This window comes from Phalacrocorax carbo, chromosome 7, assembly GCF_963921805.1.
Source record: "Phalacrocorax carbo chromosome 7, bPhaCar2.1, whole genome shotgun sequence".
In the NCBI taxonomy this organism is placed as follows: domain Eukaryota; kingdom Metazoa; phylum Chordata; class Aves; order Suliformes; family Phalacrocoracidae; genus Phalacrocorax; species Phalacrocorax carbo.
The window spans coordinates 25,280,803-25,405,397 of record NC_087519.1 but is presented as its reverse complement, the minus strand read 5'-3'; the positions used below and the strand labels follow the sequence as shown (position 1 = coordinate 25,405,397).

The window sequence follows — 124,595 nt, the reverse complement described above, 5'->3', positions numbered from 1 at the left end:
CGGCCGTGTGGCGGCCGCCATGTTGGTTGACGGCAGTGCCGTACAGAACCCCCTTCCCCGGCGGCGGAGGGGCGGCCGGGGTGACCTGGCTCCGCCATCTTGCTGTACGGCTGGCGGCGGCCCGGGCCGGCGGGCGGGGGCCGGGGCGGGCCCGGCCGGCAGCGGCGGGCGACAGCCGGAGATGGTGATCTGCTGCGCCGCCGCCAACTGCTCCAACCGGCAGGGGAAGGCGCACCGGGGCGCCGTCTCCTTCCACAGGTAAGGGCGGCCCGCTTCAGCACCGCCGCCCCTCCACAGGTGCTGCGGGCGGGCCTCTTCCATCCCCCAGCTCCACTCTGGCCTGGCCGCCGGGCCGGGGGCGGCTGCTGGCCCCCCCGCCCCAGGGCGCTTACCCCACCGTGCCCGCCCGTCCCTCCCTCTCCGGTACCTCCGGGCCCGAGCGGCGGCGTCCGCCCTTTGTTTCCCTCAGCGCCGGGGACCGGCTTTGGGCTCCTGAACGCCTCCCGAAACGGGCTTGTTAGCGGGGAGCTCCCCCGCGCCGCGGCGCTCGGGCCCCAGGCTCACCCCTCGGCCTGTCCCCCTGCCTCTGCCCGCGCCAGGGACTCGGCTGGGGACGCTGCCGTGGGTAAGTCCCAAGGGAACGTCCTTATTTCAGGCAACCGATGCAAGCCCATTTAGAAAAGGCACCTCGTTCAGCTGTTCTGGGTCTTTTTTTTCAGTCTAGGCATTCGTACGCCTTATTAAACATACCCGGTGTAAGCATCAACAGGGTTGCAGAGGCAGCAGGTGGACAACATGTTGGCTAAGCCGGGATGTTTTGGTGTTCGTCGCATCCTCTGTTTCCCCTCATTTGCGGGCATGCTGCTGCGTTCCTCATAGGGTAGATAAGCAGCTAAATAATCGGTCAGTTGCCGATAAAAAAGGGAAATGCTTTTTGGTTCTGCGCTCTTTGTGAAGTGAGGCTGGTAACAGAGGGAATGAATATTGAGAGTTTCAGCCCAAACTGAAATAATCCTCAAATAAGTGTAACCTGTTTAAAACACAGATTTTATGAGAATTTCCTAAACCTAGGAGTACCAGCCCTTCTGATTTCCAACATGCAACTTATTTTTTCATGGTTTTTGTCTGTTTGTCTTTTAGATTCCCTCTGAAGGATTCAAAGCGTCTCATTCAGTGGCTAAAAGCTGTTCAGAGAGACAACTGGACTCCCACCAAGTATTCGTTTCTTTGCAGTGAGCATTTCACCAAAGACAGTTTTTCTAAGCGGCTGGAAGACCAGCACCGGTTGCTGAAGCCCACTGCTGTCCCTACTATTTTCCAGCTTGCAGAGAAAAAACACGACAACCTGGATTATGTCAGAAGCAGAAGAAAAATAGCAAGCCAGGTGCCACTGCAGGATGGAGAAGACCCAAGGGAAGGAGGCTGTGAGGTAGTTCAGAGGACCTCATCTTCTGGCCAGGACTTCATGGTGATGCAAGGGACAAAAGAGATGGAGGAGGCGACTTTGCAAACGGAAATTGGATCGATGTCTGAGGAAGAAGAGAACCTCCACAGCCAGCTGGACAGCCCTCAGAGAAGGACGTTAGGTGATAATTTGGTTGCAAAGCCTGGACCTCAGAAAAAGCCCAAGAGATCTTCTGCAGAGGACTGTCCTAAAGCCAACTGGACTGGCAGCTGGGTTGCAGACAGAAGTGGTGTGTCGGTCGATGACTTCACGCCGCCTGCCTCTGGTGCTTGCAAGTTCATCGGCTCCCTTCATTCTTACAGCTTTTCCTCTAAGCATGCCAGAGAGAGGCCGTCGTTCCCAAAAGAGCAGCTAGAAAGGAAAAGGCCAAAGAGAGACGTGGAACCAAGCTGCAGCAGCCATCTTACAGGACATGATAAGGCCGTAGCGGAAGGTTCCCCTACTTCATCCCTCACTGCGACCCCTCAGAAACCTTCCCAGGGTTTGTCAGCATCCCCAGCAGACCTTACCCCTCAGCCTGCTGCTGAGGCTGTGGTGGGGCAGAAGGGTGACACAGATGCCAACCCCATGTCAATCAACGAGGTCATCATGTCAGCCTCAGGAGCTTGCAAGCTTATTGACTCTCTCCACTCGTACTGTTTCTCCTCCAGGCAAAGCAAAAGTCAGGTGTGCTGCTTGCGTGAGCAGGTAGAAAAAAAAAACGGAGAGTTGAAACTCTTGAGGCAGAGGATCAGTCGCTCTGACAGTCAAGTCAGGAAGCTGAAGGAGAAGCTAGATGAGCTGAAGAGGATCAGTTTCCCTTACTTGAACAGCCTCCTATCTCAGGACTGTGGTCAGTATTTCCAGTGGCTTTGTGTTGAGGCAGAATTCACTGGTCTCTTAGCAACAAGAGGCTGTTTAAGTTAGAGGTTGTAAAGATGTGATGGGTTAAAAAAATATGAGAAAGGTATGTTTTTGGCAGAAAGAGTAGCTTGTGCTAGACCAACAGACAGAGGTGAAAGAATTAGGTTTCTGTTTGAGCTGTTTCTTATATTCCAAGTTTCTCAGGCAATTCCTGTTGTGGAATGGGAAATTAGGATGTGGTGTTGCAGTCAACTCTCTGATTAATTTTTTTTTTTTTTCATTCCTGGGTTATTTTAATTTATTGTGACTCAATAGCGTCTGTTAGGATTTGCCTTCCTTTGGAGTGTGCCTGCAAATTCTTTTGGTGTGTTAATGAGCTGCCATGGGCAGCAGGTATCTGGGAAAGCTGTTGTAGTCTTCTCTAGTGATATTATAAAGTACTGCTGATCTTAGATTTCATGTACTGCACTCAGTACTTGGGATACATGAAATCTCAGTGAGGTAGTAAGTATCAAATATGACAGTGTCATGATACACAGTGAGGTCACTTTTTGTGACCGAATGTCTGTGTTTGGTTTGATCATTTTCTCCTTTGGAAGGCAGAAGTGGTCAGGAAATGGATAATAAAGAGAGAGGAGATGGAGAATGACTTCTCTGTCAATTAAAAAAAAAAAATTGAGACACCTGAAACTGTAGGGGAACTCAGCGAGGGACAAGGTTGTGTAAAAATGTTGTTGAGAAGTCGAATCGGGCCATAACCCTTTCTCTTGCAAGAAAGAGTCCTTTAACGTACAGCTGATAAAGCTGTTGCACAATGATTCTAGTTGCAAGATACAATTTGGGGGAAGAGTATAGGAGGATCTAATGATATTTGATGTTTGTGTGCTGAGAAAATGTTGTCTTGTGAAGGATGCATGGATTGGGCTTTCTTGAAGAAGTCACCTATGGATGGTTAAGTATCCCTTCATGGTATGTCTCGCATCTGTTATGTGTTTTCTTCTCCTAAAGGAGAAACCTCATGACTTCTCCTAAAGCGTGTAGTGTTAGACATGGTCAGAAACATGATGCTGGCATAGAAAGACATGTTCTCCAGACTATTATAGCATGGCCTGCTTCCTCGCTCAAGTGTAAGAAAATAAATCCAAACAAAATTCTTGAAGGTCGATACCCAATGCTACTTTTCCCATGTGTTTTTAATTTTCCGAAGTGTCGGAAAATTCACATTTTGATTTGGGTAGAGGGGGAAAAAGAATTCCTTTCCCCTATGGGAAATCAACATAGTCTTATTTGTGCCGTCTGATCTGTATTTTTCTGTAGTTTTGGTGTCAAACTGAAGAAAATAACTAAACACAATTTTAAGGTTCCATAATTATCATTCATTCATATATATATATATCTCTGTGTGTGTGTATATATATGAAAAAAGGGCGTCTAGCTTTGTTGGAATACTTTCAATGAGATATTAGTTGCAAAAATAGTGTCCTGAAGGATGTTTTTCATTATTCTATAAGCCCTGTGATTTTTCTTTTCTTTCCTGGGATGGATGTTCTTATACGTCTTTGAGAATGTGAGAATTATATATTATGAATATCTTCTATAAGAACGTAAAAATTACGTACTCTGTTTTCTAAGAGAAAATGTCTATTTTCTTAATGAATTGACCAACCTGCTACCTGTTCTGCTGTCTCTTATAAACAAAACTGGAGATCAGTATGTGGTGCCTATCTGCCTTGCATTGGTTTTTTTTGTGCTCAGTAATAGTTTATGGCAGTCAAAATACCTGATGAGGTGCAGCTGACTGCTGCTGGGTAGAGTCTGGTTTATACCTAGACACTAGGTCTTACTGTAATGCAAAGCTGAATTGAAGCAGGGCTTTATGGTATTCATAAAAAGACGGTCGGGTAACATATTAGGTTAATAATAATTATAGTCTGTTAGTAGCTGCATTTCAGTTGTCCTAAATCATCTGATGTGTAGTTGAGGTGATGTTATTAGCGGTGAACATGAGCCTGCATATTTTTTTCTTCTTAAGGCAGTGCCTTGGGGATAGGGAATGTAAGTAACGTAACCAACTGGACTGTCCGTGCAGGTTGTTACATGTCTGCATCCCAGCTCCACATGCTGTGGGACTGTTCTGCTGCTGCCTGACGTTCAGCCGCTTCCACAAAATTGCGAGCAGAAAAATGAGATTTAGGCCCACACCCATTAAGCAGATCTTAATTTTGGTACTAGTTCTCAATGAGACAAGTAAATTTCTGCTGGCTGTATCCAAACTACAACTGGCTGGGAAGAGCAGGTTTCTGCAAAACTGGTGCACTTGCAGTCCCTGCCAACCACACTTGAGGATCGGTGACTCAGTCTGGATGAGCTTGGCTCACAGCGTGCTTGAACTATCACCATGCGCTGAAGTGGTGTTTCTCAACCTGTCTTAACAGGGGGTTTGACTAACTGGTTTTAGGAGAACCCTGGGCTGTTTCCTGCACAACTTTTCCATCTAAACATTGAGTTTGCTTGCTCGTTTGGTAGGAAAATGTTCCCCCCTGTTTCATGGGCCACTTCTGAGATCTGTGGACTGAAGGTTGACAAATACTTCCAGCAGAGGAGTGCAGTTAGGCACAGTGCGCCAGGCAGAATGAGGTTAAATGCATCTTCTGGAGAACAACAGGGTACACTGGGAGAAATCAGGGAGAGCCAGCAAGCAAATATGGATCCAGTGTACTGGGGGAGGGGAGACTATTTTAACAGCACTGTCCTCTGATACGCAAGGACTACCTGACCATCTTGTTCTGCTTAAACGTTTTGCAGCTCTGCTGCATTGTACTCCCCCAGTGCTAGCACAGACAGAAGATCTGAGATGCTTCTTTCACAAGATCACCTTGTCTTAACGTGCTGAAGTTTGGTCTTTTTGTAAAACTACATCTCCCAGCAGGCACTAGGAGAACTGTCTTCCTTAATCATGAGATCACTTCCCTCATAGCCATATTATCAACCCTGCGCAAAACACTTTCTGGTGAGCAAAGGTTGTTAGAGTGCTAGACCAAGCAATAGAAAAATAACTCTGCAAACTATGGCTGGCAATGGAGCAAACACAGGTATGATTCAATGGGATTGAAGTCTCTGTATTTATTTGAGAGGTAAAGCTGTTAGAATTGAGCTGCTTGAGCATATGTGGAGCCTCTTCCACGCTCCATGTCTGCTTTTGTGAAGGTCATATTACAGGCAGGAGAGTTTGCAAAATGAGTCCACATGAAAAATGGTTAGAATTTTGCTAGGAATCTGTAGGAAATCATATTTCCTTCCAGCTTAGATTTGTCTTTAAATATTTGTACAAAGCCAGCTTAGAAATGGGGTAATTTATAATACTTTTTACATGTGTATGAAGCACAGTGAACTCTGGGGACAAGCAGAAGGACTCGAATGTTAAATGTCTGGTTTTGTGCCAACATGGAGTCCCGACGCCTGGTCTATGGGGCCTGAGGTGGCCTTTCCCATCAAGGTGGCAACACGTTTTCATTTGTGTTGCAGAAAACAAATAGCAAAATCATGTTCCTCAGTAGCAGTGAGAAGAGAAATGGGGTTGCGCAAGGATGCAAGATGCTGTCTGAGCAGGTCTTGAACAGCAACGGGTCCCTGTCCAGTTTAGCTTGATCTGTTATAAGCATCTCTTTTCACAGAGATGCACTGTCAGAAAAATTGCCTCTACCAGGGCAGGCACTGCTAACCTGGCAGCTGCATGTTAACTTGGAGCTAGATTTTGGAAAAAAATGCTTTTAATCTGAGATGGCAGGTGCTGCTTGTGATTTTATTTTTTTTTTTTTTCTTCCCCCTGCCTTGTCTGGGGTGGGAATAGCCAGGGTAGAAGGCTGGTCAACAGAGTAAGCAGGTGTTACAAAGATCAAGGGAGCTATAAAGTGAGGTAAGAGTGAGATATAAGGTGTAGGAATATGTGTGCATAGGTTAAGAGCAGGGCTGAATCTGTGGCAGAAGGCATCACGAGAGAGGGTAGGTGAGACTTCACAGCACCTATGGTCCGAGCACGTGCCGCCCTGCAGCGAGTGGGAGGTAAGCTGCCTCACGCTCTGCACGGGAGCAAGCAGTGTGCAGGCTCTGGCCTGACATTCAGCAGGTTCAGGACGTGGTTGATCAGGGAGGTGGCTCTTTCACCACCCTCTAGGAGAGGAAGGCAGTTTGAAGCAGGGAAGCAAGACTTTTTGCTCTGCTGTTGCTTCCCCCCCCTCCAGTGGAATGGTCTTGTTTTTTCTAGTTTTTTTTCCCTAATAGCCTGTACAGCTTGTGCATTAGGCATTTAATTCTGCAGTGAGTTGGCAATGACTCAACAAAAACCAGCTTGTAACTAGGAAGCAATGAAAATGCCAACTAAGGAAAACTCAAGAGAAAGTAAAACCTATTGAGATAAGCTCAGGCAGAGTGTTTGGGTTTCTCATAATAGTGTATAATTTTAAAAATGTTTTCTCTGTATTTTGTAGTGCAGGAGGGCTCTGACAGTGATTGCAGCCACTGAGGCATTTTACCACCGAGATTAGAATCAGAGGCATTAATACATTGGTGTTCAGTCATGAAATTAATTACTAAGGCCATAAGATGAAAATTTGTGAATATAACTCCATTCTGAGCTCTTAGAGCAGAGATGGAGCTAGAGCGTGTCAGTGCTAGGAATGCTTTACTGGTTTACTGCGCGGAGAATCAGCAAAGTGCATAAAGGGGAGCAACACTCAGGGAAGGGCAGCAGAGTACAAAACCACCTCTGTACTTAAATATGGAAAAAGTATGCTGAACAAGGCTGCTCCTTAATTACCAAAACCTTGATAATGATTATTTAAATCCAGTAAGCAACTCAGCTGAAGAAAGGACTGCAGGAGGCTGCCCAGCTGTTGCTGTAGGCCCTGCACTTTGAAGACTGAGAAGGTGCTGTGTGAATTGCTTTGGTTTTTGTTTGGGGTTTTGTTTTTGTTTTTCTGGTTTTAATTTTTGGATTTGTGTGTTGTTTTTTTTTATTCCGTTCCCTGCAGCAAGTATTCACCAGCTTAGGGGAAATAGGATAGCTGCCTTGTTAGCAACCAGCTGGCTGTTCACACCACAGTTTTGCTGATAAAGCTGCATAGGAATTTGTGCCAGCGTAGCTTTCTGTGCCATGGATCCCACTTGAGAGCCAGGCTGGCTGAAGCCTGTGTAGACATGGCCTGAGGGGGTTGTCCAGCTGCTTTGTCTGGTTTGTCCCTAATGGCAGGGAGAGCCTGCTGTCTCTCACTGCAAGGCATGGACAGCCGGTAGCAGTCTGACTTTGTTACAGTGCAGGGAGGGATTTAACTTCTAAACCCTTTGTGAATGGGAAAGATGTGGAAACAGTCCATCTGTGAGTTCAGAGGGATGAAGTGAGGTCGGATGGTGAAATGGAGCTGACTCGTGTGCCCAGGACGTTGGCATGGCAGTTTTGGCCTGAGTAGCTTCCTGAAGAACAGAGATCTAGATGATCAGGTTGCTTACGTGCCTGTGTTTTTTCTCTCCCAAGCTGTTGCAACTTGTGAGCTTTGTGGCTGATTTCAGTCAGATTTTGTAGAGGAGCGGCAGTCTCAAAGATGCTAGGTGTCTAATGGCTTCAAGAAAGTGTGTTATCTGGTAGGGGAAAGTGACTCCAGGAATGTCCTTGTTAAGAAAGAGGCTGTAGTGTGAACTTCCCTGTTATTAAATAAAAGAGAAACTCTGCATGCAAGAGAACCAGTATTAAGAGGACCCCATCTGAGCCTGAAGCTTTAAAGATGCAGAAGGGTGGCCAGTGTCTCTTGCACTGCAAATTCTCAAATGTGGTTCATGTTCTTGATATCACTGCACGCTTACTTTTTATGCTGTAGTAGCAGGTTGTTTGTAAAAGTGATGCCCCAAGAGTTTAGATCTTTAAAGAGGGAAGTACACGCTCCGTCATTAGGGAAATTCCTCTTGACGGTGACTGCATCTATAAACCTGTTGTTTGAAACAAAGCTGCTCAGCAGACAAAGATATTTTCCTTTTTAAACTCTACTTTTTGTTGCTACAATAAGCATTGTATTGTCTTGCATTTGTCCACCCCAACCATGACGTAAGAAGCAAATTTCTTTTCAAATCGCCACTTTTTTTTTTTTCTGATGGACTCAATCAGCTTCTTTCCTGTCTGCCTCCCCACTCTTGCTTTTCTACCCTCTCAGCTCAGCCCTCTGGCACAGAAGGCTGCTAGGGAGAAAAAAGGACTTAGACCACTAGTCAGAGACCAATACCAAAGGTGAGAAGAGCACTGCATAGGGTGTGTTTACTCTTCAGCACTTCACTGAGTCTCTGGTACTTATTCCTACAGGCACTTCTGTTGCTCTGGGCTTTTCCAAGTGACATAAGAACTAAAAAACCTCACATAGGCTTTGCTGCCATCCAGGTAGTTTGGAAAGTAATAATGGTCACTGGGCCATGTTGTTTGCCCATTTGCTGTAGGCTTCAGAATATACAGTTACATCCTCACTTTTCAGCTGGCTAGAAGTCCACCTCTTTGGAAGTGAGACTAGTTTGGCTGGCCAAGTGCCTCCAGCCAGGCTGGACCCTGCACAGCAAGGCAGTGGGGTCAAGCTATGGGTGCTGGAAATGGTTGGTTGGCTTCTCTTGGTTTATAACCGAGACTAAAGAGTGGAAACAGCTAAAGCCATTTCTTTCATCTGTCATTTTGATGCTTTTTCCTGAAATGCTGCAAGGTTGGTAAGCAGAAGAAAATGGAGTGCCCAATTACAAGCACCCTGGTGACAAAGCATCCTGCTCCTAGGCTGTGTTGCCACCTCCTGCCCCAGGAGAGGGCAGCAGCAGCCCAGGCTGCAGTCTCTTCTAGCCTTTCCAAAGTTCTGCTCTTCCCTTCCATGTTGGCAGCTTGAGCCTGCAAAAAGCTTGGAAAGAAATGTGTGTGTGCAGTAGGAAGTGAAAGGCATTGGTGGGGTGGAAAAACCCAATTGGACAGGGTAGCAATACTCTCCTTGCTTGCAAAAATATGTGCTCTCTACAGGAAAGTAGAAAGGGAAACTGGTTCCTAAGAAGCAGTGTAGAAGTACGGGGTTTCTTGTAGCAATAATTTTGGACTTCTGTTATTGGAAAATAATGCTCGGTTGCTCACAGTACAGGCAGAAGGTAAGTACAATGAAATAATGTCCAGTGCACTAACACAGCTGTGTGGATTGTAGGAACCCCTTCTTAACACCTTGTTAAGATGGTGGTGAATGCACAGGCACGCAGGACATTCTTTGCAAAGGTGTGATAGATTTTTTTCTCACCTATTTCTTAGTGAGTTCTTGCATTTTCTCATGTTGCTTCACTAGCAAAATACCTTGGGATAAAGAAGAGTAATTAGCAATGTTCTGTGGGAGAATAGATAACAAAAGTGGTAATTCTTTTTTACCTGGGATCCCTCCCTTGTCATTCCAGATGCGGACTCTCTATTCTTCCTCCTCACTCAGTCTTTTTAGCCTGATGTCTGGGACCAAGCACAGTGAAACTCAGATTCATCAAGCAAATTTTTACTCACAGCATCACCTTTTTAGGTCATAATTTCTGCCTGCAGCTGAGTCCCCACCTTTTAGACCAGCCAGACAGGTAGCTTGTTCTTATATTAGGGGATATCACTAGGTGTGTGGAAAAAAAACCCCTTCAGCTCCCATCCTGCCAGTATGAGTCATTTATCACATGAGTGGGAGGAGGACATGCTTTAAGTGTACTTCAGCCATACTTGTCTGCATAACATAGCTAACCTAGAGCAGTGGGCACCTCATTTCTATTCATATTGGTCTTTCCTGAGATCAGATGGGTGCCATATCACTTTCCCTGCTTACACCTTAGGAATGGATCTGCTTTGCTGTTCATGTGGCTTTAAATTGTCTGTCTCCATTTCTCTGATTTATTTTTTTCTTTTCAGGTCACACCATCTGAAATGACAGCAAAATGCAAAACTGTTGTTTATCAAAGCTCTTCTAAAATGATTTGTTAAAGTCGTTTTAACTTTGGGAAACAGACCTTGGTTGCTACTTAACAAATGCAATGACAAAGGGAAGTAGCTACCTCTTCTGCTTATGCTTTAACTTGCAGACACCCTAGTCTTTTTTAAAATGTTTTACTTAGCCTTAGTCCAGAGCCTGAGCAGAACAACTTCTGAACGATCCCTGTCTCTTTGTACAAGTGCAGGTCATTGTTAACCTCTTCAAAAAAATTACAGCCAAACTTTGATCTTGAATATATATGCAGCCTGATTTTCTTTTTCCCCTGAAGTGAGGACTCATTTCCCTGGTCTCTGAAACAAACAGGAATGGTACGTTCTCAGTGCTTGAGGAAAATCAGGCCAGAGCATTAGAAATTTAATATTCGTTTAGTGATAATTCTTCACGCTGAGATTTCAGTCTTCTCCTTCCTTGCATGTAGATGGGAGGGGGCTTTCTCTTCAGATCAAGCTACAGGGAGGAGTCAGAAATGGACCACCTGGAAGAATGTATGGCCACAAGCAGGTTTGAAAACAGACCTACTTTCTGTGACTCTTCATTGTTCCCCGTCTCCCCTTGCACATTGGAGCTGCCACTGCTCTAGAGAAAAGTGTTGCTGCTGCGTTGGACTGTTTCCGAGGTGTTTTGTGTTCACCTCCACCCAGCTGTAAGCAGCTCACAGCAAGCTGCAGAGCAAAGATCCCTAAATGTTCATTCTTCTTCCACAGAGACTCCCCAGCTGAATCCTGTGATGGAACCCCTGTCCTGGATGCTGGGCACCTGGCTTTCAGACCCACCAGGAGATGGCACCTTCCCTACAATGAAGCCCTTCCAGTACCTGGAAGAAGTGCACATCTCTCATGTGGGGCAGCCCATGCTCAACTTCTCGTAAGTCTAGGGATTTATCTGTGTTGGCAGCAGCTTTTGGACTGGAGCAGGCATGGCTCCAGTGAAATCTATTGGTTGTTTTTCTCTTCCAGTGGTGAAGTAAACAAGTGTTCACCTGCCAAATGATATGATGTAATGATATGTGACTGCATGGTCTGACTTTCATTTTCCTTTAAAACTTGTGATTAATTGGCATGCCGTTGCAACATACGTAGAGCTGCACAGCTTCAACCACTGAAGATACAGTAGCCCAAGAGCACAGTGCACTTCACAGAGCTTTTTCAAAAGTGAGTTCATACCTGTGAACTCATGTAGAAGCATGTGTGTACAGGATCAGGACTGTGGCCATGGTGCAGTGTACAGTTCTTGCGGCGGTGCCAGTCTTGAGGGTGGTTACATAGTGAGAAGTAACGGAGGGTGCTGCAAATGTGACTGTAACTTAAAATAGGGAAAGTAACTTAGGGTGCCAAGAATGGCCCTGTATGGACATCACTATTGTTTGTGCAAACTCCGTACCTGCCTCTGAAAGACCAGTGATGCTTCTACTTTAACATGATGTGCACTGGGTGCGTATGTTACCCAAAAGATGTACTGCCTTCATGGTCAGAAAAAAACCACATCATTCTTGTTGGCAGTAGCTGTCTGATTAGAAATTAATCTTCAGGTAGTAGCATTAAAACTGCTATCATTCTGGTCTGTGACACTCCCACTTAAAAATGTAATAAATGAAAGAGCTATGTTATGGCCGACAAGTTTGTCCATTTTAAACTGTGGTACTCAGTCTTCACCACTGTGAAAATCTGAGAAAAATCAAAGTTTAACAAACTAACGGGATAGGAGGCAGATAGTTTAACTGCTTTGGCTGCAGGTAATTGTTTTAAGATAAATCTGGAGGAAGAGAAGTGACATGCTAGCTAACTGTTCAGTGCTGGCCCGGTACTCATTTGGGCGTTGTGAATTGGCAAGTTTGTTGCCTTGAAAACCAGCGAACAGAATAATTAGAAGATGCCAACCCTGTGTGAAGGATGCCCTGTGTTCCTGGTCTATGCCGTCTGTTATGACAGAGCTGCCAGCTCAGCATGTGACGTTTTTAGTCCAGTTTCCAAAACAAAGCTCTGACAGTCATGCTCTGTCTATACCTCCCTCCCCAACTTTTGAACAGTTGCTGATTGAGTTGATCCCCCCCCGCCCCCTCAATGAGATATACAGCTCAGAGCTGTTGAGCTCTGGGAAGCATCAGGAAAATAGGCAGCAGGCTTGGAGGACAGAGACCCTGTGCCTCCCTGGCTCCTGGAGCAGTGCCATTTGACTGTTACAAGACAGTCCATATGTCTCCTGAATACTCCAAGCACTGAAAGAAGCCTGATTTAAGTTCATTCCTCCTTTGGTTCTAGATAATCATAGAATGGTTTAGGTTGGAAGGGACATATAGAGGTCATCTAATCCAGCCCCCCTGTAGTGAGCAGGGACATCTTCAACTAGATCAGACTGCTCAGAGCCCTGTCCAACCTGACCTTGAATCTTTCTAGGGTTAATCCCACCATGAGGCATGACTCTGTAGGATACCCTGGTTTCACTAGCTGCAGAACACAGAGGCTGAGATGCTAGGACAGTCCTTAGCAGGGGTGCAGCCCTGCACCACTGATAGGAGTCAGTCCTGGTTCTTCCTATAACCGCATGGTTAAAAGGAGACATCCTTTATATAGAGACAAAGCCAAACAGGAGGAGTAATTTGTATATTTGTACCCAGAGGACACTGGAGAGCCAGAAGCAGCTGCAAGGCACCCAAACTTTTCCCTAACTGAATGCCTTAGCTGTGCTTCCCCTTCCTTGTCACCAGTTTTTTGAAGGCCATGAGTTTCTTGTACCATGTGTAGGGATGCCACGTCCTGCACCTTGTGCTGCTGGTCTTCTAAGAAATGTTGACTCTCATGGTATTTTAATTCACAGGGGAAACACTTGCTTTGGACTTCTCAGCTCTCAGTGCTTCTTTAATAAATAACTGCTCCAGGTTGTCACAGGCCCGCACCTGGACAAGCCCCTTTGTCAAGATGCTCTTGCATGCTTGCCCTGTTACTGTTGGGGTGGCAGCTGACAATACAGCATATCCCCAGTCCCAGGACAGGTCACAGTGGCAAAGGTGACTGGTGTTGGCTGTTTCCAGCAGGCACATCCCAGTTGCACAACAGAGGCGCATGTGGAAACTGCTGTCATGTGAGGGAGTTCTGGGTGCAGATTTAACAGCAGCAGCTCCGAGGTTGCCTCTGCCTTCTTTCCTGTAGAAGGATGCAGAGTGGGGAATTCTATGAAAAACAGTATGAAAAGAAAGAGATTAGTTTAGACTAAACAAACACCAGTAGGATGGTCTGCTACTTTAGATAGATACCTAGCTTCCTATTGTGTTTAAGCTGCTGTTTAATTCAGTTATTTGTGTAGACTCTAGAATGCTGTAGCGCTAATGAGCTTGTGTGATATATAATCACCTACATTATGGGTGATCAAACATACAACTCTTAAGGCCTCATGAAGAATAAGTAAGAATCTGAGCTGAACTTCTTATTTTTGAAGGGGGTGGTGGGAGAAATAAGACTGCTCTGTTACTGCCTGCATCAAGTAATACATTAAAAAATCCCAACCTGCCAGGTTTAAAAGCTAAATAAAGATGATGCTGTAATCCCAGATATTTACCTGAAAAAAGGAAGTATTTGAGACAGAGTATGGCTCCAGCATCTGTGAGATGTCCAACTTCCTGAGGGTGTTCTGAGCTAGCTCTTAGAAAGACCCAGGAGCTGTGGAAAATCTGAAGCTTGAACTTAAATAACTAACTCCAGCTCTAAGAAATATCTGTGCCTGTAAAGTAACTGCATTTTTACACCTTTACATCTCCCAGCTGTGAAGCACTATCAGTCTTTTACTCTTCAAACAATATTGCAGGCAATCGTGGCTAAATAAAATACTCTTTCATCTGAGATGATAGCAGGCCAAACACTATTTTCAGTGCAACAAACAGCAGCTTTTGTATTCTGATTTCCCCTCAGGTTCAATGCCTTCCATCCGGACACTAGGAAGCCCATGCACCGAGAATGTGGATTCATCCGCCTCAAACCTGACACTAACAAGGTGGCCTTCATCAGTGCCCAGAACACAGGTATACACCTGGTATCCATGCTGGGAAAAAGAGGTCATCCTTACCTTGCTGTGCCATTTCATCACTTTTCCAAAAAATTATTGCATCTCTCATGATTTCATTTCATTTATTTTCACTGAGTATCGCCGCCCTTTGGCGTTGGACCCACAGTGAAAAGAAATGAATAAATGAGCTTGTGTCAAAAGCATTGAGTTTCTAGGACTGACAGTGTGGCTTTTTATCTTTCTGTGACAAGAAAGGACTGCAAGTCAAAATACTGCTCATGCAGAAGACTTGAGGGGTATCGTTTCCTCAAATTATATGTTGGTATTACAGACATGGATTTGTAAACCAAAAGAACCCCTGTCTTTGTAACAAGAATTGCAGCCTTAATGATGGCAGGTGATAAGTGTCCAGTGACATTCTTGTTGCCTTTGTAGCGTTCTAGTCGTCTTTTGTGGGGATGCAGGGGGAACATGAACAGGCAAGGTGCTTCGTTCCCACTGCTCCTGTGAGTTGGCCACAGTTGACCCTGTGGTAGAAATAGAGAGGTGCCTGCCTTGGTTTGTGAGCTCCTGGGTCTAGAGTCCACCTTCTATTGCTAGTGTCATATTTTGCCAGATGATCCTTGTAAGGAAGGTCAGATTTAACATCTTGCTTAAACTGTTCTTACAAATGTCAACACTTGCCATATTTGATTCTGTGGTGCAGGGTAGAGCTTGCAGCCCTGGCAAGGCGGGGCTGTGGTGGTTCTAAACTCCCTTTGCAGCTTCTCCATCCAGGAGCGTTTGGTGTGACGCTTATAGAAGGTTCCATATTAGAGACCCTGTCCAGGCTGTGGCACTACCAAGAGCCTCCACAGCACTGTAGCAGGGGAGCTTCTCTCCTGCTGTTCCATTAACAATCTTGGAGAGTAATCTCAGTGCAGGCTTCTTTCTTAGCTCCAAAACTAGAGGAATTGCCTGCTGTTTGGATGTAGTGCTTTGGTATTTGTTACACACCTTACAGGACTGAATGAGAGAGAGAACTACATCTAAATTATTATACGTGAAAGAGTGTTAAAAGCCAGTTGGTGCTTAAACTTGCATCTAAAACTCCAGAGAAGGTGCTGAAGGGAAAGCTGCCAGTCGCAATGCGATACTCATCCCACACGGTATGAGTAAGTCTGGCTAGATTTTTATTAAGCGTCATTACATGTCTGAGGTTGTGTGGATTTGCAGTTGTCAATATATGCTAGGTCAAATAAAACCATTCTTCAGGGAGAGTGGTGGTATGTTATACAGCCTAATAATTGTGATGTCCTTAAGTAACCTTTGTAGCCTAAATATATATATAACCATGCTTCTCACTAGGTCTGGTGGAGGTGGAGGAAGGGGAGGTGAATGGACAAGAGCTGTCTATAGCTTCTCACTCCATAGCCAGGATTTCCTTTGCCAAGAAGCCCCACGTAGAACAGGTGAGTCCACATGTGGTGAGCAATTCACATAGTGTTGCTCGCCCCAGAAGCTGTCTAGTTGAGAGGATACGTTGATTAGCATGCTTTAATTACAGATTGCCATCAGGAGTTCTTGGAAATGTTGTATGGCATCCTGGCTTATCCTTTCTGTAACAGCCTGCAGAAGATATTTCTTACATTGTAAGACCCAGAGGGATCATTAAGATAAGAACCAATGCATTGAATCAGACCAGCCAACCCAGAACGCTGTCTCCAGCAGTGGCCAGTAGCAGGTCCTTAGGGAAGACAATAGGAAAGTCTGTGTAAATACCCTTGTACAGCAGTGGTGTTACTTCTGAGTGCTGGTCTTCTGGATTAATTACAGTATGAGGGTGTATATGTAAGGTATGCCCAGTACTGGGCCTTATCAGGATATTTTAGGAATGCCTGCCTTTCACTGGAATGTCACCTTATCTTTGCAAATCTTGTTTGCTTGCTTTTCAGGGCATTCACAAGTTGCTATGGGCTCTCTTCCCATCTGTGGTTGCTTGTCAGGGCTGGGCACTTGCTGTCAGCTCCAGTCTTGGTTGAGACTGCTTGGTTTTTGACTTCTTTTTTGCGTAGCAATGATTTGTTGTTGGCACAGCTGGATGGGGTACAGAGAGTAAGATGGCACTGCTGGAGTTAGTGTAGCATCCTGAGGTCACTGCTGGAATCCTAGCTGTCACATATGAAGTTGTCTTGGCTGACTAGCAGCTGAGAAAGACAGCAAGGTTGAACAAACTCTCACAAAGAGTAGGTACTGGCATGTTCTTGCATCTGTTTTGTTTTCTCTGATAATATGTGCACCAAGTGACTGACTACAATTTTTGAAGGGTGACAGGTGAGGTGTGCCTCTCGGGAGAGAAGACACTACACTGATTGCTGCAAATACAGCATTGTCTTCTTCTGGACTTCAAGGCTTAATTTTGTAACTTAGTTTTTATGCACTACAAAACCAACCCATAGACAACTGAGAGCACAAACTAGTGCAGATGCAGCCAGTGTCATAAGTATGCTCCCTAAATTCACTGACATGCCAAAATTGTATGTGCCTACACAAACAATGTCCTAACGCTGGAAAGGCAGTCCTAACTCCTCTGCCTTCAGATGCGTGTTTTAAGTTGTTGGGTTTCTCCTTTCCCAGGAGCAGCTGTATTGCCTCCTTTCTTAGCAGGAAAAATAAGGCTGTTAAATACTATGATTTCACCAAGGCAGTGGAGCTCTTAATTACAAACATTTACATAAAATGGACCACCCTCTCAGAGTCACTGCCTGAAATGTGAGCAGAAAGACTGGCAGGAGGAGAGGGGGAAAGCAACAGAAATCCTGCGAATGTCTTACTTTTGGGGGGGCTGCAAGGCTGGCTTTGGCTGAAGGCTGGAAGAGGGACTGTCCCAAGCTGAGGGTCCATGCTTACCTGGCACCTGAGGATAGTTCAGGCCCAGGTACTGGTCACAATGAGTACCTGGGAGGCCCTTGCTGGGGAAGGAGGATGTGGAATGAGAGGGTATGGCAGGTAACCAGCTCCCAATGTGTTTTTTTCTTCACCAAGGACGGCATAAATTGCCTATGGAAATGAAGAGACCATGAGTGTCGTGGGGCATGTGTGCAGCTGCTTTAGGTGCTCACTTTGAGAAAACTTCACCATAATGCTGTGTTCCTGCTGAAAAATCATTCAGGATGGCTGTGGCTCGGCAGAGCCATAATTCAGGCAGGAAGACCCATTCACTGGGCTGGGGCTGTGTTGCAGGCACTTGCTGGCGTGGCCGTGCTGAAGGGCAGGGAGCTCCTCGCATGGACAGAGAGGAGCATTCCCCAGGGGTCTGTCCCTGCTAGAGGCGATGTTCACGGGATGTAAGGCATAGTTGCGGCATATTAGACTCTTTCTTACCTCTCTGAGGCGCAAGTGGCTCTCAGCTCCCACCCTGTGTGTATAGATACTCTGCAGGAAGTGGAGGAGCGCTCTTAGACCAGGTTTGATTCCACACGCCCTGCTTATGTTCCCCTGCAAGTGTCTGGAGAACAGGTACATTTTAAAATATTTTTAGTCTTCAGGACTGTCCCCTCAGTATGTGGGTGCTGAGGGAACTGGCTGATAACCCCTGCAAGGCTGCTGTGTTATCTTTGAAAGAGGATGGAGATCAGCGGAGTTTCCCGATGACTGGAGACCCATGGCACATGGGTTACCCATCTTCAGAAAGCACCTGAGGGTCAATCTGGAGAGCTACAAGCTGCTTAGCCTCACTTCAGCCCCTGGAGGTTTCTGCACATATGATGAAGGTGATTGGGCACAGTCAGTGTGGTTTTACCATGGGTAAATTGTGCCTGGCTGACCTGGTTGTCTTCTGTGACAAAATGACTGGATTTGTGGGTGAGGGGAGAGCAGCGGATGTCACTTAAGTTGATTTCAGCAGTCTCCCACGGCCCTTTCCTAGGGCTTCATGTTTCCTCTCCTGTGTGGGAAGTAGCAGTATCCCCGTGTGTCTCAGGTGGATATGGAGCTTGCCCTCCCATGGTACCATCAGCCAGCCTTTTACTGAAGCTCACTTATAAGAGAAAAATCCCCCTCCTCTTTTTTGCACAGTTGATTTAATTACCTTGTTTGGCATTCTGACTTTGTCTGACCTGCAGTGGTGCATTCAGAAAAAAATGGGCCGTTCCGAAACCCTGAGCCGAGGTCACATGTTGAGAAATAATTTCTTGTTAAAGATGCATGTCTCTTGTATTCCTTTTAATTGCCTTTTCCTGCTTAGGGTATTTGAGGAATGCTGTCATGGATTACAAAAAAAGCCCCATCTGATCAGCAAATTTTAATCAAAACATCATTTGAGTGTGACCCTGTTCCTGCTGTTCCCCCCATGAACATCAGACCAGTGGGGTGTCCTCTGCAGCCCTGCGTAGCTTCATGCCCAGCTGGCAATAACCTCCTGGAAGGAGGATGTGTTGGGTATTGACATTAAGAGCACACTGCGGGTGTAGAAGCGGATGTGTTAATGGAGAGGATGCTGTGTTGGAGCATGCAGAGTGGTGATAGCTCATGGATAAGCCCTTGAGTGACCTCCACTGGAAATAAATGCATTTGCAAAAGCCTCTGCATTTTAGGAACTTCTAGGTGGGGCTTGTTTAAGTGACTGCAAATTAATCGTGCTTGCAGGTTATCCTGCTTTCCCTAGGACTTTATTTCTGTTCACCCATGGGATTGTGTTAGCATGGGAAACAGCAAGTGGCCGCCAGGCAGTATAATCAGCTCTTCTGGATGATGTGGAGGGAATCTATGCAGAAATCATGTGAAGGGCCAGAGTTCAGGGTGCACAGGGTCTGTGCCGAGCTCCATCCTTACAGCAGAGCTTGCTTGGGGAGCTACCCTGCCCTGGGGTCATCCACATAGTTACATGGCCATCTTCCTGCTGGGCTGGCCAGTTGGAGTGATGCCCTCCAGAGCATTTCTCTGGAACAGGAGGTGAGGTTCAAAAAGGATGATCCCACTTTCTTCCTTTATTTTGGAAACAACTAGGAGCAGGCCTATGACCTGTGCTGAACACTGGATGTTTAGCTGCTCCCTCCTCCAGTTTGGAAGCTGCTGAAGCCTGGGTTCAAGCATCTGCTTGCATGGCTCCTAGGTGGTCCAGCTCCACAAGGTAACCCCAAATTGCCTCTCTTGACATTTGGTGCAGCACAGACAGACTCGCAGCCTGCCCGGGTGGAGGGATGGGGATGGTATCACCTGTCGAGCGCTCTTGATGGGTGGCAGTGCTCTTCCCTCTCAGGGAAGAAGCCCTGCCTGGCTGCAGGTGCAGGCCGAGGCTCGGCAGGCTCCCACCTCCCTCCCCATGTGGCGTGAGCAACACCTTACTCTGGCATGGTGTGGTGACCTGCAGAGAGCCCGAGTGCTTTTGAAGGCTGCCTTGGGGACACGTCCAGCACAGAGCTCCTCCCTGAGCCGCCAGCCGGGAGCCCCTCTTCTGGAGGAGGGATGTTGGCCTCCCTGTGCTGAGGTGATGTCAGTAGTAGTGGCAGGACACCGCGTTGCTCCGTGGCTAATGGTCTTGGGGCCTGGAGCTGGTCTTTTGGAAAGGGCTGCCTTCTTTAGGAGAGAAAAACTTCTCCTCGTTTACTCGCGTAGCTGTGGTGAGCACATCCTTCCATCTGTGGTGCACTGACAGCAAGCACAAGGATGGCAAAGGGAAGGTAGGAAGCGCAGGCCCAACCAATTTAGCCTGTCAATGGTGTTTGCTTCATTTCATTATTTCTTTTCTTACCCCCTTTTTAGATTACCAGAAGATTCAGGCTCAATTCGGATGGGAAGCTTGAGCAAACTGTCTCCATGGCAACCACTACACAGCCCATGACTCAACATCTCCACATTACCTACAAAAAGGTGATGCCCTGACGCCGGGAGGGCTGGGTTGGGGCGTTGTGCACTGAGAGCAGCAGCAGCTCAGAAGCACGGCATGGCAGACCCTGGAGCTGGCTGACTGCACTCGTCCCCAGGGCTGCAGAGTTCCCCAACCTCTTGAGAATGTTCCTCAGATGTTTCTGTAATGGTATAGTAAAAAAGAAAAAAATAATAAAAAGCATTTATTTTTATGGCTGTGCGTTTGGGTGTGATTGCAGAGCGGTCTGCATGTCCCTCTGCTCTGGCAGTGGTTGCAGAGGGGCTTTTTGATGCCTCTTCATTAGTAGGCGTTGGGTTGCGGATCCAACCTCCTCCTTGAACTTCTCTGAGCTTTGCAGTGGCATCCTCGGTGTATTTGCAGGGAGCACAAAATGATTCAGCTAGGCGGCTTCAGCATGTAGTGCTCCACCGGGATTTTCAGGAAACGCAGAGGAGGCAAACAATTCAACAGATCTTACGTTGTATTCCAGTGTTCCTGTATTTGAAGGTGGAAATGCTAACTGGGGCCAATAAATGATAGTTGAGAAACTTCTCATGGTTTTGGAGACAGCAGAAGGCTTGAGGGGAGACAGAACTTTGCAGATAGTCTCTGCTCTGTGCAGAGGTGATTTTGAATGAAGGTGATGAAGTTGCAGTACATAGCCTAAGGGTGATTAGAAGAGACTTCAGGGCCTTGGGATGGTTAGTGAGGGAGTCTGGGGCACAGGTTATTTTTTTACTCCTCCCTTCCACTTGCAGGCAGTGATGTTGGAAGGAACAGGAAGGCTCAATCTATTACCACATGGTTCTGTGGCTGCTGTCACCATCACAATTTTGGGTTTTGACAATGGGTTGGCTTTCATGGCACCAGTATTGCTGGGGTCAAATGGGAGGCACATTGTTTGAAGGGGAAAGAGGGTCTTTGCTCAGGAGCTTGCACGGCTCGTTGACAGGGCTTTAAGAGGTGAATGGGGAGGGGGAATATATCAGGCTTGCTGGGGCAGGCTGTGGGATGATACACAATGGTTAGAGGGATGGGCTGCTAGTATGAGCCCCCAACCTGTTGTACAGAGACATGCTGGGGACACTGCCGCACAGTCAAAGTCTTGCATAGACGAGCTGGGGCCTCCTGAGGTAGTAGGAGCCAACAGGGAAACCCTTGGAACACCTCGAGGGAAACAAGGTGTGTTCCACTAAAAAGGTGACATGGCCGGCAGCCCTGATGAAATGCCTCTACACAAACGCTCACAGCATGGGAAACAAACAGGAGGAGTTGGAAGCTACTGGGCTGCTAGAAAGCTATGGCCTGATCACTGTTACTGAAACTCGGTGGGGCGAATCCCACAACTGGAATGTGGCTATTGATGGCTACAGGCTGGGGGACAGGTGAGGAAGGAGGGGCAGAGGTGTTGCTCTCTACATCAAGAAATGATACAGTGTGAAGAGCTGTCCTTGAATAACCATGAGCAGGTCGAAAGCTTATGGGTAAGAACCAGAGATGGAGGCAACAAGGGAACCTTGTGGTTGGTGTCTACTAGACTGCCTGATCAAGGGGAGCCTGTTGATGAAGCCGCCTTCCTCCAGCTCCAGGAGGCTTCATGCTCGCAGGCTACCAGGGGACTTCAACCACCCCAACTTCTGCTGGAAAAGTAGCATGGCAAGCTGTAGGCAATCCAGCAGATTGCTAGAATGCATTGAGGATAACTTCTTAAGCCAGGTAACAGCCCTACCTGAGGGGATGCAATACTGGACCTCATGGTCCCTGATGCAAGTGAGCTCATCAGTGGCATCAAGATTGAAGGCAGCCTGGGCTGCGGTGATCACGCACTGGTGGAGTTCGCACTCCTGAGGGATACAGGAAAAGCAAGGAGTATAGTCAGGACCCTAAATTTTAGGAAAGCAAACTTCCAGCTCTTCAAGGAGTTAGTTAGAAGGACCCCCTGAGAAATGGTCCTCAGGGACAAGGGAACAGAACAGAGCTGGCAGATCTTTAAGGATGTGTTCCATAGAGTACAAAAACTCTCAGTCCCCAGATGTAAGAAATCAGGCAAGGAAGGGAACAGGCCAGCGTGGCTAAGTTGAGACATGCTGGTCAAACTAAAGAGCAAGAGGGAACTGCACAGGCAGTGGAAGCAGGGACAGGTATCCTGGGAAGAGTATAGGGACACTGCCAGGTTGTGTAGAGGTGGGGTCAGGAGGGCCAAGGGAAGGCTGGAGCTGAATTTGGCAAGGGATGCAAAGAATAACAAGAAAGGCTTCTACAGGTATGTCAACCAGAAAAGGAAGGTTAAAGAAAGCATACTCCTGCAATGAACAAGAATGGTAACCTAATATTAACAGACAAGGAGAAGGCTGAGGTACTCAACAGCCACTCTGGGAGCGTGCAATGCTGGCACAACCACCAACAGCAACAGGGACCACCTGAAAGGGCCCGAGCAAACACGGAGGTGCGAAGCATGCTGCCACTTTGCATCACAGGGTCTGTCTCGGAGGCTGCGGGAGCTCCCGGGTGTGCCCCTGCCTGCGCCCCCCTGGTCCCCCCGACAGCTCTGTGATGTCACCAGAGGGTCACAGTCACTCCATGACGTCCCTTGCGATGGGCAGCTATAAATGCCAGCGTCACGTACTGCCACCGGCACATGAGACGTGGAGTCCTTTGGGCAGCACCCGAGCCATTGAGTCCTGCCAAGGGCACACCAGACGTTGTGACCCTCCAGCAGCCGAGGAGCCACTGAGTCCCCCCAGAGGAACGGAGCCTTCGAGGCCCACCAGTGACACCCATCAGAAGTCCTGCCAGCAGCAGGCGAAACAGCAAGTCCCGCCAGCAGCTGACAGGACACCGAGTGCCAGCAGCAGCCCTGGAGGCGTCCAGGCAAGACCCAGCGGTGCCGGCAGTGCCGGCAGCCGCCAGGAGGCCCCAGCGGGGGGACACCTGCCCCATCTGCTTGGGTCCCCTTGAAGGCCCTGCTGGCGTGGACCCGTGCTGGCATGCATTCTGCCATGCCTGCATCCAGCGCTGGGCTGCCACCGCCGTCGCTGCCACCTGCCCGCTCTGCCGGCGGCCCATCGAGGGCATCCACCTCCTGCAGGTGGAGGATGACCAAGCTGGGGTGGCCCGCCATCGCCACGGACGCTTCCATCCCTACGCGGGGCCGGGGCGGCAGGGGCAGCAGCGGCAGCAGCGGGGCCGCCGAGGTCGCCGGCACCGGAGATTCTCCGCTGAGCCTGGGGAGCGCAGACCCTCTGTTCCCCACCAGCGTGTCCGGAGACTGTCCTGGCAGTGGGACAGCAACGGGCACAGGCGGCTCCGCTCCCCTTCGCCGGAGATCAGCGAAGATCCATCGTGGCTGCGGAGGATCCAGGAGGAAGAGCCAGGCTCTGGGGACCACGCGCGCCGCCTCCCTTGGCTGCGCTTCTGAGAGGGTGGCTGGGCTCCCCCGGGGGCCCTGTGAAATAAAAACACTGGGAGTGCTAGGAGGGGCCACGCCTGGTTTCTTCCACCGCCCGTTTTGCTCGTTCCTGCAGGGACGCACCCGCAAAGGGGAATGGGAAGGCAAAGGGGAAAGAGAAAGGGAAAGGTGAAGGGGGAGAGAGAGGAAAAGGAGCAGGCCTTTGACCTGTGCTGAACACTGGATGTTTAGCCGCTCCCTCCTCCAGTGTGGAAGCTGCTGAAGCCTGGGTTCAAGCATCCGCTTGCATGGCTCCTAGGTGGTCCAGCTCCACAAGGCAACCCCAAATTGCCTCTCTTGACATTTGGTGCAGCACAGACAGACTCGCAGCCTGCCCGGGTGGAGGGATGGGGACGGTGTCACCTGTCAAGCGCGCAGCGCTCTTGATGGGTGGCAGTGCTCGTCCCTCTCAGGGAAGAAGCCCTGCCTGGCTGCAGGTGCAGGCCGAGGCTCGGCAGGCTCCCACCTCCCTCCCCATGTGGCGTGAGCAACACCTTACTCTGGCATGGTGTGGTGACCTGCAGAGAGCCCGAGTGCTTTTGAAGGCTGCCTTGGGGACACGTCCAGCACAGAGCTCCTCCCTGAGCCGCCAGCCGGGAGCCCCTCTTCTGGAGGAGGGATGTTGGCCTCCCTGTGCTGAGGTGATGTCAGTAGTAGTGGCAGGACACCGCGTTGCTCCGTGGCTAATGGTCTTGGGGCCTGGAGCTGGTCTTTTGGAAAGGGCTGCCTTCTTTAGGAGAGAAAAACTTCTCCTCGTTTACTCGCGTAGCTGTGGTGAGCACATCCTTCCATCTGTGGTGCACTGACAGCAAGCACAAGGATGGCAAAGGGAAGGTAGGAAGCGCAGGCCCGACCAATTTAGCCTGTCAATGGTGTTTGCTTCATTTCATTATTTCTTTTCTTACCCCCTTTTTAGATTACCAGAAGATTCAGGCTCAATTCGGATGGGAAGCTTGAGCAAACTGTCTCCATGGCAACCACTACACAGCCCATGACTCAACATCTCCACATTACCTACAAAAAGGTGATGCCCTGACGCCGGGAGGGCTGGGTTGGGGCGTTGTGCACTGAGAGCAGCAGCAGCTCAGAAGCACGGCATGGCAGACCCTGGAGCTGGCTGACTGCACTCGTCCCCAGGGCTGCAGAGTTCCCCAACCTCTTGAGAATGTTCCTCAGATGTTTCTGTAATGGTATAGTAAAAAAGAAAAAAATAATAAAAAGCATTTATTTTTATGGCTGTGCGTTTGGGTGTGATTGCAGAGCGGTCTGCATGTCCCTCTGCTCTGGCAGTGGTTACAGAGGGGCTTTTTGATGCCTCTTCATTAGTAGGCGTTGGGTTGCGGATCCAACCTCCTCCTTGAACTTCTCTGAGCTTTGCAGTGGCATCCTCGGTGTATTTGCAGGGAGCACAAAATGATTCAGCTAGGCGGCTTCAGCATGTAGTGCTCCACCGGGATTTTCAGGAAACGCAGAGGAGGCAAACAATTCAACAGATCTTACGTTGTATTCCAGTGTTCCTGTATTTGAAGGTGGAAATGCTAACTGGGGCCAATAAATGATAGTTGAGAAACTTCTCATGGTTTTGGAGACAGCAGAAGGCTTGAGGGGAGACAGAACTTTGCAGATAGTCTCTGCTCTGTGCAGAGGTGATTTTGAATGAAGGTGATGAAGTTGCAGTACATAGCCTAAGGGTGATTAGAAGAGACTTCAGGGCCTTGGGATGGTTAGTGAGGGAATCTGGGGCACAGGTTATTTTTTTACTCCTCCCTTCCACTTGCAGGCAGTGATGTTGGAAGGAACAGGAAGGCTCAATCTATTACCACATGGTTCTGTGGCTGCTGTCACCATCACAATTTTGGGTTTTGACAATGGGTTGGCTTTCATGGCACCAGTATTGCTGGGGTCAAATGGGAGGCACATTGTTTGAAGGGGAAAGAGGGTCTTTGCTCAGGAGCTTGCACGGCTCGTTGACAGGGCTTTAAGAGGTGAATGGGGAGGGGGAATATATCAGGCTTGCTGGGGCAGGCTGTGGGATGATACACAATGGTTAGAGGGATGGGCTGCTAGTATGAGCCCCCAACCTGTTGTACAGAGACATGCTGGGGACACTGCAGCACAGTCAAAGTCTTGCATAGACGAGCTGGGGCCTCCTGAGGTAGTAGGAGCCAACAGAGAAACCCTTGGAACACCTCGAGGGAAACAAGGTGTGTTCCACTAAAAAGGTGACATGACCGGCAGCCCTGATGAAATGCCTCTACACAAACGCTCACAGCATGGGAAACAAACAGGAGGAGTTGGAAGCTACTGGGCTGCTAGAAAGCTATGGCCTGATCACTGTTACTGAAACTCGGTGGGGCGAATCCCACAACTGGAATGTGGCTATTGATGGCTACAGGCTGGGGGACAGGTGAGGAAGGAGGGGCAGAGGTGTTGCTCTCTACATCAAGAAATGATACAGTGTGAAGAGCTGTCCTTGAATAACCATGAGCAGGTCGAAAGCTTATGGGTAAGAACCAGAGATGGAGGCAACAAGGGAACCTTGTGGTTGGTGTCTACTAGACTGCCTGATCAAGGGGAGCCTGTTGATGAAGCTGCCTTCCTCCAGCTCCAGGAGGCTTCATGCTCGCAGGCTACCAGGGGACTTCAACCACCCCAACTTCTGCTGGAAAAGTAGCATGGCAAGCTGTAGGCAATCCAGCAGATTGCTAGAATGCATTGAGGATAACTTCTTAAGCCAGGTAACAGCCCTACCTGAGGGGATGCAATACTGGACCTCATGGTCCCTGATGCAAGTGAGCTCATCAGTGGCATCAAGACTGAAGGCAGCCTGGGCTGCGGTGATCACGCACTGGTGGAGTTCGCACTCCTGAGGGATACAGGAAAAGCAAGGAGTATAGTCAGGACCCTAAATTTTAGGAAAGCAAACTTCCAGCTCTTCAAGGAGTTAGTTAGAAGGACCCCCTGAGAAATGGTCCTCAGGGACAAGGGAACAGAACAGAGCTGGCAGATCTTTAAGGATGTGTTCCATAGAGTACAAAAACTCTCAGTCCCCAGATGTAAGAAATCAGGCAAGGAAGGGAACAGGCCAGCGTGGCTAAGTTGAGACATGCTGGTCAAACTAAAGAGCAAGAGGGAACTGCACAGGCAGTGGAAGCAGGGACAGGTATCCTGGGAAGAGTATAGGGACACTGCCAGGTTGTGTAGAGGTGGGGTCAGGAGGGCCAAGGGAAGGCTGGAGCTGAATTTGGCAAGGGATGCAAAGAATAACAAGAAAGGCTTCTACAGGTATGTCAACCAGAAAAGGAAGGTTAAAGAAAGCATACTCCTGCAATGAACAAGAATGGTAACCTAATATTAACAGACAAGGAGAAGGCTGAGGTACTCAACAGCCACTCTGGGAGCGTGCAATGCTGGCACAACAACCAACAGCAACAGGGACCACCTGAAAGGGCCCGAGCAAACACGGAGGTGCGAAGCATGCTGCCACTTTGCATCACAGGGTCTGTCTCGGAGGCTGCGGGAGCTCCCGGGTGTGCCCCTGCCTGCGCCCCCCTGGTCCCCCCGACAGCTCTGTGATGTCACCAGAGGGTCACAGTCACTCCATGACGTCCCTTGCGATGGGCAGCTATAAATGCCAGCGTCACGTACTGCCACCGGCACATGAGACGTGGAGTCCTTTGGGCAGCACCCGAGCCATTGAGTCCTGCCAAGGGCACACCAGTCGTTGTGACCCTCCAGCAGCCGAGGAGCCACTGAGTCCCCCCAGAGGAACGGAGCCTTCGAGGCCCACCAGTGACACCCATCAGAAGTCCTGCCAGCAGCAGGCGAAACAGCAAGTCCCGCCAGCAGCTGACAGGACACCGAGTGCCAGCAGCAGCCCTGGAGGCGTCCAGGCAAGACCCAGCGGTGCCGGCAGTGCCGGCAGCCGCCAGGAGGCCCCAGCGGGGGGACACCTGCCCCATCTGCTTGGGTCCCCTTGAAGGCCCTGCTGGCGTGGACCCGTGCTGGCATGCATTCTGCCATGCCTGCATCCAGCGCTGGGCTGCCACCGCCGTCGCTGCCACCTGCCCGCTCTGCCGGCGGCCCATCGAGGGCATCCACCTCCTGCAGGTGGAGGATGACCAAGCTGGGGTGGCCCGCCATCGCCACGGACGCTTCCATCCCTACGCGGGGCCGGGGCGGCAGGGGCAGCAGCGGCAGCAGCGGGGCCGCCGAGGTCGCCGGCACCGGAGATTCTCCGCTGAGCCTGGGGAGCGCAGACCCTCTGTTCCCCACCAGCGTGTCCGGAGACTGTCCTGGCAGTGGGACAGCGACGGGCACAGGCGGCTCCGCTCCCCTTCGCCGGAGATCAGCGAAGATCCATCGTGGCTGCGGAGGATCCAGGAGGAAGAGCCAGGCTCTGGGGACCACGCGCGCCGCCTCCCTTGGCTGCGCTTCTGAGAGGGTGGCTGGGCTCCCCCGGGGGCCCTGTGAAATAAAAACACTGGGAGTGCTAGGAGGGGCCACGCCTGGTTTCTTCCACCGCCCGTTTTGCTCGTTCCTGCAGGGACGCACCCGCAAAGGGGAATGGGAAGGCAAAGGGGAAAGAGAAAGGGAAAGGTGAAGGGGGAGAGAGAGGAAAAGGAGCAGGCCTTTGACCTGTGCTGAACACTGGATGTTTAGCCGCTCCCTCCTCCAGTGTGGAAGCTGCTGAAGCCTGGGTTCAAGCATCCGCTTGCATGGCTCCTAGGTGGTCCAGCTCCACAAGGCAACCCCAAATTGCCTCTCTTGACATTTGGTGCAGCACAGACAGACTCGCAGCCTGCCCGGGTGGAGGGATGGGGACGGTGTCACCTGTCGAGCGCTCTTGATGGGTGGCAGTGCTCGTCCCTCTCAGAGAAGAAGCCCTCCCTGGCTGCAGGTGCAGGCCGAGGCTCGGCAGGCTCCCACCTCCCTCCCCATGTGGCGTGAGCAACACCTTACTCTGGCATGGTGTGGTGACCTGCAGAGAGCCCGAGTGCTTTTGAAGGCTGCCTTGGGGACACGTCCAGCACAGAGCTCCTCCCTGAGCCGCCAGCCGGGAGCCCCTCTTCTGGAGGAGGGATGTTGGCCTCCCTGTGCTGAGGTGATGTCAGTAGTAGTGGCAGGACACCGCGTTGCTCCGTGGCTAATGGTCTTGGGGCCTGGAGCTGGTCTTTTGGAAAGGGCTGCCTTCTTTAGGAGAGAAAAACTTCTCCTCGTTTACTCGCGTAGCTGTGGTGAGCACATCCTTCCATCTGTGGTGCACTGACAGCAAGCACAAGGATGGCAAAGGGAAGGTAGGAAGCGCAGGCCCGACCAATTTAGCCTGTCAATGGTGTTTGCTTCATTTCATTATTTCTTTTCTTACCCCCTTTTTAGATTACCAGAAGATTCAGGCTCAATTCGGATGGGAAGCTTGAGCAAACTGTCTCCATGGCAACCACTACACAGCCCATGACTCAACATCTCCACATTACCTACAAAAAGGTGATGCCCTGACGCCGGGAGGGCTGGGTTGGGGCGTTGTGCACTGAGAGCAGCAGCAGCTCAGAAGCACGGCATGGCAGACCCTGGAGCTGGCTGACTGCACTCGTCCCCAGGGCTGCAGAGTTCCCCAACCTCTTGAGAATGTTCCTCAGATGTTTCTGTAATGGTATAGTAAAAAAGAAAAAAATAATAAAAAGCATTTATTTTTATGGCTGTGCGTTTGGGTGTGATTGCAGAGCGGTCTGCATGTCCCTCTGCTCTGGCAGTGGTTACAGAGGGGCTTTTTGATGCCTCTTCATTAGTAGGCGTTGGGTTGCGGATCCAACCTCCTCCTTGAACTTCTCTGAGCTTTGCAGTGGCATCCTCGGTGTATTTGCAGGGAGCACAAAATGATTCAGCTAGGCGGCTTCAGCATGTAGTGCTCCACCGGGATTTTCAGGAAACGCAGAGGAGGCAAACAATTCAACAGATCTTACGTTGTATTCCAGTGTTCCTGTATTTGAAGGTGGAAATGCTAACTGGGGCCAATAAATGATAGTTGAGAAACTTCTCATGGTTTTGGAGACAGCAGAAGGCTTGAGGGGAGACAGAACTTTGCAGATAGTCTCTGCTCTGTGCAGAGGTGATTTTGAATGAAGGTGATGAAGTTGCAGTACATAGCCTAAGGGTGATTAGAAGAGACTTCAGGGCCTTGGGATGGTTAGTGAGGGAATCTGGGGCACAGGTTATTTTTTTACTCCTCCCTTCCACTTGCAGGCAGTGATGTTGGAAGGAACAGGAAGGCTCAATCTATTACCACATGGTTCTGTGGCTGCTGTCACCATCACAATTTTGGGTTTTGACAATGGGTTGGCTTTCATGGCACCAGTATTGCTGGGGTCAAATGGGAGGCACATTGTTTGAAGGGGAAAGAGGGTCTTTGCTCAGGAGCTTGCACGGCTCGTTGACAGGGCTTTAAGAGGTGAATGGGGAGGGGGAATATATCAGGCTTGCTGGGGCAGGCTGTGGGATGATACACAATGGTTAGAGGGATGGGCTGCTAGTATGAGCCCCCAACCTGTTGTACAGAGACATGCTGGGGACACTGCCGCACAGTCAAAGTCTTGCATAGACGAGCTGGGGCCTCCTGAGGTAGTAGGAGCCAACAGGGAAACCCTTGGAACACCTCGAGGGAAACAAGGTGTGTTCCACTAAAAAGGTGACATGGCCGGCAGCCCTGATGAAATGCCTCTACACAAACGCTCACAGCATGGGAAACAAACAGGAGGAGTTGGAAGCTACTGGGCTGCTAGAAAGCTATGGCCTGATCACTGTTACTGAAACTCGGTGGGGCGAATCCCACAACTGGAATGTGGCTATTGATGGCTACAGGCTGGGGGACAGGTGAGGAAGGAGGGGCAGAGGTGTTGCTCTCTACATCAAGAAATGATACAGTGTGAAGAGCTGTCCTTGAATAACCATGAGCAGGTCGAAAGCTTATGGGTAAGAACCAGAGATGGAGGCAACAAGGGAACCTTGTGGTTGGTGTCTACTAGACTGCCTGATCAAGGGGAGCCTGTTGATGAAGCCGCCTTCCTCCAGCTCCAGGAGGCTTCATGCTCGCAGGCTACCAGGGGACTTCAACCACCCCAACTTCTGCTGGAAAAGTAGCATGGCAAGCTGTAGGCAATCCAGCAGATTGCTAGAATGCATTGAGGATAACTTCTTAAGCCAGGTAACAGCCCTACCTGAGGGGATGCAATACTGGACCTCATGGTCCCTGATGCAAGTGAGCTCATCAGTGGCATCAAGATTGAAGGCAGCCTGGGCTGCGGTGATCACGCACTGGTGGAGTTCGCACTCCTGAGGGATACAGGAAAAGCAAGGAGTATAGTCAGGACCCTAAATTTTAGGAAAGCAAACTTCCAGCTCTTCAAGGAGTTAGTTAGAAGGACCCCCTGAGAAATGGTCCTCAGGGACAAGGGAACAGAACAGAGCTGGCAGATCTTTAAGGATGTGTTCCATAGAGTACAAAAACTCTCAGTCCCCAGATGTAAGAAATCAGGCAAGGAAGGGAACAGGCCAGCGTGGCTAAGTTGAGACATGCTGGTCAAACTAAAGAGCAAGAGGGAACTGCACAGGCAGTGGAAGCAGGGACAGGTATCCTGGGAAGAGTATAGGGACACTGCCAGGTTGTGTAGAGGTGGGGTCAGGAGGGCCAAGGGAAGGCTGGAGCTGAATTTGGCAAGGGATGCAAAGAATAACAAGAAAGGCTTCTACAGGTATGTCAACCAGAAAAGGAAGGTTAAAGAAAGCATACTCCTGCAATGAACAAGAATGGTAACCTAATATTAACAGACAAGGAGAAGGCTGAGGTACTCAACAGCCACTCTGGGAGCGTGCAATGCTGGCACAACCACCAACAGCAACAGGGACCACCTGAAAGGGCCCGAGCAAACACGGAGGTGCGAAGCATGCTGCCACTTTGCATCACAGGGTCTGTCTCGGAGGCTGCGGGAGCTCCCGGGTGTGCCCCTGCCTGCGCCCCCCTGGTCCCCCCGACAGCTCTGTGATGTCACCAGAGGGTCACAGTCACTCCATGACGTCCCTTGCGATGGGCAGCTATAAATGCCAGCGTCACGTACTGCCACCGGCACATGAGACGTGGAGTCCTTTGGGCAGCACCCGAGCCATTGAGTCCTGCCAAGGGCACACCAGACGTTGTGACCCTCCAGCAGCCGAGGAGCCACTGAGTCCCCCCAGAGGAACGGAGCCTTCGAGGCCCACCAGTGACACCCATCAGAAGTCCTGCCAGCAGCAGGCGAAACAGCAAGTCCCGCCAGCAGCTGACAGGACACCGAGTGCCAGCAGCAGCCCTGGAGGCGTCCAGGCAAGACCCAGCGGTGCCGGCAGTGCCGGCAGCCGCCAGGAGGCCCCAGCGGGGGGACACCTGCCCCATCTGCTTGGGTCCCCTTGAAGGCCCTGCTGGCGTGGACCCGTGCTGGCATGCATTCTGCCATGCCTGCATCCAGCGCTGGGCTGCCACCGCCGTCGCTGCCACCTGCCCGCTCTGCCGGCGGCCCATCGAGGGCATCCACCTCCTGCAGGTGGAGGATGACCAAGCTGGGGTGGCCCGCCATCGCCACGGACGCTTCCATCCCTACGCGGGGCCGGGGCGGCAGGGGCAGCAGCGGCAGCAGCGGGGCCGCCGAGGTCGCCGGCACCGGAGATTCTCCGCTGAGCCTGGGGAGCGCAGACCCTCTGTTCCCCACCAGCGTGTCCGGAGACTGTCCTGGCAGTGGGACAGCAACGGGCACAGGCGGCTCCGCTCCCCTTCGCCGGAGATCAGCGAAGATCCATCGTGGCTGCGGAGGATCCAGGAGGAAGAGCCAGGCTCTGGGGACCACGCGCGCCGCCTCCCTTGGCTGCGCTTCTGAGAGGGTGGCTGGGCTCCCCCGGGGGCCCTGTGAAATAAAAACACTGGGAGTGCTAGGAGGGGCCACGCCTGGTTTCTTCCACCGCCCGGTTTGCTCGTTCCTGCAGGGACGCACCCGCAAAGGGGAATGGGAAGGCAAAGGGGAAAGAGAAAGGGAAAGGTGAAGGGGGAGAGAGAGGAAAAGGAGCAGGCCTTTGACCTGTGCTGAACACTGGATGTTTAGCCGCTCCCTCCTCCAGTGTGGAAGCTGCTGAAGCCTGGGTTCAAGCATCCGCTTGCATGGCTCCTAGGCGGTCCAGCTCCACAAGGCAACCCCAAATTGCCTCTCTTGACATTTGGTGCAGCACAGACAGACTCGCAGCCTGCCCGGGTGGAGGGATGGGGACGGTGTCACCTGTCAAGCGCGCAGCGCTCTTGATGGGTGGCAGTGCTCGTCCCTCTCAGGGAAGAAGCCCTGCCTGGCTGCAGGTGCAGGCCGAGGCTCGGCAGGCTCCCACCTCCCTCCCCATGTGGCGTGAGCAACACCTTACTCTGGCATGGTGTGGTGACCTGCAGAGAGCCCGAGTGCTTTTGAAGGCTGCCTTGGGGACACGTCCAGCACAGAGCTCCTCCCTGAGCCGCCAGCCGGGAGCCCCTCTTCTGGAGGAGGGATGTTGGCCTCCCTGTGCTGAGGTGATGTCAGTAGTAGTGGCAGGACACCGCGTTGCTCCGTGGCTAATGGTCTTGGGGCCTGGAGCTGGTCTTTTGGAAAGGGCTGCCTTCTTTAGGAGAGGAAAAACTTCTCCTCGTTTACTCGCGTAGCTGTGGTGAGCACATCCTTCCATCTGTGGTGCACTGACAGCAAGCACAAGGATGGCAAAGGGAAGGTAGGAAGCGCAGGCCCGACCAATTTAGCCTGTCAATGGTGTTTGCTTCATTTCATTATTTCTTTTCTTACCCCCTTTTTAGATTACCAGAAGATTCAGGCTCAATTCGGATGGGAAGCTTGAGCAAACTGTCTCCATGGCAACCACTACACAGCCCATGACTCAACATCTCCACATTACCTACAAAAAGGTGATGCCCTGACGCCGGGAGGGCTGGGTTGGGGCGTTGTGCACTGAGAGCAGCAGCAGCTCAGAAGCACGGCATGGCAGACCCTGGAGCTGGCTGACTGCACTCGTCCCCAGGGCTGCAGAGTTCCCCAACCTCTTGAGAATGTTCCTCAGATGTTTCTGTAATGGTATAGTAAAAAAGAAAAAAATAATAAAAAGCATTTATTTTTATGGCTGTGCGTTTGGGTGTGATTGCAGAGCGGTCTGCATGTCCCTCTGCTCTGGCAGTGGTTACAGAGGGGCTTTTTGATGCCTCTTCATTAGTAGGCGTTGGGTTGCGGATCCAACCTCCTCCTTGAACTTCTCTGAGCTTTGCAGTGGCATCCTCGGTGTATTTGCAGGGAGCACAAAATGATTCAGCTAGGCGGCTTCAGCATGTAGTGCTCCACCGGGATTTTCAGGAAACGCAGAGGAGGCAAACAATTCAACAGATCTTACGTTGTATTCCAGTGTTCCTGTATTTGAAGGTGGAAATGCTAACTGGGGCCAATAAATGATAGTTGAGAAACTTCTCATGGTTTTGGAGACAGCAGAAGGCTTGAGGGGAGACAGAACTTTGCAGATAGTCTCTGCTCTGTGCAGAGGTGATTTTGAATGAAGGTGATGAAGTTGCAGTACATAGCCTAAGGGTGATTAGAAGAGACTTCAGGGCCTTGGGATGGTTAGTGAGGGAATCTGGGGCACAGGTTATTTTTTTACTCCTCCCTTCCACTTGCAGGCAGTGATGTTGGAAGGAACAGGAAGGCTCAATCTATTACCACATGGTTCTGTGGCTGCTGTCACCATCACAATTTTGGGTTTTGACAATGGGTTGGCTTTCATGGCACCAGTATTGCTGGGGTCAAATGGGAGGCACATTGTTTGAAGGGGAAAGAGGGTCTTTGCTCAGGAGCTTGCACGGCTCGTTGACAGGGCTTTAAGAGGTGAATGGGGAGGGGGAATATATCAGGCTTGCTGGGGCAGGCTGTGGGATGATACACAATGGTTAGAGGGATGGGCTGCTAGTATGAGCCCCCAACCTGTTGTACAGAGACATGCTGGGGACACTGCAGCACAGTCAAAGTCTTGCATAGACGAGCTGGGGCCTCCTGAGGTAGTAGGAGCCAACAGGGAAACCCTTGGAACACCTCGAGGGAAACAAGGTGTGTTCCACTAAAAAGGTGACATGACCGGCAGCCCTGATGAAATGCCTCTACACAAACGCTCACAGCATGGGAAACAAACAGGAGGAGTTGGAAGCTACTGGGCTGCTAGAAAGCTATGGCCTGATCACTGTTACTGAAACTCGGTGGGGCGAATCCCACAACTGGAATGTGGCTATTGATGGCTACAGGCTGGGGGACAGGTGAGGAAGGAGGGGCAGAGGTGTTGCTCTCTACATCAAGAAATGATACAGTGTGAAGAGCTGTCCTTGAATAACCATGAGCAGGTCGAAAGCTTATGGGTAAGAACCAGAGGTGGAGGCAACAAGGGAACCTTGTGGTTGGTGTCTACTAGACTGCCTGATCAAGGGGAGCCTGTTGATGAAGCCGCCTTCCTCCAGCTCCAGGAGGCTTCATGCTCGCAGGCTACCAGGGGACTTCAACCACCCCAACTTCTGCTGGAAAAGTAGCATGGCAAGCTGTAGGCAATCCAGCAGATTGCTAGAATGCATTGAGGATAACTTCTTAAGCCAGGTAACAGCCCTACCTGAGGGGACGCAATACTGGACCTCATGGTCCCTGATGCAAGTGAGCTCATCAGTGGCATCAAGATTGAAGGCAGCCTGGGCTGCGGTGATCACGCACTGGTGGAGTTCACACTCCTGAGGGATACAGGAAAAGCAAGGAGTATAGTCAGGACCCTAAATTTTAGGAAAGCAAACTTCCAGCTCTTCAAGGAGTTAGTTAGAAGGACCCCCCTGAGAAATGGTCCTCAGGGACAAGGGAACAGAACAGAGCTGGCAGATCTTTAAGGATGTGTTCCATAGAGTACAAAAACTCTCAGTCCCCAGATGTAAGAAATCAGGCAAGGAAGGGAACAGGCCAGCGTGGCTAAGTTGAGACATGCTGGTCAAACTAAAGAGCAAGAGGGAACTGCACAGGCAGTGGAAGCAGGGACAGGTATCCTGGGAAGAGTATAGGGACACTGCCAGGTTGTGTAGAGGTGGGGTCAGGAGGGCCAAGGGAAGGCTGGAGCTGAATTTGGCAAGGGATGCAAAGAATAACAAGAAAGGCTTCTACAGGTATGTCAACCAGAAAAGGAAGGTTAAAGAAAGCATACTCCTGCAATGAACAAGAATGGTAACCTAATATTAACAGACAAGGAGAAGGCTGAGGTACTCAACAGCCACTCTGGGAGCGTGCAATGCTGGCACAACCACCAACAGCAACAGGGACCACCTGAAAGGGCCCGAGCAAACACGGAGGTGCGAAGCATGCTGCCACTTTGCATCACAGGGTCTGTCTCGGAGGCTGCGGGAGCTCCCGGGTGTGCCCCTGCCTGCGCCCCCCTGGTCCCCCCGACAGCTCTGTGATGTCACCAGAGGGTCACAGTCACTCCATGACGTCCCTTGCGATGGGCAGCTATAAATGCCAGCGTCACGTACTGCCACCGGCACATGAGACGTGGAGTCCTTTGGGCAGCACCCGAGCCATTGAGTCCTGCCAAGGGCACACCAGTCGTTGTGACCCTCCAGCAGCCGAGGAGCCACTGAGTCCCCCCAGAGGAACGGAGCCTTCGAGGCCCACCAGTGACACCCATCAGAAGTCCTGCCAGCAGCAGGCGAAACAGCAAGTCCCGCCAGCAGCTGACAGGACACCGAGTGCCAGCAGCAGCCCTGGAGGCGTCCAGGCAAGACCCAGCGGTGCCGGCAGTGCCGGCAGCCGCCAGGAGGCCCCAGCGGGGGGACACCTGCCCCATCTGCTTGGGTCCCCTTGAAGGCCCTGCTGGCGTGGACCCGTGCTGGCATGCATTCTGCCATGCCTGCATCCAGCGCTGGGCTGCCACCGCCGTCGCTGCCACCTGCCCGCTCTGCCGGCGGCCCATCGAGGGCATCCACCTCCTGCAGGTGGAGGATGACCAAGCTGGGGTGGCCCGCCATCGCCACGGACGCTTCCATCCCTACGCGGGGCCGGGGCGGCAGGGGCAGCAGCGGCAGCAGCGGGGCCGCCGAGGTCGCCGGCACCGGAGATTCTCCGCTGAGCCTGGGGAGCGCAGACCCTCTGTTCCCCACCAGCGTGTCCGGAGACTGTCCTGGCAGTGGGACAGCAACGGGCACAGGCGGCTCCGCTCCCCTTCGCCGGAGATCAGCGAAGATCCATCGTGGCTGCGGAGGATCCAGGAGGAAGAGCCAGGCTCTGGGGACCACGCGCGCCGCCTCCCTTGGCTGCGCTTCTGAGAGGGTGGCTGGGCTCCCCCGGGGGCCCTGTGAAATAAAAACACTGGGAGTGCTAGGAGGGGCCACGCCTGGTTTTTTCTACCACCTGGTTTGCTTGTCCCTTGGGGGATTAACCCCTGGCCCTGCCTGGGTAATGGCGGGTGGCCACAGTGGCTCCACCACAGCTGGTCCCCTCCTCTCAGCCAGTTCTGGCCTTGTTCTCCACAGGCCAAGAGATATCTTTGCATGAAAGGCCTTTGGAAGAGACATTCTTCCCAGGAACTCTTTGCCCAAATGTTGTTTTTCTGGTGTTTGGGGAAGATGCAAAGGGTACCCCTTCCCCTCACATCCCAATGCATGTGTCATCCCTCACTAGGTCATTTTAGTGCCTTCCCAGCCAAGAACTGACGCTTCCTCTTTGCTCTGCAGCAAGGTTCCTTGCCAGGGCCGCACCACAGCGGCTTCTCTGCAGACTGAGACCTGGCAAGGGGAGGGGCTCCCACAGAGCCAGGGTAACCATCGGGAGAGACCTAGAGCGAGGGACTGATCCCAGAGGATGCTCTGCAGCACTGACAGGAGGTTTGCTCCTCTTTGGCAGAATTCTGCTTCACAAATATCAGTCTGGCTGAATTTGACCTGGGGTGTGGGATGTGTGTGGGCACAGCCCCCAGAGAGCAGGCAGAGTCCTTCATGGTCCTACCTTGTTCCTCCCATTGTCACAAATGGATGTTAACTTGCTGGGATTTGCTTTCAGCCTTGCTGGGTTTTAGCTGGGCTTTTAGGAGGAGCAGTGGGAAGTGCCCCAGCGTGCAGGCTCCACACGGGTCCCACCAGGCCACGGTGGTTTTGGCATATGCAAAAGTGAAATAAAAGCCAAGGTCTCCAGAGAGCTAGCCAGCCAAGAGCGGGTGAACATTCACATTTATGTGTAATTAATGTGCAGTTCTGACTTCAGTTCTTTTGGCAGTGTAGAGTTAATTACAACTGAACTGTAAAGCATTGCACATGGATTTTATTTACTGTCTTATTAGTGGCATCTGTTCTCCCAGCAAAATGCCTCAGCTGTTTGCTCTTGTTCAAGGAAAACAGAAGAACTCATTGCATAGATGGCCCAAGCTAACTTGCATGCTTTGGCTGGAAAGCAAGCTTAAGGACATGATCGCACTGCATTTTCCTCTGGACCCTAGTTGTTAGTGCATTGTGGCAGCACCTGAGCCCATCGCAATGTGAATGGTAGCACAGGGCTTCAGCCCAGACTTAAAGGATATGCCAATGTTTGAGAACCAGCAACAGCTCTCCCTCCTCCCAGCTGTCTCCCAGCCCTGCCCCATGATCTTTTACAGTCTTCTCCAGCAAGAGCCATCAGGGATGGCTCGCGCCTGGTGCGGCAGGACCCTCGGCTCGCTCTGAGTTGCAGTCACCCAGGCTGTCTGGTGTACCTGCTGCTGAGCCACAGCCGGCCAAATCGCTCACTGCTGCAGCATCCACTGCCTTGGCTGCCTTCCTGGCCTGGCTTTGCTGCTTAGCACATTTCCTGAGGAAGACGAATGCTGGTTTTGTTAAGTGAATTTTGTGGCAAACGTAAGTTAAGTGGCTGCAAAGCCAGTTCATTTAGGGCGTGGGGAATAATGGGAGGAGGAGACCCTCTGAAACCCAGAGGTGGGAACCACCAGCTGAAAGGCATTTGCTGCCTGTGGTGTGTCAGGGAGGTTCTTCACCCATGGCTTGTGTTATGAAAATTTGCACCTGGCCTATGCCGACTGAGGCAAGAGGCTGGGATGCAAAGCACAGAATTACAAGGGTAAATACTTATTCATATGCATGAGGTGTCCCAGCCAAACCGAGGTACCCCGAATGTGGTTTTACACAGGATTCTTATACCCTTCAAGCATTCAGATGCAACATGACTGGACTAATCACTAGCAGCCACACCACCAATTTCCAATCACAGTAAAACTTTGCAAAGCCAGTCTATTTCTGCAGCATTCTTGTACTTGTCTACTGATCCCAGGCATCCCTGGAGTCAGTCTTTCTTAAGCTACTGATCTATGACACCAGACGATGCTGGGAGGGTTTCAAAAACATGTCAGAGGGGCTGGGATGCTGGCATTATCATGGTTGTACCGGGGTATCCTTTATCCTTCATGGAGAGCTCTAAGCTACTATGAAGCAAAGTCATTCTTTCCAGGCTGGGCTGCCCTTTCATTTGTTTTACTTAAGCATGAACAATACCAAAGTCTCCAGTGAAATTCTACTACCTCATCACATCACGGTGTATAACTTACCTGTATAAATACATATATAAAAATAAAGTTAATAGATATCCATGCTATGAAGACGGATTGATATAATAGGGAAGGGAATTTTCATAACGCTTGCCAAGCCTGTGATGCAGCAAAGCCTCTCCATCAGAGCTGCCACTCCTTTCCTGCAACATCTGTGTGCCAGGGCGCCCCTGTCCCCCAAACAGCCCCAAGAGGGGCTCAGGCGTGAGTGTCTCGCCCTGTGTGGGGCTGACAGCAGTGAGTGGCAGGCTGTGCGCTTGGATGCTGTGGGTGGAAATCGCTGCTGCGGGCTACAGGGAGCGTGACTCAGCCGGTTGAGCAAACTCAAGACTTGCCTGGGCGCTGCAGCTTCTCGGCAGGGACCACTTCTGCAGCCTGATTTGCTGGGAGGCTGCCAGCCACTCTGCCATCTCCTCCTCTGCAGGCAGCTCGCAGGCAGCTCTGCCCTATTCTCCACTCATCGTCCGTGTCTCCATTGACAAAATGACCCGCTGGAGGAGAGGGACACGGGGCTGAATCCCTATGACAGGCACGGAGCAGAGGAGCTGGTGATGCAGCCAGAGGATGCTGCAGGAAAGGTACAGGCAGCCTTGCTGATGGTCGTGCCGGCAGAGGGGCAGTGGGGGGTGGGCATGGCTCACAGGCAGTGTTCAGCACCTGCAGTCAGGGCTTTGCACCCCTGTCCTAATGGGTGCTGTGACCACCCTGTGCAGCCAAGAGGTGACCTGACCTGCAGGGTGAGGGGCCCTGTGCTGCCTGCAGTGGGATAGGCTGCCAGGCAAGCCCCTCAGGGGTGCAGCCTCCCTCCCACAGTGCTTCCCAAGCAGGGTGGGGGGGGGGGCACAGGCAGTGTGTGCTGCTGGAGAGGCTTTGCCCTTGGTGCCAGCGCCCTTGAGAACAGGTATTCTGTTTGTTGACCCTCGGTGTGCCTATGGTGTGAAAGTCTTTCCTGCATGAGCTGCTTGTGGCCATGCCCCAAAGTCCCACCAGCCTGCCCGCCCTGGAGGGCCAGGAACAATAATTAAGGGTGTGTTTGACCTTGTTTAGACAGCTCTTTCTCAAGCAGTTAGATCTGCTGTATGTTGTTCTGATGCAGAAAGCCCGCCTGTCAAAAATCTGTCTCCTAAGGTCAGGTTGGTTGGGCTGCATACTTCCTGGAGGGAGCCTGTGAGGGATGATCCTAAAGGTCTTTTCCAACATAAATTATTCTATGATTCTATGAGACTGCCAAAAAGGCTTTTCCTTGCTGCTCCCTGCCTGCAGCAGCGCTGAGCCTGAAGGAAAGAGATGTGAAGGAAATACAGTGGTAGCCATCATTTTTCTCTGCCACTCCTTGTCACCCCTAAGGGTTTGATGCAGAGTTTGGCTTCCAGAAAGGCAGCCAAAATCCTCCTTAAACACAGGCCTGCTGACCACACAGCTTCACCGGCCCCTTACCTGAGTGCTGTGCTTCCTCCATTACCTCATCACAGCTCCCCTGAGAGGACACCATTCCCCTTTGGGCTCCAGAGGCACCCAGCAGCTTTTCCATCCTTGCTCCAGCAGCGCACCAGTCTTAGCAGTTCAGGAGCTCAGCAATGGGGGCTGTGAGCATTTGGGAGGGCTCACAAGTTTTGCATCCCCTGCTATACAGCATGTGTGCACCTCGGTTTTTAGCTCTGGGCTCTCAGGGGACCTTTGCAGTAGGCATGAGATCCCTGCTATGGAGGAGTGCCCTGTCTCTGCAGTCAGCATATTGATACAGATTTTCCAGGCAGGGCCCTGCTTGGGCTGCTTCCACAAGAGACCTTGTTTCTGCTCTCCCTGCTGCCAGAAACATCCCAGCTGCTTGCAGCGGAGAGCAAACAAGGAGACCTGCAGGCTGGCGGAGGCCAGGCAGCAGAGCAGTCAGGCCAGCAGCTCTGCTGGTGGGCAGAGTTTGGCAGGGTCAATTTTTGGAGGCTGACAGGCTGCCTGAGGCAGCACAGTGCATGCTGAGGCTGTTTCACTACCCAGGTGGTCCTGGTGTCAGGCCCATGGTGCAGGTCCAGCAGGCTTCCTGTGGACATCTCTCCACCCAGGGAAAGATGGACAGGATGCCCCAGTGCTTTAAGACCATGGGTATCCTTCCTCTTTTCTGCTGCACTCAGCATGGAGATGTTCAGGACCTCCCAGCTTAGGAACAGGAGAGAGGAGGGCAAGCAGGGCAAGATACAGCAGCCATGGCCACGCGTGGCCGGCGCACCAAGGTGCTCCCCTCCGAACTGAACAAGGTGTGCCCTGAGAGAGGAGACAACCCCGCCACACACCCTAGAAAGATGAGCGACTTTGAGGTGGTCCCCAACCTCCAGCAGAGCAGTAGCAGTGTCTCAAAGAGCAGACGGAAGGCACATTTCCCCACTGGCAGCAATGAAAAGGTAAGTTCATGGGGTACTTGACGAGGGGGAGGTTAACCACACAAGATGGAAAAGCGTTAATGAGTTATCTGTTGACTCATTAACTGGAGCATTAATAACAGATCACTTTGGTTTTAGGGACAGACAGAAAAACCCCAAATATCTGAGGCACATATTTCATATTTCCTCTCCTTGGAGTACACCTGGCTTTTTCCTTGCAGATAGCAATGGAGCTTTTCTTCCTTCACATCAAAAGAAGTACCCAGATATGCTCCAAGCACCAAGGGGTCTGGCCCCTGGCATAACTTCTGGCCCTTTTGCACAAACCCTGACCCCTTGCTGCTTTTCCTACTTCCTCAGGAAAATCTCATCTCATGGATTCCTGAAAACATACGGAAGAAAGAGTGCACCTACTTTGTTGAAAGTTCCCAGACATCAGATTCTGGGTAAGTCAGACAGTTCCTCATTCCCCTCCCCTGCCAGGAAAGCAGAAGGGGTGTTTGGTGACAAAGCTACAGCACCGGAAAACCACACCTTTCTGTCAAGGGACCTGGTGTAAAGGCAATTCACAAATTCCTTTTTGACTGGTTCTTCACCCTGCTATCACCTGGCTGATATCCCATGTCCCAGTGAGGAACCTGGATGCTTTCACATGCAGTCATTTCCATCCATACTTCAGCCAGAGCAACATTAATATTTCTGTCCTAAACCTCCAGAGGCAGAAATACTAATTTTTTGCTAAATTTTCCCCCAAATGATGCCTTTATTTCTGCACAAGCTCTGAGATGGAGGACGAGCTGTGTGGAAATGCCAGTGCCTGTGGTGTTCTTAATGAGAACGCCAACACCTCCTGCCTGGGCTAAGGCAGGTAGGCAAGCTGGGCTTTGCCTTTTGGGTTTAGATTGTTTTTGACAAAGTTGGTGGTCTGTGTTTCAGGAGAATTGTGTGCGAGTGTGGCTATCTCAGGGAGCAGCACCTGGAAGATGCTGCCAAACCTCCCATCTTCTTGGGGAAGGAATGGGACCCCAGCAGGCACATCCAGGAAATGCCAACAGATGCCTTTGGTGATATCCACTTCACCGGCCTGGGACAGAAGATGGGGAAGGTGATCTGTTTTTCCCATCTGTGGTGCACAGGGAGCCTGTGGGTTCAGGTCTTTCCATGGCAAATGAAATACGAATATTTCCCTCCTGAATGACAGGAGGCTAGGAAAGCATGGAAATGCCCCAAAGGCAACAATGGCCCAGGCAGAAGAAGGGGTGTGGGACAGGATCCCTCCTCTCTCCCAGCCCTGTACCTAGTCCCTTTGTGAAACCATGAGACTGATCATGCTGTGAGGTCCATGCTTTAAGGAGTGGCTGTTCCCTGTTCTTGTCCTGAGGTTAGCTTCCCTTTGGTCCCATGGAAGCAAATGAGTCACACACAAAGACCTGCGGCAGCAGTAACAAGACTCTTCTGGGAAATGGCATGGGAAGCCCCTGGTTCTTTGCTGGGACAGGAGAAATTGTGGTGGAGGTGCCCTGTTACCCTGACCCTGTTGTTTTTACCCAAAACACATGTATGCTTTCTTTTTTGCAGTATGTGCGCGTCTCCTCAGATACCCCTCCACGGGTCATTTACCACCTCATGACACAGCACTGGGGCCTCGATGCACCCAACCTGCTCATCTCTGTCACCGGAGGAGCCAAAAACTTCATCATGAAGCCAAGGCTGAAGAACATCTTCCGTCAAGGGCTAGTCAAAGTGGCTCAGACCACTGGTAAGAGATGCACAGGCTCTCTCTGTGATTGCAGCAGAAGAGGGGCCTGTCATCTGGCCATGACAGGTTCAGTGAGTTGGGGTGCTGTGGAGATGCAGAGCTGGCCCAGGAGGCCTGTAGATCCCTGTCTGGACTACCACTACCAGGGATGGACTGTTCTTGCACAATTGCTGCAAATAGGCTCACAGGGAGGTGTACTGAGAGATGCAACACTGCTGAAGAATGCATCTCCCGTGCTTCTAGGGCTTGATGTAGTGGGCAGGGAAGATATCTTCTGGGGGGTGGACCATCTCTGAGGACCAGGTGTTCCTGCAGCCATATAGGGGGATGCTAGGAGATTGCTGTGAGCAGAGCACCTCCCTTCCCAAGCCCCCCTCTCTGACCCCCAGGGGCCTGGATCATCACAGGGGGGTCCCACGCTGGTGTGATGAAACAGGTGGGAGAGGCAGTGCGAGACTTCATCCTGAGCTGCAGTCACAAGGAGGGCGAGATTGTCACCATTGGCATAGCTACCTGGGGGACCGTGTACAACCGGGAGAGCCTCATCTGCCCCATGGTGAGCCAGAAAGCATTGGAGATGTGTTTGCTTTGCCTATGTCTGGACTGCCAGGGTAGTCCTGACAAGGACTGTGTTGGGAATGGGTGCTTCAAGAAGTGTCTGAGGCTGGCTGCCCTGGTAAAACGCATCTGCACCAGAAGGAGTGATGGTCCTGGGCTGATGTTTGCTGAGAAGCCCAGTGTCTTGTGTAGGTGCTGCTCTTCTCCTGGGAGGAACCCTTGTGCGTGTGAGGGCAGGTAGAGCAGAGACAGAGGAGCATGGGGCAAGGCTGACATGAGGACTGCAGGAGGGGCAGGGAGGGCTGTTTGGCCAGACTGTCCCCACTTGCTGGCCTGTTCCTGTCCCACATGCTCGTTGCTTTGGGCATCTAATGCTCCTCTGCAGCCCTGCCAGGCTTTTCCCAGAGTCTCCTCCTCCACCTTACAGGGTGGCTTTCCAGCTGAGTACATACTGGATGAGGAGAACCAAGGTAGTCTGTCATGCCTGGACAGCAACCACTCTCACTTCATCCTGGTGGACGATGGGACCCATGGGAGGTATGGGGTGGAAATCCCCCTGAGGACCAGACTGGAGAAGTACATTTCGGAGCAGACCAAGGTGAAAGGAGGTAATGGCAACACATAGCCAGGACTGAGGCAGGCAAGGGCACAAGCTGGGATTGGCCATCCATTGTAAGGGGTGCCCATCCTGGCTGCCAGTGAGAAGGTAGGCTGTGGCTTCCCTGGAGGATCCAGGCAAGGGATTTGAGGGGATTGTCATAATAAATGTGGAACCTGGTTTCTCAGTGACACAAATCAAAGAGCCTTTCTCTGCCAGATGCTTGACTTATGGGGTCACCAAAGAGGTCCCCAAACCTTGTGATGCTGAGCTGATCAGGGAGAGTAATTTCTCCCAAAGGGCCATGCCTCCCTGGGGCCTTCCAGGTGGTATCTTTCTTCTGTGCAAATGACCTTCTATTCTAACACATGCACGCACATGCTCCAGCAGCATGATTGCCAGATAGTCTCCCCTCTCTCCTGGAGCCTGTATGTCAGGGGCAGTGCTCCCACCTTGCCTTTCACACTCCATGCTCAGAGGAGACCACATTCAGCTGCATGGTGGGTGCCTGCCCCACAGGGAAGTGACCCTGGGCTCTGCTTCCCCACAGGCGTCACCATCAAGATCCCCATTGTGTGCGTGGTGCTGGAAGGAGGTCCAGGGACGCTTGATGTAAGGAACTGCTCCTGCATGGTCCCAACAGAGCTGAGAGGATGTGGTGGTGGGAGGGGGCAGCTCCTTGCCGGGAGTGCTCCTCTCCAGTGTCAGTGTGAGCATGGTGCAACACTAGATGAAATGCAGCCAAATGGGAGTGCTGTGGAACATCGGTGTGGGTCTCAGGCTCAGAGAGGGTCTACTGGCCTCCGGGTGGGATTAGGACCATCCTCCCTCCTCTGTTGCAGACCATCTACAATGCCATCACCAACGGGACTCCCTGTGTGATTGTGGAAGGGTCTGGGCGTGTGGCCGATGTCATTGCACAGGTGGCCAGCCTGCCTGTGCCCAAGATAACTATTGCCTTGATCCAGAAGAAGCTGAGCATGTTCTTCCATGACACCTATGAGCTCTTCACTGAGGGCAAGCTGGTGGAGTGGACCAAGAAGGTGAGCCTCTTGCAGGCAGACATCACCTCTTGCTGAACTTGTGGAAATCAAAGGTGTCCCCAGGGGTCCTTGCCCATGAGCAGCATGAAGGTTAAGACTCATCTTCCACTGACCATCCATCTCCACCCAGCCATGCTCAGCATTGTCCTGGTGGGCACTCCAAGGGCCTGAGCTCTGCTCCTCCACTGCCAGCTCCCTTTAGGCAGAGAGGTACTACTTGGGACCTACCCTAGCCAGGCTGGGAGACACAGAACAGGGAGTCTGCAGGCAACCCGAGGGGAGCCCCACACAGGACAGGGGAGTGTGGGAAGCAGCAGAGAGGAGATGCAGCTGCTGATTGCTTGCCCACTGCTCTTCTTGTAGATCCAAGACATAGTGCGGAGCCGGCAGCTCCTGACCATTTTCAGAGAGGGCAAATATGGCCAGCAGGATGTGGATGTGGCCATCCTCCAAGCCCTGTTCAAAGGTGAGGCGTGGGGACCTGCTTGGAAGGATGGGGTGAGATGAATGGGATGGGGTCACAAGCCACCTTCTGCAGCTGCTTGACTTATGATGTCGCCAAAGGGGTGCCTCAACCTCGTGATGCTGAGCTGACCAGGGAGATGTTTCGCCCAAAGGACCAGGCCTCCATGGGGGCTACCAAGTGGTATGTCTTGTCATGTAAATAATCCTGTGTTCTAACACACATACTTTGCATGCAGCATCCCGAAACCAGGACCACTTTGGTCGTGAGAACTGGGACCACCAGCTGAAGTTAGCTGTGGCCTGGAACAGGGTGGACATTGCTCGGAGTGAGATCTTCACGGATGACCATGAGTGGAAGGTAAGGGAGTACCTGTGCTGCTTGTCTGGTCAGGCTTACAGCTTGTCAGGTCCCACTGGAAGACTGTGGATATTGAGGGCACTGTTCACCTCAGCTGTGCCTAGGGAGAGTTTTTGAGGGCAGTCAGTCTCCCCACGGCTGAGATCCAATTGAAAGCACCATGATCCTTCAGCTGAAGAGTTGTGCACAGAGGACAAGCCTGTGCGGGCCTGTTCATTTGTACAGTGCATCCTCATGAGCTGGGGAAAGAGGGTCTACCCTCTACCCTACTCCATCCCTCCACCCAGCAGCCAAGGGAGCAGAGGGTTTCACTGCCCAGAAGTGTGTCTCTGGGTCATGTCCCACAAGTCCCAGTACATCCCAGCTGCTCTTATGCACCGAGAAACTCCTTGTGTGCTCAGGGATTAAATCTTCCCGCCATCTGAGTGAGGAGCATGGTGGGGCCCTGCTTTGGGGCCATGGAGCCCCTCACCTCTACCTCTGGCCTGCCAGCCCACAGATCTCCACCCCGTGATGGCAGCTGCCCTGATCTCCGACAAGCCAGAGTTTGTGAAGCTGTTTCTGGAGCAGGGAGTGCGTCTCAAGGAGTTTGTCACCTGGGACACCCTGGTTTACCTCTACAACAACATGGAACCATCCTGCCTGTTCCACAGCAAGCTGCAGAAAGTCCTGCTGGAGGAGAGAGAGCACACAGCTGGCTCCAAAATGACAAGAATCCAACTGCACCATGTCTCCCAGGTGCTGCGAGAGCTCCTAGGCTGCTCCACACAGCCTCTCTACCCAAAGCCCAAGCACACAGACCGGCCCCGGCTCTCCATCCCTGTCCCGCACATGAAGCTGAATGTATGCATCTCCAGGTTATGTGGTGGCAGGGTTGCATTAGGGAGGGGGATGCTGGCTCAGAAAACCATCCTGGAGGTTGCAGCTGGGTCTCTGTCCTCTTGCCTGCTCAAGAATCCCACTTAAAATCCCTTAAAGGCCTGCCCAAGTCATCTGCCCCACATTCAAGTGGAATTCCCACCTTTCTACCCCTGCAGCACCATGTAGCTGCATGCCTCTGGTGGGCAGGACCCAGTGGGGTGGGTGCACTGGGCAAGATTGGCACACCCCAACATGATCCTGGCCCCATAAAAAGTGGCATTTCCAGAAAGAGTCCAGTCCTGGCCACCCCACTATCTGCAGCAAAGGACCTTCCATGAGTAGTGGAGGCAGGCACCCAGGGTTTGGGGGTGGCTTTGTGTTGAGGGGATCTCTGCTTTCTACAGCCTCTTGGCATCTTAAGAAGTTTGACCATCGCATGCCTTGCAGGTTCAGGGGTCAAGTCTCCGGTCCCTCTACAAGCGTTCTGCCAACCGAGTAACCTTCACCATGGACCCAGTCCGTGACCTGCTTATCTGGGCTGTGGTCCAGAACCGCAAGGAGCTGGCAGAAATCATCTGGGCCCAGGTATCTCAGCCCAGAGCTGTTGGTCCCTGCTGAGAGGCTCAGATGGAGCCAAACCTCCGAGCCCCAAGAGGAAAGATTGTTTCTGCTGGCATTAGGGAGAGCAGGCAAGATGGCCCATGGCAGTGCCCGAGACTGACCCCCAGCCAAATGAGAGTCAGCTAGTGAGCCTGCAGACACTTGATGTTTATCCCCACACCACGACGCCAGATTCCTCCCATCCCAGGCAAAACATGTGCTGCGGGCAGAGGTGATGTGCCTGGGCAAAAGTGTGGTCTTCCTTGCAGAGGCCAAGAGAGGGCTCAGCACACCGCAAACAGGACACAGGGGGCATGGCAGCTGGGGTGGAGAAGGCTTCCACCCATAAACAGCATCCCCAGGGCAAGAGGCAGTGTGGCTGGCAGCACAGTGAGCAATGCAGACCCATGGAGTCACACCATCCCGTCACCCAAGGCTTCCCACTAGGAGACCAGGGGTGTCCCTGGATTCCCTGTGGCAGTGGGTTACCTACTGCCCCTGCACCAAGAGGGGAGCACAGCTCAGCCCTTGTATTGGCAAGCTGTTAGTCCTGAGCAGCTGTCTGCTTGGGACACCCTCCTTCCCTTCCATGGGAGCCATGGAGTGCTTGGCAGGACTGCCAGGACTTGCAGGGTAGGGCGCAGAGCCCCATGCTCTCTCTGGCCTCTTCTGCTCCAGAGCCAGGACTGCATGGCAGCTGCGCTGGCCTGCAGCAAAATCCTGAAGGAGCTTGCCAAGGAGGAGGAAGACACTGACACCACCGATGGCATGCTGGCCCTGGCTGAGCAGTATGAGCACAAGGCAATTGGTGAGCAGGAGGGGACCATCAATCCAGAACTGCGGACATGCCCTGCAGGGCTGGCTAGCTTTGCCTAGGAGGTGTCTGGGGGCGATGGGTGGAGTGGGTGGTGCCAAATGGGGCTCCCCTCGTCATGGTTGGGGTCATGGTGCTGCAAGGGCTGTGCCTGGGTGGTGGTGGTAGCACAGAGGGTGCCACTGTGTGGCGCAGTGTCCAGATCCTGCTGCAAAGGGTGGCTCTGCAGGCACCTTGCTGAGCACCAAGTTGTCCCCAGAGCTCAGCCTTGTCTCCCTGTTCCTTGCATGGCCAGGCGTGTTCACAGACTGCTACCGCAAGGATGAAGAGAGAGCCCAGAAGCTCCTCACTCGTGTCTCTGAGGCCTGGGGGAAGACAACCTGTCTACAGCTGGCATTGGAGGCCAAGAACATGAATTTTGTGTCCCATGGGGGTGTCCAGGTGAGTTCCCAGTAGTGATGCTTGGAGGGGAAGTGCCCAAGTGTCCCCTGCCCCAGATCCAGGGTTCCTTTTTGGCAGCGGTGGTGCTCTGCCCCATTCTGACAGGGACAGAGGGGGCTTCTGTAACCAGTGCTCCTCTTCCTTCCTCCTCACAGGCCTTTCTAACCAAAGTCTGGTGGGGGAAGATGTGCGTGGACAACGGACTTTGGCGGGTGATCACATGCATGCTGTTCTTCCCAATTCTGTACACCAGCCTCATTACCTTCAGGTACTTCTTGCATCTGGGGCACATGGGCACCAAGGCTGGCTGGGAGAAGCTGCCGTGGCATCTCTCTGGGCAGCTGAGCCCTGCTTCCACCCCTGCTGCCCACAGGGAGAAGAGGCTGCAGCCCATGGGCTGCCTGATGCGCCTCCGAGCCTTCTTCACAGCACCTGTTGTCATCTTCCACATGAACATCCTCTCTTACTTCACCTTCCTTCTGCTTTTTGCCTACGTCCTGATGGTTGACTTCCAGCCATTGCCATCCTGGCGGGAGTACCTCATCTACTTCTGGCTCTTTTCCCTGGTGTGCGAGGAGACCCGCCAGGTATGGTGCAGGCAGAGCAGAGGCTGGGAGGAGGTGAGAGGAGGGTGAGACACCCCTCCAGGTGCTCCTGGAAGGTCCTGCGTAGCTCACATTCCCACGCTGCTTCCCATGTCACCATCCATTCAGAGAGGTCCCAGCACAAGGTACTGCCAGATCCCCATGTCTCTGAGACTGGAGAATCTCCTTGGCTGTGCCTGGTTTGGCCCTGGGTACTTGCAGAAAGTCATGATGTTTTGAGCTGAAAACATCAGGAGACAGAGGGACCACCTCCTTCCTTGGGCATTTATACCCAGAAGCATTTCCAGGCTTTGAGTGACATTTACTTTTTTTCAGCTTTTGCTTCAACATCTCAGTTCCTTTATTCACCAGAATAAAAAGCCCCATGTCTCAGGTATCTCTCCCCATGCTCCTTCCATGCCCCTATAGAAAACCCCATAGGCTCAGGGTACCTTCAGGTAACCAAGAGGTTCCAGTGATGGCCAGCAGGTCTGTACGGTCCCTCCCCTCTGCAAGGCAGATAAGTATCTTACAAGGCTTTCACTGAAATACCAACACCTCATCTCTTGCCGACAGCTCTTGTATGATCCAGATGGGTTTGGAGTTGTGAAAATGGCTTCCCTGTACTTCAAGGACTTCTGGAATAAGTTGGATATCTGCGCCATCCTAGTCTTTATCACAGGGCTGACTTGCAGGTGAGTTGCAGAGCCACTTGCCTGGCAGTGCAGAGGCTCAAGCCACAGCTATAAGCTACAAAACTAGTGTGATGTTTATGCAGGTTCTTCAATTGCAATTTCTTCTTCTGAAGGCCAATGAAGATTTTGTGGTCATTTGAGTAATTCTTGAGTAATTTGCCTCTGCTTTCAGCTGCTCACCCAGCACTCCGGGGAAGCTCACTGATATTGCAGAAGTGTAATGCTGTGAGATCAGAAAAAAACCCACACTGGTGGCACTGAGATGTTCCTTTCCTCTCTTCTGTGCCCAGGCTGATACCGGCAACTTTATATCCCGGGCGCATCATACTGTCACTGGCTTTTATAATTTTCTGCCTGCGTCTGATGCACATTTTCACAGTCAGTAAAACTCTGGGGCCCAAGATCATCATTGTGAAGCGCATGGTGAGACCTCCCCTCACCCAGCCGGGGCGATCAGCTAGAGCAGCCAGATGACTGCATGGGACGGGTGTGCCACCGTGTTATCCTATCCTGGAGTGGGGTTTGCTCAGGACCCTGTTTTGCTTCCCCTCTGTCTTTGCAGATGAAAGATGTCTTCTTCTTCCTCTTCCTGCTAGCAGTGTGGGTGGTGTCCTTTGGGGTTGCCAAGCAGGCCATCCTGATCCACAATGAGGAACGTGTGGAGTGGCTTTTCCGTGGCGTGGTCTACCACTCCTACCTGACCATCTTCGGGCAGATTCCCTCCTACATCGATGGTAAGGGACACCGGCCGGTGTCAGCGTGTGGCACAAGCAGGGTGGCTGTGACAAGGCTGAGGGGTACCAAGCTCATGCTGCAGTCTGCCTAGCTCCTGCCATGTTGGGCCATGTAAGTCCTGCACAGGGCTTCTCTCCAAGCACAGCATTAAGTCCAGGAGGGAAAAATGACAGGGCATGGGGATGGAGCCCTGCTCCAGCACATTGGGAGCATTGCCACCAATGCAAACCCAGGGACTGCACCTGCCCAAGTGGTCAAGAGAGCACACTAGCAAAGGCACAGGAGCATGAGTCAATCCAGTTTAGTGCCACAGCTGCAAAGCTGGTGGCAATGAACAGAGGACCTGCGATGATGCAGATTGAGGTCACATCCCTGTCTGGTGCTAAGTTCCCTTGATGCTGGCCACTTTCAGAGAGCACAGTGGGCTTCCTGAGACACCATGAGGTTTGGCTGCAGTGGAGCCATGCCATGCTCTCTTCCAGGGGTTAACTTCAACATTGACCAGTGTACCCCTAATGGAACTGACCCCTACAAGCCCAAGTGTCCAGAGACAAATGAGGACAGCAAGAAACCCATCTTCCCAGAGTGGCTGACAGTCATCTTACTGTGCCTGTACCTGCTCTTCACCAACATCCTCCTCCTCAACCTCCTCATTGCCATGTTCAAGTGAGTTTGACCTGGTCCCATGGTCCTGACAGTGTACCAAGCTGGCTTTGCTTGTGGGCTTGGTCATGGCCAGGGCACTGCACTCTGAGAAAGCACGAGGAAGGTCCTGGGGCACATGCTGCCCAGAGCACAGGGACACTTTGAGGGGGTCATAGATATGGTGGAAGTAGTGGGTGCAGACCAGGGCTGGTAAGGCAGACGGGTAGAACCTGGGGCACCATACCGACATGGTGTGCCCCATCATCCCCACATCACGGCTGACACCTGGGCTCTGCCCCAGCTATACCTTCCAGCAGGTCCAGGAGCACACGGACCAGATCTGGAAGTTCCAGCGGCACGATCTGATTGAGGAGTACCACGGCCGCCCTCCCGCACCTCCACCCTTCATCCTCCTCAATCACCTGCAGATCCTGGTCCAGCGAGTCTTGCTCCGCAGGCCTGCCATGCGCAACAAACAGCTCAGTAAGGACCAGCATCTCCCCTCCTGGCCTTTGCTACCTCCCCGGGGCACAGCATCATGCACCAAGGCATGAGCCTTGGCATCTGGTGTGCAGCACTGGGTTTTGGGGTGCCCAGGGATCTGATAGCACTGCCGTCCCCTTCCTCTGGCAGAAGAGAAGCTGGAAAAGAATGAAGAAGCTGCCCTCCTCTCTTGGGAGATGTACCTGAAGGAGAACTACCTGCAGCACCAGCAATGCCAGGAGAAGCAGAACATAGAGCAGAAAATACGAGATATTGCACAGAGGTACCAGCGCTCCTGACACAGGGACATCTTTCTGTCCTCTGGTGTCCTGGGCAGGGAAGAGTTAGGATTAGTGCAGTGGTGGCTGCTGAGGGGGTTCCTCTCTTCACTGTCCCTCCAGAGTTGATGTACTGGCAGAGCTGCTGGACTTGGACCGGGTGAAGAGGACAGGGCTGGTGGAGCAGAGGCTGGTCTCTCTGGAAGACCAGGTGAGGCAAAAGCTGAGCAACTACCTAAGAAAGGTGGGGTTTTCCAAGGACTGAGTCAACTGAACCAGAGCACAAGAGAAAGCATTCTGAATCAATCCCCCTTCAAACAGTTTGAGTTTCCCTGCCAAAACAGTTGCATCCAAGAGGAGAAGGTTTATGGGAAATGTTCTGTTTGACTCCAAAGTGGGAGTCAAACAGAACAGTGGTATGAAGGTGGGAAGTGGTGGGAAGAGCCCCTGCCTCCACAGGTCACACAAGCAGTTAGAGCTGACCCAGATCTTCTTGGCCTGAGAGGACCCTCCAGACCTTCTGGAGATGGGGGATTCTCCACCCCCCCTCCCAGCGATGCTGTTCCACACCCTGCATGAGCAGTGGGGTGCCTGGGGAGCTGGACTGGGCCCTGGCATCTCTTCTCTGAGACAGCTGCAGCACAGCTGCTGTTTCCGTGGAGGTGGTTTTCCAAGCCAAGCATCAAGGCACAGCAAGGACCACTGCTTCCCTGGGGGATGAGCAGCCAGGAGCCAAGGATAGCAGGGCCTCCTGCCAGGGCTGTATCCTGCAGTACCTGAGCAAGGGAACCCAGGGAGCAGCTGGGGTCTGGGAGGGCTGACCCTCTCCTGTCCCATGCAGGTGCATCAGAGTGCCCAGGCCCTGAGGTGGATAATGCAGGCGCTGCAGGGCAATGGCTTCGGCTCAGGGGAGGATGTGCCACCTGTGGGTAAGCAGAGTCCACCTCCACCCCCGCAGCACTGGGGAAACCCGGAGCCCCATGCTGGCACCCATGGGGCTGCAGACCAGAGCTGCAGGGCTGAGCAGCCCCTTGCACTCCTCTGTTAAGTGGTGAGGCAGAGGCAGAAGCTTCTTTGGCCCAGGGAGGTTTGGGGGCTCTGCAAGACTGTCCAGACCATCCTGCAGCCTTTCCCACCCTCCAATCCAGAGCCCTCTCTGGAGCCCACAGCTGAGGCTTTCCACTGCAGCATCCCTGGGGGAGTTCCTCCAGGGCCTGCTGGAAGGGATGCCTGGGGCCAGGCCCCCAGGGCACATCAGCATCCCCATGGAGAGACCCAGCCAACCCCTTCAGCAGAGGCACAATCTGCAGGACTGGACTCAGCACCCTGCTTTGTGGGGCCTCGCTGTCTGTGTCTGCCTCACAGGCTCCAGCAAAGCCTTGGAGACGAAGGAGGCTGACCTGGAGGGGAAACCTGAAGACAGCCAGCCCCCATATCATGTGCTTGCCCGAAACCTTCTGTACCCAGGGTCTCACACCCTCCGCTTCCCTGTGCCAGATGAGAAGGTGCCCTGGGAGGTAGGAGCTGTGACCCTGGGCAGCAGGGCTGGGAGGGGGGGCACGGAGCAGATCCCAATGGCGGTGGGAATAGGAACAGACCCATCGTCACACCTGTGTCACACTTGGGAGCTCCTGTTTTTCCCAGCCCTGGGACAAATGGCTTCCTGGAGCAGCTGCTCCAAGGCCCTCCCAGGGACAAGAAGCAGTGAATGGGCATAGTTCCTGCTGGGATCTGCAGTGCTAGGGATGCCTGGGGCTGCTCAGCTGGAAGACAGAGGCGACAAACACCCATCTCCACATTTCCTGAATCAGGGCTGGCTCAGGGTCAGGGACAGGATCTGGCACGGGCTTACATGGGGACATGAATGAGAGTCACCAACCCTCCAGCTAAGACCCTGAGCTCAGCCCCCAAGGAGGGCCCAGAACCCTACATGCCTTGAGGAATGGTGCCTCGAGCTGGGCAGAGGAAGGGACAGAGGCAGAAAGTGTCCCCAGTGGTCCCAGTCCTTGCCTGCCACCAGAGCAGGGATGCAAGGCAGGGGAGCCTGACACAGCCCTGTGCTCTGCAGGTGGACTTCCCACTCTACGACCCTCCCACCTACTCAGCTGACCACAAGGACATGGCTGTGCAGGACCCGTTCAGCCCGTGAGTGTTCCCCTGTGGCTCCCCACTCTTCTGCCCCTTTCCCTGGGTGGCACAGCCAGCCTTCCCTGCCGGGCTGCCTCCCACCCCCCAGCTCCTTGGAGTTTCTCCTGAAGATCAACTACAACACCATGGATGGGCTGATTGACCGGCAGAGCTTCCATGGCCTCTACACTGTGCAGGATGGGCTGCCACTGTGAGTGCATCCACTGTGAGGGCAGATGGGCTTGGTGAGAGCTGGGGTGCCCAGCTGTACACAAAGCACTGGTGAGATGGAGAATCCAGGGTGATCTGGGTCCATCCATCTCCTTCCTGCTTCCCTTGGCTAATGGTGAGGCAAGGAAAACGGCACACATTGTCCTTAGGATTCCCCCCCCCAAAAAAACCCCTAGCACCCAGAAGAGGTGTGGTGCAGTGGTGGGAAATTAGGGGAAGCAGTACAGGGCTTTGATCAACTTGGTAGGGTGTGCACAGGGACCCTGGCACTGTCCCAGCCCACTTGTCTCCCTGACAGGAACCCCATGGGCAGGACAGGGCTCCGAGGCCGCGGGAGGCTGCACTGCTTTGGGCCCAACCATGCCCTGCACCCTGTTGTGACCAGGTGAGTGCTTGGGGACAGAGAGGTGTCGTTGCTCCAGGACAGGGCTGGGGAGGTGGAATGGAAAAGGGAGCACAAAGCCACCTCACAGAGAGTGGGACCTGGAAAAACCCACCACTGCCCATTCAACCATTGCTGGGCAGAGGGGAGCTGAGTCCAGCTGCAGCATAACAGGGGCCTCTCTCACAGGTGGCGGAGGAATTTGGATGGGTCCATTATAAGGAAGAGCCTGAAGAAGATGCTGGAAGTCCTAGTAGCCCAGTACCCACTGTCAGATGTCTGGGCTCTGCCCGGGGTAAGAGCTGGTGGAAGCCAGCTGGCACAGAGGGTCTGGGGAGACAGGGCTGGCCCAGCCCCATGGCTGGATGCCCTGCAGAAAAAGAAGGAACACAGATGGGTGTCATGGCCTTGTCCGAGGAGGTACCTCTGCCCCTCCTGCAGAGCATCTGAGTGCAGGACTGCGCTGCCAAGAGTGCTGGGGGTGGGCAGTGGTGGGATTACATACCCCCACCCACCCTGTCTCCTTCTTCTCCCTCCTCCTCCTCCTCCTCCTCCTCCACATCTTCAGTTCTTGCATGTCCTTTGTGACATAAGACATTGGCGTAGCATCCTTTGACAGAGTGGTCAGACGTTGAATCAGGCAAACTCAAACACATGCTGGGGCACAGCTGAGGGCTTCCAGCAGGAGAGGGAGGGAGGGAGGGAGGCACCACTGCTGCTTGCTCCCCCCACCAGAGCCTGTGGCATCTTCAGCAGTGGTGGCAACTGCCTGATGGCCAAGCTGGTGGCAGTAAAGGAGGCTGGGCTGGGCTGATGGCAGGCCCCACGGCTGACATCTACTTTGGTGCAGGGGTCCCTGGAGCCAGGTGAGACGCTGCCACTGAAGCTCAAGTGGATCCTGCGCCGGGAGTTCTGGCCCCAGTTCCAGAACTTGCTGAAACAAGGCACTGAGGTGGGGGGGCACCCAGGTGTCCCAGCAGTACAGGGGCATGCAGGTGTTACAGTGATGTGGGGGCATGCAGGCATCACCCTGGTACAGGGACACACAGGTGTCACGGTGGTACAGGCACATGGGGACAACACCTCAGTACAGGGACATGTGGACATCATGGCGGCACAGGGGCACATGGGTGTCCCCAGGGTACAGGGTCAGGGTGCATCACCCCTTAGCCACTGCTCCTACTGGGGAGGAATGGCTGGGGCAGGCAGACACACGCTGTAATGGCCTCGTACCACGCAGCGGTCTGGGAGGCAGCCCAGGAACTCCAGGGGTGGGCTGCACACATGGGTGTCAGTGCTTACTGCGATCGCTCTCCATGGCTCCAGCTGCAGCGGGAACAGGGTGCTGGTCTCCAGTGGGGAAGAGGAGCTGTGGGGCAATGTCCCACCATCCCCAGGGCTTCTTGGTGCCCTGAGAGAGGTGGTGAGGGCTCTGCTAATGTGGCATTCCTTCACTGTGCACAGATACACAAGGGGTACCTTGACGACCCCCGCAACACAGATAACGCCTGGGTTGAGACGGTTGCTGTCAGTGTGCACTTTGACAACCAGAATGATGTGGAGATGAAGAGGCTGAATTCGGTATGGGCCCCTTGCCTGTGCAGCTCCCTGACCCAGCTCTCAGTGGGCATGGACAGGGGAGCCAGATGTCCAGATCCAGATCTTGCCCTCATCATGAGTGGGCTTCTCCTGCTGCATGCAGTGGAGGAAGAACATGGGGATGAACATGGGGTGGCACTGCACCAGGGGCCCTAAAAAGAAAGGGCAGAAGGCTGGGGACTGGAGGTGCTGTTGAGCATGGCTGGCATGGCCCCTCACCAGCAGCATGTATGTGATGTCTCTGGTCCCCTTCCAGTTCCTCCAGGGCTGCGACCCAGAGCTGTGCATCCGCTGGCAGGTGCTGGACAAGAGGATCCCCCTGCATGCCAACCACAAGGAGCTCCTGCACAAGGTCTCAACCCTTCTCAGCGCTTACTACTGAGTCCTTAAGCACAGGCCAGGGCTCCTGCTGCCCCAAACTAGGTTCTGGTTGGGACCTGCAGCTCTACCACACCTCACCTGTGAGACCTGGAGACTAGGTACTTTGGTTGCCTCTGTGAATATACATTGCAGGTCTCTGGGAGGAAAACTGTCCCCTCACTAGCAGTTAGGGGCAAGGGCTGCCAGGGCAGTGCCTATGCAGCATCCCGGTCACCCGAGGCACCAAGCTTAGCCCCAGCTTGTCTCTCAGTGCTTGCACATCGGGCACAGCACTAGCCCAGGGCTTGGGCCAAGCAGAGCCACAGGGCTGTTCCTGCAAGGTGTTCCTTCTCTCAGCTCCCACCTGCCCTTCGCTTTGGTGGGGGTACTGGGGACTTATTAGCTCCAGCTACCCCTCCACCCAGGATATCCATTGGCACCTCTGATCCACAGCTCCTGCTCCGAGCCCTGTGGCTCCACACCTCCCAGAGGATTACTCTGGAGAAGGCTTGGGGTCTTTTCCACCTAAAGCTCCTGACTGCCCTGCAAGTCACTCCTGTGGCAGCTGTCCCCATATCTCTGGTTGTATCAGACCCAACAAGATGGTCCTGAGCTGTGATCCAGCGCTTCTGAAGGTGTGAGCAGCTCTTGGCTTATACACCTATGGTTTCATAGCTCCGCACAGGTCCATAGCCCTAGTCCCACACTGTTATGTGATCCTGCGTGTGTGTGCTGAACACTGTCTTGTACCTGAACTCCTTCCCTCTGTTTGAGCCAAGGCACCAGCTGAATGCCACCTGCCTGCCCCTATCCCCTTGCGCACATGGATGGAAGGGGGCAGCTTGCTGGGACCCAGGTGATCCATGCTCTGTGGTCCCTTGGGCAGGTCCCTTGGACAGGAAAGGGGACATTAGTGTGTCCATCCCAGACATCTCTGCTCTTACGGGGTCCTTCACTCACCTTTTCTGTTGCCTGTCATGAGGAGAACAAGGCACAGTGGAGATGTTTCTTGATAGCCCAGAACAGCCCCATCGTGGCATACTATGCCTGGTACTCCTCAGGGAGGGATTTCAGTTCTCCCACCTTCTCCCAATGGATCAGACGCTGGCCAGCCAGGGCTGTTCTTACCACACTGGTGGCCATCACGGTACAAATGCAGTTGCACCAGTGATGCACTGGGGCTTGGTGAGGGGGGGACAGACTGGCAATTTAGTCAACCCAGCGCAATAAACCATGTATTAAACAACTAAAGGCTGGTGGTCTGTTACAGCTGTTTAACCAGGGGCCATCCCTGGAAGCCATACTTGGAGTGCACTCCCAGGTGAGCCTAATTTGAGCGTTCCCATCCTCAATCTTGTTGCACAAACTCACTTTGCTTGCAGACTCACCCCCCAATGCTGGCTGCAGAGATGACTTGACAAATTTGGAGTCAACGTGAGGAGCTGCTGGAAAGCAAGCTGTGTGCCAAGGCAGTGGCACAGTACCTTCTCCAATTGCTCTTGGCCTGCTCAATGTCTGCTTGTGGTCTCCCATCACTGTGCTCTGCCAAAAGCCAGCGCAGGCGCAGGGAAGGCTGGGCTCGGGGCATGGCTGGGGAGGGAAGAGGCAATCGTGCCTTACAGCAGCTGATAAAGCTTCTAGACCTGCAGCCCCGAACCAGCGAGCAGCGACTACAGCCTAAGAAGAATTGCTGAAACCTAATTAGCATCAATCAATTACAGCATAGAAGGGCTCCAGGCAGCTGCTCAACCACAGCACCCGTGCCTGTGCTGCCTGGGTGTCCCCACCACCCCGGTCCAGCAGTCCTTGCCTGGACCCCCTGTGCTGCCACAGGGCACCCCCAGGTGCCCCCCCACCCCTGCACCACTCAGTGCCACTGAGGCAGGGGACCATCCGTCCTAGCGGCCCCGGTGGGAGAAGCTGCAGCAACAGGTGGGGACGGCACACTGCAACTGCAGCCACAGCCGCAGCCAGAGCCGAACTGAAGCAGAGCCAGTAAGGGACCCCTGGGACTTGACAGGGGGTGGCGGGGGGCGGTTCTGCTGCTGGGAGCTTGGTGGGGTGCAAGGTCCCCAAGGTCCTTGCCCAGGAAGGTACAGTTGCCCCCAAGCGCTGGTCAGGGCATAAGCACGGGTCGGGGCTGGGCATCACCCCCACACACATTGGGGTCTGGCTGGGGTGGCAGAATGTGGTGGCTGCAAGCCCTCAGAGCCCTTCCAGGGACAGTAGCAGGGTTGGGCAAGCAGTAGGAACCAGAATCGCAAAGTGCATCCTTCCTTACCCCAGAGAGACTGGGCTGGCAGACCCTGGTAGCATTTGTAGGGCCAGAGGGATTCCAGGGGAAGTGTGACTTAATCTCCCCTGCAGGAGTGCGCTGTGCAGTCCCACACCCCTGGGCCGGTTCACGGGCAGGTCCACTGGCAGCATTCCTCAGGTATGAGCATCGCCCAGGTGGTTCCCTGAGGATGCTCAGACCTGAGGGATACTGGTGCTTAAAGGATGCTGTTATCAGGGGAATGCCATTATCAGAAGCATGCTGGTACCAGAAGGATAATGACCAGTGCCCAGCTGGTCTTCTAGTGAGATTGCCATGGACAATTGCATTCCTGAGTGAAAGGCTCCCAGGTCCTGCCAGGGTCCCATACCCCAACTTTCCTCTCCATGGGAATCTCTTCCACCCAGCCTGACAAGGCAGCAGGAGAGGTGTGAGTAGCACCAAAGGGCAGAGGAAAGAAGGCCTGCCTATTTCACCTCCTGCCTTGTCCACAGCAGGGCAGGGGTGGCCCTTGAGGATCGCAGATCACCCCCTTTACTGTGATAATCAGTGGCTCCTCTCTTAAGCTCCAGCTCCTGGGGTCAGGCTGTTAAACCATGCTCTTTATTTACTTTAAAAAAACAAAGTCACCTCCTAACACCTGCTTTGGCAAAATGCTTGGAAACATGTACCAGCTCATGGACCATATGGGGAAAGCAGAAGAACTCCACATCTTGTTATTTAAAAACCCAGTGGAGATTAAGCCAGCCTGATGATCTGGGGAGTCTGACTCATCTTTTTTTTTAACACTCGAGGTTGGTGAGACAGGAATTTACTGCTGCTGTCCTCCAGCAGCAAATTGATGCATCCCATGTGGAAATTGGCAGCAGGGTGGGGCAGAGGCTCCGGGGCTGTGCCCATTTTGACAACCCAGTCCTGCAGCACCCTTTGCCTGAGTGGTCTGTACAGAGATGGCGGTGGGGGGTGAAACGGTTTTTAATCTCCGCAGTTCTATGTCCAGGTATAATTAATCTTAAGCCAAATTAAGCTGTCCTGGAAAAGATGGTAGCCAGTATCATTCCGCCCTCATTTTCTTGGCTCCTGAGCCCAGCCTCTTGCTGCTTTGCCAGGGCACAAAAACAAAGTTCCAGGAAATAATGTCTTCTCATATCCCCTCCACCCACCACTTTCCTCCAGCAATGGGAGAGGCTTTGCAGGAGCGCAGAGGAGCCGCCCGGCTGCCCAGGAGCTGCTGCAGCCACCAGGGAATCGCCAGCAGCCATGCCGAGCTGGCCAGGTGCAAGATGGCCCTCACAACCACACCGGCAGCCAGCATCACCCAGGCTTTTTTCTGCCTCCTGCTGTGTATCCCCTGGGGCAGCTCCTGCCCCCCAAGCTGCCAGTGCACAGAGAGGGCAGGGGCAAAGGCTGTCCTCTGCAGCTCCCGGCACTTGGTGGAGATCCCCAAGGACATCCCCAAAGATGCAGTGTTCCTCAAGCTGGATGCCAACAGCATCACCAGGATCCCCAGCAATGCCCTCAGGCACCTCTCCCACCTGGAGGAACTTGATCTTTCCAGGAATGCCATTGAGAAGATTGACAGGGCAGCTTTCAAAGGGGTGGCTGCTGGGCTGCGTACCCTTGACCTCTCCAGCAACCGCATCCGCAACATCCCCAAGGAGGCCTTGCTGACGCTCAATGCCAAGCTCCGGCTGGCCAACAACCCCTGGCACTGCGAGTGTGCCTTGCAGGAGGTGTTGTGGGAGGCACGGCTGGACCCTGACTCCGTCCAGGACATCACCTGCCACACAGCCCCACGTGAGGAATACGTGGGCAAGCCACTGCTCCAGGTCCTGGATGCTGGTGTCAACTTCTGCAGCGTGTGTCAAAGGACCACAGACGTGGCCATGTTCATCACCACGTTTGGCTGGTTCACTATGGTCATCGTCTATGTGATCTGCTATGTCCGGCACAATCAAGAGGACACCTGCAAGCATGTGGAGTATCTGAAGTCACCGTCGAGCACCCAGGGCCATGCAGAGACCACCAGCACTGCCCTGTAGTGCAGCATTGGGGCTCCCTGTTCCCAGCTTCTTTGTGGGGAGCCAGTGGCAATCTGATAGGCTTCCAAGCTTCTTTATGGGATTTTCCGGTGCTTTTTCTGGTCCTGCAAATGAGTGCCACCGACTTCATCCCTCCCCAGCGATGCTGGACTGAGCATGGGCAAACAACATGGAGGAGGGATGACAGGAACACCCCATGCAGACCTGTCAATGGAGCCCAGGTTCCTGGGGAAGAATCCCCCCCCCACAGACCCCTTCTCCCCTGCCAGAGCTGGGCTTGCAGGGAAAGCAGCCCCAGCCACAGGTTCACGGTCCACATGGTTTGGAAAGAACTAGCCCCTGGGGTGAGACAGATGAGGGAGGGGGCTCTTGTGGGGCCAGGAGGTCCCCGCAGCCTGGGGTGCAGAGGGATGCGTCACTCTGTGCAGTGGAGCCACATTGTCCTGGCTCCAGAGAGGGACTGGTCTTGCAGAGAGCAAGACATTGGTCCCAGCCGCCGCCCAGCGTTTCAGCAGCCTCTGCCTGCCACCAGCAGCCTGGGGCTGATCTCACAAACCTTTGATTTCTCAATAAAGCCCAACACATAGGAAAACCCTCAGGGTTTATGCTGCACTGGAAGCTGTGCATCTGGGGAGAGTGGTGGCGCTCAAGGGGGTTGTGCTTGTCCTAATTCAATCTCTCCCAAAGCAGACAAGCCTAAATTCAGTGTACCAGTGCAGCTCCCATTAGGTTACATCCTCTCCACCCTCACGCCAGCCTGTCTCGAGTAGGGGCCAGCTGTCCAAATGGTGCCTCTGCTCCTCGTCTGGTATGTCTTGCCTTATCTTGCCTTTCCTTGTGGCCAAATTAGAGATGCTGCACGTGGCTCAGCGTGATGGAAGCAAATTGAGTTCTGCCTTGTTTCACAAGCAAGAAACGGTCCTTCCCAGCAGAGCCAGCTGCAGATGTGACTGGGCCTGGGGAGAAGGGAGGTCTGCTGGGGCTGCCTGTGGTGGCTTTCCTGGGCCTGGACCCCAGGGCAGCTCAGGCTGTGCCCCCCACCCCCCACCCCAACTCCTTCTTGGTGGGCTAACACCTCCTGTGGGCTCCCCTGTGCCAGGGTGGGTGACCCAGCCCCAGCGGGAAACCTGGGGCCGCGGAAGGCCGAGCAATGGGGCCAACTGGGAGAGGCAGAGGGTCCCATGCAAAGGGGAGTGGGAGAGGCACCCTCACCCCAGCACCCCACTTTGCTCAGGGCCACCTTGTCCTCACAGGCCACCTATGGCCATGGACATGGCCCTGTCATGCTTGGGGGTGGTTTGTGGAGTGGAGGAAAGCCTCTGCCATGGGCAGAGCAGCTCGGGTACCCGCAGCTTGTGCTTGGACGAAGGCTGGGTGCACAATTTATTAGAGCTCTGGTTAAGCAAAAGAGTCTCCCAGACAAAGGAGAGGAAAAGAGGCCTGGAGCAGTTTTGGGTCTTTCCCATGCCCATGGTATCTGGATTGGTCACCATGCACAGCAGGTTTGCTTCAGCGTCGCTAACCTCATGCAAAGGAGTGCAAGGACCAGCATTGGTCCTTGTACACATCTATGGATTTGTACAATACACATACGTCGGTTGGCGAGGATGACCAAAACCAGCCACAGTGGAGCAGGAGAGCGGGCAGGTGCCTGCAGCAGTGGAATGGGGTGGCGAGGCCACTGAAGATGGACACGAAGCATGGTGTGCAATGTCAAACCAGATGGGTCCTCATCATTGCAGCCCCAGGTGCTGGGCAGGCCAAGCCAAGCCTGAAGCCACCTTTTCCCCCCAATTTCTTACATACCGTTTCCTTCCCCCTGCCATTCACCCACCCCGGCAGCACATGTTCTGCTCAGTCTCTTTCTTCCCTGGCTTTGTGTGAGCTCTGTCCACAACCAATGGCAGCTCTGGGTCCCTCCTGGCTGGGGACTGCCAAGCACTGGGGTCCCAGTGAGCCTGGGAAAGTGCCTGGGCACCAGGCACCCTGGGTAGGACGTGGCTCTGGAGTGTAGCAGGAGAGCTTGTCCAAGAGAAACAGCACCAAAGCAGGGTCACCTTTGCCAGCCCCCAGACAAGGCTGCAGAGAGCCCTGGAGCTCCCCTTCTCCTCCTCCCTCTCTTGCAGAGTGCACAACCAGCCAGCTGCAGGGCTGATGCTGCAGCTGTTCCTGGGCTCTGTGGTCCATCTTCACCTTGATGCCCAGCTTGCCCTGATCCTGTCGATGAGCCGAGCGTATCTCAGCCACCTCAGGTGGTTTTCAGCTTGAGCACCTTGGAAATCGGCTCCTTGGCACTAGAGTAGAGGAGGTAGGAGCCCTCGGCAGTGTGAAATGCCTCCCAGTCTCTACAGCCAACAGTGGGGAGGTGGTGAGCCGCTACGAAGCCTTCATAGCCTTGCCACCTGCACGGGGAGGGCAGTTAGCTCTTGGGGCACAAGCTGGGCACCTGAAAGGGGGCAGGAAAGCCGAAGCTGTGGGGCTGGCATCTCCCACCTCCCCGCTGTGGTTCAGGGTGGAATGTCCCTGTGCTGATTTTGGCTGAGAAGGGGTTAATTCTCCTCACCGTGGGGGGGTCAGCTACCTTTCCAGCTTCCCGTGCTCTGCCGCGTGGTGGGGGAGGGGCGGGGGGGCAGGGCCACAGCGGGGGCAGCTGACCCCGACTGGCCAATGGCAGGTTCAATCCATACCATGTGACACCATGACCAGTATATTGAGGGGGGGCAGTTGCGGCTCGGGGTCGGTGGGCGGCTGCCTTGTGTGCGGTTTGTTTTGGCGGTTTGTCCCCCCCCGGGGCTTTGCGCCTCTCGTTGTTCTCCTTTACATTGCATTTCTGTTGTTGTTTCTTTTAATTTTAAATATTAAACTGTTCTTATCCCAACCCACGAGCGTTACCCTTCTGATTCTTTCCCCCATCTACCGGTGGGGGAGTGAGCGAGCGGCTGTGTGGGGCTGAGCTGCTGCTAAACCACGACAGTCCCTCACTGGGGCTTCTCATTCCTGCCCCGAAACCTCTCCAGAAATACGGAGCCATCCTATCCATCCTCCCTGGGCAGAGATGCACCAGCATCTGCAGAGGTTGCCCTCATGCTGGGCTCCCAGCAGGGTCATTCCCCAACTACCCAACCCTGCCCTCTTCCCACAGCAGTACCTGTAGATAATACTGTTAACGGAGAATGTGAAGCCATTGAAGGAGTTTGCTACCACCAGAAAAGAGTCATCTCCCACTGAGAAGAACTCCCAGTCCAGGGCACTGGGGATGAAGCAAGCAGAGGGGCAGGTGAGATGGCCTCTCCATGGCTAGCTGGGGAAGGGGCTGCAAGTCCACTGGGCTGAGCCCACTCCACCCCAATCTCTGCCACCCTGATGATACACAGAAAACCCTGCTCTTCCCAGGCTGTTCCTGAAAGGAAATCCACACTCATTCCTAAATCCAGGGCCTTCTCTAGCTCCCACTGGGATTTAGTGCCAAGGACGTGTCACCCTTTTCCCTCCCCACCAGTCTCTGTCCCTGGCCACATGCAAGCCTGTGTGAACCCCCAGGAGACCTCCAGGTTGCTCAGGGGAAGGACGTGGACTGAGGAGTACCCTGACTCTTTGCACAGGTACCTGTAGGTGACGAGGTCCTGGAATTTGACAAACATCTGGGCAGTGATGTTCAGCTCATAGATTGAGGAGTTGATGGCATAGAAGTTAGAGGGTGCTGGCATCCCACTGTCATAGCTGTGGCTGTTTGCAACAGCCAGGAAGACTCTGTCCCCAATATGAAAGACCTCCCAGTCAGCAGCACCAAAAGTCTGTAGGGAAGGAAGCCACATGAGAAGCTGAATATATAAGACTTTCCAAGCCAAGGGTGCTGTGAGGTGGTAGTGGGGGACCTGCTGGAGGTGCAGCAGGGAAGTTACCCACTCCTAAAACCCTCCATGGAAAAAAATGAATCTCAGTCTGTCAATGCCAGTGGGAAACTATCACTACCTTTCCAGAGGACTAAAGAGCATCTGTCTCTGTAATTATTCCCTGGCTTGTCTAAATCCAGAGGGGGGGACTGAAAAATAGAGTTTGATCAGTGGCCAAGCCTTACCAGGATGGACTGGAAGAGCTGGAAAGAGCCACTGAGCCAGATGTAGATGTGTGAGTAGATCTTAGTGGATGTGCCATTGAACGTGTTCGCCACAGCCAGGAAGGAATACGGCCCAATGGTGAAAAATTCCCAGTCATAGGCTCCAGAGGTAGGGATGGTCTGGTTGGTTTCAAACAACCCTGTCCTGGGGTTCCATCTGTATATCACACTGTCTATGTTGTGGTTATTCCCTGGGGGAGACAGACAGACGCACGTGCAGTGAAGAAAAGAAATAGCTGACTCATGTAAGAAACAAGACCCAGAAACAGGTTCAGCTGTGCAGATATTTGCCAGCATGTTGCACGGCTGTTTTCTAGTGACTGATTGCTCCCCAGGAAGTAGTCAACAAGACTCTAGAGCCTCCATCCCTACCCAGAGTCCCAGTCCTTATCTAGAGCCTCCATCCCCATCAAACACGCTCGCTGCTTGTTCCTGAGTGCACAGTGGCAGCTGGCAGCCGCTGGCAGATGAGGGACAGGAGGGTGCTGTCTCCCCTACATGAGCAGCACACCAGAGGCACCATGCCAGTGTCTCAGGGCAGCCAAGCTCTGCCGGCTGTCCCACAGGACAGCCATGTGTAGTGGGACCAGTCCCAGCCAAGTCCCAAAGCTACTGAAATCATGGGCTGCTGTGACCCTTTGCACACAAGCTTGCACATCTGGGATGAGGCCACAGCTGGAACAGCACCTCACGAACATTTTTCATCACTTCTTTGCTAAGGGCCCGTGCTCAGCTCCTGAGCGCTGGAGCTGGCCAGGGATCTCCATGTGCCGATCCCTGCTGATGGCAGAAACTCCAGAAAGAGGGAGGGAATGACACAGCCTGCAGCCTGCACTGTGCTGAGCACTTGGGCTGAGCCCAGCAGCACCAAAGCATGTGCTCCATCCAGCTCCTGGGCTCCAGTCAAGCATCTCAGCTTCAAGTCCATGTGGGACCCAGCTGGCTTTAAAGCTAAAAGCCTTTCTGCAGCTTCAGCCTGGCACATCCCCTCCAGCCAGAGCCGTTCTTCATCAGGACTGGGCAATGCACCACCAGTCCCTTTCCACCCCACACTCCCTAAACACTGCTGTGTTTGGCTTGGCCCTGCTGGTGTTTCTGGTGGCTTAGCAGCAGCAGGACCATGTGTTAACAGGTCTATGGGAGATCCTCATTGCAATGGAAGGGACTTTGGCAAGAAGGGCTGCAGGGAGAATATGGTGTGTGGGAAATGGCCACTCAGGTAAGTGGCAGCTTCTCAGGACTGACCCTCCAACACCCGCTGAGGGGAACATCCCCAGTTTGGCTTGGCCATGATGGTCTTAACTCCTGCATGGCTGCCAAAGGGACCTTTCTGCTGCCCCTGCCACAGGGGTAGGTCTTGTCTGAACTGGCGATGGTGGGGTCCAACAGGTGACACGTGACAGGTGACATTCCAGCCCAGCTCACAGGCAGCAGGTGCCCAAGCAACCTGCCACCAGGTTTGAGCCTGGAGCCAGAGGAGCTGTGCCACAGAAGCCAGCCCTGATGGCAGGGAAGGACCCCACTGGTCCAGCACCTGAACCTGGCTGGGAACATCTTGGAAAGCCAGGGCTGTGGGATTGACCCATTCATCCCTGTGCTGAGGGGTGCATGCCCCAACACAGAACAACTTGTGGCCTGGGAGGGGAATGAGGCTGGACCACACCTGCAGGGTGACCAGGGAAGGGGGGACATTAGCAGGTTCTCACTCAGCTTCCCTCGGTTTCCTGTGTGTCCACAAGGCCAAGGCTTTGGCTTCTCAAACGGCTCAGCCCCTGCAAACCCATGCAGATGCCCTCAACACCCAACATGTTATGTAGCATTAGGGAAACAAATGAAAAGAAGCAGAGATTTAGCAAACTATCCCCACTCCTGTCCTTGTACCCTACAGCTGGAAACCCGGAGGGGGACCATGTCAGCCACTTCCCTCAGTGCTTTTCTCTCCTAAAATGAGAGGGTCTGCAAGGGTTTGGGCTTCCTGAAGGACACCGCACTCCAATCAGTGTGCACTGACTCCCTGGCTTCACCCTGCACTCTGGCAGAGGATGTGTAAGGAGCTGCAGTATTTTCACAGCAATGGGAGGATGCTCTTGAGTAGGGTGCCTATGGTGGGTGCCGTGGTCCCCAGCATCACCCCAGGGCTGCCTGCCCCAGCTGAGTCAGGCTGGTAGGGAATATAAGGGCTGGGTACCTTTTCTGTGGTTGACCACTGCGAGAAAAGTCTCTCCCTCAATGACAAATGCCTCCCAGTCCCTAGCGCTGTGCGTGGTGATCCTCTGGTACGTGACGAATTTCTTTTTCCTCCAGCTCCACTTGTATATTACAGAGAACTCCTGACCCCTGTCATTCTGCTCGAAATTAGCCACTGCTAGGAAGATCTGAAAAATAACAAGCCAGGACATCTTGGTTTTCTGCTCTCAAAAGGGAGTAGACAAGCATGGGCAGGGTGAAGATGGGATGGGTGAGGGCAGGTGTCCGTGGGATGCAGGGCCAGGGACTGAGGTGGCCAGTGTGGGGAAAGACAACCCTTGCTGGCAGGGATCCCAGAGCAGCCCCCAAACAGCACAGTGCACCCAAAGTGGTGACAGGGATCCAGTAGCTCGTGGGGGTCTTTCTGCGTGGCAGCAGCAGTGCCTGCTGCCCGCAGAGCTGGGGCAGGGACGAGACTCACAGCCACAGTCTCGGAGCCAAGTGGAGGGAGAGTCATGCTGCAGCTTCTTGTGCCCTGCCAGCCCCGGGGATGGGGAGTACAGTCATGCTAGCGAAACAGGCTGTGGAGGGAGGGGGATCCAAGCTACCAAACCTGCCCTGTATGGAACGATTGTTCAGAAGAAAAATTGCAGATATGATAAAAATAATAATGAAGATAACAATTCCCTGAGACAAAACATTTTCCAGACCAAGAAAAGCCCCCTGCAAGCATCGGTGTCGGGGACAAGCGTGCAGCAGCAGCGATGGCCTCACACTGGGGGAGGTATGTCTGAGCTCGCAGGAGCGCATGGTGTGGCATGTCAGCTCTGCCACTCTGCTGTGTTTTGGGGCAGAGCTTAGGCCCCAGTTTAGGCCACAAAGAAGCACAGGGACACAGACCACAAGCAGAAAACAGTAAGTGGGGGAGGTCTCCTGTCTCCTGGCCAGCACAGGACCCTGCCAGCACCAGCCTGGGGCTTTGTCCAGCTGAGGCTCAGCCAGCCCCAAGGATGGAGACCGAAAGGTCCCCTCAGCGGTGGCCTGTGCTGGGTCCTCAAGTCCCTCCAAGGAAGGTGCATCCCCAGTGCTGGGCAGCTCCCCCTGTGAGCCCCAGTCCAGGGAGTCCCTTCAGGGCATCTCCAGAAACAGCATCAGAGGAAAGAGGAAGGCCTGGATCCAACCCCACAACTCAGGAGCCTGCCATCCCTTGCTCTTCATTGACAGGAGCCACCAGGAAACCCCAACACTGCCTTCTGGGGCTCTTCACCCCATCCCAGCAGAGCATCAGCAGGTCCTGGTGCAGCAACAAGGAGCTGACACCTACAGAGGTGCATCCCACCTCTAACGTGTGCAAGGAACCTGGGCTAACTGGAGATATCTGTACCACAGCTGGTGCAACACCTATCTGGTCGTCATCTCCGTGCAGAAATGTGCCAAGCACAACCAGCTGCACTCAGAGCACCTGCCTCCATTCCCAGCCATTCTGGAGCACCAAGGCTAACCCTAACTAGAAAACCTGCCCCAAGCTGCGCCGGAGAGGTTGTCCTGCCTAGTAAGTCTGAGTAAGTTTTTCTTAGTGAAGAACTTGAAGGCAAACCTAGAGCATGTGAGCCTTGGTGAGCACCAACATGGGTGCTTCGCTATGTAGGAACCATGGGGATTTGGGACCCCCCAGCCTGGTGGTCTTTTCTGCCCCCACAGCCATCACTGCAAGGGGGTGTTGTGGGTCCAGACTAACACTGGAAATCTAAGGAGGTTCCCATCAGCAGATAAATCCAGCCAAGGGTGTTCCTGTCTCCTTCCTGTGAGGGTACAGCTGGAGCTTTGCAGAGCAGGTGCAGTGATGAGGATGGCAGGCACACTCCCAGCCCAAAGTCAGCTTTGCAACACAGCTGCATTTTCAGGTCTTGACCAGGTTTACCACAGGACCCCACCATCAGGCAGGTAACTGGGCATGTGGCCCATTTGTATCCAAACAGCAGGGCTGTTGGTGCCACCAAGCCTGGAAGCAGGACTTCTCCCTGTCCCTCCGTAACCTGGAGCAGGTAACTTGCAATGGGGGAGCCCTGCCGCCACCTTGCGCAGCATCTGGTGACAAAGCCAGAACGGGTCATGCCCATTGGGAACAATCCCAACTCCCTGGGAGCTTTGCACAGAGCTGGCTCTCAGCAGGTGTTTGCTGGGCTTGCCTGGGGTTCCTTGCAAAGTGGTAAGTAGCTCCCCAGGGAGAGGAACCAGGCAGATAGTCTGCAGGAGTCCCATGGAAGATTGCCCACGGGAGGAGAGATGGCTCCAAAGTCCTGGAACGATTTAAAAGCAAGAGGGCTTAAAAATGCAGAAGGTTGGATTCAGTGGGTCTTGGGAGGGAGCCAGAGGCTCCGATGGCTGTCTAAGACCACAGGTAGATCTCTGAGACCAGAGCACACTTCATGCATGGCAGGATGCCTGCCACAGTCAGAGCTCAAGGAGGGCTTTGCTCTCTGTGCTCCCATATCAGGAGCTGTGTGTCCCTGAGAGCAATGCCACAGCCACTGCCTGGGGTGGCCCCTGCCTCACTTCACAGTGCCAGATGGGAACCGCTGCAAAACCTGCCTCCCAAGGGGGTCAGCCTTTGTGCCAGGGTGGAGGCTGCGCTATGAGCACACCCAGACCAGGCTGGAGGTCAGCTCTATACTTTGCATGGAGGAAATCTTGAAACTGGCACTCACTACATCTGAGGCAGGATCAGGCAGAGCCTGCTAGAAATTAAGCCCAGCACATGGGGAGACCCAGCTCCAACAGCTGGCTTTGGAGCCTGACCTTGCAGACACCCTGGAGATCCCCGGGGAAGAGATCTGAACACTCCAGACATGTAATTACCTGTGCTGTGAGCATCAGTTGCTGAAAATGGCCTGGGTGGATGTACTTGTGACTTGGCAAAAATAGTAAAACACAGGAGGGCAGCCCACAGACCAGCTGGCAGTCCCTAGGACAGACCTTTACTGGCTGAATACATGTATCACCATGAGCCCACCAAAGACAGATGAGAGAAAGATTCACCCCCTAAACCATGCCTGAGACTCAGGGCTGCAGAGGAGAAGCCAGTGTTGGGCAATTGCATTTTAATATGCTTAAATATGAAAGTACTGAATAACCTTCCAGGCAGACTTACCTTTTTTCCTATGGTGAAATACTTCCAGGACTGAGCTTGGTAGGTGGCAATATTCTGGTAGGGCGCAAACTTCCCATCGGTCCACTTATAGATGGCTGATCCCGGTGGGGTGTACCGGTTGGCAGTGGCTGCAAACAGTCCTACCTTTGGGATAGTGAAGACCTCAACTCCCATTGTCTCAGAGTTGGTCACCAGGTTCTGGTACTCCTCCACATAGTCCAGCCTCTCTTTGACTAAAAGACCACAAAAAAGAGAGGTGAGGTTAAAACCAGGTGACCCTGCCTGGAGAGGTGCCCCACGTTGCGTAGCAGAGCTGGCTTGGTGGTGCTTGCTGCTGAATGGAGCTTTATGGGGGGAAAATGAAGGTTGTGGTGTTGCTCGTGGTGAAGGGCCAACACCCGAGTGCGTGGTAAAAGGCCTGACTCCATCTCATTAGGCAGCACATCCATCCCCATCCACCCCTGCCTGTTCTCCAGTGGAGGGCAGGACTGCGAAATGCTCTGCCAGGCAGTCTCCTCTGGGAGGGGGGAAGAACGATACACCACAGATTTTGATGGCTTCTTACAAAGTGGGTTGATACATTTATCCTAAAGAAAACAAGGAGGAGAGGAAAAGACCTACAGCAAAAAGGCCTGGGCTGCTGAGACCAGCCAGGTTAACCCGTACCCACCTGCAGCAGCCCTGCACCAGATGTTTTCTCTGACTGGAGTCAGCATGAACTCTGGAAGAAGTTAGAGAAGTCTTAGAATTAATGCCAGAAATTAGAACAGAAAGGCTAAGACTGGTCCCAACGGCAGATGAGTGGGCACTGGAAGGGACAAGTGGCAGGAGAAGGGCTACAAGAAGGGCCAGTGTTGGTGGCACCAAGGGGCACATGTCAGCAAGATCCCAGCATAAGGTCTCCTTGGGAAAACAAGGACATGGTGCCAATCCTGATGACTTCCAGAGGTAGAGAAGGATGGGGGGTCCAGCCACTGGCAGCTCCTGTGGGGAGCAAACAGCTCATCCAAATATACCATGTGGGCACCAGCATAAGAAAAACCCTGGCAGAGGGATGAAGGATGTCTTAGTTGCAGGCATGCCCTGCCCTCCATGTTCCTCACCAGGAATACTGGGCAGACTGCCTGGAGTGAGTCAGAGAATGCCAGTGGGCAAAATCCATTTCATTATCGAACAACGTCCACCCCTCCAGGCTCTGGTTGCTTTGCAACCTTGTTGCTCCAATGCTGCCCCATTATTTTCAGCACGAAGGCCACCAGAGCTGAGACAACATGTGAACCTGCCTCCACCACCCTTCCATTACTCCCTCGGGTATCTCTGGCAGGTGATGAGTCTTTCTGCTCCTTCTTGTCCACCCTGCAAGTGCTTTGGCACCAGGAGCACCAGCGCCGTTGGAACCCTGTGGCAGCAAGCACCCCAGTACCCCATGCATGGGTCTCCGTGGGGTGAGCTGTCCCACTTGGACAAACCAAGGGCTCGTTCCTGACCAGAGAAGCCCCAGGAGGGACAGACAACACGGATAATGTGGATGGGCAATGTGGGCACTGTGTGAGTGTTCAGGGAACTGGCTCACAGAGGCGCTTGAATCCAAAGCTGTGCTGGAAGTGTCAATGTAGGCACTGAGAGCAAAGCGAAGCCCAGCCAGGCAGGAGAGAGGCAGGGGGACACACCAGCCCCCTCGTCCTGCTGTTGTCTGACTTGGTTCCAACTCCAAAGTGCTGTCAAGGGCAAATCTAGGCTTCTCCTCTGCTGCAAGAGCCTCCCTCCATTCTCAAGAGTGCACTGCACACCAGTACCTTCCAGCATGGAAATCCAGGCACTGCCATTGCAGAGGTACAGCGCTCGCTGGGAGACATTGAACCAGAATTGCTCCTTCTCCTGCTTGGTGCATGGTGGACGGGACCCCAGGGTCACTTTCATGTCGGTCTCTGGGTATGAAGAGAAGCAAGGGAGGCACCTCTTAGTGCACATGATGGACAAGCAGCAAGGCACATCCCCATGTATACAGGCAGGGTTGGATGTCCCAGTCCCATCCTGGTGACAGGCACCAGGGAACAGAGGAAATGGCATCCCAGCACTGAGCTGGGAAGCCACCGGCTAAGAAAACCCTGGGTCTGGCACCCATGGGGCTACTGGCATGAGGCCAGCATTGCCAAGGGACCCAGGTGGGGGCACCCTGGCTCTCCAGGAGGATTTAGACAGGGATCCCATCCCACACACACGTAGAGAAACAGAGGGTGCTGGGGACACCTTCTTCCCCTCCAGTCCTGCACTGTGCCCAGCCCCACGCAAAGAGCCTTCCTCAACAAATGCAGAAGATGGCCAACAGAGTCCGTTCCACATGGAGTTACTGACCGTAGGGGTATTTTAGCACCTCGTTGCTCACTGGCTTCACAGGGAGATCCTGGAGGACAGTGGGGACAGAGAGCGTCGCAACTTTAAAGTTCATGGTGGTGCATATACGAGGGGTGGCATCAGCTCCTGGCAGCAGGACAAGCTGTCTCAGCAAGCCCTGGGAAAGTGGGAGCAGCAGGATGGAGAGAAAGTCCAGCAAGACCAAGAAATGGAAACTGAGGTGATTTAAGCCCTAGATTTCCCTCCTAACTCTTGCTTATTGCCCTCCCTCCTGGGCTGTGGAAGCCTCCACAGGACTCACATACATTTGTCAGAGCCTTGTTACATGCCCACCCTGCCGGAATCTCCATCCCAGGCAATTTAACAGCTAGTGCAAGGGGAGCATTGACGAGGGGCTTGTTAGTTGCAGATGGCTTTCACCACTTCTGCTTTTCACTACCAGTCAGGATCGGGCACTGCCCTAACTTTTATATCAGTGAGTCTGTCCCACAAACTGTCCTTCTGCCACCACACCACTGACATCCTCTTAAAAACACATTTGTCCCACAAAGCGCCAGTCGCCAGCACTGCCCCTTGCACACTTACAGCTGGATGGGGACCGAACCCAGCAGCAGGACCCACAGCCATCTCTGCTGCCCGTGCCATGGCCCAAGCCCTGCCAGCGCAGGGGGCTGAGAGGGGGCGACAGTTCACCCAACAGCCAGCCACAAGTGCCCCAGGCAGCCCCGCCCCATGGGGCACCTACCGTGAATATGCCTTTCCTTCTCCTCCTGTTGCCCAGGTAGAAGCTGGCTCTCTTCACCGACAGAGAAGCTGGAAATGGCATCTCCACCACCCTGCAGATGGGCAGAGAAGAGGCAGGGGACAATTTCATGGCATCTGTTGGTGGCTGGAGGGGATGCTGCTGGCAGGGTAGTGTCCTGCCAGGGAACTGGTGCCACTGCGCAGCCCTCCCGAGCCCCCCACTGCCACCCACAACCTACACATCCTTAGGGACACTGCAGTCCACCGTCAAGGAGAAGGACTGGCCAGAGACAGCCAGGACGAGCGTGTGCCACTGGTTGTCAGAGAGGGAGACGTTGGGGAAGGTGACGCGGGTCTGCCAGCCACCGGTGCGCTCCTGGCTCCAGAAGAGGAAGTGGAGCTTGTTGGGGGCATAGCGCAGCCCCACCAGCACGCTGGGGCTCTCCTCTGCCATCAGTGTGAAGATGTACTCATTTCTCTGCAGGAGGTCATGGACTCAAATCTGTGTGCCACAAGCTGCGGGGCTGGGCTGTGCCTGCTCCATGCCTGGCCCACGGTACTTACCTTGACGGGGATGCTGAGGACCCTCAGCGTGATGATGATGGAGAACTCCTCGGGGAAGCGGTCGCAGTGGATGAAAAGCCGGGAGGCGGGGAAGCCCAGTGCACGGGGACGCGAGGCGGTGAGCTGGAAGCCGCGCACCCCCTGCACTTGAAACACCCTCATGCCATGGGCCAGCCTGCCGGCAGGAACCACCTCTGAGAGGATGTCCAGTGGGCGCAGGTCTGTGCCAAGAGACAGCAGAGCATGTCACAGACAGACATCCCATCCTGTCCCGCTGTGGGATGGGGTCCCCACCTCGCTGTGAGGTGCTCTGATGTCCAGCTTGCTCAAGGCAGCCCGCCCATCTCAAGCACTGGCCAGAGTGCTCCACAGCAGCAGAGGGGCCTGACGTGCCCTGGTAGCCTGCCATCCCCTGGCCTGGGCCTGCGCCGAGCCCCTGTTTCAGGGACACAGGGAAGGTTTGCCCTTCAGGCACCGAGGCTGACACCTCCACCCCACAAGCAGGAACACCAAGTGTGCAGGCTCACCTGCATGAACTGTCCCACTGATGCAGCTCCAAGAGCTGACCCCAGGGCTGGGACCTGCTGGCCAGGCAGCCCCAGGCTGCCACCAGCTTCCTTGAGATCCACTGGCACCAGCGACTGCAACCAGAGCCAGGAGAGCAGGCAGGGATCCAGCACCCACAGGCTTGCTCATGGGGCAGCCACCCATCCCCACCCCCAGGGCAGTGGGGCATGGTGCACCTCCCTCCAGTCCCCAGTCCAGGCTCTCCCAACCCAGCCCTCATTGCACACATGCATGTACTCCCCTGGCAGGCACCAAAACCGCTCATTAAATAACTATCCTCTCCCCAGAGGATGAAACAACATGCCCAGCCGAGGTGAAGAACAGCACTACGTGCTGGCACTGTAACAGGGTCATCATCAGTCCGACATCTTGGCAAGCCCCTTGCTGGCAGCTGCAGGAAGGGCTGTACCTGCAGTGGGTGCTTCTCTGACCTTCCTCACCTTGGCACCCTCCCAGCTTTTATTTTTGCATGCTTCCCTGGCAGGACTGTGGCGTCTATAGCAAAGGGTAGAGGGGCTCGGTGATGATGATGCCCAGGGGAAGGGGATGAAATAGCACTTGGATTAGACTAAAAAATCCCCGATTCTGTCCCATCCCCAGTAAGACTGGGGTTTTAGGTCCTATTTGTACTAATGAATCTCAGCTGCTGGGGCACAGTGGGAGAGCTAGGAGGGTGGGAGCTGTGAGCAAGGCTGGACTGGTGTGTGCCTGAATCCAAACCAGCTGGAGAGGGGAAACGTTTCCCTCCAGACACCCCCAGCCAGCCCAAAACCAGACAGGCAGAGCAAGGAGGAATCTGCTTGTGGGGCTCCATCCAGTCCAGAGCAGGGAGACCAGTGAGGTCCTTCCCACTCTGCTGTCTCTGCTTCCCCCCTGCCCACCCTTCTGCTGGTTTAAGCTGCTCCTAAAGCAAAGCCTTGGGGGGGGGGAGGTTTAGCTGAATTTACTTATTTCAGAAATGCACAACTCAGGGAATGACCAGTCCCTGTTTTTCTCAGCAAAAAGCACAAGCTGAATTCAGGCTTGGATTTGCAGAGGGGTTTAGGAACCCCCGACTGCCCCAGGGGTGGCTGGGATGAGCCAGGGGACAGCTCAGCTGGGGCTGGAGGCTTTGCCCAAGGCTGTGGGCTGGGAAGGGACCAAATCCTGAAACATAAACCAAATCCCTAAACCCCAACCGCGTCCAAATCTGCCTCCCGCATCCGTCGCTGCTAATGAATGATCAGTGTGGAGCCAGCAGTTAATGGCTAGGAGAGCAGCCCAGGCCAGGCAGCGCACGTGTCCAGCAGCTGCCTGCTCCATGGGGTGGCTGCCCGCAGCTGGATGGCACCAGGGCTGTGCTGGGAGCTGGGGCCAGGGGCCGGCAGGAGGGATGACGGGGCCTTGACACCCCTGGGACCCCTCCAGCTGAGATGGCTTGGGGGCAGTGGGGATGTCCCCGGAGAGACTAGAGCACTGTGGGGGAGGAGGGAGTGGGCAGAAACTCTCCAATCTCTCCCAGCTTTCCTCCTCACTGTTGGCCGGGTTGTAATAAAATGTAAATACATGTGCCATCAAACCGAGGCAAGCCCCAAGCACACAGAACTTGGGCCCAAGCAGCCCCAAAAACTGGGGTGAAGTTTTACTGCCCACACAGGGACCACGTGGCACAGGGACAGGAAAGCAGAGCTAAGGGATGGGGACCTCCTTTAGCTCGGGCTGCTCTTGGTGCTTCCCTGTGGGAAATGCCATTGGAGCTGGAAGCTCCCTGGCTGGGGATGGCAGGATGGAAACTTTCCAGGAGGTTTTGCTGCTGGGAGGACATAGGTTGTGTCTGGCAGAGTGCAGGGAGCCCTGGAGATTCTGTGGCAGGAGGGACTTTCCAGGGGGACTTCATGGCTCTCTTCTACTTCTCCTTCTAGCCCTTCCCCTCCCCACATGTTGGTCCGCAGGGTCAGCAGACCTTGGGACAATTCTTGTGCCACAGAGACGGGCACTCAGCTCTCCCCATTGCACCGAGGAGCGCTGGTTGCTCCCTGGTCCTGTGCCACGCTGGCGGGCAGCAGGTGCAGGGATGACCCCGGTACCTGCTGCCCATGGCTGCAGGCAGGGTGCTGGCATCTGCAGCACTCAAGGCATTGCGCCATGCTGTCACTCTGATATTTGTTTCACTGGCACCCAAAACCCTGGGGCTGGGCGGCCAGGGAGAGGCTGCACCATGCAGGGCACTCTGCAGTAGCCTTGTGTCCCGCCAAAAAGGAGCACACTTTCTGGGGTCTGCCCTGGCAGCGTGGGGTACATCCCATCCGTTGGAGCACACGAGTCCCAGCGTGTTTCCTGGCATGGCCAACGCCTGTCTTACGCCTCCCTCCTGGAGCAGCCCACCCACCAGGCCTCCCTCCTACCTGTGCAGTGCTGCCAGGTCCTGCCCCCCCGGACGAAGCCCCCGCCGGTAGCCCAGCGGAGGAGGATGACCCAGAGCAGCAGCGGAGCCGACATCGGGGGGCTGGCCTCAGGGAGTCCATGCACTGGGACACCCGTGCCGTCCACTCCTCTACGCCCGGGCAGGCGCCACTCAGCTCAGGCCCCCCAGGGGCTCTTGCATCGTCTGCCGCAGGGACCACCCAGAGCACGGGTCTGTCCTCCTCGGGGATGTTCCACACCAGGCTGCTTCTGGGGTGCTAAGACCCAGCTCTACCGTCCTTTTGCATGGGCATTGCCGCCAGGGCACGGCAGGGGTGGCAGGCAGTGGGCCGCAGGGAGCCACCCTGGGGCAGCTGCAGAGGCAGTGCCGGCTGCAGCCTGCGCTCAGACATTTAAATGAGAAGTCGGTGGTGGGAGAGGAGGAGTCCCAGCTCCTTGGAGAGCTTTTATCTTTTGCCCAACCCTCTGGAAGGCAGCTTTGGGGAGGGATTTTTTAATTGGCTTTTTTCTTTTTCTTTTTTGCTTCCTTTCATTTTCGGTGATTCATTTTCCCAGGGTCACATGGGAGTAGGTGGGAGACTCGCCCCTGCCCAGAGAGAACAAGGTGAAAACCTTCCTGCCCCTAAAAGCCTTGGGCTTTCAACAGCACAATCCCAGCCTGTAATGGGGGGATTCTCTGTCCCCTCCGGTCCACTCCCTCCTGCCCAAAAAAAACCCAGATGCCACAAGGTACATATTCCTCCCCTAAAATGGCCTCAGGCAGGTGATGCACAGCTGGTGCCCTGAGCAAGGCTCTAGCCCAAGGGCCAGCCACCAGATCCAGCCCTGCTGCGAGGAGGGTGGTAGCGTGCTGAGCATCGGTTTGGAAACCCTCAAGGTTACGCTGTTTAAACGGGAGAGACAGCAGTGGAAAAACTCCCTGCACGCATCAAGCTCCGCTGGGTTTCTTTAGCCGCAAAATGAGTTACTTCCATTCCCTGAACAATTGAAATGAGCTCCCACGCCCCCATCCCCAAAGCCTTCCCGCAAGGCAAGCACCAGAATAGAAAGCGAATGGCCGGGACGAAACGCCAAAATAATTGTGTTGCAAACCGGGAGTTTCATCAGCAAGGAACAGCCAGAGCTGGGCCGACAGATGTGCCTCGCTGCCAGTCTGTCCACGCTCCTCGATGGCTCAAAATCCACCACACCAGGACCAGAAGAGTGCAACCCATTGGGTGTGGACATGTGGCAGAGCAGAGCACCCTGCACCTCAGTCGCAAATCCCGAGAGGAGCTGCTACTGGAGCCCAGAGACACCTGAACACCATTGGTGCCTCCACCTCAGAGTAAAAGAGACCAGAGGGCGGCTGCACGCATGTCCAGGGATGCTCTGCACCAAGTAGGGCTGCACAGAGCTCTCCCGCCCCACAAAGCCTCTCTTTGGGGATCCCCCAAAATAGGGCTCTACTGGGATCATACTTAAGCGGAGCTTAAGCAGAGCTTAACCCCTCCAGAGAGAGCTGCAGAGGTGAGGCACTGCTGGCTCCCCATCTCTCCTATCCCTGTGCTGGGGACAGCACTCAGCAGCACGGCCACCTCTCAAACCCGGAGATCCCAAATGGCAGCCACTGGTGGTGACTGCAAGGGATGCAGAAGATGCAAACCATCCCTTCTCCCCTGACAGGCTCAGCCCCTTGTGCTGCTTCCACAGCCCCAGGGATGCCCACCAGTGCCAGGGCTGGGAGCACCCATCTCTCCGGCACCCCACGCCATGTCTGCTGGCCGGAGGATTGGGGACCAGCGTCTCGGGCCATCCGGCAAAGAGGTTGGCATGCTGGAAGGCACAGTGCGGAGCGTGGCTGCTGGTAGGGCCCTGCCTCCCAGCAGGCTGGCGCAGGGTAAGGCAGCACAAATGAGAATCAGAGCCACCACATTTCCCAGGGCTGCACACATGTGTCAAGTTAAGCGTGGCTTTGGGAGCTGGCAGTGCCACCGTGCCGCCATCAGTGGAGGACTCACACAAGTGGCCGGATTTTGGGAAGTCTCCCACCAATGCCAGTCCTGGCTTTGCCCATCCAACTCCTCCCAGGGAGGGGGGAAAATTCCTGCTGGGGACCCCAGGGTGGCTGTTTTTTCCAAAGGGGACACAGCCACCTTTGAGCACTTCCTTAGTGAAAAAGCCAGCCAGTGGGGATGTCTTCTGGACCAAGGGACGCAGCTGCAGGTGTCCCCTCCAGAAGCAGGGGGACCCAGACACTTCCAGGCAGAAAGTGGAGGAACTGAAGCCCGCATCAATCAGCACAGAGGATGCACCAGGCAGTACTCAGCCCAGCACCATGGGCTCAGGCTGTTTTTCAGCAATGTGCTGTAAATGAACAGGGATGGCCCTGAAGCCTGAGGCTGGAGCTGGTGTCCTGGTGAGGACATGAACGTTGATGGTCCTCAAGGATTTCCTGGGTACCCTGGCATGGCAAAAGATGGTGGAGCAGCTTGGGCAGTGCCTGGCAATTTTCTCCCTCCCCAGGAGGATCTGCCCGGGGAAAAGAGCTGTGATGTGAAATAAGGACAGGGCCCATCACTGCCCACTGTCGTGTTGGGTCCAGGACCTGCTCCTCATCCCAACAACAGTAGGAAGCGGTCTGCAAAATTGTTCCTAAACACACACGCGCACATTCCTATGTGCGCAAGCAAGAGCGAGGGAATGAAATAAAACAGACAAACAGCGAGACGTCTGCCTAATTCACATGGGACATAAATAAAACCATGTGGTGGCTCTGAACAAAATGATCCTTGGATTTCCACCAAAGAGGTTTGGCCATCTCTGGGTTAGAAAAGGTTGAGAAACCCATCTGTAGACAATACGTTTCAAGCAGAGCTTCAATACAGAGGACAGTGTGAGGAGGGCACCTAATCAACACCAGGGACAGGCTGGACCCTGCACACAGGGTAACGTTCCTGCTCTTCCAAGACTGTAACTCATTCCTTATTATTTGCAGACACAAAGTCATGTTTCAGTGCTTGTTATGCCCTATTCATTTCAGTCTATTCCTGATATCTGCAAAAGCTTTCTCCCATAGAACACAGTGCACATACAGTCACCAGCTGTGACAAAGCTTTGAGGGACCCTATGCATAATGCACAGACAAATGCAGCACTGCCCATCTCATGGATGTTCCCAGCCTAGGCTCTGGCTAGCAGCAGACAGCGCTGTGTCCATTCTCCTGCCCATGCCAGCAGGGCCAGGGGACCCAGCCGGCCACCATGCTGGTGTGGCCACACACGCATCCACGGGCATAGAGCTGGAGGTGAACTGCGAGCACAAAGAGCCGGTCTCACCTGCGTGAGCAGCAGAGTCAGGATCAGCCCTTCAGGGTCAGTCATGAAGGGGTTGGGGGAAAATTCTTCTCAGAGCAACACCCCAGACAGCAGACAGTTCAGGTTGTGCACTGGGAACAACGCCTTCCTCAGGATGGTGGGATGGAGACAGACAGGGTTTCCATCCCCAGCAGTTTCCAAGGTTCCTCCCTCATCACCTCTGCCCTTTCTTCTAGGCTGAAAATCTCCCCCATGTTTCATGGAGCTACTTCAGCTCCCCCAGCCCAACCCACCGACATAAACTTGGGTTTCTACAAGAAATCTCTGCACCAGGAAATCTGTCAGTGCTGTACAAGGAGTGTAAATGTCTTTAACCCCATCGTCTTTCAAAAACTTACGTTCCCAGAAGTTTTGGAGGGGTTCTGCCAGGAAAAGTTTTGTTGAAGGACTGGGAAGATTGCACAAGCCACTGTTTTTAGGAAAGCCACCAAAAAAAGCATGAAGCTGCCCCAATGCTGTAAGGCCCACTGCCAGCTTTCCAGGCATGGAGCTGCCTTCGGGAGCAATCCCTGCTGGGCAGTGGTGAGCCACCAACATCGCTTACACCCCAGAGCCCTCCATGTCCACACCCCCACACACTTCCCCATTGCTGCCAGCCCCATGGCCCCAGGGAATGAAGGAGCTGGGAACTGCCGTCCTGGCAGGGCTCCCCTGGCTTTGGCCACAGGCAGGAGGCAGGGCTGGTGACCTGCAGCCCAGGTTCCTCCCCAGGCAGCCGGGAGAGAGCCGAGCATCCTGCCCCACATTTGGAGGACACATGGCAGCCAAGCTGCCAGGCTTTGAAAGGGCTCCACCAAAAGCAGTCGCTTAACTTTCACCAGTGCAAGCAAAAAGGCAGGCATTAAGACCACACTTCTGTACCAGAGCTGCTCAGGATGGGGCTAAGCAGTGCACAGAAGCCGCATTTCCCCTCCATGTGACAAACACCCCTCTACTGCTGCCTGTCCCTTGGTGACAACGGCTTTTTTCTTTTTGCCACCTCTCCCCAGTGCACTTGAACCTCTTGCAAGGGGCTGAGCCACCCCCCTGCAGCTGCAGGACCCCCAAACCTTTCTCTGCAATCACCACTTTCACAGAATAGTAGGGGTCAGAAGGGACCTTTGGAGATCATTTTGTCCAAACCCCTTGCTTGAGCAGGTACACCTGGAGCAGGGGGCACAGGACCGCATCCAGGCGGGTTTTGAATGTCTCCAGGGAAGGACACCCCACAACCTCCCTGGGCAGCCTGTTCCACTGCTCTGTCACTCTCACAGGAAAGAAGTTTTTTCTCATGTTTAAGTGGAACTTCCTGTGTTCCAACTCGTGCCCATTGCCCCTTGTCCTGTCATTGGGCACCACTAAAAAGAATATGGCCCCATCCTCTTGACACCCACCCTTTATAGATATTTGTAGGCACTGATGAGATCCCCCCTCAGTCTTCTCTTCTTCAGGCTGAACAAACCCAAGTCTCTCAGCCTTTCCTTATAAGGGAGACGCTGAAGTCCCCTGATCACCTTAGTAGCTCTCTACTGGAAAGCTGGCTCTATATAGATGGAGGGCATCAAACCCAAGCAACCATGAGCATGCAAACTATGGAAATGGTGCTCTGGGTATTTTCTGTAGGTCTTATTTCTACATGAAGGCAAAAGAATAGCAGGGGGACTAACATGTCACTCAGCAACAGTGCAGGAGACCCAGGAGCTCCACCTGGACTCCCTGCTCCATCTGCAACGTGAAATCCCTCCTTGCCTTTGAGCTTGGCTAAGATCTCTCTGCAAAGGGAATAAACAGAGCTCCTAAGGCTAAGAGGAAGGAGGCAAAGTTCCCATTTCATGCGTACTGCTGGAAAGCCCCCAGGCACCCAGGACCACCCCAGCAAGTTCCCAGCTCTGCACTTCTTCAGCAATGGCACTTGCCCGAAGACCCCAGCGGTTTGCAGAGCACGCACTTGCAAGAAGAGAGGGGAGAAAGGGAAAGGTTTTGCAAATGTCTAAGCCGCCTTCTATCAGGAGCAGTCATTTACCAGGCTGAATATGCAAACCTGAGAGCTCTGCATGGAGAACTGTAAGCAGGAGGGCTTGGCTGACCAAACCCCATGCCAAGTGCCACATCTCTCTCAGCAAGCTGCCTTAGGGTAACACCTGAGCCCTGGGGCTGGTCCTAGGACAGGGACAGCCACTCCCCATGCAGAGAGTGATCTCTTTTGGCAGCCCTGCAGGAAGCCCTCTGCCTTTGCCTTGTAGCCCTTTGATCCGGGCAGTGACTGCATGCTCCAGCTCGCAGCAGGTGGATGGTGGTAAACAGTAGAAAAAGCCACAGCAGTGAAGCCCAGGGACTTGTCCTCACATGCCTGGGCCCATCAAAGACCAGCAGGGATAGAAAAGGGGATGCACGGTGCTGGTTGGACCAGGAATAATCCCATGGCTCCCAGCTGAAGCCCACCTTGAACCGCCTGGGGCAGTAGGAAAAGGTGTGGGTATTGCAAGCCCCTCCAACAACCAGAGCTTCCCCAAATCTGCTGCCTGCGCTTAGGGTTGGGGCCATGTCCTCCCTCCTGCCAGGCTGCGCTGCCTGGAGCACAGGCAGGCTGAGTGCCCTGCAGCAAAAAAGAGCAGCTTTAGAATCGCTTTGCTCTACAGCCATAAGAAAACCTCTTGTCCCATGACAGAGAATCATGGGCCAATTTTATTGTTTGCTCATATGACAATGTAGAGCTGTTGTTATTATATTAGTGATGATTTGGGCTCTGGAGGAGCCAGTGGGACCAGGAGGGCAGCAGGCAGCAGAGTGGGCAGCACACAAGGCAGGCTCCCTGGCTGCCAAGGTGGGAGGGCAGGCAGCCACACTTGCTCTGCCCACCCGCCAGCAGCCAAGCGTGGCTCCATCTCCTCTGACATTGGGGGAGAGAAGGGAACAAAGACAGAGAACAATTGCTATTGTTTCCAAGACTTTCTTCGGGCCAGTTTCTCCAGTGTGGTGCTGCTGCCCTGCCACTCCAGCTGCGTCACAGCAGCCCTGCTCTGCTTGGAGCTGTACAGACGCTGGTGGGGACAAGTCCCCTGTCTCCAGGTGCCTGCCACCCAAACATCAGAGCCTTGTCCCTGCTATCACAGAGATGGAGCCAGCATCCTTGGTGGGGTTACCCTACACACTGCAGCTCCTGTCCCACTCCCCAGCACCACTGGGCATGCCCAAGATGCTAAGGCACATGGACATCCAGCTTCCCAAAACCCACCAAGGCACCATCCCCATGGTGGGGAAGTGGCAACCCCAGTTCACGGCTCAAAGTGGTAGGGAAAAAGAACAGAGCAGGCTGTCCCAGGAAACCTGGCTCACCCTCACCAGTCCCATGCAGCCCACATGGTGAAGAGAGCAGCCTTTGCTGGCAGCAAGGCCTCACACCAGGGAGTGGGAGCTCACAGAGAGGTACTGTGCACAAGCAGGACAAGCATTGCCTTGATTTCCTCCTGAGCAGGGCTCTAATTGCAGCCCGTCCTCTTCTGGCCCAGCACCACAGCACCCAGAAATCCCTACCTTTGAAGCCTGGGCTTTCAGAAGCCACTGCAAAGCTGCTCCTAATTGCACTTCACAAGAGCAGGGAGGGATTAGAGTCAGGAGGGGACAAGGCAAGGATGGCAGCAGGGGCTGCTGTGGGAGGGGGAGGCAGGGTCCTGCTGCCAGCGTGCTCAGCATGTGGTATTGCCCTGGGCTAGTTGGTCTCCATGGGTCCCACAGCGGGAGTAGAAAGGCATCTACAGAAGAAGGTATCTAATGCATGAGAAGGAATTCAACCTAACGCAAATCTTGTTTGACAGGGATTGTAATTAATTGGTAAAATATACCAGACGCCCCCTTGTTACTGACAGGGTGTTAAAAGGAGGGATGCTGAAGAATATAAAATGCCAAAAGCAAGGCTGAATGGGGACAGTCTGGGCAAGTGCCTTGTGCAACAACACCAATGTTTTCATAAAACCAAGTTTCATATAGAGCCTTAAGTCCTTAATGAAGCCCTCAAACATGAGCACTCCCACCAAGGCCATGCCTAGGCTCTAAGACAGATCTTGTGTCAAAGTAGGATCCAGCCAAGGACAAAACTCAGCTTCTGATCACCTTTCCAGGCAAAATGGATAAGAAAACACCTGCCCTTCTGGCACCCCTCCTTCATCACAAGAACTGATGAGCAAAGCCCAGCTCTAGCTGAGTAAGGCCCCTCCTGAGTGACCCTTGCAGGAAGCCTACGGACAGCAACCGGAAGGGTCTCCAACCCCAGAAGCTTTCAACATCGCATCAGAGTAAAAACCCCCAACTCAGTCACTGCCCCATGCTCCATTTCCTAGCTACCAGAGAGATGAATGGTGAGGGGAAGAAATAAAGCCCTGAGGATCAGCTCTGCAGTTCCCTGTCAGCTCGGAGATGTGGGCATCTCTCTTGCCCTTCAAACACACCTGTCCCACAGGGCAAGGTCTCCCTGGTGCCTAATGGCTGCTGTTAACCAAGCTCGGAGGGACCAACAGGTTGACCGGACCAGCAAAGGAAGACAGGGATCCTGGTGAAGCAGCAGACTCCGCAAAGGAACTCTGATTCACCTATCATCATCATGCCAGCCCCAACTGGGTTTGATTTACCTAGTTGTTTTGGTGTGGGAAAAACTGTTTTGGGGCAAAACTCCCAACTCAGCTGTAGGTGGAGAGCCTCCTTGTGCTGGGTCCAGCATCCAAGCATGTGGGTGCCCCCTGCCTCACCAGCATGTTGCATCCTGCATCTCTGCTGCTTTGAACCCACCTCCCGCATCACCATGCAACACCCAGACAGGCAGCCAGAGCAGGTGCGTTCACCTTCACTCCACAGCCCCACAAGCCCTGCCCCAGGACACCCACCCTCCCGGCCACCCCACACAGCCCCTCTAGCCAGGGTGACCCGGCTCCTTTCAGAGCTGTGTCAGCAGCATAGAGCCACAGCCTCTCCCTCTGCCACACACACCTGACTCCTGCCTGCATCCCCTGGTTAAACATGTCAAAGTGCCCCCAGAGAACCCTGCCCCAGAGAGCCAGGGCGGGCTGGTGCCCCACGCAAGGAGGAAGGGGGCTCGGCCCAGGACTTGGCTCATGTTCCCCCACGCCCTTCAGGAATGACATGAGTAGACAGACTCGCTTGCAAATCACTCCCCGAGAGCTCACGCACATGCTGCTAACACTGGCAGCTACCCTGTAATAACCCACCATCTGTGTCATTACCATTAATTATATATTAACATACCCCATAATCTTAACTGCTGCTAAGTCACATCTCAGGGGGTGCGAACCGCTTTCAAAAGCCACCTGGCTGGTTCTCCTCTGGCTCTTACACCACCCATCCCAGGCAGGACTAGGATCTGGCAGGCAGCTGGGAGGATCAGGGCTGGGACTGGCAGAAAGATCACCAGGGCCAGAGTCACAGGGAAGGCGCTGGTCTCCCAGACTCCCCATGCTCCTGGGGGACCAAGAGGGCGCCAAGCACATTATGCAGGACCATCAAGTGTTAAGTGGCTTGAGCAATTCCCTCCCAAGCACTGGCTTTCATCCCTGAAGCACCAGGGAGTCTTGCACGACCACACCTGGCTGCGGACCCTGATGGTGCATTTGGTGCTTGTGACATGGTGGGACCTGGCTGCACAAGAGAGGTGACACCAGAGCCCTCACTGGGGCAGGAGCTCGGCCACGTTGCTGTTCAGGGAGCACATGGGGAGGGCAGCTTATCCCAACCGGACCCTTCAGAGGCTGGAGGAATTCTCCAGGTCCCTGCACCTTCCCCGTGCCACCCCCAACTATCCCACCAGCTGGCAGGAAGACCCTCAGCATCCCTCACCTTGCACTCCTCCCAGCCCCTGAAGTTGCTGAAAGGCACAATGATTTTCTTCTTCTACCAAGTCAGAGGAATTTGAGAGAAGCAACATGGGGCAGGTAAACAGTGCCACTTTTCGCCTGGGGAGCTCAGCGACCTCCCACACTCATACCTCCATGCCCTGCTGCTTCCACAGCTCAACGCTGCTCGGTCAGCATGCACAGCCCTCACCCTAGGCCACGGGGCAGGGGAGGCTGCTGCTTCCAGCCCTCTTCTGGAGCTACCTCCCAAAAGCTGCACCAATCCCACATCCAAGACAATCCCAGTACCAACAGCACAGCTGGCACTGGAGACAGACATTTCAGGTCTGTGCTGACAGAGGGCGTTTCTCCTTTCAGTTCTCATTGGGGTGAAATGTACACAGCACCCTCACCAAGATGCGACTTCAGGAGGAAAGCAAGGATCTTCCAGAGACACAGAGCTTTCACTGTTTCATCGCACAGGCAGCAACATCCCCCTCCATTTACGATATAGCTCCAGCAAAAGAAAAAAAAAAAAAACCCAGCTGGAAAGAAGCCTGGGGCTGGCTCTGCCCTGAAGCTGCAGCTTTTTCATGTGGCTCCAATACCTCTTGCCCAGCAGCTCGCACTGTCAAAGAACGGCTTGCATGCACACAGGCACACAAAACACAATTAAGGAACGCCTTGCATCCCGCTGTGTGTGTTCTGACACAGCCCCACTTGCCAAGGAAAAAGTATGCGTGTGTGTATGTATATATACACAAAGGCTTTAAAGAGGACGTTGCTTGCATTTTTACAGCTTTGTTGAAGGGTTTTCTTTTTAATATAAAAGCCTAAAGCAAATATAATCCAGAGAAAGGGGTTCTTTTTAAATCTTCAATACTTTACCTGCATGCATAACACCTGTAGAGCTCTGACACTCCCCAGGGAACATGTTATATAGTAACCATTTCATACTGAAAAAAGGCAACTTCTCAGAAAAACATTGCTACTGGCTACTATTACACATGCTGCCAACATGAGTATTCTTTCACGAAGGGAGAGAATTAAACCTTTCAGTGAAATCTATCATGGGATCAGCACAGCAACTTTAGAAGCTTTAACTCTCAGATGTTGCCCAGTTGTAACAAGCTGCCTGCGTGGTGAAACCCTCTTGGGCAGGCTGGACACAGCAGGAGCCAACCCACCTCCACACAGGCGTGGAGCTGTGCAAGATGAACCCTTGTGCTGTGCGCAAGGATCTGGTTTATTACTGCATAATGATGATGAAGTTTTATTTCTTTCCTGCTAATAAAACAAACAGGGAATCCAACATGCCAGCTGCGGTGCCATGTTTAAGCTTTTCAATGAACACAAATGCTCATTGCCGGTTTCAGCTAAGCAAACAGCCATCGTTCAGGACAGTTCTCACACCGACAAGGCAAGTTTCAGTCCTCTGAGGTGGACTTCTGCTTACATATTATCACCTGCAAGACTGCCTGGTATATAAGTACACTGTGTGGCTTAAAACACCTGAATTAGCAAGCCCACTGCGTGCCAGTCACTTAAAAAGAAATTATTTTATTTTCTAAGCAATGGAGATTTGGGGACTATGGAAATTCTCAGTAGGAATTGGACATCTAACTGTCCTTCTCAGATCCAAGAGCTACTATCAGCATATTTGGAATGATGTATTACAACTCAAAATTCACCTGTTCCCTTTACAAGACCTTCCTAGGCCAGATACATGGATCTTAACAAGACCTTTGTAGAAGCAAACTGCATCGTGTCTGCCAGCTGTCAGATTTTTATAGCTTTCTTTGAATTATTAAGTCATTGCCATCATTAGAGACAAGACGCTTGCCTGGAAAGCCCAAGTGACTGTGTCAATTCTTCCACTCCGCTAAAGCATCCCCTGTGTTTTAACTGTGTTAGAATAAACCCTTCCACTCCTTTGGACCAAGTCAGAATAGAACTTTCTTGACCAGTTGGTTATCCATATAAAACACCCACTGCAATATATTTGCATACATCTATGAAAGGAGAAAAATATAATCGCTTTATTTTCAGTATACAGACTAAATCCCACCATAAAATAAAGACGAGTGAGCATACATGAATGAAATACTCCACACATGAAAAAAACAACTCACTTTTGCCATGTCTGCTGAACCCATCATTTGCCATGTGGTGCTCACAGCTCTCTGGTGTTGTTTCCAAAAAGTGGCTGCAGTACTCCCAGGAGCAACGCTCCATCTGCTACAATTCAAAAACACTCCCAGTTTGCATATAAATGTTATATTTTCCTGTATGCCTTGAAATACTAGTTAGGTACAACATTATTTCATCATCTCTGCTCCCAAACTACGTTGGGTCCCCCTCCCACCCTTACACCAAAGCAAGAAGAATTACTTCTACAAGCAGGCAAAATCAGCAAGTTGTAACTTCAGAGGTACAGAACAATGGCATACTGCGAGCTGCAGCATGTGAATGTGCAGCATGGACAGCAAGACATAAATACTGACAAGTTGTACACACACGCATGCACACATCACCTCCATAAAGCTTTCTTCACTGTGCGACTCCTTCCATGTCACATGCTTTTCACAGAAGAAAAAAAAAAGCCCTTCTCAAATTTAGTCCATTTAAAGCTGCCAACAAAATTTAATTCCAGGTGCTATTGATGGACATATTATTGCTTGTAGTAAATTGGAGATTTGGACCCACACAAGAGATCCACTGGCAAAGTGCAAAGGTCACCAGTGGCCCCTAAGCAGTTTTACAAACTGATCATTGCAGCTGGTATCTCCTGCACTCTCCACACCAGTGGTCGGCTACAATACTCTGCGGTTCTAAACATGCGTCATACCATCCCCTAGAAAACACAGTTGGTGTCTTCTCCGACTCATATTAATATACACAAGAGCAGTCAGAATAAAGAAGTGTTACAGTTAATTCTACAAAATTCATCACATCCATCTCTGCTTGTTCACCTGAAAAACGGATGACCTGGGCTGTAATGGCAAAGGCCAGCAGTGCCTACACCTCTCAACACCCAAATGTCAACAGAAGAGGAGCTGACATTTTTGCAGAGATATTTTACATGCCCAGCACATGGCATGGCACATTCTCACTGGATTTTTAGGCTGCCATTGACCTCCTTTGCCCATGGTAAACCTGATCAAAGTGTTTAAGAATCCAGTCTTTACATCTGGAAACTCTAATTGAATGTAATGTTTACAATTGACTGTCTTTCAAGAGCAATAAAGCAGCTCTTGGGATTACTTCCAAGCAAACACTGACTCAAAGGCTCAATACAAACTCACAGTGTTACACAGGAACATCAGCCCATTCTAGACCCCCAGCCAGCCATTGACAGCAACTCTTTAGATCTCTTAAAGTTACATACTGCACAATCACTTTCTCTGCTAATGCATCCTGACTATAACCTTGTTTTATAGCTTCTCTTGCTAACTATACTTTTCAAATCAGTTCTGACTGCAAGCACGGTCCTTAACTTAGTATCATAAAATTGATAGATTGTTTCCTGTCTACTGGTGCTCCAGATGCAATGTTACTTAAAAAAAATATACAACTAATTCTTCCAGCAGGTGATCCAAACCAGCTCTGCTCTCAAACAGCAGATTGGTGGAGGCGGGCTGCCAACTGCAAGGTCTCCAAGCTTTCCATACCATGAAGTGAGGTAGCAACAAGCAGCCTTTGAAACAGCATTGTCTTCATATTTTTCCCTAGTATTAAATCCCTTTTCCACACAATTTAATGAGTGAACTAGAGGCTTCTCTGGAGCAGTGGAAGAAGAAAAGAGATGGCAAATAAATAACGAATGATAAGAAGAACCAGGCCAACAGTTTTGAGAAGTTTTCCTTTTTGGTACTGGCATTGAGCACTGCTCGTTTTCAGGTGGAGAGAAATACAAAACACTTCAGTCTCTTTATGAGCTTAAAGTCCAAGTGACTTCTGCACAATCTGCTTGGCAATTTTATTAAATTGTTCTCTGTCTTCCCGCCACATCTTGGATGCGTCTACATTGGCTCCGCTTTCATCATTTGGCTCTGAAACAAGAAAGACTGAAAGATAGGTGGGCAGGAAGGCAGGCAACAGAACAAGACCCTCTCGCTTTTTCAATAATGCCTCTGTACTGCCACTTCCCTGTGGCTTTGGCACACTTCCCCTGTTTGGGCCTACAGAAACACCACTAAAGAAAATCCACCAACAGCTGGATTCCCAAACAGTTCCGATTTAACTCATCACAAGATAATATCACAGCCAGGTTGAGTTTAGGTAAGAAACAAGTGGCAGAGGAGCAAGACTTTCTGTTGTTTATGCTCTCAGCAGTTGAACCCTGGCATGCACATGGAACAACACAATGCAGCACCCCCAGTGCCATCAAGGGTTTTTAAAACTTCACACTGCTCCCTGCAAAATGTTTTTTCTGGTTCTGTGGCTTCACAGACACAAAGCTCTCCCCCACCAGGCCACCCAAACAGGCTCTGTCACTCTTTGGGATGGCTTGTTCTATTAAAAAACAACAAAACAAAACAAGAAAACCCCTAGTATGCTTTCATTTCTTCAACATCTTTCATCTGAGGTTTTCAGGGAGCTTTACAAAGTACATTAAGCCCCTGTGACTCTAACGCTTCATTTTGTACAGAGGTAAACTGAAACATGGGATTTTTCAGGTTCGTGGTCAGCATACAGCGGGACAAGTCACTAAGAACATACTCTACCCATTTTGATTCATACACTAGTACAAATCCACCCCAGCCCAGCTCATGGCAGACATCTTGTGTTCATGTCTTTCTCGACACAATACTGATGGTCCACCCTTAAAAACCAGTAGATGTGCAGGTCACCCAGTTTGGTAGCTTGGGTTTACACTATCAGCAGAGCCAGAGCTGGGAGTTTGCCAGCAGCTTGAAAGAAGGTGACCATTGATGTCTTAGACTAATTCCTCCAAAAGCCATGGGAAACCAGGATGCACAGGCAGAGAACAAGAGAGACCAGGTGACTCCCATGCTAACCAGCCTAGATAAGGCTGCACCGCAAACCAAGCTCTTGGAGGCCATGGAAAGCCCAGTGAGGTACTGTTTGTCTGCACAGCTTCCCAACAGTACATTACTATTCTGAAGCTAAAACGCTTGCACGTAAGAATCTGTTGCTTGCTCTTTGACCAACTTTGCTGCTTCTAAACACTCTAAACCATCTAAAACCATTTATCATTCAACACAGATTCTAAGAGACATAGCTCTGCCCTTTTCAGGCGGTTCAATGGTTCTGTCTACTACCTGGAAAAGGATCCATCTTTCAGGGAGCTGTACATGACAGAGCTGATCCACAGCCCTTGCTGGATTTAGGGAGAGCCATTTAAAAAGCTGCACAAGAAGTTTTTCACCCCACTCCTCCTCTCAAGAAAACCTTCTCTGAATCAGAATGGGGTACATTCCCAGGCTGGCAAATAACAAACAGAAATGGAGGGGTTTGGCTTGTGAATCACAGAGGCCATAGACTCTACCGTACTGGTTAGATCTGGCTGGCAACCTTACAGCTGCTAAAGCCAAATTCAGCATAGGCTGTAATCAACAGCTTTAAGACCTGCAAGAGCTGAACAGACATCATAGCAAATACAAAGACGGACCACAGGTTTTGTGCAGGAGCAGGGAACCAGCTGAACCTCTGGACCCACCTGACAATCACCATTGACTGATGCTGACCTGGAAGGAAAGCAGTGCAGTTGCTTGCAAAGCTGGAAACACCTGCTTACTAATTCAGTCTTGTTTTTTTCAATTAACTTCAGAGAACTGGTTTATTTATAAATAAGTACTAGGGCTTTAAGAACTGTGGTTGCTGCTGAGCAGCTTTAAATGTCCTTTGCTCCCTTAACGAATCAAACAGCAAGAAGCGCTCTAGCTAACTCAGTTACTGCTACCTGAGCTACTGCTAATCAAACAGCAGTCCTTACCTGCCAGCATGCTAACAACTGACAAGAGGATCTTTTCCACACTCTGCACAGGACTCCACCGCTCGGCACTGCTCTCATATCCCATGGGATCATCTCCAGGAGCATGAAGAATAGAGATGCAAACTCTCCCGTCTGGGTAAACTGCACAAGAAGTACAGGGAATTGATTGTTACTCAGTGGAAGCACTTGGCCTCTCCAGATCTCTAGCACAGATGAATGTAGGACTTGGCCTTCATATGACTGAAGCTAAACCCAGTTTTAAATTTTCTCTTCCAAAGGCAAGAGGACACAAAATCTGCAAAACATATATCTAGCAAAAATTTCCTTTAAGCAAATCTAACAAACTTGGGCCATCCTTCCCCAACAGAAGCCTGCTGGGAGCATTTGTGTCATTTAATAACCAGTGACAGGCTCCATGGAGAAAATAAGAGATGCAGCCTGGTGGAAGGTGGCAAGTATTTATGCACAGACACAGCTCCAAGTATGTAATCAGTCCTACTTAAATTGAAGGGTAACAGCCACAGAGCACTGAATACACAGTGCTCCACTGGACTGTGACCATAAAAAGAATTAAGCAAGCTTGCTCTGCTGCGGCAAGGAGGGAAAAGTGCTATGCTATAAACAATATAATTGACCTTATTTTGACCATTACTGAGGTGCACTCAGAAGAGTTCACACTACTTATTTTAGTTTTGCTTAAAGCTCAGCTGCACTGAAGTGCACAGAAACAAAGTAACCTATCAATTAAGGATACAGACGTCTTCCGCTCCCACCTTTAGCACAAGCAAAGCATCTGCAACAGTATGAGTCATCTTCACAGATGCCCCACTGACTGGGTGAAGGCTGAAGAGGTCACACAAAGAATGGAGTTCTAAACACTGCTTTAGCAACATGGTCTAATTCTGCAGCCTCCAAATGAATGACAAATTTAGCCCAGTACTTTCAGTGCTTCTGTTCCTCAGGAGACCAAACCTGTGCCCTTGCCAGGAGAACAAGACAAAACTAAAAGAGGGGATGAGCACTGGAAGCAGTTGTGTTCATTTCCAGTTCCTTCCATTTTCCCAGCTAATGGCTGCACAAGTCTGCACTACATAAGTGCTTTGGAAGACTTTTATTTACATCCCCTCCTGCAGCTGCAGGCTGGGGAATGGAGCTGGTCTAGCCATACCTGGAAGAGATGAAAAAAGCACATGCTGAATCAGCACTTCTCCTTGCAAGTTAGTAATGCACCGGTAGAAGATATTCCACTGTAAGTTACTCTGATGTTTTTATGCAGTGCCTCATTTAAAACAGCTGGACCACAACGGCATAGTCAAGACAGCAAAGGCAAGTTCCAGGAAGACAAACACATCCTCCCACTTTGTCACTATGCTCTAATGCAAGACTTGCCGTTAATCACTACTTTGAAGTTATCTTTGCCAGAGCATCCACAAACGTATTTTAAGAGAAGATAGTTCTGTGGTGGCTCAATTCTCCCCATACATAACACAAACTGCAAAGATAAGGTAACACAGCAGACTTTTTAAACATTTTCCTTGCAATTCCTCACAGTTGGATGAATAAGCACTTAAGGAACAGAAAAAGCACAGCACGGCCACCCATTTCTACAACCTTTCTGGGTATAACCAGATCATCACAATCCCACCTGAAAAGAAAGATTCAAGTGTCTACTTCTGGTGATATCAACTTTAGATTAACATGACCCAGAGTCATGGGACTTTAAAGATCTGAGCTGACCATCCAGTATGTTCCAGTTAACCCTACTGAGGAAGCACCTTCATGTAACACGAGAGTCAGGCAGTTTGTGCTTCTCCACACCCTACTCCTCCTAGCTACGCTGCACACAAAGCAGCTGCAAGCAGTGAACCTCAAGCCAAGGCCAGAACTGGAGCTGCAGAGTACTACATGGACATGCATTTGCTCAAGCAGACCCGTCCTGCCAAGAAGTTTGGATTAATTAATCCAGCTGGAGCAAGGTGCCCATGTGGCTACAATTCTTCCAAGTGCCAAAAACTGCATTGCTGCAGACATCAGAGCTTCAGAGGTGACGCTACACTGCCTTGGGCATGTCCGCACAGTTTTACGCTGTGACGTGCAGGTGTGTCCTCCACAGGAGAGCAGAAAGATGGGCTTGCTTACGGATTAAAAGGGCAAGAATCTGCACTAGTGGTGTTTTAAGAAGGAAAGAAGAGAGATCCTCAAGAAATTGAAGAATTCCTTGGAATAAGATAAAATAAATAAATTCCCAGCTGAGATTCAAGATTTGTGTTATGCAAATGCAGGAAAGTGTGCTGGGAAGGAAACACTAAGCAGGAGGGCAGCATTTCCCTTTTATTGCTTTCAAGTGGCAGAGACCTAATAGTCTAGAATACAGATCCAGCCCATCAAATGTGGGTCTTTACACAATCTATATTGATTTAGCAGATGTCATAAGCAACAATTTTAAACAGAATGCCAAGGCTGACTCCAGAACGTAGGTGCTCCAGGCCATGAAAAGGGGCTTTGAGGTTTTTACCTGTCCAAGGCTGACAAGGGGCAATGGGCACAAGCTGGAACACGGGAAGTTCCACTTAAACATGAGAAAAAACTTCTTTCCTGTGAGGGCGACAGAGCAGTGGAACAGGCTGCCCAGAAATGTGGAGTCTCCTTCCCTGGAGACATTAAAGACCTGCCTGTGCCCCCTGCTCAAGCAGGGGGTTTGGACAAGATGATCTCCAGAGGTCCCTTCTAACCCCTACCAAAAAAAAAAAAAAGCTGAAACTTGTTAGCTGTACTTCTTGTTACTTCAATTACTTCCACCAAAAAGTCTAAATATAATATTGACACCATGAGAATTGCAGAGAAAAGGCCAGTGAAGTCTTAATATTAAATGCCTGCAATTGTGTCATCTGCTTGGACAGAACACTCTGCGTTTCAGAAAGATCGCCTCAGAAACATTACTGAACCCATGACTTAATGGGAAGGAAGCCATGCTAACAAATAAAGCTGCATCCAAACTTTGATCAATATGAGCAAATTTTCACTCATTAAAATAACACTAAGCCACTTAAATACAAGCCACAGAGCAAGACTGGAAAGAGTCTAAATTATTTCACTAAATTGAACATCATGTACAGAAGATTTAGCTTTAGTTTATTTATACAATGGTTACAAGTATTCCTGGAATGATATTAAAGGCAGTGAAAGTTTTGGAATCTTTATTGGGCTGTTTATGACCAAAGGTATATGAGGAATAATGTGATAAAGTGACCCTAAGACAGAGCAAAATTGCTGGGCAGCTGAATGCTCCTACGGCATGCTCAAGGTTGGGAAGGGAAAGAGCCACCCTTGGTATGGATGCCAGCTCTCCTGCTGAAAAAGTTTGATTTTAAGATGCACAAGTAACCCACTTTCCCGTACATATTGCGGCATCATACTCACTGTTCGGATGGAACATCTCGCACGTGAACCTCATCTTCGGTGGACTTAATGGGTAGTCGAGTGGAAAGCTTAGAATAGCAGGGAAAACCCCATATTCGAAACAGGTGTCTTCAGGACCCCTAGAAACAGATCAAAAGCTATTCAACAGACTTTTAAATAGTTCTTTCCCCCAAATTCTTGTCTAATGCGACATTTGAGGTTTGGGTTATATCATCTTCTACAGAAAACAAAGAGTTAACACACTCTTGCCCCACACCTCAAACTGAAATCCAAATACGGGGTTTGGGAGGGAAGGGGGAAATCAAAGCCTGCACACTAAATTACTAGGAAGGTCACAACACTGCTTAATTAGCAGGGTGTGTCTGGATATAATTGGAGTATCTGGCTCCAAGGCATGTCCCAGGATTTGAGCGTCTGCATGTCAAGGGAAAGCAGAGGCAGGTGTGGGACTCTTTTGAAGATACTGTTATGCTGCACAAGACAGAGGTGTCAAATGCTGTAGCTCAAAAATAATTTATAAAACCCATGAAGATTCAAACTGCCTGTATCAAGCATAACCACACATAAACACTTATAATGATCTGTTGCAAAAAACACAGCAGTGTTTTGCAAAAATAAAAACACAGTCCAGGGACCTTGATTGCCAGATGCATGACAACAAAGTTTCTTTGCAGGCTTAAGGTATTTAGTTTGCACTCCCTCAAGAGCATGCGGAGAACAAAATGGCTTCATCAGGGTTCTTGAGAAACATTTCCTTACTGTGTACATCACCTAGTTCAAAGTGCAATCAAGTTGAGAATATAAAGGCAACTACTTTACCCTCCCTACATAAAACATCTTTGGAAGGTGAGGAAAAAAAAGTTTATTACACTATTTATTCAAACTTGATGAACCCTCTAGAAGTTATAACGCAAACATTATCTCTCAATTGGAATGATCACGAAACAAGCTTCATCATGGAAAACTTTAGCCAAGGAAACCTCATGCATTTAGTAAAAAGCTCTTCAGACAAGGATTATACTGCCTGGGAAATAAGGTTTAGGAATATATCCACAGCTCCTCCTTCCATCCCACATTCTCCACGCCAGAGAGAACACAAAACTTCAAGGACTCCTAGCAGATAAGGCTGCAGCTGGTAACCTACAGAAAAAGAAAACCGAGACCAGCAAAACCTAAAGCCCAAGAGGCTCACTCTCAGACTGGGATTCAAAAAACTAGGCTGGTAGATAAACACAAGAACTACGTGATTTAAACCTGAATATCAACACTGGCAGGTAACATTAGAGAAATGCATCATCATACTGCAAGAATGAAAGCTAAATGATCTCAACCATTTTGTTCCCATTCTGGCCTTTTCCCTAAATTTAGTCAGGATTCAATTCACATCTGAGAGTAAACTGAATGCATTTTTTCCATGAACATTTTAATTCCAGCTGCATTTTAAAGGCTTATTGTTGAACTTCTAAGAGTATGTACATACACACATTGGAAAGCTGGTGGGCGTCTTATGTTCTGAGAGCAAACACACAGCCTTAAGGGTTCTTCTGTCAAATATGTTAACCCAACACGCTCCATTTTAGGCCCTGTATTATGTGAGCAAAATGCTTTTGTTTTAGCCATTCATTGCTGCCAGGATCAACTTCAAAGATATTATTAAAGTTAATCCAAGACAGCATTGGCAGCTACAAAACACTAAGGAAGCCATAAAATTTAAACTTGACAGCATCACTTTCAATTCAAAAAGGACATCAGCAGGGCCAGAGAGGTAAAGAGCACAGCACCTTTTGCAATCACACCACCTGCCCTGCAAAGATTTCAAAGTACACCACGTTCAAAGCCTCCATGCCTTACGCTATGATCTCATCTGAGCTGCTATGCTAGTTAAAGTCCAGACTACCCAGTACCCAGTTAGAGTTCCTTCAGGAAACACCCAGACCATGCAGCGGTGACACCCATCCCACGGAGCAAAGAGCTCCGAGCCAACAGGCCAGTTGCCTTAAGCGGCTCCCATAGCCCAGGAAAGACAAAGTGCTTGCCATCACTAAGCATGTGCACATGGAATGCACTCATTCTGTATGGGCTTGAGGCATGTAACTAAGAAAAACCTTGTCCTAGACTTGATCCTTCTAAGCCTCTTTACAGCCTTCAAAGCAGGCAGTCTCTGAATCTTTTTCCATCCATGATTCTACTCTTCAGACTTCCCTAGAGCATTGAGGAGCAGACATCAGTTCTCCTCTAGCCATTATATGGCATTAAATGACTTGCTAGACAGCCAGACTGTTTTTGTGTGAGAGATGTTACGAACAACTCTGTTGACGTAAGACATAGCATGAAAATAAGACACTCTGAACCCCATGAGCTGGTTATTCCTTAGGCAAGGGGAAGAAAAGAATGGCAGGTATCTGCCAAAATAGGAGGGAAAAGCATATGTACAAGGACAATTAATTCTATAATCATAGCTTCACATTCATTTGTAAATGGCTTCTTATTTGTAAAAAGATGCTGCAAAAAGACCCATGCCTACAGTCATCAGATGCCAAAAAGGGGAATTCCATACTACACAAAAGTCATAAGCCTAATTATAGATCTAATTACCTTTCTAGCCAGGTTTTTCATAAGTTGACTTCAATTTATACTGTTTAGTTTTCAAGCAATCTTTAGGCTAATAAAGTTCTTAACAATTACATGGTTTTATGTCTTTTGGGGATAAACTTTAATAGCAACACACACTTGTATATGCCAACCTGGGAGGGCAAAACTTGGTCCTGAAATGTTAAATTCATGAACTTGCAGAATACAATGCAGCCTATAGCACCTCACGCAGTGCTAAGCAATTGTGCAGCATTACAGTAAACTCTCTTGACACGCTGGGGCTATTTATCATCATGAATAGGGCACCCTGTGGCAAAGGTTTGGCTTCCATAAATACTCCAATACAGCTACTGTTTGATGTCTTATCAAATGGGTGCCTTTTACACCAGGCTCCAAACCTTCACTGTTCAGAAAGATTACCACACTGTATTTTCAGTTCTGGATCTATTATACTCACTTTGAAACCATAAGAACTGTTCTGTCATTCAGACAGGTCAATACAGCCTTAACATTTATATGTTTAACATTTATCCAGCACTGCTGCTGCAGGCAAGAGCACCGGAAATTACCGGAATTACCACCGTTATTTTAAAAGGCATTTTATCTCTGAGCCAAGCTCTTATACAAATCTGTGTAACACTACCCAGCCCACCTCTGAGTTGATAAATAGGCAATGTCTTTTCTCTCTTAGGTTTCTCTCTCTTTTTTTCTTTTTTCTTTTTATTTATTTGCCATTATATGTGCTCTAGCTTTATATAAATTGGGTGAAGGAAGGAAGCAAGTGTTCTGTTCTCTTCATTATTATGCTACTTACTTCCCTCTTATACTTCATCTATCTAAAAATTTGAAGCCTCATCTGCACTTCTTTCATTCCCAGAATCTCACACAGCACATCTGAGATTACAAAACATTCAAGAAGATTATCACAGACAAATATAAACAAGTCATCTAGCTTGCTTTCCAAATGTATGCAAACACTTCTACTAAGAGAGTTTTGTAAAGAGATGAAAGTAACCGAACATGTTTAGGGTAAACATGTTTCTATTGTACCACAGCTTCAGAATTTAGCAGATCTTAAAATATAATTTTATTATGACACACAGACAATACAGAAACCAAAATTAAAGCACCTCCACCTCTCATTTTGCGCTGACAAAGACCTGAAGCTCAACACTCAGCACTTTAAAGGGCTTTCAAGTCTGCAAGCAGCTCCTCTGTTGTTTAAGAATTTGTTATGGGAAACATGAGAAAAAAGTACTTTCTAGGTAATAAATCAAATCCAAAAATACTTGTGTGTGTCCCCTATAAAAGCTCTACTCAACCACACAATCTCTACTACAAGAAAGTACTGATAGGCAGGAATTTCCTTCCATATTCCTAGAAGTGCATTAAATCCTCTGGGATTTCTACACTCCAAGCAATGCACAGCTGCCTGAACTGGAATTTGGTACATTACAAAGCACATGTTTCAGAAGAGTAATAACTATCCCACTTGCAGAAACAGAGAGCGTTAAGACACTGCAGCCAAAATCTTAGGTGTCAGGCAACAAATTACCTATTTCCATGCTGAGTGTTCATTTTCAGGGGGCCGAGCTACCAGGAAGTACAACCTGTTCATCCCAGGATAAATCGCTGCACATAAGCAGAGGCATTTGCCAACTCATCATATCAATCAGCAAACAAGCAGTGGTAATCCAAACCTCCATTTACCAAGGCCTAAAATAACTCAGAGGCTCATGCTTGCCATGAAGTAGGATCACCCACGCAGCCAGCTTGCATGGAATAGGTGATATGCTACACTTTTGTATTGGTTGCATGCCTGATCCCAAGAGACAGAAATCTTGGTTTTCATCCCTAGTCAACACACTCCAAGCAAACCAAGCTAGGAAAATTCTGCCACCCACGCTAGTTGAGAATCTTGTAAGTCAGCACTGGTGGTTGCAGTGAAAACCTGCCAAGACCACTGGATGCATGCCACAGGAGGCACGGCTACCACCTGCTGCCCTCTGGGACCCCCAGCCCTGGCTGAAGGAAAGGAAATCACCAATTCTTACTAAAGAAATCTTGAAATACAGAGTCTGGATATACCCTAATAAGAGACCATCAGCTTCAAGACAGACTTAGCAGTTTGAAGCTTCTTCATCTTTTAAATCTGTAGCATTTGTGTAGATTGTCAGACCCAAGTGACAAAGGTGTCTTTTCTTCTCCCTTATCATTTTAGAACTTTATTTTCTAAAAGTCACCAGTTATTCCATGTACTCAAAGTTCCCACAGAAGAGTACAGCATGAGTAAGAGAGTACAAGCAAGAGAGAAGACAACTTGTAAGATGCTGGGCAATAAGATTTTGTCTTTTCATGGCAAGTTTGCTACGAACAACTGTACACATCAGTTTGGGATGTATGATGGGGGAGGACACAGCTTTGTAAAGAAGTCTTTGTCACCCGCCCAAAACACAACAGGTAGCGATCAGAGCTATTCACCAGCAGAAAAGCTTTCCACACAGAACCACTGCACCCAACATCATAAATCAGCTGGTGTTGTAAAGAAGTGTAAAGAATTTAAAAAGAATTTTTTTGAAATTTGAGTATTCTCAGATCAATCCCCTTCCATTTTTTAGAAAAAATTTGTAAGTAAATTAATTTTAGACATTGTTCGTTTCCTCTGATCTCTGCTAATCTGTGATTTTGCTCCACTTACAACATGAGAAAAACCTGTCTTGTATTTGCAGTTGAATAATGTTCCCAACAGGTTTGTGTGATCTACAAGTAATTCATTGTTTCCTACAGTGTTTGTATATGCTAGGTATATCCAAGGGAGCCCAAATGAGGATTCCTGTCAAATTTGCAAGCTACTTATGCTGAATGTTGCTTTTTGTAATGACACCTGTACAACAAATGATCATGTAAGTCCTAATGCTGCCTCTGTCACACTGTTTAAATTTCCAAATATAATTCCCTGTCTGGGTCAGAAAAGAAGTTCCCAGCCAAAGGTAGGCCCAATGTCGATGTTATGGAGAACTGATATTTTTTTACATTCTTGTTCTCCTAGAAGCTAATCATAGTGTGCAAGTGTTGATTTCAGATACAAAACAGTATTAACTCACATAATCAGAGCTTCCCATTCAAAGAAGTTCTCTTCATTCATTGGACCTATTGAGAAAAAACAAAACAAAACTTAGTGCTATCTGAATGCAAGGCTACAACTTTGGAGTGCACAAACCCTGCTCAGCTCCTCACCTGCCACTATCCCTTCTGGTGGGTTCAGGGTCAGCTCTGTAAAAACAAAAACACAAGGATGGTTAACATGACCTGCACACCTAAGGATTTTGGCTGTCATTGGGGTGGTCACGGCTTGGCACAGAGGCCCACCAGCAAACACCCTTTGAGAAAAGCTTGAGGACATCATGGGAGGAATCTTCTGGCCATGCTTTACTGGGCAAAACTCCACATCCAGAAGGCCCAGTATCTCACTGCTGACAATTTAACTTCTTCACGCGTTACAGTTTTCTAGACAAAATTATTTGGCATTCTGTGCCTTTTCAGGCTCCCAAAACTAGTCTTCCCAGGGGCAACAATTTAAAACTGAGAAGGAAGGAAAAAAACCTCTTTCCACAAAGCATGGAAAACACAGTCCTCTTGGAGCACTGTGGTATCTGCAGGTACAAACTCAACAGCCTGAAGAGAAAACTAGGTTAGTATTCCTATAACCTCTCTGCACCAATTCAGATTTTACAGCATCTCAATACAAAACCCAAAATGACACAAAAAGTTGGAGAAGCAGAAGCAAGAGAGATCTGACAAGCGGCTCTGTTCCTTGATTTCAATTCGACACCCTCTGCACGGCCTGGAAAATGTGAGTAAAAAAAGCAGCAGCAATAAAGCAACCACAGCTACACGCAGGAAGTTTGGATCCATCAACCCTCACTTTCTTTAGGAAACTGGTACAATTCCCAGTTCGTACAATAACCCTCAGCATCACTACCTCATTTCAAGCCTGCTGAAGCCCAGCACTCTCTGCACTGATAATCAGCAGGTTTTCTACTATCTAGTACAATTACCATCAACTTCCAGTTTCTGAAGCCCTGCAGGGTGGTGGCAACTGGCAAGGCAAAATTCAGCAGTGCACAGGCAACCAGCAGACCTGCAGTCCCTGGGGTCTGAACACCAGCCCCACAGCTCTGAGTGAGACACAGGGCAGCCAGCAGGACTGGCGGCAGAAGGCGACACTCTGAGGGTGTCACACCAGAGGAGGTAACAGTAATTAGGCCAACTTAAGTAAGGGCTATGAGCTGCTTACCTAGAGCAGTGTTTCCTAACTAATGGCCTGTGGACTACTAATGGCCCGTAACACACAAAATGCAGCCACAGGAAATGCCACGCGCATTCCCATGCATGGAAACAAGCATGGACATGGACCTGGGGAAGACGGAAAGTCACAAACCAATAAATGAGACGCTTGATTTGATTTCTGTTAAGCTATATGTGAAAATTATAGGTAGCGCTGCACAAAACAGCACACAGATTTTTGTCTTAAAACAGCTAAGTCACTGTTGGATTAAAAACCATGCCAAGATACGCCAACAGGAAAGATAGCAAAACTCTTCAGTTTACTCAGATTGCCATTAACTTTGGCACAGACCTTTCTGATTGAAGTTCAAAAGCCCAGCAACAGATTGAAACTCAGCATTATGGTTTCCCACGACATCCTGACGTTAAGGAGCAGGTTTTTCCAGCTTGAGAGTGGGTCTCTAACCACTCTTCTTGTTGATGTTTTTAGACAGAAAGAGGGAGATGTCAAACTCAGGAGCTTCTGGAATCGTTTTGCTCCATCTTGTGGCTCTCTCTATGAAGAAAATCCCTCTGATATTTCCCATTACTTCCCTTGAAAACCATGGGAGCATTTTCATTTCAGACCCTGTGCTGGCAGACAGCCCACATGACTGTCCAGTGGCAGCATCTGTGTGTCCCCTGCAGCAGGCAGCCATGCAGAGGTGTGCCATTCAGCTCTCCACCCCCAAGGAAAACCAGGGCAAAGGGAAGCAAGAGCCAAACCCCACTGAGCAAAGGGTCTTTACGAGGATGGAGGTTCAATTCTCCACTCTACCTTGCTCAGCTCTCCCCTCAGAGATAGGTGAAAGAGGTTTCCATCGTTAAGGATCAGGCAAGGCAGCAACTGGGCAGCGCAGGGGCACGTGAGCTTTTGTTTTTGTGTAGCTGTTACTGGTCACTGAGGAAGGAAAAACCCCTTTTCCACATGGATGGTCACATCCTACACCATGATTTGTCTAAAGCCATTAAAAGCGAAATTGGGAGCACAGCTTTCCAGAGATAAACAGCATGAATTGCCAGTAGCTGACTCAGCATCAGCTGCTTCAGTCTTACCAGAGCTTCCAAAATAGGGTCATTTTAATGAAATGTCAGGCGGGATTTTTTCCAAATATTTTCAAGCGAGCAGCAGAAAGTATGTGATCAGAGCATTTGTTTTAACCTTTCACTGCAGAACAACTTTGACAAGTCAGCTAGGCCAGTCTCCTACTCCACTCTCCTCTGCCACCCCATCCCTTGGTGCCCATCCTCCAAAGCAAGTCGCATGGCACAAGAGGAGCACGTCAGCAGATGAAACAGCCTGCCCTCCACTCTCCAGGGCACCCAGCCTGGAGGTCACTTCTGTCTAGCCAGAGTTTGGCCTCCTGGCCTGCAAGGCCCACCTCCCCACATCTTGCATGTGTGGTTTAAAGCTTTTCTAAGGAAAGGTCTCCCCCTCTAAAAATGCCACGCCATGCTGTCCTCTCCCCTGGCCACCCATGACAGCAGCGTGCCATCAGTGCCTCCCTTTTCATTTCACTGCTCATCAGGAAGTTATTATAGGCCAATTACACCTTGGCCAAAAGGAAGAGAATTGAAAATACACCTTCTTGTTAATAAAAAGACCAATTGCATTCTTAAAAGAGAAGTTCAATGGCACGCTTTCTAAAAACTATCAATTTAGTGTATCTCCAAGATGATTAAACGTGCAAGACTCAGGAAATATTAAGGGTACATACACACTTCAGTATCTGACAGCATCTGGACTGAGATGCTTAAAACCAGAATCTAGTCTTTCTGCTCTGCCAGAAATTCTGTTTTCTTCTCTCTTCTCTGACATAGCATCCAATTGGCATAAGGCAGTTTGAGCTCATGCAGACACACGCCACAGCATCTGAGATATTTCTAAGGGTTATGCTTAGGAAAGAGCATTTTCAAAGCAGGTTTAACAGGGACAACTGCAGAGGCCTACTGCACAGGTTTATCCCTCTCTTTACCCCGGAGAGAGCGGCTCATCACAACCCACCCCACCACAGCGGGACTTTTCTTGCAGCTCACACGAACCCTCTTGAAGCAATAAGCACAGAAAGCATCGACTGAAGTGCTGCCAGATTTTGTTCTGTGCGATGAAGGTGTATTTTTTCTGTGAATTCTGAAATCTCAGAATTAACTTAAATCTCATATTTTTAACCTGACAGCACTCCCAATGAATCCTGTCAGCATTACAGTCTACTGCTCTGTTACCTGTTTGTACCAGAAAGGAAATACAGTGCCTACAACTAGGCACTACAATACTTGTGTCTCTACAGATTTAATACTTTCAAAATAACTCATTTTAGTTATAAAAAGTCCAGCCAGTGATGGCTTCAAGATCATGCAGCCAGGAAACAATAAATGTAGAAAAAATAAGACTTCCATCTCTTAACTCTCACAAGCATAAGCTGCTACTGAAATACTAATTTCAGGCTTTAATACTACTAAATATTCTAAATCTAGAATTAATACCAAACACATGATCTAACAGAAATTATGCTCTTTTTATATCTGATACTTTTAAAAGCTTTACCTAAATTAGTTCTGGCAGAGTAGAAAAATACTTGAATAAATATGAACCAGCAAAAAGTTATCACATTCCAAACATGCATACAAAGATCTAAATGAGGACAATAAATAAATCCATCTCATCTGGCTGCCCACATGCACCTTCCCTTCCTTCTCCACAAGGAAGGGAAAACAGTGCTTTTTCACGGCCTCTCCCAAAATGGAACAACATGTTTGGGCTCCAACAGGTAGAAACTCCTCATAACATCAAGCATTTTTCACATAAGGTAACAATAAACCTTTATTTAAAGATTTAAACACACACGCACATACACAGAGAAAAATCAAGGACTGAAACTAAAAAAAAAAATGCAAGGAAAGAGTTAGAAATCTGTTAAACAATACACACCCACCACCAAGGCACTGACTGCCAAACATCTCTGTCATGGCTAGAAGTAACTAAAGGGAAGAGACAGAGAAGAAGAAAGAGGAAAATGAAAGAAAAAAAATGGTGTGCACAAATATATACAAGATTTCATCCCAGGTGGGCAGCCAGGAGGAAGGGGTCATTTAAAGTCGTCTCCCCCTTCCCATTCACTGAGGGCCACGCAGTGCTTACACCTGCACCGGGAACACAAACCAGGAACACACATCGTCAGGAGAGAGCTAAAAGTTCACACAAAGCTGAACCTCAGACTACAGCCCTGTCCCAAGACAGGACTTTCTGCTTCCACAAAAAGGGCAGCAGAACTAGCTATGACTAGGAACTATTGTCGTTTTTCAGATTAACTTTTGCTGAAAATTTCTACAGTGCAAAACAGCTTCTGAAGAGCTACAACTAACTGCCCAGACCTTTGTTAAACACTAGGGAAGGGTTATAATCCAGGCTTGATTCTGGGTTTTGTAGCAAAGTTTGATGAGTGCAACCACTAAGGGAAGGTAACAACGCTAGGAATGCACATAGAACACAAGGTAATCCAGGTGGCTGCAGAAACCAAAAGTCTGGCTTACTCTACTTCTGTAACTCAGGTTTCCAGAAATAAGAGCATTGTATGCTTAGTCATTGTAGATTACATTCATTTTTTACAACACTATATTTTATTAGAGCTGGGAGAGTATTTATAAAGGAAGATCACAAACAAGATATTATCTCAGTTCATGCTAAGTGTTACCCTGGGAAACTATTTAGAGAAGATTCACATAATGTCTGCCTGTAGCATTAAGTCAAATTCTTTTTGATGGTATTTAATATCATTTTTTCCTACAGAATTCATTCATACAAGGCATTCTAGTAAGATCTCAGAGCTTCTCAACAACAAAGGATCAAAAATGCTCTTTGGGACTAAGGCGATGTGTGTAAGGGAACAGATAAAAGCAGAGTCAAGTCTTTTTTCAGCTGCCTTTCAGGTCAGTGCTTCTGGATTACAATAGGAAAATGTGGGGTTTAGGGCACACCGTCAGCATAAGCTTTACCCTCACAACAGCACTGGCAGGGCCTGCTCACTGCCCCTCATAGCTACCGGCTGCAGCCAGAGCAGCAGAGGGTCCCAGGCCAGCCCTAGCCCTCGCCAACACTTGTGTAGTGGTTTGGTTTAGAGACCTGTGCTCTGCAGAGCAGCCTGTGAATAAATGCGGTATTTTGTAAGGAAACATGCATCTATAAATAATTGATTTCATAGATAGAGTCTTCCAGTAAGTTATGGTGAAGCAAGAAACAACTCCTCATCCCTGAGCAGCCCAGGAGGCTGTAAGCCTAACACCATCCTTCACCTACCAAACACTTCTTTTTTCCCCCATTCTACTTACCTTAAATAAAAGCCAGAACCATCAGAGGCGAAAAGCAACTAGGTAAACAAAAAAAACCTCAACCCAAACCAAAAGTATTTATTGCCAAGAAAAGGCACCTCCTTGCAGGCTCACTGGGGAGCAGACAACCCACCCTAGGAGAAATGGGGTGCTCCCGAGGGCCCCAGCCCGCAGCAGCGGGTCGCCGCTCCCTCCGGTAAAACCGGCAAACACCACAGCTCGCCACGCCCCGCAAGTCACACCGCCCGCAGGTTTTTAAACAAACAAACAGAGTCTAGGTCGCCGACCACCAAGTTGAAGTTTAAATGTTAAGTTCGTAACCGCCGCGCTCCCGTTAAGGTCCTGACAAACACTTCTAATTATCTCTGAGGTAACAAAGCTCCGCAACAGAGGTTCCGTTTCACAGAATCACAGAACGTCCTGGAAAATTTAACCGGGAAAAAACAATAAAAGGAATCGCCCCTTGTGTCCAGGACTCCCAGGCCTCCCCCGAGGGAGCTCCCCGTGCCAGAGAAGCCCAGGCGCGGCCTGCCCCTCCCCTCCCCTCCTCGCCGCCGCCGCCCTGCCCAGGGCCCTCAAGGAGGTCCCCGTCCGGAGGGGCGGCGCGAGGGAAGGGAGGCCCGGGAACGCCGGCCCCAACTCACGCTTGTACTCGGCCATCAGCCGCTTGAGCGCCGTCCCCGCCATAGCGCGGCCCCGCCGCTCCGGCCGCCGCTTCCGGGGCGGGTGGCTAGAGAAAACGGCTGCCTGCCGCTCCTCCTCTATGGTACGCACCCAGTCCTCCAGAGCGGCTGCGCATGCGCAGAGCGGCGGCTGCCCTGCGCAGCTCCGAGCGCCCCTGTGGCGTAAACGGGGACCTGTCATGGCTGCACCGGGAATGACCCGGTCCTGGAGGCCAGCACTTAGGGAACAGGCTACAGGCACGGAGTGAGAACCTACAGCTGCTCCGCGGGGAAAGGAGGAGAGGAAAAGAGTGCAAAACGTCCCTATCATGCAGCAAAATTGGCCCCAGGAGGGTGACTTTTGCTGCTAATGGAGGGGTGTGGCAGATACCCTGGACAGTTGTACCTGGCCACACACTTCTGCTACCTCAAGAGTCTCCGAGGGCATGTGAAGCGGTGCTAGCATGTAAAGCTCCCCACTAGGGAGAGGAATGAGCCAAGGGGGGGCGCAGCCATATTAAGCGTAAGCCACAAGACAGAGTACCAAACTATATTTACTGTATACAGTAGTAAAGGACAACAAATAAATGTACAAATCAGTGAATAAACAATGAGATCTTGGGGATATCCCACCCCAGCCTACATACAAGAAAACGAAAAAGAAAACAAGGGCCTTTTCAGCAAAATTTCCAGCAAGCGGGAGGTGATCCAATGCGGCCGAAGGGGTTGGGTAAGTGTAAGAGGCAGGTATCAGTCCCACAGAGCAGCAGTGGACAGCCTATGGAGGGGCAACAGGATGGCCTTTGCACAAATTCATCTGGAACAGATGCCACGCTTTACGTGGAGCTCAAATCCAGTGCAGAAACGCCTTTAATAATCACTAAGGTTTGGGACGCAATAGAGCAGACGATTATTTTCTGATCACACCTAAACACGCACACATTCGGCTCTTTCCTTGCTCACCAGGCTCCTGACAGCTCTTCCGTGCATACAGCTTGGTGACATTAAAAGGCGCTTTCTTCCCCCTCATTTATCAAGTTTATCTACCAAAAACAAGCATCAAAAAGAAACCCGAGGCCACACACTTCTAGTACCCACTGAGAAATAAAGAGACGCGCTACAGGGAGCAGGAGGAAGGTGACAGATTCTACCCATCACTTGGTGGACAGCTGGAGTTGCAGTGATGGGTTTCTCTTTTTATAAGCTTGTGCAACAAAAAATATTGCTGCTCTATAATGAGTGTCAGTTTTCGGACCAGCTGCTCTGCTAACTCAGTTTCTGACAATAATTCAGGACAAATCTCATTTCTGCATTAAAAAAGTATATTTCAGACAACTTTATCATAATATGACAAAGCACATGTAAATCTGCAATATTTTAAACTCTGACTCTATTCTAAGCATTGTAGCTGCGTGTACCAGCCTTGTGTCACAGGCTCAATGCTTCTGAAGTGTTTGCAACACACGCTAAAAACATAAAATCAGCATCTCTTTTCCTTCTCTTAGACGTATCTTAAAAGGAAACTTTTATGCTCACAAGTGGCATGAAAATATACTGAATTATTTACATGATTAGAATTAAACAGAGGCAAGACTGACAAGAGCCAGGAATGAACACTCCATGTCCTAACACATGGATGAATATTTAGGCCACAGGTTTAAAGAAAAAAAAAAAAGATAACAGCAGAGAGACAACGCGTATTACTTAATCCCAACTTAAATCAAATTGGCCCAATTTAAGATATTGATTAATCCCTGCAGATACTGTTTTGACTTGCACACGCAGTACGTCAAAGACAACAAGCAATTTTGGTAAATGTCCTCTAGAGTTTAGAAGAATCCTGTGTGACTGGCATGTTCATTTGTTTACTATTTAATAGCAAATCCAAGGACAGATGAGAGTGTGAGGTGCGATGAGGATCCTTAAACTCCTCTTCTCAAAATGATGGCACGTCTTAACACACTCCGCCTGTCTGCTGTTGGAACACATCGATAGTGTCTTCATCTTCCATCTCCAGCTGTTAGAGCAATATGGAAAATACAAGACTTGAAATACACATGGTTACAAAAGCACTTAGCTCGCTACTCCTAACCAGTACCAGAGCGCTTAAGGTGTAATTTTAATTAATTAATGCATTAAACACTTTCCATCAGTCACTCCAGAGAGGGCACCCCATCATCTCTCCATCACCAACACCGAAACAGGTTTTGGAGGCACACTAGTCAGTCAGACCAAACTCGGCAGTTTAGTGTCTTCCACAACAAATCACCCAGCCAAGTGCCTCCTCTGTTCCTTGCCTCAGTCCTCACCAGCCCAAGAAATTCCCCACATTCTCAGTGCTGCCGGTGCTGACAGCAGCTACAGGCTGCAGCTTCTGTGCCAGCTCTGAACAGCCTGATGCAGAAGCAGGACAGAGCCAAAAACGCCAGCACATGCCAGTGGTCCTTTCCGCACCAGCACTCCACTGCCAGCTTGTTCAGCACCAAAGCTCTTCCACGTTTTCCTCCCCACCCCACAACAGTGAAAACATTCAAGGGGGGGGGGGGGAACCACCAAATCCCCCGTAAACAAATTATTTGGAACATGCTAAACTTACAGCAACTATTTCCGAACCATTTTGATTTAAAACCCCTCTGATCTGCATGCAGACATCAAAATATTTGTATAGCAGTTTGCAGTAAAGGGATTTTTCATACCTGTGCAGGTGTGTCTGTTTCATTAATTGGTTGTCCATCAAATCTGAATCTGATCTGCCTCATTGACAAGCCCTGCAAGTTTGAAGTAATTAATATGAGAAACCATGCTTTTGTTACTGAATCCAAACAAAACATTTATGCATTTACTGTCAGAACAAATATTAACCAAATTCAGACTCCAAAGATTTAACTAGACAGGAAACCTCACGCATCTATCTTGCTATGTAAATTGAGGAAGGAGAGCTGTTTGAGTGACATCCCACTGTGCTGCTATCACAGCAAGGGCTCTATATGGAATCAGAAGTGTTGGTTTGGCACCTGGTTCTGATCCTGGTTCTGATCCTGCTCTGCAAGGCACAAATATGCGAAGTTAATTTACAAAGGTAATTTAAGAGGAGATCAATCAATACTCTGTTCTGTAAAGCCTCAAAGGACACGTGAGGAAGGAGCAGCAATTGTTTCTTACACAGTCAGAGAAGTAACGGCTGATTAAGTTGACTCAAAGGAAAATATTTTTTAAAAAATCCAAAAAAACTACTGTTTTTGTGTAACTAGCACTCAGCACCAACTACCCATAGTTAAGACAAGTTTTCATTCATGCCAGGCTTCTGCTCCCAGTTAAAGTTCTTTATCTTCTGATGAAGAAAGGCACCGTGAAGATTGACTGAGGAAAAAAGAACCTGCAGGACTTGACAGAGATTCTCCCTTTTAAGGTTTATTAGAGAAATGCTAGGGTCTAACATTAGTAAGTTAGCATTGCCCTTAAAACCTGAGCTGAATTCATGACTGAATCCTGTTTCGACAGTGTTTAATCACACGTGGCAGTCTTTATTGCCTGCCTCAGGGATTGAGGGCTTTGCTTTGCTCTCTAAAATCCTTTGAAATCCCTGTGTGATTCACACTTCCAGAGCCACGCAATCAAGAAAAGTCCCCGCACCTCTCTGAATATCCCATGTATTCAGTTCTTGTTCCTAACCCGAGAGGCATTATGCTACATCAGGCACGGCACAGGGCAGAGCATAAGGTTCAAGTGAGTGAAGAAAGGATCCCGCAAGTAACGGACATGGGGGAATGCTGGCAAACAAAATCTGACTCCACTTCTGAAAGCCATTCCCATCCCCGCCCTCTGCTCTGCGCCATCTAATACAGTGCAGAGAAACACAGGCACTGAGGGTTACAAGCTCAGGAACTGGACTGTCCCGTTTAGTTCTGGGCAGCACCGAGGAAAGGCCGCCACCTGCAGAATCCAGCAGTCGAAACTGCGCAGCAGGCAACGGGGGAGACACATGAAAGGAGGAGGAAAAAAACCACAATGGAAGTCACAGTATAGAAGAATTTGTTTTGTGGCATTTTCCAAACAGAAAACGCACTCTGGATAAAGCTAATAAAGTTTGTAGAGATGATAGGACTGAGAGTTATGAGGCTAAAAATTCAGACTGAATTGGTCTCAGAGCCAGGATCAGAACCTGAGAAATTTTGGTGACACTGTCATGGAACATTTTGAGAGCTCTAGGAGCACCTGATGAGGCAGAAGCAGTTTCCACTAACCGAAGAGAAACACTCTTAAACATGGCCAGCATCCTGAGTCTTCGCTCTCCTGCACACCTAGACACACTCACCCCGATGCACTGGTATGTTAGCGACTCTGACAGACAAGTAGCAAAGCGCCCAGCGTCCCCGGGACCCTTCCCCCTGGTAAGGGGAGAGCCGGGGGCAGCCCTGCTCCTTTGCTTAGGGGCAATCAAAAGCAGGAGCCGCGCCTACCTGCCGCTCGCAGTACGCCTTCATCAGCTTGCTCAGCGGGGTGTGCCGCTTGATTTTGAACTGCACCACGGAGCCGTCCTGCCCCGCCACTTTCAGGTTGATGTGATCGTTCTCCGTTTTTACGCCTTCCTGGACGAAAAACGGTGGAAGATGGGGGTTCAGTGCCCGGCCAGGCCAGCCTCCGGCCCCGCCGCCGCCGCCGCCCTACGGGTTCTGCTCGGGCCGGACACCGCCCGCTCCGGCCTGCGGAGGCTGTGCAGTCTCCCCGGGGGTGGCGGGTGCCCGGGGTTCCGCGGGACCCTCCCCCTCCTCCTCCCGCCGCGCCCCGGCCCGGCCCACCCGCCATCTTGCCCACCTCACGCCGCCGGCCGGGACGGGGCGGGACCCCACTGTGAGCCCGGCCCCAGGGCCTGGCGGAGAGGCCTCACACCCCCTCGCCACACACAGAGACCTCGCCAGGCGGCGGCTGCCCCGGCCCCGCTTGCCTCACCTTGGGCTTCTCCTCCGACATGGCGGCGGGGCGGGGGCGGGGGTGGGGAGGGGAACAGGGACGGGAAGGGGACGGCGCGCGCGCGCTGAGGGAGCAGCCCGCGCGCTAAGCTCCCGCCTGGGCCTCCCGCCGCCGCCAGCCGCCCGCCGCAGCGCGCGCCTCGGCCCCACCCCCGCGCCAGCGGACCCGCGCCCCCATTGGCCGCCCCGCCGCGGTCACGCGACCAGCCGCGCAGGCGGCTCTAGAAAGTGCGTCACGGGGCAGCGGAAGCGTCGGGAGGGCGGAGGGGCGGGGACGACGGGGGGCGGGGACGACGGGGGGCGGGGACGACGGGGGGCGGGGACGACGGGGGGCGGGGACGACGGGGGGCGGGGCTACGTAGACAGAGGGGAGGGGCTAAAGGCAGCCCTGACCCCGCCGAAGCGCCAGGGGGTGCTGTTCCCCGCTGCGCCTAGAGCGGCCCTGGGGCCGGGAGGCCGCAAGTGCCGCCGGGACACGGACTGCCAACCCGAGGCACCGGCAGGAGCGGTCGCCCGCGAGCGGCTGCAGCGGCCTTGCTGCCGACAGGGCCCGGGGAGACGCCGGGGCCGGCCTGCAGCCCTCCAGCACCAAGCACAGCCCCGCTGGGGTCTGCAATCTGAGCTTGTCCAGGAGTGTCGTGGCCCTGCCCAGCAAGGCCTGGCGGTTAGGGCTGGGTTCTGAGCAGCCGTGAGGGCAGGTGGTAGAGCCACTGTAGGAAGGAGACCCACCTGGAGAGGAACAGGGTAGGGCTTCCAGATTCCCTGAAGAAGAGACTCCCGAAATGTGAGGCACATAACGGCTGAGGCTGATTCTCACACCGGCACATACCATCAGAAGGAGGACTGTGTAAGGGTTGCATCCCCAGGCCCGGAGAGACTCCCTGCAGCATCACAGCCCTCAGCAGCACAGAGCTGTATGGGATCAGGAGAGGAGAGCAGAGGAGGCACCACAACAAACCTCCACTTCACCCTCTTCTCTTGCCACAGCCGTCAAGAGACCAATCACTGGCCCCTTCAAGAATGTACTCACAAGCAGCCCTTCCCTTCCATATATCCATCCCATTCGCCTTCGGAGGTGCATCCCCACAGGAATGAGCAATTGGGGCGGTGGAAGAAACCAAGCGTTGCCCCTCCCAGCATTCCCAGTATTTTTATTTCAGAGGGCTCCTGAGGGAGCACAGCCGAGCACAGTTGCCCCCTCAGCAGAAGAGCCAAGGGAGGCAGTGGCCCTTCACCAGATTCTGTCCAGTCAGTCCCTGTCTCTGCTGTCCTGAGGTGCCCAGCACTAGACACAGCCCTCCAGTGGTGCCCTCACCAGTGCTGAGCAGAGAAGTTTCTCGGCTGTCATTTATTGGCCCCAGTTAGCATTTCCACCTTCAAATACAGGAACTCTGGAATATAACGTAGGACCTGTTGAATTGTTTGCCTCCTTCTCCACTTTTCCTGAAAATCCCGGTGGAGCACTACATGCTGAAGCCGCCTAGCTGAATCATTTTGTGCTCCCTGCAAATACACCGAGATGATGCCACTGCAAAGCTCAGAGAAGCCCAGGGAGCCACCAGAGCAGGCGCTTCTAAGCATGCAAAGGTTTTACATCCCTTTGGCCAAGGTGGGTCTTGGGTCCCAAAGGAAGCTCCAGGTGCAAGCCAGAGCCGTCGTGCCCTCATGCACAGTTTCCGCAGACTGGTTGGCGTCAGAAAGCTTGTGAGAAAGGAAGAAACGTCACCGCCAAGGCCTTCCCTAGAGCCGCCCACCCACCACAGAAAGCCTTTGGAGACAATCCATGGAGAAACGCAGACAGAGCCGTCTCTCCTACCTCTGCTGTAGACCAGAAGCAGTGCTAGACCTTTGCCTCCCTCCGTCCTGAGGCACTCGATGAGACATTTCATAAAGGTCAAAGGCTGCATCATGACTCCCGAGTTAGAAAAAAGAACCGCCGAGATCGATCCCCACCGTTCGCAGTTTCTCTTGCTGCCCGTTGGCTCACAGTTGTCACCCAAACGCTTGTGATATTCTGCACCGAAGCGAACTGAGGTCTGGTCTTGACCTCCAGGACTGCAGCAGGCCTTTTCAAGTCAGCTGGATGGCACCATGAGGATCGGGCCCTGCGACAGGTCTCTCCGTCCCACAGCTAGGGCTGGGTGCTCCCTCCAAATACTTAAGCCGAGTTTCATTAGGCAGGAGCTGGAGTTCTCAGGGTCTGTCCCTGCAGTGCAAATCCATTCCTGATCCTGCTGCTTCCACGATGTTATTCAGGTTGCAGAGAAGGGTCCAGGACATTGGATCTGCAACCCAATGCCTACTAACGAAGAGGCATCAAAAGGCCGCTCCTTAACCACTGCCAGAGCAGAGGGACATGCAGACCACTCTGCAATCATGCACAAAGGCCAAAGGCAGAGCCATTAAAATAGAAGTTTGGTTCTTGGGTTTTGCGTTTGGATTTTTTTTTTTTAATTATACCATCACAGAAGCATCTGAGGAACATTCTCAAGAGGTCAGGCCACTCCGCAGCCCTGGGGACGAGTGCAGTCAGCCAGCTCCAGGGTCTGCCATGCCGTGCTTCTGAGCTGCTGCTGTTCTTGAGGCACGACGACCCAACCCAGCCCTCCCGGCGTCAGGGCATCACCTCTTTGTAGGTAACGGGGAGGTGTTGAGTCATGGGCTGCACAGTGGCTGCCATTGAGAGAGTTTGTTTGAGTTTCCTGTCGGAATTGAGCCTGAATCTTCTGGTAAACTAAAAAGGGGGTAAGAAAAGAAATAATGAAATGAAGCAAACAGCATTGACAGGCTAAATTGGTCGGGCCTGCGCTTCCTACCTTCCCTTTGCCATCCTTGTGCTTGCTGTCACTGCACCACAGATGGAAGGATGTGCTCACCACAGCTACGCGAGTAAACGAGGAGAAGTTTTTTCTCTCCTAAAGAAGGCAGCCCTTTCCAAAAGACCAGCTCCAGGCCCCAAGACCATTAGCCACGGAGCAACGCGGGTGTCCTGCCACTACTACTGACATCACCTCAGCACAGGGAGGCCAACATCCCTCCTCCAGAAGAGGGGCTCCCGGCTGGCGGCTCAGGGAGGAGCTCAGTGCTGGACGTGTCCCCAAGGCAGCCTTCAAAAGCACTCGGGCTCTCTGCAGGTCACCACACCATGCCAGAGTAAGGTGTTGCTCACGCCACATGGGGAGGGAGGTGGGAGCCTGCCGAGCCTCGGCCTGCACCTGCAGCCAGGCAGGGCTTCTTCTCTGAGAGGGACGAGCACTGCCACCCATCAAGAGCGCTCGACAGGTGACACCGTCCCCATCCCTCCACCCGGGCAGGCTGCGAGTCTGTCTGTGCTGCACCAAATGTCAAGAGAGGCAATTTGGGGTTGCCTTGTGGAGCTGGACCGCCTAGGAGCCATGCAAGCAGATGCTTGAACCCAGGCTTCAGCAGCTTCCACACTGGAGGAGGGAGCGGCTAAACATCCAGTGTTCAGCACAGGTCAAAGGCCTGCTCCTTTTCCTCTCTCTCCCCCTTCACCTTTCCCTTTCTCTTTCCCCTTTGCCTTCCCATTCCCCTTTGCGGGTGCGTCCCTGCAGGAACGAGCAAACCGGGCGGTGGAAGAAACCAGGCGTGGCCCCTCCTAGCACTCCCAGTGTTTTTATTTCACAGGGCCCCCAGGGGAGCCCAGCCACCCTCTCAGAAGCGCAGCCAAGGGAGGCGGCGCGCGTGGTCCCCAGAGCCTGGCTCTTCCTCCTGGATCCTCCGCAGCCACGATGGATCTTCGCTGATCTCCGGCGAAGGGGAGCGGAGCCGCCTGTGCCCGTCGCTGTCCCACTGCCAGGATAGTCTCCGGACACGCTGGTGGGGAACAGAGGGTCTGCGCTCCCCAGGCTCAGCGGAGAATCTCCGGTGCCGGCGGCCTCGGCGGCCCCGCTGCTGCCACTGCTGCCCCTGCCGCCCCGGCCCCGCGTAGGGATGGAAGCGTCCGTGGCGATGGCGGGCCACCCCAGCTTGGTCATCCTCCACCTGCAGGAGGTGGATGCCCTCGATGGGCCGCCGGCAGAGCGGGCAGGTGGCAGCGACGGCGGTGGCAGCCCAGCGCTGGATGCAGGCATGGCAGAATGCATGCCAGCACGGGTCCACGCCAGCAGGGCCTTCAAGGGGACCCAAGCAGATGGGGCAGGTGTCCCCCCGCTGGGGCCTCCTGGCGGCTGCCGGCACTGCCGGCACCGCTGGGTCTTGCCTGGATGCCTCCAGGGCTGCTGCTGGCACTCGGTGTCCTGTCAGCTGCTGGCGGGACTTGCTGTTTCGCCTGCTGCTGGCAGGACTTCTGATGGGTGTCACTGGTGGGCCTCGAAGGCTCCGTTCCTCTGGGGGGACTCAGTGGCTCCTCGGCTGCTGGAGGGTCACAACGACTGGTGTGCCCTTGGCAGGACTCAATGGCTCGGGTGCTGCCCAAAGGACTCCACGTCTCATGTGCCGGTGGCAGTACGTGACGCTGGCATTTATAGCTGCCCATCGCAAGGGACGTCATGGAGTGACTGTGACCCTCTGGTGACATCACAGAGCTGTCGGGGGGACCAGGGGGGCGCAGGCAGGGGCACACCCGGGAGCTCCCGCAGCCTCCGAGACAGACCCTGTGATGCAAAGTGGCAGCATGCTTCGCACCTCCGTGTTTGCTCGGGCCCTTTCAGGTGGTCCCTGTTGCTGTTGGTTGTTGTGCCAGCATTGCACGCTCCCAGAGTGGGCGGTTGGGCTTGGCAGACCCCTCCAGAGGTCATCTGGTCCAAGCCCCTGCTGAAGGAGGGCCATCCTGAGCCAGGTGGACCCTGGGCACCACTGAGAAGAGCCAGGCTCCATCTTCTTTGCAGCCTGCCTTCAGCTCTTCATGTCTGTGGAGAAGATGCCCCGAGCCTTCTGTGCTCCAGGCTGAACAGTCCCGGCTCTCTCAGCCCCTCCTCACGGGAGAGATGTTGCAGTCCCTTCCCCACCTTGGCGGTGGCCCTTCACCGGACTCTGCCCGGTCTGTCCCTGTCTCTCCTGTCGTGGGGTGCCCAGCACTGGACACAGGCCTCCAGGGGTGGCCTCACCAGTGCTGAGCAGAGGGGAAAGGTCTCCTCCCTCAACCTGCTGGCAACGCGCTCCTCCTCATGCAGCCCAGGACACCGCTGGCCGCCTTTGCTGCCTCAGCTTCGATGTGGGGTCCACCAGGACCTTCTCTGCAGAGCTGCTTTCCAGCAGGGCGCCCCCAGCACCTCCCGGTGCCTGGGGCTGTTCCACCCCAGGGGCAGGACTTTGCATGTCCCTTGGGTGAACTTCAGGAGGTTCCCATCAGCCCATTTCTCCCGCCTGCCGAGGTTCCCCTGGGTGGCAGCACCATCTCCTGCTGTCTCAGCCACTCCTCCCAGCGTGGGATCATCAGCAAACTTGCCCGAGGATTGCGCTGTGCCCCATCATCCAGATCAGTAGCGAAGAGGAAGAGGATCAGACCCAGCACTGACCCCTGGGGTACATCGCAAATGATCAGCCTCCATCTAGGCCTCATGCCACTGAACAACACCCTCTACTGAAAGACCTAGAGCATCAACATTCAAAATCACCTCTGCCCAGAGCAGAGACTATTGCAAAGCTCTGCCTCCCCAAAGCCTTCTGGTCTCGCCAAAACCATGAGAAGTTTCTCGGCTGTCATTTATTGGCCCCAGTTAGCATTTCCACCTTCAAATACAGGAACTCTGGAATATAACGTAGGATCTGTTGAATTGTTTGCCTCCTTCTCCACTTTTCCTGAAAATCCCGGTGGAGCACTACATGCTGAAGCCGCCTAGCTGAATCATTTTGTGCTCCCTGCAAATACACCGAGATGATGCCACTGCAAAGCTCAGAGAAGCCCAGGGAGCCACCAGAGCAGGCGCTTCTAAGCATGCAAAGGTTTTACATCCCTTTGGCCAAGGTGGGTCTTGGGTCCCAAAGGAAGCTACAGGTGCAAGCCAGAGCCGTCGTGCCCTCATGCACAGTTTCCGCAGACTGGTTGGCATCAGAAAGCTTGTGAGAAAGGAAGAAACGTCACCGCCAAGGCCTTCCCTAGAGCCGCCCACCCACCACAGAAAGCCTTTGGAGACAATCCATGGAGAAACGCAGACAGAGCCGTCTCTCCTACCTCTGCTGTAGACCAGAAGCAGTGCTAGACCTTTGCCTCCCTCCGTCCTGAGGCACTCGATGAGACATTTCACAAAGGTCAAAGGCTGCATCATGACTCCCGAGTTAGAAAAAAGAACCGCCGAGATCGATCCCCGCCGTTCGCAGTTTCTCTTGCTGCCCGTTGGCTCACAGTTGTCACCCAAACGCTTGTGATATTCTGCACCGAAGCGAACTGAGGTCTGGTCTTGACCTCCAGGACTGCAGCAGGCCTTTTCACGTCAGCTGGATGGCACCATGGGGATCGGGCCCTGCGACAGGTCTCTCCGTCCCACAGCTAGGGCTGGGTGCTCCCTCCAAATACTTAAGCCGAGTTTCATTAGGCAGGAGCTGGAGTTCTCAGGGTCTGTCCCTGCAGTGCAAATCCGTTCCTGATCCTGCTGCTTCCACGATGTTATTCAGGTTGCAGAGAAGGGTCCAGGACATTGGATCTGCAACCCAATGCCTACGTTATAACGAAGAGGCATCAAAAGGCTGCTCCATCACTGTCACTGAAATCGGGAATAAACCTTGTAACACCAATGTAGTGCTAAAAGGCAGGCATTCTTTATTCACGGCGCCGGATGCACGGGGGATCGCTCCTCCAAGCGTGCATACCTTACACACTCTTGTCATGTGATTTATAGATCAAAAATATACATATTCATCTTATCCATGCAGATTCAGTAGTATTCTCTTTGGTGATTGGAACAAACTTGCTCGCTTCACATGTAAATCATTGCGCAGGCTCAGTTGTCCTTTCCCATTGTTCCCTTCTGAGTAGGTGGTATTACTTGGGTCAGTGGTCTGTGAGTCGGTGGTCACGATCTCCCCCTGCCGGAAGCATTTTTTACCTACTCGGCTTTTAATCTTGGCAGTCCTGGCCAGTTTTCTCAGTCCACTACACGAAACTACATTTTGTCATCCTTTTCTGACAGAAGCACGTTGTCTCTTGTTTTGTTCACATTAATGATTACCTAGGGACTAAAATACAGATCAAAGAATACACTGATTGGTATACTCCATGTCCCCAGACTTAACGTCCAGTTGGATAGGGCTGTACAAGGAGGATAGCAACATCCGTGGTTGGTTAATTCCATCACTCTGGTTACATAACCACTGCCAGAGCAGAGGGACATGCAGACCACTCTGCAATCACGCCCAAAGGCCAAAGGCAGAGCCATTAAAATAGAAGTTTGGTTCTTGGGTTTTGCGTTTGGATTTTTTTTTTTTAATTATACCATCACAGAAGCATCTGAGGAACATTCTCAAGAGGTCAGGCCACTCCGCAGCCCTGGGGACGAGTGCAGTCAGCCAGCTCCAGGGTCTGCCATGCCGTGCTTCTGAGCTGCTGCTGTTCTTGAGGCACGACGACCCAACCCAGCCCTCCCGGCGTCAGGGCATCACCTCTTTGTAGGTAACGGGGAGGTGTTGAGTCATGGGCTGCACAGTGGCTGCCATTGAGAGAGTTTGAGTTTCCTGTCGGAATTGAGCCTGAATCTTCTGGTAAACTAAAAAGGGGGTAAGAAAAGAAATAATGAAATGAAGCAAACAGCATTGACAGGCTAAATTGGTCGGGCCTGCGCTTCCTACCTTCCCTTTGCCATCCTTGTGCTTGCTGTCAGTGCACCACAGATGGAAGGATGTGCTCACCACAGCTACGCGAGTAAACGAGGAGAAGTTTTTCTCTCCTAAAGAAGGCAGCCCTTTCCAAAAGACCAGCTCCAGGCCCCAAGACCATTAGCCACGGAGCAACGCGGTGTCCTGCCACTACTACTGACATCACCTCAGCACAGGGAGGCCAACATCCCTCCTCCAGAAGAGGGGCTCCCGGCTGGCGGCTCAGGGAGGAGCTCTGTGCTGGACGTGTCCCCAAGGCAGCCTTCAAAAGCACTCGGGCTCTCTGCAGGTCACCACACCATGCCAGAGTAAGGTGTTGCTCACGCCACATGGGGAGGGAGGTGGGAGCCTGCCGAGCCTCGGCCTGCACCTGCAGCCAGGCAGGGCTTCTTCCCTGAGAGGGACGAGCACTGCCACCCATCAAGAGCGCTCGACAGGTGACACCGTCCCCATCCCTCCACCCGGGCAGGCTGCGAGTCTGTCTGTGCTGCACCAAATGTCAAGAGAGGCAATTTGGGGTTGCCTTGTGGAGCTGGACCGCCTAGGAGCCATGCAAGCGGATGCTTGAACCCAGGCTTCAGCAGCTTCCACACTGGAGGAGGGAGCGGCTAAACATCCAGTGTTCAGCACAGGTCAAAGGCCTGCTCCTTTTCCTCTCTCTCCCCCTTCACCTTTCCCTTTCTCTTTCCCCTTTGCCTTCCCATTCCCCTTTGCGGGTGCGTCCCTACAGGAACGAGCAAACCGGGCGGTGGAAGAAACCAGGCGTGGCCCCTCCTAGCACTCCCAGTGTTTTTATTTCACAGGGCCCCCGGGGGAGCCCAGCCACCCTCTCAGAAGCGCAGCCAAGGGAGGCGGCGCGCGTGGTCCCCAGAGCCTGGCTCTTCCTCCTGGATCCTCCGCAGCCACGATGGATCTTCGCTGATCTCCGGCGAAGGGGAGCGGAGCCGCCTGTGCCCGTTGCTGTCCCACTGCCAGGACAGTCTCCGGACACGCTGGTGGGGAACAGAGGGTCTGCGCTCCCCAGGCTCAGCGGAGAATCTCCGGTGCCGGCGACCTCGGCGGCCCCGCTGCTGCCGCTGCAACACCTATGGTCGGTTAATTCCATCACTCTGGTTACATTTTCCCCCTTTGGAATTTTTGAAATAATCATCTTTTCCGTACATCCATATTAGATCCATAATATTCCAGTATATCAGTTTAGTGTTTGGTTCATATTCTCAATTTTCCCACTTGATGGTGGTTTCCAGAGCGTATGCAGGTCCCATTTTATAACCAAAGTTTTACTAATTTTTTGCACTACATCTGCCAAAAAATGTGGTCCTCTGTCAGAGGACATTCCCGTTGGCACTCCAAATCTTGTTATTATTTCCTTCAGCAATATTTATCTACTTCTCTAGCTTTGTTGGTGCAGCAAGGGAAAGCTTCTGGCCATCCAGAAAATGGATTGGTAGGCACTAACAAATACCTCTATCCATTTTGTCTGAGTAACTCTGAAAACTCAATTTGCCAATAATCTCTGGGAGAATTTCCTTGTTTTGTTACTCCTAAAGGTGGTTTCTTTTGGTTCAGGGGATTATTTCTAGGACAGATTGGACACTTAGCTACTATGGATTTAACTGTTTTTGTCATGCCTACGCACACTACAGATGTTTTTAAACTCAAAACCATAGCATCTACACCCTAATGTGTTTGCTCATGCTTTTCTTTTGCAAGTTCTGTCATAACTTGTGGGGTTATTATTACTTGTTTTTCTGGTGTTATCTACCATCCTTCTGTATTTTGTGAATCTTCCAATTGTTCTACTAATTGCTCATCCAATTTATTATATCTCGGTTTCAACTTTGGAATTTTTATCTGTTTTACTGGTACTAGTGCAAGGATACCTTGTTCTGCAGTCCTCTTTGCAGCTTTATCTGTCAATCATTTACCTATGTTTACAGCCGTCTGACCGAATTGATGAGCTTTGCAATGTATTACCGCCACTTCTTTTGGTTTCTGCACATCTTCTTTATGCTTTACTGATGATCCTTGGGCTGATAGCAGTCCTTTTTCCTTCCAAATAGCTCCATGATCATGGATCACACCAAATGCATATTTGGAATCAGTCCAAATATTTACCCTTCATCCTCCTGCCATTCGCAGAGCTTGCTTCAATGCCACCAATTCTGCTTTCTGTGCTGAGGTGTTTGCAGGCAGCGTCCCTGACTCCATTACCTTGGTGGTGGTAACAACAGTATATCCGGCCATTCACTTCCCTTCTTGCACAAAGCTGCTTCCATCTGTGAACAATTCCAGATCAGGATTTTCCAGAGGTTCATCTCTCAGGTCCGGTCTGCTGGAAGAGACTTGTTCAATAGTTAGCAGGCAATCATGTTCTAAATTTCCTGTCGGATTTTCTGCTGACACGAACATTGCTGGATTAACAATTGCTGTGGTTTTTAATTCCATATCACCTCGTTCCAATAGGACAACCTGATATTTCAGCATTCTGCTGGGGGATAACCAATGATCACCCTTTTGCTCTAAGACAGTCATTACCATGTGTGGTACATGTACCACCATCTTTTGACCCATGGCCAATTTTCAAGCTTCTTGGATCAGCAATACTGTTGCTGACACAGCACGCAAACATCCCTGCCATCCTTTACTCACATTATCAAGTTGTTTGGAAAAATATCCCACCAGCCGCCTCCAGGATCCCAACCCTTGTGCCAGCACTCCAAGGGCCAGATGTTGCCTTTTATGGTACAAATGACTCAAAAGGTTTGGTTAGGTCAGGTAAACCCAATGCAGGGGCCCTCATTAGTGCCTTTTTAAGTTCTTTGAACGATTTCTGGCACTCAGGTGTCCAAGTCAAATGCCGATCTTTAGATTCTCTTAAAGCTTCATATAGTGGCTTCACATACAGTCCATAATTCAGAATCCAGAGTCGACACCATCCAATCATCCCCAGAAAAGCTCTCCGTTCCTTCAGGCTGCTAGGTTTGGGAATTTGACAAATAGCTTCTTTCCTTTCATTTTCTAATTGTCTTTGTCCTTGAGATATTTCAAATCCCAAATAAATCACTGCTTCTTTTCCTATTTGGGCTTTGTTTCTGGAAACTCTGTAACCTCCTTGGCCCAGAAAATTTAATAAGCTGATAGTAATTTCAAAACATTTTTCTTTACTTTCTGCCGCTGTCAGAATGTCATCCACATACTGTCACAATATGCCTCTCCCTTGGCTCTGTTTTTACTATATCTCTGATTCTTTTGCCAGCTGATTCCCAAATATCATAGGACTATTTTTAAATCCTTGTGGAAGTACAGTCCGTGTAAGCTGTGTCTTTTGTCCTGTGGTGGGGCTTTCCCATTCAAAAGCAAATATGCTTTGACTTTTTATGTCAAGAGGTATGCAAAAGCATCTTTCAAATCTAGTACGGTAAACCATTTATGCTGCTCTTTTAAAGAGGTCAGTAAAGTGTATGGATTAGCCACTACTGGATGTATATCTTGGACTATCTGATTTATAGCCCTTAAATCCTGAACTAGTTGATATTCCTTGCCTCCAGATTTCTTTACTGGCAATATAGGAGTATTATATTCTGATTGACATTCTACCAAAAGCCCATATTCTAAAAATTTTGTAACTACCCCTCTATTCCTTTTCGAGCCTCCCACTTAATAGGATATTGTTTTTGTCTTACCGGCTTGGCTCCAGGTTACTTTTACCGGCTCTGCCAATTTAGATCACCCCGGA

General features: G+C 51.7%; 6 protein-coding genes across 10 annotated transcripts; 3 read left to right on the top strand and 3 right to left on the bottom strand.

Moving 5' to 3' along the window:
- The first annotated feature begins 47 nt into the window (after positions 1–47).
- On the top strand, positions 48–20,381 carry THAP4 (THAP domain containing 4). 4 transcript variants are annotated; one of them, XR_010373824.1, is made up of 7 exons: positions 48–258; positions 1,141–2,297; positions 11,031–11,190; positions 14,229–14,338; positions 15,670–15,773; positions 17,843–18,074; positions 19,309–19,438. XR_010373824.1 is itself a non-coding variant. In XM_064457060.1 (6 exons), exons 1-6 carry the CDS (start codon positions 182–184, stop codon positions 17,888–17,890), a joined length of 1,656 nt encoding a protein of 551 aa, XP_064313130.1. In that variant the 5' UTR covers positions 48–181; the 3' UTR covers positions 17,891–19,302. The 4 variants fall into 4 exon arrangements, 2 of the variants coding, with proteins under 2 accessions (XP_064313130.1, XP_064313129.1); XR_010373825.1 differs by lacking the exon at positions 17,843–18,074 and adding an exon at positions 20,065–20,381 and having other exon boundaries at positions 49–258; positions 19,309–19,432; XM_064457060.1 differs by lacking the exon at positions 19,309–19,438 and having other exon boundaries at positions 17,843–19,302.
- A 19,078-nt stretch (positions 20,382–39,459) lies between these two features.
- On the top strand, positions 39,460–58,486 carry TRPM2 (transient receptor potential cation channel subfamily M member 2). The gene is made up of 33 exons (XM_064457058.1): positions 39,460–39,835; positions 41,387–41,653; positions 41,993–42,078; positions 42,569–42,737; positions 43,211–43,391; positions 43,781–43,947; positions 44,377–44,557; positions 45,098–45,159; positions 45,390–45,590; positions 45,954–46,056; positions 46,292–46,413; positions 46,906–47,256; positions 47,722–47,859; positions 48,553–48,682; positions 48,984–49,129; positions 49,285–49,397; positions 49,503–49,716; positions 50,290–50,408; positions 50,699–50,831; positions 50,971–51,142; positions 51,626–51,809; positions 52,090–52,271; positions 52,422–52,554; positions 52,673–52,760; positions 53,391–53,478; positions 53,915–54,066; positions 54,618–54,694; positions 54,786–54,887; positions 55,206–55,292; positions 55,479–55,584; positions 56,140–56,241; positions 56,754–56,870; positions 57,145–58,486. The coding sequence occupies exons 2-33, from the start codon at positions 41,459–41,461 to the stop codon at positions 57,268–57,270; spliced, it is 4,527 nt and encodes a 1,508-aa protein (XP_064313128.1). The 5' UTR covers positions 39,460–39,835; positions 41,387–41,458; the 3' UTR covers positions 57,271–58,486.
- Positions 58,487–60,159: 1,673 nt separating this feature from the next.
- On the bottom strand, positions 60,160–81,632 carry TSPEAR (thrombospondin type laminin G domain and EAR repeats). Its single transcript, XM_064457057.1, has 12 exons — positions 77,635–81,632; positions 74,684–74,904; positions 74,359–74,597; positions 74,121–74,211; positions 73,376–73,532; positions 72,817–72,948; positions 71,021–71,253; positions 67,871–68,057; positions 65,644–65,873; positions 65,172–65,359; positions 64,714–64,815; positions 60,160–63,967 (listed from the first exon to the last, which is right to left on the bottom strand). The coding sequence occupies exons 1-12, from the start codon at positions 77,726–77,728 to the stop codon at positions 63,814–63,816; spliced, it is 2,028 nt and encodes a 675-aa protein (XP_064313127.1). The 5' UTR covers positions 77,729–81,632; the 3' UTR covers positions 60,160–63,813.
- Positions 60,702–61,565, top strand: LOC104051742 (leucine-rich repeat-containing protein 3). The gene has a single exon (XM_064457056.1). The coding sequence runs from the start codon at positions 60,702–60,704 to the stop codon at positions 61,563–61,565; it is 864 nt and encodes a 287-aa protein (XP_064313126.1).
- A 7,211-nt stretch (positions 81,633–88,843) lies between the features above and the next one.
- Positions 88,844–108,252, bottom strand: UBE2G2 (ubiquitin conjugating enzyme E2 G2). Of its 2 annotated transcripts, none has more exons than XM_064457052.1 (6): positions 108,096–108,252; positions 102,037–102,072; positions 101,904–101,949; positions 96,208–96,326; positions 92,788–92,928; positions 88,844–90,895 (listed from the first exon to the last, which is right to left on the bottom strand). In XM_064457052.1, the coding sequence occupies exons 1-6, from the start codon at positions 108,136–108,138 to the stop codon at positions 90,768–90,770; spliced, it is 513 nt and encodes a 170-aa protein (XP_064313122.1). In that variant the 5' UTR covers positions 108,139–108,252; the 3' UTR covers positions 88,844–90,767. The 2 variants fall into 2 exon arrangements, with proteins under 2 accessions (XP_064313122.1, XP_064313123.1); XM_064457053.1 differs by having other exon boundaries at positions 88,844–90,880; positions 108,096–108,251.
- Positions 108,253–108,649: 397 nt separating this feature from the next.
- LOC104052816 (small ubiquitin-related modifier 3) lies at positions 108,650–113,258 on the bottom strand. The gene is made up of 4 exons (XM_064457055.1): positions 113,064–113,258; positions 112,574–112,702; positions 110,810–110,881; positions 108,650–110,130 (listed from the first exon to the last, which is right to left on the bottom strand). Exons 1-4 carry the CDS (start codon positions 113,082–113,084, stop codon positions 110,068–110,070), a joined length of 285 nt encoding a protein of 94 aa, XP_064313125.1. The 5' UTR covers positions 113,085–113,258; the 3' UTR covers positions 108,650–110,067.
- Between the last annotated feature and the right edge of the window lie 11,337 nt (positions 113,259–124,595).

What these genes read in the sequence shown, in the direction of transcription:
- THAP4 (XM_064457059.1), top strand. Translation starts at nt 182, where the DNA reads ATGGTGATCTGCTGCGCCGCCGCCAACTGCTCCAACCGGCAGGGGAAG. An exon ending in GGCGCCGTCTCCTTCCACAG is followed by an intron (nt 259 to 1,140) that starts GTAAGGGCGGCC and finishes TTTGTCTTTTAG; the next exon opens with ATTCCCTCTGAAGGATTCAA. An exon ending in CATCAGTGCCCAGAACACAG is followed by an intron (nt 14,339 to 15,669) that starts GTATACACCTGG and finishes GCTTCTCACTAG; the next exon opens with GTCTGGTGGAGGTGGAGGAA.
- TRPM2 (XM_064457058.1), top strand. Translation starts at nt 41,459, where the DNA reads ATGGCCACGCGTGGCCGGCGCACCAAGGTGCTCCCCTCCGAACTGAAC. An exon ending in CAAAGTGGCTCAGACCACTG is followed by an intron (nt 43,392 to 43,780) that starts GTAAGAGATGCA and finishes TCTGACCCCCAG; the next exon opens with GGGCCTGGATCATCACAGGG. An exon ending in TCCCGCACATGAAGCTGAAT is followed by an intron (nt 47,257 to 47,721) that starts GTATGCATCTCC and finishes CATGCCTTGCAG; the next exon opens with GTTCAGGGGTCAAGTCTCCG.
- LOC104051742 (XM_064457056.1), top strand. Translation starts at nt 60,702, where the DNA reads ATGGGAGAGGCTTTGCAGGAGCGCAGAGGAGCCGCCCGGCTGCCCAGG.
- TSPEAR (XM_064457057.1), bottom strand. Translation starts at nt 77,728, where the DNA reads ATGTCGGCTCCGCTGCTGCTCTGGGTCATCCTCCTCCGCTGGGCTACC. An exon ending in GGTGCTAAAATACCCCTACG is followed by an intron (nt 72,949 to 73,375) that starts GTCAGTAACTCC and finishes CTTCATACCCAG; the next exon opens with AGACCGACATGAAAGTGACC. An exon ending in CTGGATTTCCATGCTGGAAG is followed by an intron (nt 71,254 to 72,816) that starts GTACTGGTGTGC and finishes GTGGTCTTTTAG; the next exon opens with TCAAAGAGAGGCTGGACTAT.
- UBE2G2 (XM_064457052.1), bottom strand. Translation starts at nt 108,138, where the DNA reads ATGGCGGGGACGGCGCTCAAGCGGCTGATGGCCGAGTACAAGC. An exon ending in GCTGATGGCCGAGTACAAGC is followed by an intron (nt 102,073 to 108,095) that starts GTGAGTTGGGGC and finishes TTGTTTTTACAG; the next exon opens with AGCTGACCCTGAACCCACCA. An exon ending in GAATGGGAAGCTCTGATTAT is followed by an intron (nt 96,327 to 101,903) that starts GTGAGTTAATAC and finishes ATCTGTTTCTAG; the next exon opens with GGGTCCTGAAGACACCTGTT.
- LOC104052816 (XM_064457055.1), bottom strand. Translation starts at nt 113,084, where the DNA reads ATGTCGGAGGAGAAGCCCAAG. An exon ending in TGTCGGAGGAGAAGCCCAAG is followed by an intron (nt 112,703 to 113,063) that starts GTGAGGCAAGCG and finishes TTTTTCGTCCAG; the next exon opens with GAAGGCGTAAAAACGGAGAA. An exon ending in AAACAGACACACCTGCACAG is followed by an intron (nt 110,131 to 110,809) that starts GTATGAAAAATC and finishes TTGCTCTAACAG; the next exon opens with CTGGAGATGGAAGATGAAGA.